This window comes from Hypomesus transpacificus, chromosome 9 (genome assembly GCF_021917145.1).
Source record: "Hypomesus transpacificus isolate Combined female chromosome 9, fHypTra1, whole genome shotgun sequence".
NCBI classification, from domain to species: domain Eukaryota; kingdom Metazoa; phylum Chordata; class Actinopteri; order Osmeriformes; family Osmeridae; genus Hypomesus; species Hypomesus transpacificus.
In genome coordinates, this window is record NC_061068.1 from 815,337 (window position 1) to 940,085 (window position 124,749).

The 124,749-nt window shown below is 47.0% G+C and overlaps 7 protein-coding genes across 14 annotated transcripts; 3 read left to right on the top strand and 4 right to left on the bottom strand.

Moving 5' to 3' along the window:
• The first annotated feature begins 4,525 nt into the window (after nucleotides 1-4,525).
• Nucleotides 4,526-14,348, top strand: wnt2ba (wingless-type MMTV integration site family, member 2Ba). Its single transcript, XM_047026355.1, has 5 exons — nucleotides 4,526-5,178; nucleotides 8,431-8,651; nucleotides 10,287-10,564; nucleotides 10,961-11,225; nucleotides 12,487-14,348. Exons 1-5 carry the CDS (start codon nucleotides 5,051-5,053, stop codon nucleotides 12,714-12,716), a joined length of 1,122 nt encoding a protein of 373 aa, XP_046882311.1. The 5' UTR covers nucleotides 4,526-5,050; the 3' UTR covers nucleotides 12,717-14,348.
• A 5,867-nt stretch (nucleotides 14,349-20,215) lies between these two features.
• On the bottom strand, nucleotides 20,216-34,859 carry st7l (suppression of tumorigenicity 7 like). Of its 3 annotated transcripts, none has more exons than XM_047025426.1 (15): nucleotides 34,679-34,859; nucleotides 34,178-34,260; nucleotides 33,670-33,829; nucleotides 32,560-32,614; nucleotides 31,928-32,043; nucleotides 31,409-31,487; nucleotides 31,233-31,321; nucleotides 30,890-30,990; nucleotides 30,507-30,621; nucleotides 30,264-30,336; nucleotides 29,525-29,627; nucleotides 23,857-24,007; nucleotides 23,244-23,345; nucleotides 22,804-22,943; nucleotides 20,216-20,863 (listed from the first exon to the last, which is right to left on the bottom strand). In XM_047025426.1, the coding sequence occupies exons 1-15, from the start codon at nucleotides 34,848-34,850 to the stop codon at nucleotides 20,768-20,770; spliced, it is 1,635 nt and encodes a 544-aa protein (XP_046881382.1). In that variant the 5' UTR covers nucleotides 34,851-34,859; the 3' UTR covers nucleotides 20,216-20,767. The 3 variants fall into 3 exon arrangements, with proteins under 3 accessions (XP_046881382.1, XP_046881383.1, XP_046881381.1); XM_047025425.1 differs by having other exon boundaries at nucleotides 20,217-20,863; nucleotides 23,244-23,336; XM_047025427.1 differs by lacking the exons at nucleotides 33,670-33,829; nucleotides 34,178-34,260; nucleotides 34,679-34,859 and adding an exon at nucleotides 33,439-33,458.
• Nucleotides 34,860-34,891: 32 nt separating this feature from the next.
• Nucleotides 34,892-40,117, top strand: LOC124471089 (F-actin-capping protein subunit alpha-1-like). The gene is made up of 10 exons (XM_047025428.1): nucleotides 34,892-35,014; nucleotides 36,487-36,550; nucleotides 37,111-37,162; nucleotides 37,277-37,340; nucleotides 37,636-37,842; nucleotides 38,223-38,302; nucleotides 38,804-38,882; nucleotides 39,315-39,386; nucleotides 39,488-39,550; nucleotides 39,862-40,117. The coding sequence occupies exons 1-10, from the start codon at nucleotides 34,976-34,978 to the stop codon at nucleotides 40,000-40,002; spliced, it is 861 nt and encodes a 286-aa protein (XP_046881384.1). The 5' UTR covers nucleotides 34,892-34,975; the 3' UTR covers nucleotides 40,003-40,117.
• A 2,331-nt stretch (nucleotides 40,118-42,448) lies between these two features.
• mov10a (Mov10 RISC complex RNA helicase a) lies at nucleotides 42,449-60,280 on the top strand. Of its 5 annotated transcripts, XM_047025420.1 has the most exons (23): nucleotides 42,449-42,576; nucleotides 42,728-42,856; nucleotides 42,951-43,056; nucleotides 43,764-43,969; nucleotides 44,489-44,730; nucleotides 45,063-45,309; nucleotides 45,472-45,612; nucleotides 46,110-46,272; nucleotides 46,835-46,986; nucleotides 47,301-47,471; nucleotides 47,703-47,850; nucleotides 48,926-49,087; nucleotides 49,593-49,696; nucleotides 50,229-50,326; nucleotides 51,299-51,397; nucleotides 54,036-54,144; nucleotides 54,629-54,746; nucleotides 56,167-56,358; nucleotides 56,497-56,568; nucleotides 56,753-56,878; nucleotides 57,194-57,282; nucleotides 57,546-57,685; nucleotides 58,797-60,280. In XM_047025420.1, exons 2-23 carry the CDS (start codon nucleotides 42,735-42,737, stop codon nucleotides 58,856-58,858), a joined length of 3,069 nt encoding a protein of 1,022 aa, XP_046881376.1. In that variant the 5' UTR covers nucleotides 42,449-42,576; nucleotides 42,728-42,734; the 3' UTR covers nucleotides 58,859-60,280. The 5 variants fall into 5 exon arrangements, with proteins under 5 accessions (XP_046881376.1, XP_046881379.1, XP_046881375.1 ...); XM_047025423.1 differs by lacking the exon at nucleotides 42,449-42,576 and having other exon boundaries at nucleotides 42,589-42,856; nucleotides 57,546-57,709; XM_047025419.1 differs by lacking the exon at nucleotides 42,449-42,576 and having other exon boundaries at nucleotides 42,589-42,856.
• LOC124471085 (interferon-induced very large GTPase 1-like) lies at nucleotides 59,829-72,335 on the bottom strand. 2 transcript variants are annotated; one of them, XM_047025418.1, is made up of 14 exons: nucleotides 72,274-72,335; nucleotides 71,831-71,960; nucleotides 69,876-69,980; nucleotides 69,571-69,666; nucleotides 68,647-68,950; nucleotides 67,931-67,964; nucleotides 67,501-67,767; nucleotides 67,140-67,409; nucleotides 66,767-67,039; nucleotides 66,406-66,675; nucleotides 65,743-66,009; nucleotides 65,341-65,616; nucleotides 61,931-65,225; nucleotides 61,587-61,733 (listed from the first exon to the last, which is right to left on the bottom strand). In XM_047025418.1, exons 2-14 carry the CDS (start codon nucleotides 71,884-71,886, stop codon nucleotides 61,688-61,690), a joined length of 5,559 nt encoding a protein of 1,852 aa, XP_046881374.1. In that variant the 5' UTR covers nucleotides 71,887-71,960; nucleotides 72,274-72,335; the 3' UTR covers nucleotides 61,587-61,687. The 2 variants fall into 2 exon arrangements, with proteins under 2 accessions (XP_046881373.1, XP_046881374.1); XM_047025417.1 differs by having other exon boundaries at nucleotides 59,829-65,225.
• Nucleotides 72,336-73,006: 671 nt separating this feature from the next.
• Nucleotides 73,007-86,642, bottom strand: LOC124471937 (rho-related GTP-binding protein RhoA-D). The gene is made up of 5 exons (XM_047026607.1): nucleotides 86,483-86,642; nucleotides 80,437-80,594; nucleotides 77,978-78,098; nucleotides 77,215-77,345; nucleotides 73,007-76,660 (listed from the first exon to the last, which is right to left on the bottom strand). The coding sequence occupies exons 2-5, from the start codon at nucleotides 80,590-80,592 to the stop codon at nucleotides 76,487-76,489; spliced, it is 582 nt and encodes a 193-aa protein (XP_046882563.1). The 5' UTR covers nucleotides 80,593-80,594; nucleotides 86,483-86,642; the 3' UTR covers nucleotides 73,007-76,486.
• A 4,399-nt stretch (nucleotides 86,643-91,041) lies between these two features.
• ppm1j (protein phosphatase, Mg2+/Mn2+ dependent, 1J) lies at nucleotides 91,042-106,485 on the bottom strand. Its single transcript, XM_047026597.1, has 10 exons — nucleotides 105,990-106,485; nucleotides 99,053-99,167; nucleotides 97,031-97,363; nucleotides 96,693-96,805; nucleotides 96,295-96,379; nucleotides 93,864-93,982; nucleotides 93,523-93,586; nucleotides 93,119-93,226; nucleotides 92,294-92,445; nucleotides 91,042-91,291 (listed from the first exon to the last, which is right to left on the bottom strand). The coding sequence occupies exons 1-10, from the start codon at nucleotides 106,241-106,243 to the stop codon at nucleotides 91,141-91,143; spliced, it is 1,494 nt and encodes a 497-aa protein (XP_046882553.1). The 5' UTR covers nucleotides 106,244-106,485; the 3' UTR covers nucleotides 91,042-91,140.
• Between the last annotated feature and the right edge of the window lie 18,264 nt (nucleotides 106,486-124,749).

The following is a 124,749-nucleotide window of genomic DNA, read 5'->3' on the forward strand; positions in this document are numbered from 1 at the left end:
AGGAAGTGACAGACAGGAAGACAGACAGGACCTGCTTGGTCCCCTCAGAACCAGTATATATTTGTATTTGATTGAAAAGACACTTTTATCCAAAGCGATGGGCAAGTAGTGAATGTTAAGGATCAGAAGTGTGTGGTTCTTAAGGTATTTTGGTGGTCAGAATCAACGAACGGTCTGTATTTACAAGTGATAAGTAACCCCATCTCAGTGGCCAACATCACATAGCAGTGCTAATGTTACACTGCATTGAGGAATCTCTGGACCTGTTATTCATACAAACATACGGTATAATTCATGACAATAAAGTTTAATTTTATTGTGAATTGTTTACTTGGTCATGTGTTGAATTGGATTGTCAGCAAGTCCAATAACCTAATTTCTCATGTATACTCAGTAAAACTGCCATAATTTAATCAATATGATGTAATATATTTTAACCTGATCATTATGGGTCATTATGGGGGTCAGATGGCTGAGCGGTTAGGGAGTCGGGCTATTAATCAGAAGGTTTGATTCCGGTTCGATTCCTGGTTGTGCCAAGGAAGGGGTAAGGGCACTTCATCCTATGTGCCTCGGGGTGAATGTCCCTGTACTTATTGTAAATCGTCCTGGATAAGAGCGTCTGCTAAATGTAAATGATGTCTTGCTGGTGTAGGTGGAAATGAGTGCTTTGTGCAGTTATCCACTAGATGGCACTATCCGTCAAGCTGTAGGTTATAAATAAATACAGGGGTTGGTTGTGCATCAAACCTCAGGCTGAACATTCACACAAACACATGCCATACACACGCATAAACGCACACACAGCGACATACAGTCGCTGGGATCCCATGCAGGAGTTTGCTGGTAGAAATCCCATGTGCCTCACTTGCATCATACATCAGACCATGTCACACCATAGACTCCCAGTTTTCATTTAGAAGAAAACAAAATACTGGGTGATAAAACACATATAGGAAACGTTCAGAAACCAAGGCAAACTGCAGTTTGATCGAGGTCAAAGAATTATGTTTTTTCTTTTCACTGCGGTCAAACGACCGGCGTTTAGCGCTCCTTGGCTAGTCTACATCTTTGGGCGTTCCATGAACAGTGCCGTTCATGTTACTCAAACCGTAACGTTAGTGATATATTCATTTATTAGACTTTCATCCAAAGCGATGTAGGCTTCATAGTGTTTTTTGTAATTAAATAACACAAATAATACTCAGACTTTAACAATTCCCATCTCTTTTTTCGCTCGTTAGCGTAGCTGCAGCGTGTGTTGTGGCACGTTTCTGTGGTTGTCAGGGCGACCACGCGCGGAGCCAGAAGAGGTTGTGAAATTGCAGACAACCCGGAGGCCAGCGTGAGGAGAGCACACGGTGTAGTAAGTAGTATCCCTAACTTTCTGGAGTTAAAACACAGTGAATACACACGTGGCAAAACACATCAATTATGTACAGCTACGAAGCTCCTCAAGGGAGAATCGATCTCCCACGCGGAAGACCACGCCCGATCTCAATGAGCTACAGGCGCAATGCCGTAACTTGTGTGGTGTATATCATTAAGTGGTGGTTTTAAGGTCTTGGCCTACTGAACTATAGCCATCCTATATGTCTGGTCTATATGTCTGGTGGAGGTTGAGTGTGTGGTGTGGGTTGTGTAGGCCCTGTGGTGTGTGTGGTGTGTGGGTTTGTGTCTGTTCTGTGTCTGGGTATGTGTCCATGACAGAGGAAGTGTGTATGTTCTGTACTAGATGGATCCCCTGCTAAACTCTGTGACCCCTTCCTCCTCCTGCTCCGTGCTAGCTCACTGACGACACACACGCACGCTAGCTCACTGACGACACACACGCACCCTAGCTCGCTGACGACACACACGCACCCTAGCTCGCTGACGACACGCACGCTAGCTCACTGACGACACGCACGCTAGCTCGCTGACGACACACACGCACGCTAGCTCACTGACGACACACACGCACGCTAGCTCGCTGAAGACACACACACACACCAAACGATTTCCTCCGGGGTGTGTGAAAGGAGCAGGTCACCTCCGCTCCGCTCACCCATCAACATTCCAGCGTGGGCCAGCGCACCGAGGGAGACATCCTGCAGAGGAGATGAGCCTCCAGCAGAGCCTCGTCCGTAAACACACCAGCATGATGAGCTGTGAGCAGCCAGGGCCAGGCTGCTGCTGTCAGCCAGGGAGGGAGGGAGGGAGGGAGGGAGGGAGGGAGGGAGGGAGGGAGGGGGGGAGGGGGGGAGGGGGGGGGGAGGGAGGAGACAGACAGAAGGAGGACAGTAGGTCACAGAAGGAGACGAGGCCTTGTGATCTCAGACAGGTTCTGACATCAAGGTGAAGGTAAACTCACACAGCCTGTGGTGCTTTAACGAGAGAGGTGACCCCCCCCTCTCTCCCACCGCCGGCAACAAACCAAAAATATGCTGCATGAATGTTCTGTCCCCAGTGTCTCCTGGACTGGCAGGTGGGGGGTGAGGGGTAGCTGGTTCTATATCCGTCACAGGAAGTGACACAGGCACTGCTTCCATTGTGACATCATCCCAGACAGTGGATGGTAGTGCTCTCTGTCTCGGTCCACATTTATCCCAGGGCCATGAGAGGGTCCACAGCTGGAGGTGCGGGTTGGGGGAGGTGGGGGGGGGGGGATCACCTGCTTCCTGTAAAGCAATTTGTTATAGAGTTGTCACTGTAAAATCTACAGCCTGTCTCAGAGATAAAGAAAGACAGAGTCACATGTAATGAGGACCTGACACACTGGGATGTGTCTGGACTGTGTGTGTGTGTGTGGTGTGTTCATGTGTGTGTGTGAGACGTACAATCACGCACATCAAATATCATAGATCCTCCCAAAATGCATCATGCATGCCTATATATACTGTACACACAAACACACACATAGACACACACATAGACACACACACACACACCACCACCACCACTGTCTGTAGTGGTCGGTGTATTTTAGGTATTTTAGGCAGCTGCATTGTTTCTGACCTTTAGTCTAATGCCCCTGGATTTGTGCTGATTAATATGACCCCACACACAGTCTCTCTCTCTCTCTCTCTCTCTCTCTCTCTCTCTGTCTCTCTCTCTCTTCTCTTTCTTTCTCTCTCTCTCTCTCTCTCTCTCTCTCTCTCTCTCTCTCTCTCTCTCTCTCTCTCTCTCTCTCTCTCAGTCTCACTCTCTCTCTCTCTCTCTCTCTCTCTCTCTCTCTGTCTCTCTGTCTCTCTCTCTCTCTGTCTCTCTCACAGACACACAGACACCAGTAGCTCCTTAACAGACAGATCTCTCCTCCTGGTGACATCACTTTTGTGAAGATAGTTCCGTTCTCAGAAGCATCTCCTGTTGACCAATCACAAGCCAAGTATGTGCTGACAAACACAGTTACCCCCTAGGGCAGATTAGGGGGGCCATTCAATCTATTGCCATGGAGATGTCAAGATCTTGTTTAAGGATGTGTCAAAGCTTGAAAACTTGACCTGCCATAGTTGAAGATGCCCCAAGCAAAAACTTTCACCTCAGCAGAGGCCAACGTTTAACTGCTTTTTTTAAACAATTTTTAAACAGTTTTTTTCTCTCATCAGTTTTTCCAAAATAGTTTTCAACTATTTTTGAAACTTTTAAAAAATATGATTTTTTTTCCACCTGACGACAGCTATCAAAATATGTGACCTCTTGTGTCCAGGTCCCATTTGTTTACCAGATCGGGGATTGTATTTTGATTATACATGGCAAAGACAGATAAATCACCTGAGATGGTTTGGTTTTGGTGTGTTTGACATTTTCAGCCATGTAACAGGCAGGTCACATATTCATACGACAGAGATAAGCTCCAGAGAAGAAAACAGTTTCGATTTAAAAATAACAATAATATTTGTACCTTCTTATTTTCCCCTCAAATTTATTTCCAAAAACTTTCCAACCTTTCGAAACTTTAAACAAATAATATTTTTTTCAACCCGACGTCAGCTACCAAAATATGTGACCTCTTGTTTCCATGTACAGTTGTTGACCAGATCTGTGATTCTTTTGTTTATATATTGTAAGGATGGTCCATGAAAACGTTTTCCCCTCTGCCTCTCCTTCAGTAACAATATGTCCTGGCCTGCTGGATTATCGAGTTAGTCCTGGACCTGAAACGCTGAGATGATTCATTGTGTAAAGTCAACTCCCCCGCTAAATGTGAGGGAGGCTTAATTAAAACAAAAACTGTAAAAACACTATAAACGTCCATGTTTTAATTCATAACTTGAGGAACTCAAGTTAAGAATGTAATCGCTTCACGTGAAGAATTCATGTGATATGCGTTTATATTCTGAAATAGACTGTTAGCATGAACTGTTTTAGTTTAAAGGTTATTAAAAAAAGTATTTGGTCTAAATTTGATTTATGATGATATATAATATTTAGACCTAGAATCTAAATATACCGTGGTTCGTATAGGCCACATACCGCTGTTGGAGATTGTTACAAAAGGGGCATGACGCGCTGACGCGCCGATGCCGTGTTGTGTCCGGTGCATCTTCGCCCTGGAGAGAAGGTGGTCTGAGTTTCTGTCTCGTCCTCAAATAGACTCCTGATTTGGGAATATCCGTCTGTGTACTTTCTCCGAAAAAGACGAAAGTAATCTATCTAGTTCATGTGACATCATTTTCGATAGCGATTTTTTTAGTTTGGTGGAGGCTCTTTAAGCCTTGTGACGGACGCGTTTTGGAATGCGTAACAGGTGAGGAAAAGGTTTATCGTGGACAATCAAACTTTTACCTTTGGGAAATTTGAGAATATGGACTTGGATCTCAAATAAACTGCCACCTGCGATAATCTTCAACCTTGGATTTACTAAAGTAAGACTTGTGGAATATATGATATTTTTTGACTGGCAAGTTTGCTGTTAAAGATGGATGGAATATTTCAACGTGGTTGTCAAGATTTTTTTCTTTTCCAGTAATGGACTTCATAACTTCTATTTGCATTTTACTTTAAAGACTCCTGGTCATAAATTGTTTATTAGAGGTGGATTAAAACCACTGAGTTTACGTCCGTGACCATGGCACTTCGTTTGGCACCACAAAACAGCACAATCTACCGTCATCCCCCCAAACCCAGGTCGAGAATATTCTTCACCTTCATCTTGCTTCTCCTCATCTTCACACCCAGAGTGGAATCTTCCTGGTGGTGAGTGGTTCGGAGAATGCTTTATACGAATTCTATTAGCCTTTTTAAAAACAATTTCGCGTCAGCTTTTCAATGTAATGTTGCCTATGGCGGAAGTACAGTCCAGGTTGAAATATGCGACGAATATGCAATAGGATATGTGAACATTATTCTGTTAAAACGTAATGGGACAAGACATAAAACAAATCTTGTTGGATCTTTCTGTTATTTACCCAAAAGACTTGCTTTGAACATTCAACTAAGTCCTAGTGTGTGTGCTGTTAGACGACCAGTAAAGTTATGATAATTCCGTGGGATACAGGAGATGGAGGGAGACAGACAGAGACAGAGAGAGAGACAGACAGAGACAGAGACAGAAAGAGAACGACGTGGCAGACAGAAGCCCTGGATAAGCAGATCCATCTAGGTTACCCAGACGATCCATCCTGCCTCTGTGGCTGACATGCGATCCGAGGCTGGAGCAGCCACAAATCACCAGCCACCTGCAGGTCTCCTCTGAGCGAGTCACCCGGCCTGGTCACCTGGCCTGTACGTGGAGCTGAAACGACCACCATCAGAGCACTCTGCAGGTCTCAGGAGGTCTGGTGTCTCCAGGGGGGGCTCCAGCCCCCGCTGAACACCCAGAGCTGCCGGGTGTGGGGTGTTTATGAAGATGAATGGGCTGGGGGGCTTCCCCCTCATCAGTCTCCTGGAAGGGGGGGCGGCAGGTGCAGCCACTGGGGCGGGGAGAACACCTTGATGAATCCTCCAGAGGGGGGGAACTAGCCTGAAGGGGATGAGGGTCACACACACATTCTCACACACACACAGACACACACAGACACACCTGCAACACTTTGTGTGCCGGCCCATCTCTGTGCACACACACACTCACTCACATACACACACACACACACGCACCTAAAACACTTCTCGTGCTCCACTATGTCTCTTCAGTATTACAAGTATATTCTGTTGGTAGACACCAGTAGGTGTGATTGGTCTGTTTCCCCAGAGTGTATATACCATGTGATTGGTTTGTTTCTCCAGAGTGTGTCTACCATGTGATTGGTCTGTTTCCCCAGAGTGTGTCTACCATGTGATTGGTCTGTTTCCCCAGAGTGTATCTGCCATGTGATTGGTCGGTTTCCCCAGAGTATATCTACCATGTGATTGGTCTGTTTTCCCAGAGTGTATCTACCATGTGATTGGTCGGTTTCCAGAGTCTACCTTTTCAGTGGTTGGGCCTCAGGCTTACAGACTCTCCAAACGGACTCAGATTTCTACCTGAAAGCTCTGTAACCACAATGTCAGGAATGCAAAAGTCTCTGGGAATATTCCATTTAAGTTGTATTGTTGATATGTGTATACAATATTAGTTCCCCTTTTTGCTTCTGTTAAACATTATGAATAAACTGGCATGATGAAACTAGTGAGGAAAAACAGAGCATAGAGAAGGGGGGGGGGGGAGGGGGGGAGGGGGGGGAGGGGGGGCAGCAAGAGAGAGAGAGATGACAGCACTCTTTTTCTCTCTCCAAGGGGAATAAATATTTTTCAAATCCTTTATATTGTTAGGGGATGATTTTCATAGAGACGATCCTCTAGATAAGCTCAGAGATATTGTTCTTCTGGACACATCATTCTCTCAAATGTCAGAGAGAGGCTGGAGGAGAAGCTGGAGGAGAGGCTGGAGGAAAGCCTGAGAGGCTAGAAGAGACAGAGAGGTTGGGGGGAGGCAGGCAGACAACAGGAGAGGCTGGGGAGATGAAGGAAGGCTGGGGGAGGCTGGGGAGATGAGGGAAGGCTGGGGGAGGCTGGGGAGATGAAGGAAGAGTGGAGGAGGCTGGGGAGATGAGGGAAGGCTGGGGGAGGCTGGGGAGATGAAGGGAGGCTGGGGGAGGCTGGGGAGATGAAGGGAGGCTGGGGAGATGAGGGGAGGCTGGGGGAGGCTGGGGAGATGAAGGGAGGCTGGGGAGATGAAGGGAGGCTGGGGAGATGAGGGGAGGCTGGGGGAGGCTGGGGGAGGGTCGCTTGGCTCCAGGCTTATTCTCCTGAGGGTGTAAACATGGTGGTTGGGTTCTGTTCTGTTTTATTGCTCAGACAGCCACATTGTTGTTGGGAAACAGCGCAGCCATATCAGGAGTGGAAACTGTTGTCTGTGTGTTTGCGAGCGAGCGTGCTTACAGAATGAGTGTACCTGCACGTGTGTGTGTGTGTGTGTGTGTGTGAACTTGGCGTGTCACAAATGTGACTGTGATTATGGGGTTAGGATATCCGGCAGGAGAGCGGAGCATGCAGCCGTGTAGGGGGGTTGTATCATGTGACCGTGCCAGCGCATGGCTGCTGTGTGTGTGTGTGTCTCTGTCCCTGTGTGTGTGTGTGTGTGTGTGTGTGTGTGTGTGTGTGTGTATCAGTCCAAGTTAGAGTGTGTGTGTGCCTGTAGGTAGGTAGGCACTTTAGTGATCTCCAAGGGGAAATTGCAGCAGGTAAGAAGAAAAAATAAGAATGGGAAATCAAAACCCCCAAATACACATCTGTAGATGGTGTAATACACAGGGTCAAATCAAGTAGTACATAAATGTACAAAACAGTTTAGCAAACAAGTTCATGCAGGTGACACCCAGGGTGACACACAGGTGACCCAGGTTACACCAGGTTATGAATGTCGGTTTATAAATACATTCAGAACTTTTAACATTGTGTGGTGAGAGGTGTTCCAAGTACTGTGAGTGCCTGTGTGTGTGTGTGTCTGTGTGTATGTGTGTGTGTGTGTGGGTGTGTCTGTGTGTGTGTGTGTGTGTGTCTGCATGTGTGTGTGTGCGCTCGTATATATGTGTGGTTTAAAGCTATCCTTTTAGAAGGCCTCACTGTCAATTACTGGGATGTACAATTGGTTTACTCACCGTGAACATGACAACACTTTACACCATGTGGTCGAAGAGCAGTTGACAATCCTGACCTGTAGGGGGCATCCTCCCCATTAAGGCCTCCTGTTATGACTTTCCTACATCCTGTGAGTACTCATTACTCCAACAGTATTTCAGAAAACAGGCTGGCATTTGTTTTGATTCATATTAAAAAAACAAGTCACAGGTCCATATGTTCTGTCTGGGTTCTGTATGTTCTATTTGGGTTTTGTTTGTCAAGGTTCCCCAAGTTCCATCTGGATTCTGTTTTGGTTCTGTTCATACCATCTGGGTTCTCTCTGGGTTCCGTCTGGGTTCTGTGAGAACCGCGGTGACAGCCGCTGCACCTGTGCCTCGTTTCCCCCAGGTACATCGGGGCCCTGGGCGCCAGGGTGATCTGCGACAACATCCCAGGGCTGGTGAACAAGCAGCGGCAGCTGTGCCAACGGCACCCAGACCTGATGCAGTCCATCGGGGAGGGCGCCCAAGAGTGGATCAAGGAGTGCCAGCATCAGTTCAGGCACCAGCGCTGGAACTGCAGCACCCTGGAGAGAGACCACACCGTGTTCGGGAGGGTCATGCATCACAGTGAGTACGGGGCTCGGGCTGTGGGGGGGGGGGGGGGGGGGTGAGAGTGTGTGAGAGTGTGTGTGTGTGTGTGTGTGTTTGAGAAAGAGACTGTGTGTGTGTGTCTGTGTTTCTGCTTATGTGTGTGTTCCTGTGTATGTGTTTATTTGAGAGTGCGTGTGTGTGTGTGTGTGAGAGAGACAAAGAGAGATAGTGGTGTGTATTTGGATGTCTGCTACTGTCTGTATACTGCAGGTTTTCTATCAGCATTTCTGTGTCCATTCTAAAAGACCCTCCTTAGTAATAGGTGCCTTTTCAATTTGGAGAGAAATAGAGTGAGAGGTAAAGAGAAGGAGACAGACATAGAGATGGAGATGTGGAAAAGAAACAGAGAGAAAATAAGAAAGATAGAAAGCTAGAGAGACAGAGAGAGTGAAGCAGAGAGAGAAAGACCAGGTGTATGTAAAAATAGACAGAAAGAGACAGAGAGGACCAGAGAGAGACACACACACACAGAGAGAGAGAGAGAGAGAGAGACAGAGAGGATTTGAGAATCAGAGAGAGAGAGAGGACCAGAGAAACAGAGAGAGAGACAGAGAGGACCAGAGAGAGAGAGATAGAGAGAGAGAGGATTAGAAAGACAGAGAGAGAGAGAGAGAGAGACAGAAAGGATTTGAGAATCAGAGAGAGAGAGAGGACCAGAGAGACAGAGAGAGAGGCAGAGAGGACCAGAAAGACAGAGAGAGAGAGAGAGACAGAAAGGACCAGAGGGACAGAGACAGAGAGGACCAGAGAGACAGAGATGGAAGGAGGACTCCTCCACAGAGGTGTGGTGTGACCGTGTTCCTCTTCACCTTTCCATGAACGGGGCGAGTCCGAGAACGGGGAAGTTCTCTGAAAACAAGTAGCAGATAGAAAGATCCACACGAGCGATGTCTCAACAGTAATAGGAGATGTAAATATTTGGGTAGATGTTTCTGGCCGGCCGAGCAAGCCGCCCTCCCCTGCCGCAGTGGCTGCGGTCTGCTGCGGTGCGTGAGCAGGAATGAGAGAGGGAGGCCGGGTGGACCGCCAGACCAAATAACCCTGAATCTCCTCTCCTGAAACGAAAACACAGACAGTGACTGAGAAAGCTGCCATCTGTGCAGAACGGAAAAGGTGAAAGGGGATGTTCCAGGTCAGGTGGGCGTGGGAGCTACAAGTCACCATACAAGGATATGATCCTCCCAGCTCCAGCGCTGTGCACCTCATCTTCTTATGAGGGGCAGGATCAAGCTCTCCAGCTCATAATCATGCAGGTCATGTTGCTAGTAAACTCTCCCTGCTTTGACAACGTTGTGTATACTCGTTCCCACGGTATAGCGGTGCAAATCGTAAAATGCTTCCACTAAAGGTCTCAAATGTAAATATAACTCTACTCTCCCGCACAACAGTATATCTTAACAATACTCCAGACCAGTCATGTAGGTTTGATTTCAAATGTGTGGGGGGGGGGGCTTCCTTGCAATAACTAAGGATGCAGGCTTTAAATATGATTTTTCTCAATAAAAATGTAAATAAAGATTTAAAAAAAGTGGAAAACCATGCCTCTGCTCCAGACCCTCCTGCCTCACCTCCTGCTTCACCTCCTGCCTCACCTCCTGCCTCACCTCTCAGGTAGCCGCGAGGCGGCGTTCGTGTACGCCATCTCCTCGGCAGGCGTTGTGTATGCCATCACCCGCGCCTGCAGCCAGGGCGACCTGAAGATCTGCAGCTGCGACAGTCAGAAGCGCGGCCGGGCCAGTGACAACAGGGGCGAGTTCGACTGGGGGGGCTGCAGCGACAACATCCATTACGGCATCAAGTTTGCCAAGGCGTTCGTAGACGCCAGGGAGAGGATGGTGAAGGATGCGCGGGCGCTCATGAACCTACACAACAACCGCTGCGGACGAATGGTGAGGCTGAGGGTTCCTCGACGGGAGAACCGAGGGGAACTCTGGGGAGAACCGAGGGGAACTCTGGGAGAAAAGGTTACACGTAGAACCCCTTTATCGTTTTCTGGGTGGGGGGGGGGGACACAACACACACAATTGCGGTTCTAAACTTGGGGAAGAAACGGGTTCCATCTGGAATCTTGGTCTTCTATCAGTGCTTGTTTGTCTTTTGTTGTTACGAATTACATTGAAACGACATGCTGGTGTTTTTAACTATTCAACACCCACCCCCATCCAGTTAGCACACACACGTTAGCATTATTTACCAAGTAGCCAAAACTCCGTCACGGACACATATCCATTACAATGGTATATAGTTATTGCCTGACATCACTCCCTGAACTCTGACCTCTCCAGGCAGTGAAGCGCTTCATGAAGCTGGAGTGCAAGTGTCACGGGGTGAGCGGCTCCTGCGCCCTGAGGACCTGCTGGCTCGCCATGTCCGACTTCCGGCGCACCGGAGACTACCTCCGCAAGAAGTACAACACGGCGCTGGAGGTGACCATGAACCAGGACAGCACGGGCTTCACCGTTGCCGACAGGAACCTCCAGGGCAGCACCAAGAACGAGCTGGTGTTCGTGGAGAACTCCCCCGACTACTGTGTCAAGGACAAATCCGCTGGTGGGTCAAGGGGGTGTTGATGAGCTTGTGTGATGCGTCGGTTTGGCAGGCGCATTCATCCAAAGCGACGTACTGTAGGATGGGGGTTGGGGTTGTTTGGTGGGAGGTGAAACTGCAACATCTTGATCTGCTGTCAAATGTCTCTCTGTCCTTTTTTCCCCACCTCAGATCATTATCTGTGTGTAAATCCCCCTGGTTTCAGTTGATCAGATAAGCGTCAAATCACTTCACTCTCCCCCACTAGAGCTTTACTCAAACTCAGTGTGCATCCAGTATCCAATGTCCAGTGTCGATGTCCAGATTCATTTCACAATGTCTGGCAAGTTGTACAGACTTTTACACCAGTTCTGAATTTGATGGTAGCGTAGATGAAGATGTGGACAGGATAAGAGGCAGATAGCATACCGGCGCACCGACCCACCTCCAAGAGACTCATCTCATGAGGCCTCTCATTCCTTCACAGCTTAAAGGTCAATCATTTGACCCCTTAGACTTCTCAGTAATTCCTGCTGTGTTTTCTTTCCTGTGGTAATCTGTGTCTCCATCCTCCTGTGCTCCCACTCCAGTGGAGCAAGCAGACTCCCTCCGGAACACAGACAAGGTCTGACCGTGATATTGACAACATGGTCCTGGCTGTGGTGTTGCTTTGCCCACTGGGGGATGATGGTGCCCCGGAAGTGGAAGGGCTCTAGGGTGTCACCCACACAGGGTGCTTGGGGAGGGTAGGGCTGGGCTGGGCTCTCTCTGAAGTCCCCAACCACCTCCACTGTCTTTAGTGCGATGAACTCCCAAGTTGTTTTGGGCCGCACCAGGTCACCAGATGGTCTCCCACCTGTAGACAGACTCACCCCCAGTAGAGTGTGGTGTCGTGGGCAGGGATCAGGGGCGTGACGGGGGGGGAGGGCTGGAGGTGCAGCTTAGAGGCTCATAACTCTCTTCTGCGCTCATCTCTGTTGTGAAGGAATTCACACCCTGAGGACACTGCAGGATTGGTTTTCAAATCCTCCTGTGGTCATCGCAGGTCACATTCCCAACCCCCCCCCCGGGGTACCTCCCCTGGCTTCTGCTCTGACAGAACTTTAACAGGGTCTCTCCTGGTCACCGGTCTCTCCAATCTGGTTTCTGGTCTTAAACATGGTCTCTCTCTGGTCTTTGGCAACTATGGTGTCACCAGTATGTTCTAACCAGGTGTGTGGTCTAACCAGGTGTGTGGTCTAACCAGGTGTGTGGTCTAACCAGGTGTGTGGTCTCTTTCCGACAGGCTCTCTGGGAACAGCCGGGCGGGTCTGCAACAAGTCTTCCCGGGGGACGGACGGCTGCGAGGTCATGTGCTGTGGGCGGGGCTACGACACGATGCGGGTGAAGCGCGTCACACAGTGCGAGTGTAAGTTCAGGTGGTGCTGCGCCGTGGAGTGCAAGGACTGTGAGGACACGGTGGACGTTCACACCTGCAAGCCCCACAAACGACCCAGCTGGCTGGACCTCACCTGATGACACTTGGGGGGGCCACCAATGCATTCTGGGTACGCACAGGTAACTGCACTGCATTGTGGGATGTCCAGGTCCGCTACCGCCCCCCACCAACACCACCATCCCCACCTCACCTTTTCCACAACTCCATCCTGACCTCTGTTTTCTTTGGGGCTTTCTTTTAAACCCGCCCATGATGGATTCTACTGGACGATGACAAGACTTAGGAGAAGGATCATGGAGAGAATTAAAAACTTAACAAAAACCTGTTTTAAAAGGATTTAAAGCAGGTGTTCAGGTGTTACTGACTACCTTGGAGTGGAGTCAGAGGGACACTCCAGTTCTGACAGGAGCGAGGCCTGTGCTGCTTGTATGACCATGACAATACTTCCTATCAGGCGTTGAAATGCAGTCTGTTACGTGAACATGTGACGTCGAAGAATTTGACTGTGGTTTAGTGATGTACAGTGTGTGTCTCTCATTATGCTAAGTTCCAGATTTTTTTCGTGAAGCTTCCTTTGGTTGATAGTGGCCTTGCCTTGTTGGTTTGAAAAAGAAATGGAAAGAAAGAGAGACTAGTACTAGAGATGCTGTTTTCACAGGTGGAAGCGTGTGTGCTGCCATGCCTGTAAGTATGTACTTTTGTATTGTGTACACGATAAACTGTCATGAAAATGTTCCTTCAAAACCGTTCCAGCATCCAACACGAGCTGTTTTAGAGAACAAGACAGAATCACTGTAGTCAGGCTGCTGTTACTACGAGAGATAAAAAAATGACATTGTGAACAAATGTTTATGCGAAATTCTGAAAAAAAACATGACTGGGAAGACTTATCTCTGGAAGGTTCTATTATACGTCCTCATGCAGACTCAGTGATGGACGGTTTGTGTCACAGTTTCCTCCTGTGCATTCATCACTAGTTTCCGAGTCTGTCTCGCATGTTATCACAAAAGAGCACTTTTCTCCTGCGATGTTACGCAAGCCCGGGCTGACTGGGTTGTGTGAAGTCCAGCATCATCAAGAGCCACTAGCAGAGCTAGACAGAGATGGAGGACTGAAATAAAAACAGGACGTTGCACAAGGCTCTGTTTAGTTCCACAGAACCAGTAGAACCGGAGGCTACTGCATCCAGGGCCAGCAGAGTCCTCCTGGAGGTTGGTCTAGGCCGGTACACAGATCTGACAAACGAGAAATAAAAAGTGGACAAAATGTCCGACACGCTCAATATGACCATGTTTTTATTTGACCGTCAGGCTTCTTGACTTGTTCAGATCAGACATACGAGGGGACAGGAACTCAGTCTGTGTCTCTCTAGTTAACCTTCCAATCCCATCACCATTTACAGACGCTGTCATCCAAAGTGACGTTCAAGTAGTGCATAAAGAAAGTACAGCAGTAGATCTAGAATCCGGAATGCAGAAAGGTACGGTGGTCTGAGTCGAAGAACGGCCTGTATTTACCTGCCATGTCTGAGGATGCAGCGTATAGCAGGCTGAAGGAAATATCCTAAAAGAAACTCTGGGAAAGAGTAAACTAAAATGTCATGGATCTAACACATTGATAATTGAAAGATAATAGCAGTAAAAATATACAAAGAAAGTTCCTAACAGGGAGAATTAAAGAGAGAGAGAGAAAGAGAAAGAGAAAGAGAGAGAGAGAGAGAGAGAGAGAGAGAGAGAGAGAGAGAGAGAGAGAGAGAGAGAGAGAGAGAGAGAGAGAGAGAGAGAGAGAGAGAGAGAAAGAGAGAGAGAGAGGGCAATAAAGATCGAGTGTCCTAGAGTTAGATGAACAGTATTGGCACCTTGGGAAGGACATAAATATACTCTGAAATAAACCCCTCTATATTAAACCTAGTTGATTCTTCGTGTGTCCTCCATTCCTTAACCCTAATGTGGAGTTGGTGCTGTGGGGGAAAGACTGCTGGGGAGGAGGGTTGATAGCTTTGGTATTTTTCACAACTAGGTTAACAAAGTTGAACATGCGTCCAGGTTCTCGTCTGCGTTGTTATTCAGACAGGACAATAGGAAGGGAACATGCTTTACAAACCACCAAAAGTAGGCTACAACCCCTCACATATAGGCTTTAATTATGTTTGTACATAGGGGAGAATAGGCCAAACTAATTTACACAGAATGGTTTTGTAAAATTGTTTAGCCATTTGTAAAAATGTGAATTTAGTTACCGTGTGATGACCGAACCGAAACGTTTTCTCGGCTACGTCTGCCAGAATACCCTGCCTGAATCCACTGGCAGTCCCCCCTCCTCCTCTCCACACACACACACACACCACACACACATACGCCCCCGCCCCCCCAACCTGACGACATGCTCTATCCTGGTCCCAGGACCACAGAATGTGGAGAGGAAATACACTCTCCGTCTCCTTCGGGGAAGAAATCAGACAAGCCGGTCAGGGAAGGTTGTAGGACTCCCAACAGCCGTCCGTCAATTTGTTTGTGCGCCAAGAAATACGAAGAAACGCGCTGATGTCAGTGTACTTTTAGACGTTGTTCGATTAATCCCTGGAGCGCATGATGAAAAGTGTTGAAAAACGCTTAAGCATGAGCCGCCAGTCTAACTGTTTATTTTGGCCATTGTGAGATTTTATGGTTCAGTAATAAAGGTATTATATTAATGTAGTGTTTCTGACTGGGTTGTGGCCAAGTGACATAATATGCTGGGAGAGAAGGTTTAGAAAATCCCTACAATCTTCTGGTGATCTCCAGCAGGTGAACTCATGACCTACCGAAAACTGTGACCAAGTCAAATTAACGTTTAATACAGGGAACATCAGATGTAGGCTTATATTTGTATTTTATTTTAGGCCAGTTGATTAGATACCTTACGTAGGCTGTCTGGTCTGATCAATAAATAGAGACAAATGCAGAAGTTGGCATTTGACGGAAAACAGCAGTAACCCAGAACGTGCTAAAAGCTAAAAGCTAGACTTACTGCCACTACTTACGACCAACAAAATATGCAACCAATCGTAAAACCAAGTAATCATAATCACATGATTTGCATAAAAAAAACTATTTAATCCAGTCTACATAAAGACAACCAACTATGTAGACATAAATCCACTTAGAGGCCAAATTTAGTTAATCTTGCCATTCACCATAATGCATTCAGTTAGCCAAAGCTGGTCTCATGTTTGTGACCATGCATTAAAAACGTACTTACTTAAAATGCTCAAAGAATCATGGGTAATACATGGATGCGTCTCATCGTACAAGCCCTTGGGAGATTAGATATCGGCCTCTTGTTTTTACATTTACATTTAGTCATTTAGCAGACGCTCTAATCCAGAGCGATTTACAGTAAGTACAGGGACATTCCCCCGAGGCACATAGGATGAAGTGCCTTGCCCAAGGACACAACGTCATTTTACACGTCCGGGAATCTAACTAGCAACCTTCTGATTACGTACCCGATTCCCTAACAGCTCAGACACCTGACTCCCTTTTTGGTGATCTGTGCAGCAGAAGTCTAGCCGTGTCCTCTCTCGGGGGAAACCAGGACCCCACTAGGACACTTACATATACCCACTTAATAAGTTAGCAGACGCTTTTATCCAAAGCTACATACATATAGTTTCCATGGAAAGTGCAGCAGAGAGTGAAAGATCGGTACGTTTTGAACTGTGTTTCGGGGGAGTCAAGGAACGGTCAGAATTGTACCAGGCACAGTGCAACAATATCCTCAACCTCAGTAATCTTGACTGAATCACGTCCTCATGTGCCAACAGTTGAATAGTCAGTGGGTCATTGTGTTGTTTTGGCTCTGGTAGTTATACATGTAGGCTGGATTTGACAAGTTATGAAAAATACCACATAATAATCTCATAATCAGTGCTACACATTCCTCTGCTGCGCCAGGATCGGCCTGGAAAAATAAACCCAATGCAAGCTGGTTGGTCTGGTCGCCTGTCCTTCTCCAGCCCCAACCTGGAACAAGACCCAGACCAGGCCCAGACCAGACCAGACCTAGACCACACCACACCAGGCCCAGACCAGCCCAGACCAGACCAGACCACACTACACCAGACCAGACCAGACCACACTACACCAGACCAGACCCAGACCAGACCACACTACACCAGACCACACTACACCAGACCAGACCCATACCAGGCCCAGACCAGACCAGGCCCAAACCACACTACACCAGACCAGACCACACTACACCAGACCAGGCCCAGACCAGACCACACTACACCAGACCAGGCCCAGACCAGGCCCAGACCAGACCACACTACACCAGACCAGACCCGGCCCACACCAGACCCAGTGTAGGTTTGGTTGCTGCGCAGACTCAGACTGTGACTCTGGATGAGGGTCATTGGGGTGTAGGGTGGAGGAGTGAGGGTGGAGGGGTGAGGGTGGAGGGGTGGAGGGATGAAGGGTGAGGGTGGAGGGATGGAGGGGTGAGGGTGAGGGTGGAGGGGTGAGGGTGGAGGGGTGAGGGTGAGGGTGAGGGTGGAGGGGTGAGGGTGGAGGGGTGAGGGTGAGGGTGGAGGGGTGGAGGGTGGAGGGGTGGAGGGGTGGAGGGGTGGAGGGATGGAGGGGTGGAGGGATGGAGGGGTGAGGGTGGAGGTGTGAGGGTGAGGGTGGAGGGGTGGGGGTGGGGGTGGAGGGGTGAGGGTGGAGGGGTGGGGGTGGGGGTGGAGGGGTGAGGGTGGAGGGGTGAGGGTGGAGGGGTGGAGGGTGGAGGGGTGAGGGTGGAGGGGTGAGGGTGGAGGGGTGGAGGGGTGGAGGGGTGAGGGTGGAGGGTGTCTCTGTATGAGTGTCTCTGGGGCCTGTCATGCAGCCTGATTTATAGGAGTTTAGTGTAACATGTAAGTAACCTTCGGGCCATGTGTCTTCATCAGCATGCTGGTCTGACAAGGTTGTTTCACTGTTTGACAGACTAACACATAACACTCTTATCTGTGCAGAACACATCTCTCTCTCCCAGGTGTGTGTGTGTGTGTGTGTGTTTGTGTGTTTGTGTGTGTGAGAGACGCATAAGGGTGTGTGTTATGGTGCTGCCTGCAGAGAGGATGTGTCATTTCCAGCTGACTTGTCTTTTCAGCAGTCACCTGTCCAACCTGTCACCTGACTATATACCCTCTCACCTGTCTAATTGACCAGTCACCTGTCCAACCTGTCACCTGACTATATACCCTCTCACCTGTCTAATTGACCAGTCACCTGTCCAACCTGTCACCTGACTATATACCCTCTCACCTGTCTAATTGACCAGTCACCTGTCCAACCTGTCACCTGACTATATACCCTCTCACCTGTCTAATTGACCAGTCACCTGTCCAACCTGTCACCTGACTATATACCCTCTCACCTGTCTAATTGACCAGTCACCTGTCCAACCTGTCACCTGACTATATACCCTCTCACCTGTCTAATTGACCAGTCACCTGTCTATCTTAGCTGTCACCTGTCTAGATACCCTGTCACCGTCTTAACTAAGCTCTCACCTGACCAGGTTAAGACTTCTGTCTCTCCAAGATAATCGATAATCCAAACCCAAATCAAGGATTTCATCTATTTATTCAACAACAAGACAACAAAAAGTCCCACAGACCTAAAGCATACATTCAAGAACCAATTTATTGGGAGCGCTCAGACTCAACGCATGGCGCAAGATCCACAACAACCCTCCTGTTTTCAGCATGACACTGCTGGCGCAAGATCCACAACAACCCTCCTGTCTTCAGCATGACACTGCTGGCTCTAGATCCACAACAACCCCCCTGTCTTCAGCATGACACTGCTGGCTCTAGATCCACAACAACCCCCGTCTTCAGCATGACACTGCTGGCTCTAGATCCACAACAACCCCCGTCTTCAGCATGACACTGCTGGCTCTAGATCCACAACAACCCCCGTCTTCAGCACGACACTGCTGGCTCTAGATCCACAACAACCCTCCTGTCTTCAGCACGACACTGCTGGCTCTAGATCCACAACAACCCCCCTGTCTTCAGCATGACACTGCTCCTGAAGCTCGATGCTTGGAAGATTTCAGTGTCTTCATTGAAAGGAAAAAAGAGCTAATAGCAATAACTTTACGCAGTCAAATGTAGTTTTGAGCACAATGCCTGTGACAGTGGCTTTGACACACCTGTTAGATGACGGTGCTGTTAGTACAGATTAAACCAAGTTAGAACCATTGTGATGCATTACACAATGGCATTTGTTGTGGCCTACTCGTCATAAATGTCATACTGTTTCTGCCTGAATCAAGACTATACAGGTCTTGAGTTTAGTATTGAGCAAAGTTGATGGTTTCGCCTGTGTGTAATGCCAGGAATTATTTAATGAACTGCTTTTTCTTTGACCCATTAATGAATCCCATCTAGTGAAAGTATAAGGATGTTTGCTGTAGGAATCAATTCAGTTAAACCATGGAAAATCTGAGGGGAAAAGGCACTAAGTATCCCTCGTTACGAGGAGGGTCTTCAGAAGCTGTGACCATGAGCTTGGCCGGAAAGGTAGCAGGCTGACACACAAGTAAGGGTCTGTACCTGGAGAGAGTCAGACACACTGCTCTAATGTCTACCAGGAATCTGAGGCAGGACAGAGTCACACTGCTCTAATGTCTACCAGGAATCTGAGGCAGGAGAGTCACACTGCTCTAATGTTTACCAGGAAACAGAGGCAGGACAATCACCCTGCTCTAATGTCCACCAGGAATCTGAGGCAAGACAGAGTCACACTGCTGTAATGTATACCAGGAGACAGAGGCAGGACAGAGTCACTGCTGTAATGTCTACCAGTAGCTGTAATGTAGCTACATGCAGGGCCTCTGTAAAACCCAACACACAAAATGTAAATATCTCCCATATGGTCCAAATATTGAAATGTCCCAGAGGTATGAATTAAGTATGTAACTGGACCTCACTAAAACACAAGACACTGGTTAGTTTCAGGGACGATCTAATTGTTTCTTGTATCGTAAACTCAAATCAAACACCCTCCAAGTACCCCACAGCATTTTTACACTTGCTTTTAAACTTTTAATGCCCCATACCTTCTCAGCAGCAGTATGGTGTCTTGTGATTGGCTGGGAGACTGATGCTCTGCCGTGACCTGTGATAAACACATTAAATTTTTGGGGGGTGTTATGGCTGAGGAGGGCAGGTTACTACGGTGATATAGTGCTAGGGTGTCATGCCATGGTAACGGGGCTGGGTGGAGGGGGGGTTGGCGTGTATACACTGGAGACAGACCCAGCCTGTAAATCAGCACTGTGTTTCAACCCAGCCTCACAGACCTGTCTTCAACCACTGGGTCAGACTGTCAGAAACAGACACTCAGAAACAGGTCATCTAGGAACAGTCATTCAACCATACACCACATCACCAAGACAGTCTCTGTCTCTCTCACTCACTCACTCACTCACTCTCCGTCTCTCACTATCTTCTACTCTCTCACTCTCTCTATCTTCTACTCTCTCTCTCTCTCTCTCTCTCTCTCTCTCTCCCTCTCCATCTCTCTCTCTCTTTCTCTCTGTAGCTCTGTCTCTCTCCATCTCTCTCTCTCCGTCTCACCCTTTCTTCCTGTCTTTCTCTGCCATCACCTCTGTGTCCTTGTCTGTCCAGTCAGTCACTCCAGTGACTCAGGCTGTAGCTGTGGGACATCACAGCAGAGGTAGCAGGGCTTAGAAGGACATGAGTCCAAGGTGGCCGCCAGCTTTATCAACCACACTGATGTTCTGACCAGTACTGGCTCAGCATCTAACCAATCAATAAATCCCGCCTCCAGATGTTGGCTGGCTTTGGAGACCTCCAGATGGTTTAAACAGGGTCAGCATCCCATTCAGAGTTTCCTTAAGTTAAAAGAAATGAACGAGTCCTCGCAGTCCTTCTGAGTTGTATGTGGTAGATGTTTACTGAGTCTGCTTTAACAGTGGGGAGGGTCTCATGGGTGCGTCGCAGTGTTGATATGACGCAAGCCAACATCATCAGTAACACAGTAACACGAACGTTCATGCTAAAGACAGGAGAACCAACCCTCTTTTCCTCTGTGGAGCTGGAGTGTGTGTGTGTGTGTGTGTGTGTGCGATGGGGTCAGACTAGAGTCAGCTGGTGCCAGAAGCCGGACGGCATGAGGCTCTCCATCTTGTCAGCAAAGAAGCCCAACGGTGCGAAGAGAGTGCTGAAGAACTGCGAGGGAGAGAGAGAGAGGAGGGAGAGGAGGGAGGGAAAGAGAGGAGAGAAGGAGAGGAGGGAGAGCAAGAGAGAAGGGAGAGAAAGAGAGAAGGCGATGAGGGAGAGAAAGAGATGAGAGAGGGAGAGGAAGAGGGAGAGAGAATGAGAGGAGGGAGAGAAAGAGAGGAGGAGAGAAGGGAGAGAAAGAGAGAAGAGAAGGAGAGGAAGAGGGAGAGAGAATGAGAGGAGGGAGAGAAAGAGAGGAGGAGATGAGGGAGAGAAAGAGAGAAGAGAAGGAGAGGAAGAGGGAGAGAGAAGGGAGAGAAAGAGAGAAGGGAGAGAAAGAGAAGGAATGAACAAGAGAAATAGAGGAGGGAAAGAGAGGAGGGAAGGAAAGAGACACACAGAGAGAAAGAAATACACCATTACCCAATGCATGCAAAATCATCCCACACACTATATACATTTTTCATTATATTTTTATTTTATATGTATTTTTTATAATACAAGATCACAGGAGCAGCTGTATAGAGAACACCACAGCCTTGTAATGGCCTCTGCAACTGGAATTGGCTCAATATCATGCATCTGAAAAATGTTTAAACTACAATAGTTCAATCCACCATAAACAGGCCTTTAATGTGTTTATGAAGCAATACTTTCCAGCTCACAACAGATGGCTCTGACAGGGCAGAAGGCCCCCTCCTCCCTCCTCTCCCCTTCTCCTCCTGCCCCTCTCCTCTTCACTCCTCCCTCCTCTCCCCTTCTCCTCCTGCCCCTCTCCTCTTCACTCCTCCCTCCTCTCCCCTTCTCCTCCTGCCCCTCTCCTCTTCACTCCTCCCTCCTCTCCCCTTCTCCTCCTGCCCCTCTCCTCTTCACTCCTCCCTCCTCTCCCCTTCTCCTCCTGCCCCTCTCCTCTTCACTCCTCCCTCTCTCCCCCTTCTCCTCTCCCTCACTAGTAGATAAGGAGGACGTACCACCAGACTTTCCACACTTTCATCCCAACCATCTCAGAAACATCACAAAAACTGTCCTTGACAGCAGTCCCTCCAAGGTCAAAAACAGACTTTTCCACCCTCTGTTTGGTCTAACATGCAGACATCTACTGTTTTATTATGTCTGACAACGCGTTGTTACAGAAGGTCTGCATGGAGATGGTCAATTTCCACATTCAGTGGCTTCCCTCTCCTCTCCTGTCCTCCCCTCTCCTCCCCTTCTCTGCTCTCCCCTCTCCTCCTCTCCTTCTCTCCTCTTGTTTCCTCTCTCCAATTTCCTCCTCTCTACAATATTCAATTCAAAGAGGTTTTTCCTCAACAAAATATCTGCTTCTCCTCAGGCAGCCGACCCCCCAGCCCCAGGCGGCGTGTACCAGCTCCATCAGGACACAAGCCAGGCGCTGTGCCCTGCTGTAAAAGAGCTGGTGGAGACGTTCCCATAACAAGCCGGGGGACTGCAGCCGGCCGGCTGGCTGCGCGGGCGGCAGGGCTAGCGGCTGTGCAAATTGAGACCTCATAAACACAGCGCCAGTAAACACAGGATTAGAGAGTGCTTTGGCCGAGCCAAACCAGCTCGAAACATAGACCCCCTCACCACAGCGGGTTATAAATAAACAATAAAAGGATATAAATCACGCGCACGCATTTAAATGCTACACATCCTTTAGGCCCTGCTGAGGATGCAGACAGGGAAAAGAGAGAGAGAGAAAGAAGAGAAGAGCTGAGAAGGAGAGAGAGAGATAGAGAGAGAGAGAGAGAGAGAGAGAGAGAGAGAGAGAGAGAGAGAGAGAGAGAGAGAGAGAGAGAGAGAGAGAGGGATGATGATGATAGAAATTGAGGTTAGAGGTTAGTATAAGAGATAAGAGGTAGGAAGAAAGAAGCAGAGGAGTAATGAAGAGCAGAGAGAGGGGAGAGGAAAGGAGAGGGGAGAGGGGAGAGGAATGAGGATACAGGACTTACTGCTTTGGCAAAGACCCCCATGAGCTCTGGGAACTGGTGTGTGAGCATGGCCAGCATGGCGGTGAAGGAGCAGAGGCCGGCCGTGAACAGGATGAAGAAGGGGAGCTCCTTCTTAGGGTACACCGACACCTCGTGGAAGGCTGGCGAGAGAGAGGGAGGTAGAGGGAGGGAGATAGAGAGTAGAGGAACAGCGAAGTAGAGGGAGATAGAGGGAGATAGAGCAAGGTAGACCGATAAAGAGAGAGAGGTAGGGAGAGGTGGAGGGAGAGATGTAGAGGGAGAGGTAGAGTGAGAGGTAGGGAGAGGTAGAGGGAGAGAGCGAGAGGGACAGAGATACAGGAAGCAGAGAGACAGGTGTTTAAGCAGTGAGACAGGACCATGTTGATGACCATCTTGCCTTCAAGCCAGAGAGAGACCATCTGTGGGTCTCTCCTACTCACAGGGAAGCAGCTCTCTGTCGGCTGACTCTGTGCAGCCAGGGTAGGGGTAGAACAGGTGCCCCTTCTCCAGGGGGTAGGGAATGATCCGGAAAGCTGGAGCAGCAGAACACAGAAAAACACAGAGAAACAAATCAAACACACCCTGGTAAGATAACAGACTGTGGAGGAAGGAGCTACTTCTGAGCAGCTATGTGTGTGTGTGTGTGTGTGCATACGTACTGCCCTCCCAGGTGCAGTGTGTGTGTGTGTGTGTGTGTGCGTACTGCCCTCCCAGGTGCAGTGCGGCAGTGTGTGTGTGTGTGTTTGTGTGTGTATACGTACTACCCTCCCAGGTGCAGTGTGTGTGTGTGTGTGTGTATACGTACTACCCTCCCAGGTGCAGTGTGTGTGTGTGTGTGTATACGTACTGCCCTCCCAGGTGCAGTGTGTGTGTGTGTGTGTATACGTACTGCCCTCCCAGGTGCAGTGTGTGTGTGTGTATACGTACTACCCTCCCAGGTGCAGTGTGTGTGTGTGTGTGTATACGTACTACCCTCCCAGGTGCAGTGTGTGTGTGTGTGTGTATACGTACTGCCCTCCCAGGTGCAGTGTGTGTGTGTGTGTGTATACGTACTGCCCTCCCAGGTGCAGTGCAGCAGGTTGAGGGCTCCCTCCGCTCTCTTCCAGTGCTGCAGGTGGAAGAAGGCGTAGGCCACGGCCTCGCTGTCCCCTCGCTTCAGGATGTGCTCTGGAGGCAAGATCAGGCTCTTCATCTCTAGCAGGTACTGAGGAGAGAGAAGACACCGTTCATAATGGTACCAGGCCCATCATCTCTAGCAGGTACTGAGGAGAGGAGACACCGTTCATAATGGTACCAGGCCCATCATCTCTAGCAGGTACTGAGGAGAGAGGAGACACCATTCATAATGGTACAAGACCCATCATTTCTAGCAGATACTGAGGAGAGAGGAGACACTGTTCATAATGGTACCAGGCCCATCATCTCTAGCAGGTACTGAGGAGAGAGGAGACACCGTTCATAATGGTACCAGGCCCATCATCTCTAGCAGGTACTGAGGAGAGAGGAGACACCGTTCATAATGGTACCAGGCCCATCATCTCTAGCAGGTACTGAGGAGAGAGGAGACACCATTCATAATGGTACAAGACCCATCATTTCTAGCAGATACTGAGGAGAGAGGAGACACTGTTCATAATGGTACCAGGCCCATCATCTCTATTAGGTACTGAGGAGAGAGGAGACACCGTTCATAATGGTACCAGGCCCATCATCTCTAGCAGGTACTGAGGAGAGAGGAGACACCATTCATAATGGTACAAGACCCATCATTTCTAGCAGATACTGAGGAGAGAGGAGACACCGTTCATAATGGTACCAGGCCCATCATCTCTAGCAGGTTCTGAGGAGAGGAGACACCGTTCATAATGGTACCAGGCCCATCATCTCTAGCAGGTACTGAGGAGAGAGGAGACACCATTCATAATGGTACAAGACCCATCATTTCTAGCAGATACTGAGGAGAGAGGAGACACCGTTCATAATGGTACCAGGCCCATCATCTCTAGCAGGTACTGAGGAGAGAGAAGACACCGTTCATAATGGTACCAGGCCCATCATGGGTCAGTAGACTCATCCTAAAGGTTAGTATAGAATCATCCTATATGTCTGTATAGAATTACTTTTTTTGTTTTGTAGATGTTTAGTGTTATAGAGTATATCAGCAACGGTCTACAGCTCTTCAATCCTAAACCTAGAGAGAGCACACTCATTTCTAACTCCATTCAAACTCATTCCTCACATTCATTAAAGCAGCTTCTCTTTCCTAAATCAACACCTCATTCACCATCCACCATCCCTCCTCCACCATTGAGCAATCCCCTTGCCGACCACTACAACCACAGACATGACTGAGGTATTTGTTGAGAGCCCTATTTTGCAATTGTTCAAGTGGGAACAATCCTGGCTGAGTGTGTGTGTCTGTGTGTGAGTGAGTGTGTGTGTGTGAGTCTTATTGTGTTGTACGAGAGTGTGTATAAGTGTATGCATGTGTGTTATTGTTCTTGTGTGTGTGTGTTATTGTTCTTGTGTGTGTGTGTGTGTTATTGTTCTTGTGTGTGTGTGTTATTGTTCTTGTGTGTGTGTGTGTTTGTGTGTGACTATGTCTAGTGTGTAAGTCGTGTCCAGTAAGCCAGAGCCATGTGGTTGGTACAGTAGACCAGTATGCTTTGTAGCGTCGCTGGGAAGGGTGTGTGTGTGTGTGTGTGTGTGCGTGAATGTGTGCGTGTGTAAATGTGTGTGCGTGTGTGAATATGTGTGTGTGTGTACAGGCTTATTGTGTAGTTATTTCACACTGTTCCTGGTCAAATCCAACCCTGACCCTAACCCTGACCCTGACCACCAAAATACTACGCACTCTAATCCTTGATTTTTGTACCTTTTCCTATATGCACTATGCATTTATGTTGCTTTACATAAAAGTATCTGGTAAGTGTTGAACCTGTCATATGAGACGTCCAACCCTCCAGTGTTCCTGGCTGTGTGGCTGTGTGGACCCTGCCTCACTGCCTCACTGCCTCGGGGCTGCCTGGCCTCACTGCCTCACTACCCCAAGGTTCAGGGCTGCCTGGCTGTGCGGACCCTGCCTCACTGCCCCAGGGTATAGGGCTGCCTGGCCTCACTGTCTCCCAGCCCCAGGGTTCAGGCTGTCACTTTGGGAAGGTTACCCTACAGTTAATCCTGTCTAATCCCCCCCATGGTCACAGGCTTAGCCAGCCAGCCCGCCGGGATGCCCCCCTCCCTCTCCCCCCTGCCACCCTCAGACCCAGGGGCCCACATCAGGGCAGGAGAGACAGGGCAGGGGGGGAGGCTAGAGAGACAGGGCTGAGAGAGGCTGAGGTAGGGTCAGAGGCTGAGGTAGGGTCAGAGGCTGGGGGTAGGGTCAGAGGCTGGGGGTAGGGTCAGAGTCTGGGGGTAGGGTCAGAGTCTGGGGGTAGGGTCATAGGCTGGGGGTAGGGTCAGAGGCTGGGGGTAGGGTCAGAGGCTGGGGGTAGGGTCAGAGGCTGGGGGTAGGGTCAGAGTCTGGGGGTAGGGTCAGAGGCTGGGGGTAGGGTCAGAGGCTGGGGGTAGGGTCAGAGGCTGGGGGTAGGGTCAGAGTCTGGGGGTAGGGTCAGAGGCTGGGGGTAGGGTCAGAGGCTGGGGGTAGGGTCAGAGGCTGGGGGTAGGGTCAGAGGCTGGGGTAGGGTAAAAGGCTGGTCGTGGAGTATCTTGGGGTAGAACAGTGTTTCTGCATGCATGAATAAAGTAGAGTCTGTTAACACACTCAACCCCAACGATAGGAAGTTTCACCCTCTAGGTGAGGTAGGATGAGGGAAGCAGGGAGAGAGAGAGGGTGTGGAGGTCGAGGGGTTAAGGTTGTCCAAAGCCTCAGACAGACAGCTGTGCCCCCTGGCATGAGTACGGCTAACACCTCGGCCCTCTGCTCTGCCCTTCTCCCCTCTCCACCCCCCCCCCCCCCCCCCCCCCCTCCTCTGCCATCTCTTTGATGAAGGGATTGAGTTTCATCTGCGTTCCCCTTTTATCCTGGAACACTCATAAGCCAAAGCACCACTCATAAGCCTCTCTCTGATTTTAATCTTCGGCATTTAGCACAACGGAACACATAGAAGACAATGACATCAGCCTCCCGACACCTCGCCTTCCTCCCCTTTCTTCTTTCCCTCTCTCCTTCTCTACCTCCATCTCTGTTTCCCTCCTCCATTTCTTTTCCCATCTCTCCTTCCCTTCCTCTCCATACCTCCAAACTCCCCCCCTTTTATGTCCCTCCCTCCCTCCCCCCCTTCCCCCCTCCATCACTGGACAGCTGAGGTGTGTAGGGCATGTAGTGCAGTCTGCTCATGTGATGTAGCATTATGTCCATATACTGTAAACCAGCGGGACCTTCTGCTACGGCTAGCGCTGCTCATCAAACCAGCGCAGCTAAAAGGCCCAGAGCACAGCTAACACCGCTAGCTGAGCTAACATAGCTGGCACAGCTAAGACCACTAGGCAGTTAACATCACTATCACATGCTGTGTTCACACCAAACGCGTGAATTATTGGCGCGAATAAAGCTAATTTTCGCTTGGCGTTCCATGTCCAGAATGAGTACTATAAACATATACTAAATTGTGTCGTATAGCAGCAGCCCACAGACTGCTACAATACTCTTGCCCTCCATTTATTCTTAAAAACGCCAATATGACATCGCTACACTGGTAAACCTTCGCGACACAGCGTCACGTAAATGTAGTTGACAATGTACAATTTCAACTCAAGCGAAAGACGCGATTGACGATTGACTCGACATGTAATCTCGCCGCAAGGAAACAAGCAGAAGACAGTTTCCCCCTAGTCACACGCCCCACGATGCCCTGCTTGACCATCGCAAAACGCACATCAATTCAGCTTTCATTCCTCCGCCTGTCCAAGGGTGACAGGAGACGGCGGCTGACGTAGGCGAGACCGGGGGAGAGATCATGCGTCTGTGTGTTTTAGAGGGGGGGGGGGGGGGGGGGGGGGGTCTTATTATCTGAACCATAACATGCAGTCGGAGAAGCAGGGAACTACAGCCCACCCACAACAGTGAGCGCTTTGCTCCAGTCCAGCGAGTCAGCGGTATCTGCCTAGAAGGGGCTAGCTAGCCGGGTGGCTGCGCTACAGGGCCCCACTGGGCTACAAGCATTCATCACCCCGCAACGTCATGCAAAACAAATACACCCTCCCCGACTCTGAATAGACCCTCAGCTCTCTATGGTGTTAAATCACACAACTGACCATGACTTAGATAGAACCCTCCTAGAGCTTTCCCCGGGAGACGATCAAGATGGGCTTGGGGGTCAGGCCCACCCCGCGCTGTAGCGCTGTCTCTGTTAGTTGTGGCAAATGGAGGGAGAAAGGGGGTAGGAGAGGAGAGAGGAGAAAAGGAGGTGAGAGGAGTGGGGAAAAAGATGGAGAAATGGTGGTTGGGGAGTGAAGGAGAAAGAATAGAGGAGAAAATAGAAGAGGAGAAGAGAGGAAAGGACAGGCGAGAGAAGAGGAGAAGAGGAAAGAGGAGAAGATAGAAGAGAGAAAAAAGGAGAGGAGACAAGAGGAAAGAGAAGAGGGGAGGAGTAGGAAGAGGAGAAGAGGAGAGACAAGAGGAGACAAGAGGAGACAAGAGGAGGAGTAGCAGGATGGCCCGGGGCGGTGGAGGGACAGAGAGACAGAGGAGGATGAGGGCTCTCACATCAAAGCCTGGATCAAAGGCTTCAACACACACACACACACACCTTTCTGTCTCCAACAGGAGAGCAGGGACGCAACACACACACAACAAACGCTGACAGGAGTTGAGCCTGTGTGTGTGACACCCAACACTAATCCCTGTGAGAAGAGTCCAGTAGGGATCTACAGCTGCAGAGCACCAGGGTGTGACTGCAGAGTGGCATCCCTACCCCCTAGCCCCATCCTCTGGCCCAAGCATCCCTTACTCCCTAGCCCCATCCTCTGGTCCCAGCATGCCTACCCCCTAGCCCCATCCTCTGGCCCCAGCATCCCTACCCCCTAGCCCCATCCTCTGGCCCAAGCATCCCTACCCCCTAGCCCCATCCTCTGGTCCCAGCATCCCTTCCCCCTAGCCCCATCCTCTGGCCCCAGCATCCCTACCCCCTAGCCCCATCCTCTGGCCCAAGCATCCCTTCCCCCTAGCCCCATCCTCTGGCCCTGCCCCTGGCACTAGCATCCCTAGCTCTACCCCTGGCACCATCCACGGACACTATTCACCCCTATCCTTGTCACATCCTTACTACTGTACAGTAGACTAATTAACCATGGACAAACACTATATTGTTTCTAACACCCCCCCACTCTCCTCTGGCTGAGTCCCAGAAGGCTGCTCCTCACAGGGCCTCCCTGAAGCCCAGAGGGGCCTCCCCAGACACTCATCCTTCACTGTGTTACAGACACACAAGGAGAGAGGATTCAAGAAATCAAGCACTGATGATTGAGATGTGGTCTATGGCCTAATATTGGTTGGGTATGAAGGATGCAATGCCTCTATCGCCCCTCATATCTGGACAGCTACAGATCGCAAAGCAATACTGCCATCTGTTGGCAAGACAAGGATAGGGGTGAATAGTTCTAATGGCATTTCTAATAGAGAGTCAAAGGACAGTGTGCATTTACAACAATTTGCACAATAATAATCTCTAAACAACAATGCAACCAAGGCTGACCTTTGACCTACACAGTGTCTGGGACTGACCTTTGGCACGTGTGGGTTGAACTCCACAGCTCTGTGTATGGCTTCCACAGCGTTCATCTCTGCTGTGCTCAGACCCCTCCTGGAGGCTGCCTCTGGTGAAAACCTGGGGAGGACAGGGGAGGAGGAGAGGGGGAGGAGGAGAGGGGGAGGAGGAGAGGGGGAGGAGGAAGAGAGGAGGAGAGGGGGAGGAGGAGAGGAGGAGGAGGAGGAGAGGAGGAGGAAGAGAGGAGGAGGAGAGGGGGAGGAGAAGAGGGGGAGGAGGAGAGGAGGAGGAGAGGGGGAGGAGGAGAGGAGGAGGAGGAGGAGAGGAGGAGGAAGAGAGGAGGAGGGGGAGGAGAGGAGGAGGAAGAGAGGAGGAGGAGAGGAGGAGGGGAGGAGAGGAGGGGAGGAGGAGAGGAGGAGAGGGGGAGGAGGAGGAGAGGAGGAGGAGAGGAAGAGAGGAAACAGAGAGAGGAGTTAAGAAAGACAACTCAGGAACCAGCGATAACGCTGTTCTATGCACTGTACACCCCCCCCCTCTCCCCCCCTCAATAAAAACAAAAACAAAAAGTATGACTTTGCTGATGACTGTGCGTCTCAGTTGCACTGCCTCAATATCAAACACATTCTCACAACATTCCACAACATTCCACAACTCGATGGCTACAGATCAAGGAGCAGTGAGTGACACGGACGTTCCGTGGGCCGGCGTCAGAACCAGACAGACCTGAGAGAGGGAGACCAAGCCGGGGCGACGTACTTATCTGAGACAGCCCGGGCTTTCAGCAGAGCGGATGTGTAGCATATCGTAGCGGACTTTGGCAAGCTGATATCTAAAGCAGAAGGGACGCAAGAGGAAGGAATGTTGAGACCGTGCGGGTCCGCATGCAACTGAGACACCGAGGATGGCCCCCCGCCCGGCGCCCTCCGCCCGGCGCCCTCCGCCCGGCGCCCTCCGCCCGGCGCTCACACTGAACACCAGACGGGCGCTTGGCGGTCTTACCGTCGTATTTGGCGAGGACTGCTTGCACGTCCGCGTACGCCTGAAGCTCTAACAGCGCCTCCAGGAGGTTTTCGTGTATATTTAACATCCCCAACAGAGGGAACTCTTTCATTAACTGGAGAGGAGGAGACAACAGTTACCACCAGTCGACCTGTCTACTACCGTGTCTTGGTAGGGTCCTCCTGCACAGCAGGGGGCGCTGTCAACCCACATGAACACAAGTCTACTTCCTGTTAACGTCCTACACTTCTGGTTAGTGAGACAGTACAGGATGGTATAGTACACAGTATAAACTTCATGGTGTAGGTAATGGGGGGGTGGGTTTTGGTGCTGGTTGCTCGGAGACTGGTTGTCCAGGTTATGAAGGAGGGAAAGTGACTCACATCTCTCATCATCTTCACCGCTTCCTTTATCCGGCCCAGCTTGCGAGCACACATAGCCAGCCTTCGTTTGATATATACTAGTAAGTTGATATCTTTACCAGCTATGAGAGAGAGAGAGAGAGAGAGAGAGACAGAGAGAGAGAGAGAGAGAGAGAGAGAGAGAGGGGCAAAGAGAGGGAAAGAGAAACAGAAAGATAGTTATGTCTCACTAATAACACACCGCATCACACGCTGAACAACACAGTAATTCTTCTGCTCTGGAAGTGAATGTCTGGATCCAGCATGGTCATGGTCTTCCGTGTGTGAGTGGAGGACAGGTGTGTGTGTGTGTGTGAAGCCTCACCGCTCCGCAGGGCCTGTTTAAACAGCCTCTCAGCCTCTGTGATGGTAGCAGCTTCCTCCTCAGCCAGGAGAACATACGCAGCAGCACACCTGCACACACACACACGCACACAACAGTGTTATACCAGAGTTAGAGTTAGAGAAAGGTTTGAGCAGAGTTGGAGAGGTGGAACCTACTCATGGTTGAGCTCGATGGCCTGGTACGCTGCTCTGATCCGGGCCTGTGGACTCCTCTCTCTCCAGCCCTTCTGCATCACTGGGACACACACACAACCGCAGTACTGAAACCTTACTGTGCAACTGCAACACAGACAGACACACACGCCTGTACAGTATGGAACCATGCCGTATCTCAACAACACAGGCAACAGCTGAAAATACTTTGTAGAGACTTCTTTCCAGGCTGTAACTCTGGGTAACCAGACACAGTGTGAGGGGACTCACCTGTGTCGTCTGGGTAACCAGACACATTGTGAGGAGACTCACCTGTGTCGTCTGGGTAACCAGACACAGCGTGAGGGGACTCACCTGTGTCATCTGGGTAACCAGACACAGTGTGAGGGGACTCACCTGTGTCGTCTGGGTAACCAGACACAGTGTGAGGAGATTTACCTGTGTCGTCTGGGTAACCAGACACAGTGTGAGGGGACTCACCTGTGTCGTCTGGGTAACCAGACACAGTGTGAGGAGACTCACCTGTGTCCTCTGGCTTCAGCTGCTGGGTGTCTCCAGTGAAGAAGGTCTGGTGGTCTTGAGCCGACAGGTTCATATCATAGTACGTCAGAGGCTCCTTCCCTGTCACCCAGGTGTACCTGCAACGCAAGGTGCTTATTACTAACATACACTATCACACAGCAATACACCTGTGACCCAGGTGTACCTGCACAGCAAGATGCTTATTACTAACATACACTATCACACAGCAACACACCTGTCACCCAGGTGTACCTGCACAGCAAGATGCTTATTACTAACATACACTATCACACAGCAACACACCTGTCACCCAGGTGTACCTGCACAGCAAGATGCTTATTACTAACATACACTATCACACAGCAACACACCTGTCACCCAGGTGTACCTGCACAGCAAGATGCTTATTACTAACATACACTATCACACAGCAACACACCTGTCACCCAGGTGTACCTGCACAGCAAGATGCTTATTACTAACACACACTTATACACAGTAGTACACATATTACTAATATACAGGACAAAATGAATAAATACAAAGATTTGTATGGTTGCAGAGTAACTAAGCCCCAACCAAAGTGCAAGGCCTCAGAGGATAGTGTTGTGACAGTATGTGCACAGACCTACCTGCTGTATTCAGATCCCCTGAACAGGTTTAAAGGATTCCGCCAGACCTTGCACTCTGCAAAAACACAGTTCAACCACATGGTTAAGTCCCCTGCAACACCTGCCTGGTTCTGACAACATGCTCCGGAACATTTGGGCTGTCTTGACCTCTTGAAGTCATAGGTTGAAACTTCCCATGATGTCGTTGATCGGAACATCTCACATATTGTTTTCATTCTGTGTACAGTATGTCAACATGAGGTGTATCACAGATACACACTCCACAGTCGGCCAAAGGGCACCGAGAGCACGTCTAGCATATAACTTCTTGTGATACCTGCAAATTTGAACCCATGAAATTGTTTGATGTAACACTCACGATTTTAGGGTGACTCCTGAACTGGTTAGGCTACTGTGTTCTATAACACTGAAACAAGAGCTTGTATAGACTTTTGCTTTAGTTTTGATTGATGATCTGCCTTTCATAAGAGACATGGCTGGCTTTGCGGCATCACTGCATGTTGGGACACATCACCTTCCAAGTTATTAGAATGTCATATTGAGTCATGTTTGTATCCATAGGGGTCCAGAGCATTTAAATGCAGATCAAGAAATCACAGGTTCAAATCCCCCCCACCTCCAGGAAAAGCATCCGCTAAAGGAAGACATTATACCTTATGTCATTGAAAGCGACTTACAAGAAGGAGTTAAGGTTGAACCTGCAATATTTTACCAAATATTTAATCAAATGAAACAACGTCCTTTCCAGTGACGGTGCCTTTAGGCTCCGCCTCCACGGTTGGCAGAGGAGACCCTTTATTTGCAATGTTTCATTCAATATCTGCAATCATGTTCTAGAATACTGTCTGTAGGAGGCCGGTGGCTGAGCAGAGTCCCTACCTGAGACACTGGCCCTGGGCTCTGGTTCCCTACCTGAGACACTGGCCCTGGGCTCTGGTTCCCTACCTGAGACACTGGGCCTGGGTTCTGGTTCCCTACCTAAGACACTGGCCCTGGACTCTGGTTCCCTACCTGAGACACTGGCCCTGGACTCTGGTTCCCTACCTGAGACACTGGCCCTGGGCTCTGGTTCCCTCCCTGAGACACTGGCCCTGGGCTCTGGTTCCCTACCTGAGACACTGGCCCTGGGCTCTGGTTCTCCATTCACGGAGGAGAACAGCCCAGTGGAGGAGCTGCTCTCCCCCCCCCCGAGCAGAGGGCGCAGGTGGCTGACAGACACCTGCTCGATGAAGGAGGTACCATACTTCCGGAAGTACCACCACTCAAATATCTGGGAGGAGGGAAGGGGGGGGGGGGGGGGGAGATGAGAAGATGAAATGAAAGTGGGAGAGTGTGTGTGTAGGAGAAGGAAAGAGAGAGAGGGGGGGGGGTGATGAAGAGCAAATCAGATATAAAGGCTGGCAGGTGAAACAGTAGGTTGCTGTATCTTAATACACGTGTATGTTTCTAGAGAACCAGACACAATCAAATCTATGTGCATGTTTTGTTAGTCAACTACAGCCCTGTGATGTGGACCATAGTCAGTGATAAACAGATCTATATGTGAGCCTTTAAGGGTGTAATCAGATCACTTAGCATATGCTGAGAGTGGAAACTACACACATAATCACAAACTCACCAGAATTAAACCGGAAATTAAGGACGATGTTCCAGTGAGTGCCACATAGAACTTAGGGGTCAGGGTATTCAGGAACACAGACGCTAAAATAATAGGAGCAAATGTGCAAAATTATTAATTTTTTATAAAAAAAAAGTAACATAATATTACCATTTTAGTAGAGTAGTTTACATATAATAGGCTACTGGTATTCCTTAAATCGAGTTATACAGTGTTACACTATAGTGTTGCTGATTGAATGAACAACTCATGTCTGAGTGTCAGTAAGCACCAAATGTCCAATCGCGACGACGTTAATAAATTAACTACAACAAGAAAAATATTCCTGCTGCTAAATGAGTGGTTAACTAAGCGAGCCAGCTGGAAGCACGACTCGTTCCGAAGACCGGTCCACGGAGCTGTCAAACATTCTCACGCTGTCAAACGTATTGTGTACACAGCGAGCTACATCGCTAACGATACATAGCTTTAGCTAGCCAGGTATTTATTGCATTTACCAACCTGAGGTGAGCGTATCTTGCAGTTTCAGAGGGCTCCTCAGAATATATATCATGGTCAAAACCATAACAAACCAAATCCCGCATATGTACGTCCATGACCATGAAAGCCATGATTTTAATTTATCTGTAAATCCAAGAGATTGAGGATTACTGTTAGTAGCGTCCTCCATCATTTTCCGGATGTCTGTAAACAGAGGGGACACGTGATGCAGTAGACATCCGCTTCCTAGTCCTGTCAGGGCAGCGGCGCTTAGCCAGACAAATAGACTTGTTTGAGGCTTTAGAGATCATCTCAACGATGGCTGATTTTGAAGAACAACTCACCGAGGAGGAGAAGGTATCAATACTGAAACTATGATGAGATTTGAACATAATTGCAAATGTCAGTTGCGTGTGTTTATTGTGCATATGTGTATGTTTAGCGAGCTGTGAGTCTGGAGAAGCTAGCCTAGCTAGCTACAACTATCTATAGCTAAAACCTATGAAAGCTAGCATTAGCTATTTTTGACAGTTTATTTTGGGCTTTTATTTCCGGAATCAGTTCGTTTTAGGGACTTTGAGATGTACGTTAACTAGGCACTCTGCTAAACAAACCAGCTTTCGCTGTCGCTTTCTGAATGCTTCGTGTGGTTTTGGTTTGTTTCCACGAAAATTGATTTCTAAGTTTACCAGCTATCAAGATGGCTAGCTCTAGCTGACTTCCTGCTAGTCTTCAGTCTACATCAGGGGTGTCGAACTCCGGTCCTCGAGGGCCGCTGTCCTGCATGTTTTAGATGTTTCCCTGCTCCAACACACCTGATTCAATTAAAAGGGTTGTTATAACGACCATTCATTCGAATCAGGTGAGCTGGATCAGGGAAACATCTAAAACATGCAGGACAGCGGCCCTCGAGGACCGGAGCTCGACACCCCTGGTCTACATGAAGACATTCCTCGGCAGGGTTCAAACCCTGCCGGTAGTAAAAACATCAAAATTACCCAATGTCAACACTTCGACTAATTAACCTGCAAGTTTCCTGCCCCTAGAGCAAATCGGGAGTTTTTTGAAGTTGTAAATATCAGGAATTAGAACCACTCCCTTGTTAGTTCAGGGATAAATACTACTTTCGGGAGTTATCCCAAACGCCAGATATTTCCGACAACATGCATGAACACGTCCAGGCCTCCTAGCCTCAGCCCTCTGCGTTCCTAACCTCCCCTGCCGTAGACCCATAACTTCATACCAGCTGGATGTTAAAGATAGCACTTCGTTTTTGTGCTTATGCCATTTCAGATTGTTTGCAGAGAGGAAAACACTTTTTTTCTGACCTGCTTCCTCATTTAAATCTTTGTCAAGCACTCAGTGTACATGTTAAACCAGCTGTGCACGGATTGGAAGATTGCACCAGATCATGGAAACACAATGTAGCGTTTACAACCAATCAATGTGGTTGTGACTGTAAATGTTGTGCAGACTTGAAAATACTTGTCAAACTGTCTGCTGACTAGACAATAAAGCAGTTGAGACATTAGCTAACCGAAGAAGTCTCCACCCAGCTCTGCTGTCTCTGGCTGACTTCCTGACACCACATGATCAATCAGGCGTTAGAGAATCTAAGAAAAGCTTTGGGGCTGCCACCCTGCCATCTAAGGAGTGGCCACACACAGCAGCCTCACACCACCCAGATGACTGCTCTGTCTCCCTCTAGTGGCCAAGCTGAGAACACGCCGCTTGCATTGTGTCAGGGGACACAATCCCTATTGTGCCGTGTCTATTGACTGTCATACTGTAAAGCCAAACACCTAACCATCACGTTTCCTTTCAACCAGGTCCGCATTGCGGCTAACTTTGTCCTCCATGCCCCACCAGGAGAGTTCAATGAAGTCTTCAATGGTGAGTCAGTTCTCTGTCTCTCTCTCTCTCTCTCTCACTGTGTCTCTCTCTCTCTCTCCAATGGTGAGTCAGTATAGAAAGCCCTGGAGGGTTGTCTTTGTTGCACTGTGTGTACTTGCGGCCTTCATTAGGCCTTCACTTTGTCTGGAAACAAAGTAGACATACCTCCCTAAAGCCTGCGGATGGATGTAGCTCAGGGATGGATGTAGCTCAGGGATGGATGTAGCTCAGGGATGGATGTAGCTCAGGGATGGATGTAGCTCAGGGATGGATGTAGCTCAGGGATGGATGTAGCTCAGGGATGGATGTAGCTCAGGGATGGGTGTAGCTCAGGGATGGATGTAGCTCAGGGATGGATGTAGCTCAGGGATGGATGTAGCTCAGGGATGGGTGTAGGTCAGTGGTAGATCATTGGGCTCCAGATCAAGGTTGCAGGCCTCCGATAAGTGACTGCTAAATAAGTACATTATTAAGGGGTTCAAGCCCCTAAACCCTGTTATTTTTGTGTTTATTTATCATTATTAATATTCTAGCTAATGATGCTGGTTGTCTGTTTTCAGATGTTAGACTACTCCTCAACAATGACAATCTGCTTAGGGAGGGTGCAGCACAGTAAGTTCTGGATCATCCTTTATTCGGGTCTGGTTCTGTGTAAAGTTGGTAGTTCTGTGCATGAAAGTGTTCCATTGTTGTTTTGTTAATGTTTTTTCCCCTTCTTTCAAACAGTGCCTTTGCACAGTACAACATGGATCAGTTCACTCTGGCCAAAATAGATGGTCAGGAGGATCAGGTGAGTCATTGTGGAGGAAACATTTTCAAGTCCAAATTAGTTTTCCTCTTTCATCTGTGAAGAGACTGCAGGGATGTGTAAATTAGTGTTATCAAATCAGGGGCACGTGGTAATGAATCTGTCTCTCTCTCGCTCTCTCTCTCTTTCACACTTCACTCACAATTTCTATATTTTCTCTCTCTCACTCCCACATACATACTCTTTCCTTTTCATCTCTTCCTCACTCTCTTCAACCCCCCTCCACTTCCTCACCCTCTTCAACCCCACTCCACCCCCCCTCTCCCCGCCCCCCTAGATTCTCATCACCGAGCACGGAGACCTGGGCCACGGGCGGTTCTTCGACCCCCGCAGCAGGCAGTCTTTCAAGTTCGACCACCTGAGGAAGGAGGCCAGCGACCCCCAGCCCCACGAGGGCGAGGCAGGCCTGCAGGCCTGGAGAGACGCCTGTGACGACGCCCTCAGGGCCTACGTCAAGGAGCACTACCCCAGCGGAGTCTGCACCGTGCGTGCTACCACTACACAGGGTTAGATAGGCTACGATAGGTTTAGACTATCAAGCATAGGTTTAGATAGTTTTGTTATAGGTATAGAGTATGGATTATAGGTTTAGATAGGCTGCTAGGAAAATGTCAATAGAGCAAAGAATTAGAAATAATTAGTTCATGAATTTACCTTGGGCCCTTTCCCCTTAGTATATCGCTTGGGATAACAGCGTTCATGAATATAGATCAGCGTAGGATGGATGCATTCCAGTGATGTACGTGTGGGTCCTATGGAATAGTCTGTATAGCTGTGTTACAGGATATGTAGACTTGATTATCTGCAAAGTTAAGTATCCCTGGCTGAGGACAGAAGCTCTCTAAAATGCATCATCTCTCATAGGTTTATGGGAAAACCATTGATGGCCAGAAAACCATTATTGCCTGCATCGAAGGCCATCAGTTTCAACCCAAAAACTTCTGGTAGGTGGACTACATTCCCAACAGATGATTCAGCACTGTCATCACGATTGTTTGCTTGTATTGTTAATTCAATAGGCATGGGTTAACAAAAACATAATAATGATAGAATAACAAACCCAAATTCCCCAGGGATGGGTTAAACCTAGTCCTAGACTAAAAACCTTTTCAATCGAGATCTTCATTGAAATCTCTCTTAATCTAGAGGTGTCTGGGAAACAGACACCTTTAGGCAGGGGTGGGCAATCCTGGTCTTAAGGGGCCGCTGTCCTGCATGTTTTAGATGTTTCCCTGCTCCAGCACACCTGTTTCAAATGAATGGGTCGTTATCAAGCTCTGTGGAAGCCGGGTAATGACCATTCATTTGAATCAGGTGTGCTGGAGCAGGGAAACATCTAAAACATGCAGGACAGTGGTCCCTGAGGACCAGGGTTGCCCAGGATTTGGGTGTCTGTCCATATTTATTTAGCAGGTAAACAAAAATGATCCTGTGTCTGTTCTCAGGAATGGCCGTTGTCGGTCTGAATGGAAGTTCAGCGTCTCCCAGTCCACCGCTCAGGTTGTGGGAGTCCTGAAAATACAGGTAACTGGTTTACAACCGTAGTACAGGTAACCTGCAGGAACAACCTGTCTGGTAGCTAACCTGGACTGGCTGGATCTTCCTCCAGTGGGGGCGTAGAACCCCGAAGCTCCCATGGTTCTAAGAGGACATAGGACATCAGGAGAGGGGCAATGAGAGAGGCCATATTTTGGTCTAGAAAGACTTTGCTGTTTTATAATGGGAGGCAGGTGAATGGATAGTTTTTTTGTCCTTTTTTTTTCATTTGAATTCTGGGAGTCAAACTACATTAGATAACAAACGGTTGTCATTTAACACCCCTTTCATCCAAAGCAACATGTAGAAAGTACAGTTAACAAATCAAGCCGTGTGTGTGGTCGAGGAGTGATCTGTATTTACCAGGTACAGAAAGAGGCTGAGGTTGTGTTGTGGTCTGAGTTGTGTGTCTGTGTTCAGGTGCATTACTATGAGGATGGAAACGTGCAGCTGGTCAGTCACAAAGACATCCAGGAGTCCATGACGGTCAACGTGAGTTCTCTGCTCCGAGGGAACGGGGGGCTTTGCGGTAACGTTTTGATCATCAAACCAAAGGTGCATTTTTGGACGAATCTCTTTTTCTGTTTACACAGAATGAAACTCAAGCTGCAAAGGAGTTTGTGAAAATCATTGAAGATCAAGAGAATGAATACCAGGTATGTTGCTGTTAGATGGGCAATGGGCACACTCCAAATTCCCACCAAACAGTAACTTGATTTAAACAGAATTTACTGAATTTCATGCAATGTTTAGCCTGTAAGAACACATGGAAAAGAACATTAGAAAGGTATTTGCTGGATTAACTGATGGAAAGAGAACTTAATTCCCCTCAGAACGTGAACTAAACTATTTTTCGACATCGCTTTGGATAAAAACATCTTCTAACAAAATGTAAATGTAGCATCAGTGAGTCACTTGATCAAAATGAGTGTCTGATAAAATAATAAACTGTGAATGTCTTGTCCAGACGGCCATCAGTGAGAACTACCAGACCATGTCTGACACCACCTTCAAGGCTCTACGCCGCCAGCTGCCAGTCACACGCACCAAGATCGACTGGAACAAGATCCTCAGCTACAAGATCGGCAAGGAGATGCAGAACGCCTAGAGACGTCTGCCCTGCGCCTAGTGTTACTGTACGAACTGACAAACAGAGAGGGAAAAGGAGAGAGAGGGAGGTAGAGAGAAAGGGGAGGGAGGGAGGGGGGAAAGAGAAAGGGAGGGAGGGGGGAAAGAGAAAGAGAGGGAGGTAGAGGGGAAAGAGAGAGGGAGGGAGAGGGGTAGGGAGAGAGAGGGAGGGAGAGGGGTAGGGAGAGAGAGGGAGGGAGAGGGGTAGGGAGAGAGAGGGAGGGAGAGGGGTAGGGAGAGAGAGGGAGGGAGAGGGGTAGGGGTAGGGAGAGAGAGGGAGGGAGAGGGGTAGGGAGAAAGAGGGAGGGAGAGAGAGAGAGGGAGGGAGAGAGGTAGGGAGAGAGAGGTAGGGAAAGAGAGGTAGGGAGAGAGAGAGAGAGAGGTATATTAACAAGCAGGTGATCTAGCGTGTGATGTATTGTTGTTGTTTTTTTTCTGACTGAAAAAAACACGTTTTTGTTTTGTCGGATTTTGATGGTTTTGATGGTTTTGCATTGAAACGTTTGTACGGTTTAGCTCTGGGTCAATTTATTTTTATTTTGTTGAGAACAAACGATGCCTTCAGAGACACTGTGAAAGTTGGGGTCTTACTCTCACACCTAGCTCCACCTCACACAGACAGACAGACCCAGGAAGTCACAGCCCCATCACCCCCTCACCCCATCTTCCCCTCACCCCATCACCCCCTCACCCCATCACCCCCTCACCCCATCACCCCCTCACCCCATCTTCCCCTCACCCCATCACCCCCTCACCCCATCACCCCCTCACCCCATCACCCCCTCACCCCATCTTCCCCTCACCCCATCACCCCCTCACCCCCTCACCCCCCTCACCCCATCTTCCCCTCACCCCATCACCCCCTCACCCCATCTTCCCCTCACCCCATCACCCCATCACCCCATCACCCCCTCACCCCATCTTCCCCTCACCCCAGCCATGTCAGCATCCTGCAAACACCTCTCTCACCATCTTCACTCAAAACATCATTTTAGAGCAAAAGGACAATATGCAACCTGAATACTTATCCTCTATAACTTATGCATGCCACACACACACACCACCTCCCCCCTCATGTATGTGTGTTCCTGTCTGGAATCTTGAAGCTCAGAACTACCCCAACGCCCTTGTTTACCTGTAGGCTTGGCTAGAGAAGTCGGCTACCTCCCTTATTTGCCCTTGATGACTGAATATCTGTCCCCATTCGTTTTTTTTTTGTAGTCTGGTAAAATAGCCTGGCAGTCATGGGAAGATGACTCAGAGCTTGGTCTGTCAGGCTGGTTTATCTGTTATATCAGACTGTCAGGCTGGTTTATCGGTTATATCAGACTGTCAGGCTGGTCTATGTATCAGACTGTCAGGCTGGTTTATCGGTTATATCAGACTGTCAGGCTGGTTTATCTGTTATATCAGACTGTCAGGCTGGTCTATGTATCAGACTGTCAGGCTGGTTTATGTATCAGACTGTCAGGCTGGTTTATCTGTTATATCAGACTGTCAGGCTGGTTTATCTGTTATATCAGACTGTCAGGCTGGTTTATGTATCAGACTCACATGATGTGGATCCTTCCAGGGCTGCTCACTCTCTCAGTCCTCTGGCCTTTCTTCAGCTTGGGCTGTATTTTTTTATGACGAAAAAATGTAAGAACAGACATTTATTATTCAAACGGAATAAATTAATGTTGCACCAAATACTATGTTTTAATTATTGTGATCATCAGAGGGTTGTTTTGTCACAGTATGAAAAATAATCTATCTAATTGATGTTGGATGGAAGTGAGTTGGTGCCAAATGTGTACTTTATGTAAATGCTGCATATATTTAACCAGTCTGTGGTTGCCTGCTACTTTTCTCAGATAACGTTCTTTGCTAGTCAGGTGAGAAGGAACAAACAGTCACCTGCTTCCTATTATGCAGAATACTTCAGAGGCAACCCTGTTCAATAAAGGTGATCGTTTATGACTTCATAAAGCACACTGATTATTGCTGATAGCCCACAACAGTTTGTATCCACAGCAGACATGTCATCCTATCGTATTTCCTGTGTACTATAGTGTGTTAAACTGTTATTATAGACATTAAACGATTATTGTGCATCAGTTGCCTCAGTGAAAGTTCCTTATTAAGCATAGACGCACTTCAGAATTGCATTCCTGTTATGTCTGTTGAATCTTTCCACATGCACACGGTAGCTCCGTGTCTTGTGTAACAAGCTTATGGGTCGTCGATAACTTCTTGACTTTGGGAGACACGAACTCTTATCTTAACGCATCAAGGAAGAAGAGCCGTCACTCAATTAAAAAAAAGGAGGAAAATTAAAAGGAATGATAGTCTGGCAGTTATTGTTTTGTTAGGTTGGGTGTCTACTATGATTTAATTTAAACTCTGACAGTTGGCTACGCAGTACTGCGTCTTTCAGACCTGCCCTATCCCCGTGACATGTTGGATCGTTTCAGCAGCCCTAACCCAGCTCAGACAGTGTAAAGTACGGATGGGTGTTCATAACCGACGTTGAAGTGATGCGGGATATAGGGATTTGGTAAACTGCGCAAAGGTACGTAAAACGCGTTTATCAACAGCGCCGCCAGAATGCCCTCTCTAGCCTACGACTGACGTCAACTATTTGGTCCGTGGACATAATATTTGGACTTTACCAATACATAATCACATACTACATCATAGCAATTCTAACAACCTGAATTTAGGCGCAACATGCCATCTCTACAGGACTGTTTGGAATCCGGACTGGACTTCGTTGAATTCCTGGGAAAGAGAACATCGAAAACGAATAAGAAGGAACTTCGTGACATTTATAACTTGGAATTTAAAAACAGGTAACGCTAACTGCGTATTTGGGGCAACTGCCTATTCCCTATTGTCTAAAAAAATGTTTAAAATATGTTCAACCGTTTATCTTGTATTTTCCAGAGATGGCTATATATACCCTAACTTCTCCACCGTTATCTATGCCCTTCAAAAATTCAACAAAGCCTACATCAAGAAGGGGAAATTACACATAAACGTCGAATCTCAGGTACGACATCTGGAACGCGTTTTATAACCTGTGCTGTACATCCACACACCATGTAGTAAGCACACATTTATTTATTTAGGAATATGATTAAATCAGTCAACTAAAGGCCTATATAGGTTTGGATTTTAACGCTGGTTATAGCGGGGGACGTTGGCATTCCAACTGTACGCTACCACCGCTAAACCTCGGTCTCCTGTCGATGATGTGGTGGATTACTTCTTGAAGGGTACAGAAAACATTGGAGAGTGTTGTCTTCAATTCAATAAATAATATATGACAGCACTGTGGATAGCAGAAGAGGGTATAGCAAAAGCAGAAAGCACGCAGAATGATCAACTTTCTACAGTTTATGTGGCTTACAGAAATGTCGCCCCCTCCCCCCAAATAAGACTTAATTTGGTATCACAACGACGCAGCTGCTTCTGGTGGGGAACAGAACCTTGGCAGCCTTTTCATTTTTCCTCACAGTCCACACAGCCACGGTTCAGCTCTGCCAAGTTTCCCCAGGCTGTAGTGACTACACACACACACACACACACACACACACACACACACACACACACACACACACACATCTAACCTGACTCGGTCTTGCTGACAACCTCCTAACCTGGCTCCATAGATATTAAAACAATGAAGGGAAGAATGCATTGAGCAGATATGATCACACAGGTACAGATATTGTAATATCTCTAACAATGTGAAAGGTTCGGGTTTACTATGGGGACCAGTGGAGGAGGCCACGGGGAGGCCAGAAGGGGAGCCCAGGGACAGCCACACCCCATGTGGCTGGAGGGGCAAGGAGCTCCACCCCATCCCCTGGCTCCTACCCCGCCCACCACCCAGACACCTTGCTGCTGACTCCCAAGAAGCGGCTGGCTAAAGAGGTCCTCAACACACTAAAGATGAACAGGTGAGTTGTGTTGACGAGATCACACGAGCAGGTTTGGGGTGGAGGTTTCCTGAAATTGGATGGTAGTTTTCAGATGAGTTGTTGAAGAGTATGACATTTTCTGAAAGTTAGTTAGACGCTGTAGTTGTTTCGTTTCCATCACTTGGCATGAAAAATATTATTTATTTTAATCTGTCTGCCTGTCTGGTCGTCTGTCTCGGAATCTGTTTGTCTGTCGTCGGTCTACATTTACATTTAGTCATTTAGCAGACACTCTTATCCAGAGCGACTTACAGTAAGTACAGGGACATTCCCCCCGAGGCAAGTAGGGTGAAGTGCCTTGCCCAAGGACACAACGTCATTTGGCACAGCCAGGAATCGAACCAGCGACCTTCTGATTACTAGCCCAACTCCCTAACCGTTTAGCTACCTGACTCCCGGTCTGCCTGTGTACCTGTCTGTCTGCCTGTCTCCGCCTCTCCAACCTTTCTTTCTGTCTTTCCATCCCTCCCTCCATCCCTCCGTCTGTCTGCCTCCCAGGAAGGAGCTGACCTCTGACAAGGGGGGGATAGTGATGACCTCAGATCCCGCGGTGACCGAAGGCAAGATCCACGTCAGCGTGGGCCGCCTGGGGCAGCTGTTTGCGGTGAAGTTCCACATCCTGAACGAGGGGAAGGGCAGTGTCCAATTCACCCTCTATACCGCCTTGCATCGCATGAGCTGTTTCACCCTGCTGGACGAGAGGAGGGTGACCCGGACCAGCCCTCTGCTCCTCAGCCCTGGTGAGGAAACACACATTTACATTTAGTCATTTGGCAGACGCTCTTATCCAGAGCGACTTACAGTAAGTACAGGGACATTCCCCCCGAGGCAAGTAGGGTGAAGTGCCTTGCCCAAGGACACAACGTCATTTTGTACGGCTGGGAATTGAACCGGCAACCTTACTAGCCCGATTCCCTAACCGCTCAGCCAACTCAACACACCTACACAGTACACACACACACTCACACACACAGCAATGCACACACTTGTGAACACACACTACTCAACCGTCTACATAGTGTCTCCCTCCTCACTCCCCCCCCCCCCCCCCCCTTCCTTTCTCCTCCCCAAGGAGAGAGCTACAAGGTGGAGGTGCAGTACCGCCTGCATCATTACGGACACTTCCCTGCCACCATGTACTTTGAGTTCTTCCCCGACCGGCCCGGGTCCAAACCCTTCTGCATCCTCAGGGAGATGGAGGCCTGGGCCCGGGGCGCGCTGGGGGTGGAGCTGGGGCCCGTGGAGCCCTACCGGCCCTACCAGGTAGCCATCCGCAGGCCAGTCAACACGGTGATCGTGGAGGGGGAACGCCCTGAGAGGTGACGAGCAAAGTGTTTACGATTGATGTTTTAGTCATCAAGCAGATGTCTTTTTATCCCAAGCGACATGCAAATGGTGCATGTTACAAGTACCAAGTTAATTCTAACAGGACTTTGGTGGTCAGACTCAAGGAACTCATCTTTTCTCTGTGTTCCTCACAGTTCTGTGGTCCATCGTCTCAGACCGACCGTGAAACTTGGAGACTATATTTATCCTCTTTACCTGAAGGACTTGTCCCGGCAGAATATGGAGGATTCAGAGTACTTGTCAAATGCAGCCAGACAGAAACTGCCATCTGTCAGGTGAAAGAAGACCCTCATAAGACGTTCAGCTTACTCACATTGCTCTCTACCGAACCCTGACCCATTAAAGAGAGACATCTGACACTCACAACGATGCATCTGTGGATTAAGGAAGTAAAAGTGAATCACACATTATTTGCCTTTTTTTCCATCTGTCAACACTCCCTTCCCCTGGCCTGTCCTGTCTGTCTCTCCACCCTCCCTCACCTGTCTGTCTCTCTACCCTCCCTGTCCTGTTTGTCTCTCTATCCTCCCTGTCCTGTCTGTCTCTCCACCCTCCCTCACCTGTCTGTCTGTCTCTCCACCCTCCCTCACCTGTCTGTCTCTCTACACTCCCTGTCCTGTCTGTCTCTCCACCCTCCCTCACCTGTCTGTCTGTCTGTCCACCCTCCCTCACCTGTCTGTCTCTCTACCCTCCCTGTCCTGTCTGTCTGTCCACCCTCCCTCCCTGTCCCTCTACCCGTCCTCTCTGTCCCTGCGTCCGTCTGTCCCCTCAGAGCCCTCCTCTTCTGTCCCCTGAGGATGAAGAACTACTCCCAGCGCTTCCACCTGCTGCTGCACCTAGAGGAGATCCAGATGGAGGTGGACATCAGGAGGTATGACCTGCGTGGTCAGACCATGACTCAGGATCACACAAACAAGAAGCTGCTGATCCTCCGGGTAAAGAGACACACACTTCCCCCATTTACATTGACATTACATTCATTTGGCAGATGCTTTTATCCAAAGCGACTTACAAGAAAGAGCTTTACAGACAGGGGATAGGTCAATGATCATGAACAACGAGATAGCCCCAAAACATTGCAGGTAGCCAAAACATGAAGCATACATTGTGAAAAGCACAGAAGTGATAGTGGGTAGACCCGGAACAGCATGTAGTTACAGTAAATAAATTACAGTTAAAAAACGTGATCGCCGAAAGTTTACCTGGAGGAAAGCAAGCAACAATACATTTAACAAACTATTTCCTGTTTCTCCATTTAGTCTCCCTTCATTTCCTGCCCCTCTCTTTCTTCTTCTTGTGCTCCTCTGAGTTCTGAAAGCATGAGAGCCATGTCGATGATCCCACCAGGGTCAAACACTGTTTGCATCACCATGAAAAGTTGAGGTGCACTTGATGTGTGCTACATAACCTAGGGGCTAAGCTACCAGGCAGTGCAACCGATCCCATCCATAAACGTAGATTTAAATCAAACAGCCCCATGTGTTCTTGCCCCGCCAGGTGCCTGGTGTGGCTGAGAATAGGCCGTCTGTCCTCCGAGGAGACTGCCTGAAGGTGTCTCGGGCGGAGGAAAAGGTCCAGCCAATCACCGTCTACACAGGCTACGTCTACAGAGTACAGCTGGACAGAGTTAAAATGGGATTTTCTAAGAGGTAGGATAGCTTCCAGAACCTGACCCTAACTTGATCCCTAAATCTTCACCCTGAACCTTGACCCTAACCCTAACTTTAACCCTGACCGTATTTCCTCAATCTAAAGCCTGATCCTTAACCTAAACTCTGGCCCTGGAGCTGGACCCTAACCCTAACTCCAACCCTAGTCTTAACCCAACCCTATCTGCATGACTGTACAATAAATCATCTGTTGTTTCGGAGCTGTATGGGGGTCCGACTTCTTGAACACTCTCTGTCCGGACAGAACCAAGACTTCTGGAGGTCTTCTTCAGTAACATTTCTGTGTCTCCCAGACTTCTGCAGTTTTTCCTCAGTAACATGAAGTTCGACGTGGAGTTCACCCTCAACCGCTATCCCCTGAAGCTCCAGCACCGGGCCGTGGACCTGGCGACCCTACACCGACTGGATGACCTGCTCTTCCCCAGGGCCTCGGCCAGCACAGAGACCCCCCTGCCCAAACTCAGGTCCGGTTCTCCCTCCTGTTCTCCCTCGCATTCAGGGTTCTTCTTAGCATCTCCGGTTCTCCCTCCCTTTCCTGGTTCTCTCTCAGATCTCTCTCGCATTCAGGGATCTTCTTAGCGTTTCTCTGTACTAGTTGTAAAAGGTGTGTACTGATTGTGGTGCTGTGTTGATAGAGGTGTGTACTGTGTTTGTGAGGCTGTGTTAAGAGAGGTGTGTACTGGGTTTGTATGCAGGATGTTTAACCGCCAGCTGGAGGACAACCCCGAGCAGTATGCTGTGATCCAGCGCATCGTGGCCGGAGCCTCCAAGCCTGCCCCCTACCTTGTCTTCGGACCACCAGGCACCGGCAAGACCATCACCCTGGTGGAAGCCATGACCCAGGTAAAAGACTGGATTGGACTAGAGTGGACTAACCTGGGCTGGGCTAGACTAGACTTGAGTACAGTGGACTAATCTGGGCTGGGCAGTGATGAATAAAATGTGTTTTGTCCGTCTCTTCATTAACAGAGTAACTAAGTTCAGTTGGATTCTAAATTTACTAAGTATTATTATATGGCAACGACGGTACGAGCGTTCTGATTGGCTAATGGGTAGTCATGAGCGAGAGTCGAGAGCGATTGCCAGGGTCCAGAAGAAGAAAACTCAGAACAGAGGCCAGGGTCAGGAGCCAGTTCTCCTAACCTATCTCTTGGGGAGTAACCCTGTCCTCCGACGAAGGAGAAAAGGGAACAGAGAGAGCAGGTCGAGCGGACAGTGGAGAGATAGGGAGCTTGTGCACATGATGAGTCATGAATAAGGGAGTTGAGTGTGGGTGAATTGTGAGGGTAGTATTGGGAAATAGTTTTATGGAGGGAGGGGGAATTTTCTAGGCTGGCTGCCAGCCCAATTTAGCCCCGCCCACCAAAAAAATGTGGTCGGGAAGTTGGGTCTGGGGAAGCTTGGTTGGGGAAAAACTATGTCCGAGCAGGAGCTGTTCGGACAATGAAATTGTCAGGGCAGGCTTTATTCGATGATGGACATATTACGTTGCTCTGATTGGTTGTAGGTCTATCGAATTGAGCGAAGAGGCATTAGTTTTACGAGTTCGGTTGAAACACGCCCCATACTCACAGCCCAACGGAGAGTTATCAGACTCATATTCTGACTAGAATTATGAGTATGACAACGTCAGGCTAGGAATTTGCTCATGTTGACTATAAAAATGTGCTGGATCTTAGAAGTCTGTATCGTTTTTTGTATTCCTGTATCAACTGCTGCTTTGCTGAATAAACCATCAAACTAACTTGATTTAGAAAGATATTCCACTATTCCACACTATTCTCTCGACCAAAAACCTTCTGATGAACGAAAATATACTACAATCATTGAACAATCCTGTCTCTCCTGTGCCTTCCCAACCCCTGCCTCCCCACATCAGACTAAAGCGTTCTGTCCCCCCCCCGCGTGTGTGTCCCAGGTGGACCGGGCCGACCCCAAGGCCCACATCCTGGCCTGCGCTCCGTCCAACAGCGCCGCAGACCTGCTGTGCGAACGCCTGCTGGGGCACCTGGACCCTCACCGGGTCCACCGGCTGTACGCCAGCAGCCGTGCCCCCGGTACCGTACCCAAACACCTGCTGGTGAGGACCGCCCTCACCCCCACCCTCACCCCAACATCATCTAACGTGTCAAATCATCTTCTAATAATGTATTCATTTAGCATTAACGCTTTTTTATCCAAAACAATGTACAGGGGGGATTTGAACCTCTGACCTCTATCTGTAGTCAAACGCTCCAGCGCTGAGGCATACCCTGTCTTACTTTTGTGGAATAGGGGGATGGGGTAAAGCTCAGTGGTTAGAACATTCAACTGTAGAACTAGAAGTTGCTGGTCAGAATCCCCACCTCTCACTGCTGTGGATAAAAGCGTCCACTGCATGAATACATTATTAGTACATGATGATGAATACATTATTAGTACATGATGATGAATACATTATTAGTACATGATGATGAATACATTATTATTACATGATGATGAATACATTATTAGTACATGATGTGGCTCCTTTAGTAAACTCCTCAGCATTACACTGTGTACTAGATATTGTATTCTGGTTTCAGTCTGGATCTTTGTGGTTGTAGAGGCACTGCAACTGGGACGCCACCCAGGACTGCTTTGTGCTCCCGGCCAAGAAGGTCCTGATGCAGTACAAGGTCCTAGTGACCACCCTGGTGACAGCTGGAAGGTACGGAGAGTGGTTGGGTGAGGGGGACAGGGGGGTGGGATGGGATGGAGAAGGAGGGTAAGGGGGGGGTGTTGGGGTAAGCTGTAAATCCGAATGTCTCTACTTTACATTTAGTTTAATCTCTAGTTTGACTTATAGGTTCAAATATAAGTGAACTCCTTAGTTATTTATTATGGATCACATTCAAGTAAACTCATTCATTCTCTCTTACTCTGTCCTGTCTCTCTGACCCTGTCCTGTCTCTCTGACCCCGTCCTGTCTCTCTGACCCTGTCCTGTCTCTCTGACCCTGCCCTGTCTCTCTGAGCCTGTCCTGTCTCTCTGACCCTGTCCTGTCTCTCTGACCCTGTCCTGTCTCTCTGACCCTGTCCTGTCTCTCTGACCCTGTCCTGTCTCTGCGTCCTTGTCCCCCTGTCCCCTGTCCTGTCTCTCTGACCCTGTCCTGTCTCTCTGACCCTGTCTCTCTGACCCTGTCCTGTCTCTCTGACCCTGTCCTGTCTCTGCGTCCTTGTCCCCCTGTCCTCCTGCTCCAGGCTGGTGTCTGGAGGGGTTCCTGCTGGTCACTTCTCCCACGTGTTCGTGGACGAGGCAGGCCAGGCCGTGGAGCCCGAGTGTGTCATCGCAGTCGCAGGTGAGAGACAGAACTCCCAGGTTACCCCCCCAGACTACCCCTCTTCTACGATGTATGGTTTAAAACAGGCTTTAAAACAGAGTATGTTCTGTAGATCTCTCTCTTCTCGTCTTTCCCTCCCTCCCTCTTGCTCTCTCTTTCTGTTTTGTTGTTGTCGTGGAAGGCTGATTATTGGGTGGCAGTGTATTAAGGATAGATGGAGTCCCCTTTAACCTAGGGTTAGGACAAGGCCTGTTTGAGCAGGATGGAATGTAACTGCATACATTAGGTCTGCCATGAGAGGAAGGAGGGAAGGATCTCTAGAGAAGGATCTCTTCTGTGTGTGCGTATCTTGTTATGGGAACACTCTGCTGTTTACAGTTTAGTTTGGACCAGGAAGAGGCAAGGGAGCAGGGGTTGCTATGGTTTCTAAGTGTTTCCAGCTGTTCTCGATAGAAAACTCAAGAGCATCCCATAATATAGACAAATATGAGGAACAATCTAGACGTTTCTAGAAGGTTCTTCCCACAGTTTGACCTGTCCTTGATCACTCCAATCATGCGTGCGCATCCCCTGGCTCCTAAAGTGCTGATGAACTCCTCTCAATGTTCTACTTTCTCCTCAAACCCCAGTTCACCCAGATCTCAATCTTAACAAACGCCACCACTTAACCAGCCTCCATCTGCAATCTCTCCTTCTCCTCACTATTTGAGGCACCAGAAACCACAGTTTCTATTTTGTTCATTATGTGTCACTCTCTCCCCCACCCCCTTTTTCTCCTTCCACCTCCCCCTCTCTCTCCCTTCCCCTCTCTCTCTCTCCTTCCTTCCCTCTTCCTCTCTTCCTCTCTCTCTCTCTCCCTCCCTCCCTCCCATCTCTCTCTCCCTCCCCCTCTACCCCCCCCTCTCTCTCTCCCCCTCTCTCTCTCCCCTGTCCCTCTCTCTATCCCCCTCTCTCTCCCGTCATCCCTCCCTCCCTCATTCTGTGTCCCAGGTCTGCTCCGGGCAAGGGGGGGTCAGCTGGTTCTGGCTGGTGACCCTCAGCAGTTGGGCCCTATCCTCCGCTCGCCCCTCGCTCTCCAGCACGGACTGGGTGAGGAGCCGCACGCAACACAGTTAATTATCTACACAAACACATGTAACACTGTCTATTATCTACACATTAACACATGTAACACTGTCAACTATCTACACATAAACACATGTAACACTGTCTATTATCCACACATAAACACATGTAACACAGTTAATTGTCTACACATAAACACATGTAACACTGTCTTATCTACACATAAACACATGTAACACTGTCTTATCTACACATAAACACATGTAAGACTGTCTATTATCTACACATAAACGCATGTAACACTACAATCAGAACCAGTAATACGTGCAAGATATTTTTGTTCGTCAGAAGGGTTTGGGTTTTCAAAAGAAAAAGTTTGAGTGGGATATCTTTCAAAATCAAGGCAACCTGATGGTTTATTCAGCGATGCAGCAGTTGATACAGGAAGACAGAAAAAGCTAGACACGCCTAAAGCTAGACACTCCTAAAGCTAGACACTCCTAAAGCTAGACACGTCTAAAGCTAGACACGCCTAAAGCTAGACACTCCTAAAGCTAGACACTCCTAAAGCTAGACACGCCTAAAGCTAGACACTCCTAAAGCTAGACACGCCTAAAGCTAGACACTCCTAAAGCTAGACACTCCTAAAGCTAGACACTCCTAAAGCTAGACACTCCTAAAGCTAGACACTCCTAAAGCCCAGAAACGCCTAAAGCCCAGACACGCCTAAAGCTAGACACTCCTAAAGCTAGACACTCCTAAAGCTAGACACTCCTAAAGCTAGACACTCCTAAAGCCCAGACACTCCTAAAGCTAGACACTCCTAAAGCTAGACACTCCTAAAGCTAGACACTCCTAAAGCTAGACACTCCTAAAGCTAGACACGTCTAAAGCTAGACACGCCTAAAGCTAGACACTCCTAAAGCTAGACACTCCTAAAGCTAGACACGCCTAAAGCTAGACACTCCTAAAGCTAGACACGCCTAAAGCTAGACACTCCTAAAGCTAGACACTCCTAAAGCTAGACACTCCTAAAGCTAGACACTCCTAAAGCCCAGACACGCCTAAAGCCCAGACACGCCTAAAGCTAGACACTCCTAAAGCTAGACACTCCTAAAGCCCAGACACTCCTAAAGCTAGACACTCCTAAAGCTAGACACTCCTAAAGCTAGACACTCCTAAAGCCCAGACACTCCTAAAGCTAGACACTCCTAAAGCCCAGACACTCCTAAAGCTAGACACTCCTAAAGCTAGACACTCCTAAAGCTAGACACTCCTAAAGCCCAGACACTCCTAAAGCTAGACACTCCTAAAGCTAGACACTCCTAAAGCTAGACACTCCTAAAGCCCAGACACGCCTAAAGCTAGACACTCCTAAAGCTAGACACTCCTAAAGCTAGACACTCCTAAAGCTAGACACTCCTAAAGCCCAGCACATTATATAGTCAATATGAGGAAATACCCTCTCACTCCATACTATTATTTCCTAATATGGCATCATAATCTTTCCATAGTTTGTTCCCTTTTCCCATGATTCGTCATATGCACAAGTCCCCTATCTCTAATGTCGGCCCGACCCTCTCACTATGTTCCCTCCAGGGGAGAAGGAGGAGGAGACAGATACTCAGAAAAGGAGAACTAGCTCCTTATCCTGGCTCTCATTCTACATTTACATTTAGTCATTTAGCAGACGCTCTTATCCAGAGCGACTTACAGTAAGTACAGGGACATTCCCCCCGAGGCAAGTAGGGTGAAGTGCTTTTCCCAAGGACACAACGTCATTTGGCATGGCCGGGAATCGAACCAACAATCTTCTGATTAATAGCCCGATGCCCTAACCGCTCAGCCATCTGACCCCCATTCTGTGGGTTTTCCTTCTAAACACTGTTAGAGTGTGATGATTCCCAATTCTGGCAGCAATTTCTCATGAAAAATGTAAACCAGATTACACCCCCTCAGATAATGGCACTTAGACCTCGGTCTTCCACACTGTTTATGGACATCCTTCATTCTAACCTTCAGTCCGTACAGGCTGTCAGTTCACGCCACGACAACTCCTCAAATCAAACACATTATATAGCCAATATGAGGAAGCTCCCCTTCCCTTCATAATCATATTTCCCAATGTTGTCCCACTCTTTGTCCCAGTTCCCTTTACCCTTGCATGAGGCAGCCTGTGGCCATGGTTATTATCAGTCTACGGTCAGCTTGACCTGCTGTCTCTGTTCCTTTCCTTCTCCGGAGGAGAAAATAGAGACTCAAAACAAAACGCCTAGCTCCTCCCCCTGGCTTCTGGCCCATCTTCTTCTCCTTCTAGACCACAGGAATGTGTTGTTTCCAACTCATGACGCATTTCTCTGAGACTGGTCAAAAACATGATGCCCCTGGGGCAGATGCAGTGCAACCCAGACCTCAGCCTTGTCCCCTACTCCTGGACATCCCCACATACTAGCCTGTAGGACCTATAACCAATCAATGTTACGTTTCAACACACGGTTACTCATTCACACACGTTACACTGTTACACTTCCTGTTGTCAACACATGCCTGTTACAAAACTCCATGTCAACCTTTTCCTCCTCCTCCCCCCTCCTCCCCCCCTCCTCCTCCTCCCCCCCTCCTCCTCCCCTTCCTACTCCTCCCCTTCCTACTCCTCCCCCAGGCTTGTCTCTACTAGAGAGGCTAATGAAGCACAACTCTTTGTACCAGAAGACTGGAGAGCTGGGACACTACAACAGCCGCTTCGTCACCAAGCTACTCCGTAACTACAGGTGCACAACTCTACATCTGATCCGTCTCTTTTCCCTTGTTGAAAGTACTTTTGACTTTGTTTCCAGTTCCTTCTTTTCGATGTATGATTGTGTTCTGTAGAGCTCGTCTTTTCCTCTGTCTCTCTGTTTTTTAGTGTTTATCAATACACATTTTTTTCCGTTCTTGCAAATTCGTTTGACGTCATTGCCCAAGTACGGTTCCACTCCAAAGAACACAAGTCACCAAGAATGCCAAAAATACCCGGAAATGTTCTTGATCCACCCCTTTTATCGAGGATGCATTGGATGGTGACTTGGTCAGCGGAAACACATCTGATTTCCCAGAAGTCATTGCAAGAACACACGCATCTCAAATCGTTCTCCGTCCTTGCAGTCTTGCAAGACCGTTCTCGCAAGACGCTTGGCAACTCTTCTTAAGAATGCAAGTACGTTCTTAGCGTTCTTTGGTTTGATAATCAGCCTCTGTCTCTCTGTCTCTGTTCAGGTCCCACCCTGCCATTTTGAAAATACCCAATCAGCTCTTCTATGACAACGAACTACAGGTGTTTGCAGACCAATGGGAGCGCGACACGTATCGCAACTGGGAATACCTGCCTAAGAAGGTGACCTATTTGAAGACGAAGTTACCCTCAAATGAATCACAGTATTCAGCATCAACTTTATTTTGCTGTCCTTCACTCTCTATTCCCTGAGACAGAATCCATCATTATAACAATGTAGTTGTATATATTATATAGATATATCAACTAATTCAGACATGTTTCTGTAATTATCTTAATCTCAGAAACAATATGCAGAGAAGTGAAAAAAGGGCACTAGTTTCAATTGGATGTATTAAATGAATACATTGTAACATACCCAAAGCAAGGTATCACAGCATTTGGAATCATTCTGGTGGAAACACCTGACAAAGAAAATTCTAGAGGCACTGTGTAGATTTGAACAGTCAGAATGGTGGTTTCAATACAATTTATTTAGCTTGTACAATTACATAAGATCAAACAAAGTACTTTGTGACCAGTCATAACGGAGGACATACAGATTGTTCGTTAGAGTGGTAGAGAACATCAGATGTGTACTGCCTTATATGAACTGGGAACAGATGGTCTTACTAGATGGTCAATCCATCAATGCAGTGGTCTCTGTGATTGGCTAGCACTGATCAGTGACAGGTAAGACAATATAATTCCCCAGGCCAAATGTCCAAAGTCCTTTGATGTCACAGCTCCCTCTCCAAATGAGGATAGTAAAATACCTTTAATGAAACACAAACAGGACACAGGACACAATCTCCTCGGCCAAAAGGCCTGTCAGATCAACTGATCCATCTAAACTTCTCCCTTTAGGTCACGGGAACTCAAGAATCCCCCAACCTCCGTGCCTCTGGTTTCTTAGTTAGGTATCATAAAACAACATCATAAATACCTTAAGACCAACTGCTACATCCATTCTACAGAGCTTGCATCCTACAAAGCCCCAGTTCATTACATGATCTATCTATATGAAACAAATACATTGTAACTATATTCTGAAAATTCCACCACACACCCTGATCAACTTAATGTATCGAGACACCCACATGAGTGCAGGACAGACTCCCAGTGCTACCTGTCTGTGTGTAACCTTTCCTGTTCCTCTGAGAGCTTCCTGTCTGTGTGTAACCTTCCTGTTCCTCCCAGGGCTTCCTGTCTGTGTGTAACCTTTCCTGTTCCTCTGAGAGCTTCCTGTCTGTGTGTAACCTTCCTGTTCCTGCCAGGGCTACCTGTTTGTGTGTAACCTTCCTGTTCCTCCCAGGGCTACCTGTCTGTGTGTAACCTTCCTGTTCCTCCCAGGGCTTCCTGTCTGTGTGTAACCTTCCTGTTCCTCTGAGAGCTTCCTGTCTGTGTGTAACCTTCCTGTTCCTCTGAGAGCTTCCTGTCTGTGTGTAACCTTCCTGTTCCTCCCAGGGCTTCCTGTCTGTGTGTAACCTTCCTGTTCCTCTGAGAGCTTCCTGTCTGTGTGTAACCTTCCTGTTCCTCCCAGGGCTTCCCAGTAATTTTCCACGGCGTGATGGGGAAGGACGAGAGAGAAGCCAACAGCCCTTCCTTCTTCAACGTTTCGGAGATTGAGGTGCTAGTGGACTACCTCACCAAGCTCATGCAGACTCAGGGCAAGAAGGGCCTGCCCAAACTGTCACCCAGAGACATCGGCATCATCGCCCCCTACAGGAAGCAGGTGAGAAGACAAGCCTCACACCTGTAGAGCGTTGAGATCTCTGAAATCTTTATAGCATTTTAAGTATCATACATAATGTAGGCTGGTGTGTATGTTGGTGTGGAGCATTTAAATTGTACTATAATTTGGTTTATTCAGGTAGAGAAAATTCAGAAGGCTCTGAAGTCAGTGAAGGAACTGAACCAGTGGAACGACATCCAGGAGCTGAAGGTCAGTTTCTGATGTTCGGCTACCGCGCCCTACATGGCCTGTGTGGAAGGTTCTGTTCCTAATGTGTTCCTCAGTGTTCCATATGGGTTCCTCAGTGTTCCAAATCAGTTCCTCTGTGTGGTGTACGTGTGTGTTCATGTGTGTGTGTGTGTGTGCGTGTGCGTGTGTGTACTTGTCTCCGCAGGTGGGCTCTGTGGAGGAGTTCCAGGGCCAGGAGAGGAAGATCGTCATGGTTACCACAGTCCGCAGTAGCATCAACTACGTCAAGATGGACCAAGATTTCAACATCGGCTTCCTTGCTAACGAGAAGGTTTGGCAGTTATTCAGATATCCTCTACCTTAAAACCCACAGTATAGGTGTGTGTGTGTGTGTTTGTGTGTGTGTATGTGCGTGTAAGTGTGTGTGTAGCAGTCAGTTGAGGTGAGTCAATGGCTTTGCATGCAAGTACGTGAGTGTGGAATTGTGTGTGTGTGTGTGTACACAAGTTTGTGTGAGTAAGTGAGCATGAAAGTAAACGTGTGCGTTTGAGTGTGTGTGTATGCGAGTTTGTGAGTGTGTGTTTAAGTTAGTGTGTGTGAGAGACTCCTGATCTCTGGTCTCCCCTATGTCATGTGACCTCCCCAGAGGTTTAATGTGGCTATGACCCGTGCCAAGGCCCTGCTGATTGTGGTGGGAAACCCCGTTATCCTCAACAAGGACCCTACCTGGGAGAGGTACGAGCCTACAGCTGTTTACCTCGGTTCAGAACATCAGATCACCTGCATAGACGTAGGGCGTTTTGGTCTGGTTGAAGTTACTTTACAGTGGAAAAGAACTTGATACAATAAAATGGAACTGGAACTTCTTTTTAGAATGTGTAGAGCACACAGATCAAATGTTTCTCAGTGTTCCTCATTAACTCCAAAGTGTTCTTCCGTGTTACAAGTGGCTCCATGCGGTTCCACGTGATTCTAAACTGTTCTAACTGTGTTTTCAGGTTTATCAGGTACTGTGTGGATAACGAGGGGTACACAGGGTTCAACCACGCGGACGCTGAGGGGGAGGACGATGTGGTCTCACGCCTGGCGTCCCTGAAGATCCACGTGCAGTCTGAGAGTGAGCAGCCAGCCTGTGATGGTTAGCATCCAGCCTGCTAACACTGTGAGAGTTAGCTACAGCATCCAGCCTGCTAACACTGTTAGAGTTAGCATCCAGCCTACTAACACTGTTAGAGTTAGCATCCAGCCTGCTAACACTGTTAGAGTTAGCTACAGCATCCATCCTGCTAACACTGTGAGAGTTAGCTACAGCATCCAGCCTGCTAACACTGTTAGAGTTAGCATCCAGCCTACTAACACTGTTAGAGTTAGCATCCAGCCTGCTAACACTGTAAGAGTTAGCTACAGCATCCAGCCTGCTAACACTGTGAGAGTTAGCTACAACATCCAGCCTGCTAACACTGTTAGAGTTAGTGTTGGAGTCTCGAAAGTGGTTCTTAGTGTAGCAAGAATTAACAGGCTTGGAGTCAGGAGATTGATTGCAAAGGCTTTCGTCTTTATTGCCAGGTATTTTGGAATCATACGCAGAGCTTCTCTAGCCAGAGAAGTCTGACATGTATTCAATAGACAAGAACTTTTATACAGTCTTTCTACGTCACACAAATATGTTTGGCAATTATCAGACAACACACAGTTTGTTCAAGATAAACAGATGTCCTCCCTCACTTGGCCATTCTTGCACAACCCGTGGCCATTCTTGCACAACCCGTGGTTCTAACGAGCAACACCACCCTATCAGGTAATCCTGACCTGACTTCCTCTCTGGAAAGAACATTCTAACGGGAGGGAGTGACTCTCCCAGCTCACTCTTTCCCCATTACTGAGGATGGGACCCAACCAGCCTCCTCTTCCACCTAATTCCTTACATGGGGATAAACAAGTCTTCCTCTCCTCATCTAACTCCCGTCCTAGTTGACTCCTCTCTTGAGGTCACAAAAATCCCCCACATTAGCTACAGCATCCAGCCTGCTAACACTGTTAGAGTTAGCTACAGCATCCAGCCTGCTAACACTGTTAGAGTTAGCTACAACAGCCAGCCTCCTAACATTAACAAGAGTAATCTACTCAGTTTTAAGCTTCTCTGATCTCTCCTCCTCTCTACTTTCCCTTTACTGTCTGTGTGTGTCTGCCTGTGTGTGTCTGCCTGTGTGTTCATGTGTGCATGTCTGCCTGTGTGTGTGTTTCCCCAGGTGAGTCAGATGAGAGCCGCTTGCAGCAGTTCATCAATCCAGAATGGAGGGATGAACACTAGCCTCCTGGTGACATCACAAAGTGACACCAGAGTGAGAGCATCATTGTGTTTGCTGTGGGCAACAGAGGTCACTTTTCCACCTGCTTGCTTCGCAACAGAAGACTGTTGATGAACTCTGACCCCAGCAAGCAGTTAACTAAACTGCCACCAGCGATGGAACTATCTGAAATATGTCAGAAGCCTTTTTAATGAGATGTTCTCCAACAGGCCACACCACAATATCCTGTTACTCGAATAGATAATCTATTTTCTATCAAATAAGTTTTGATGTAGTTTTGGGGTTTATGAGATTTTTTGCCAGTTTTTTTTTTTTTTAAGATTGAGACCATATAATGCAGCAACATGTATGTGAACATCTGACATGTAGGACTTTTACGCACAGATTTCTCAGGAATACGACTATCTTTGCCTTATCTTTCATAATAAAGAATATTTACTCCTTATTCCAGTACATGCACTGAATATGTTTGTCCAACAACCTCCTTTGGGCTGAAGCAATGACTCCTACTTCTGGGTCAGCACACTCTGACAGCATCGTGCTGGGTGTGCACTATGACACCATCATGTTTTTCAGACTCATATAAATCGATCTTGTGGAAAGGTAAGTTGTTGATGTTGATGAACAGGAAAATAAGCAATAAACATTTGGATGTGAACATGTGTTGGAATCACTGGATGTTTGTAGCTCAGTGGTAGAGTATTTCACAGCAGACCAAGAAATCACAGGTTCAAATCCCCCCTCCCCTTTTAGGTATGCTAAATTAATACATTGTTATAATATTTGTAAAGGCCTACATATGATAAAGAAATGATGACATATTGATTTGTTATCATGTTTTTTATTCCAATTCATCAGTCATTTATTTGCTGGAGTTGTACTCAGTTCTAAGTACGCGGCAACACAATGTAACAGCGAAACTCTGTCTAATGAAGGCATAAAAGTGAAGCATCCTCTTAGCTGTGCCTTTAATAAAAAAAAAACTGTTAAAGATGCATTCATGAATCATGAAGATATATATCAAAAAAATATATTAATACATTAGCAATTCAATAGTATTGCTGGTGAAATGACAAGGTCCAGTAGCTTTGACTTACTGATTCATACTACATACAGCAGTTTGTACGCTTTGAAGAAACCAATGTATACCTATAAGAAACCAAAAGGTAGGCATTTCTACAATAGTTGAATATATGATTATAATACGGCACTTGCACATACATCTTAGATTTTATTCTATTTTAGCTAACATAAGCTTCACACTAGGTAAACACGCTATACATCTGAAATTACAGCATATACTGTATTGCACACTGTTTATACAAGCATCCACACAAATAGGACCAACGATTAGAATATTAAGTTACATAACACTGACAATGACAGTACAAATGAAATGTAAAAAAAAAAAAAAAAAAGGACGGCAGTAAATGACATACATGTCAGCTCATTGGTCTGCTTGAGAAGAAATTGCTTCATGTTCAAACAATCACTTCCTGTTCAAACGAACCACCTATGATGTGCTAAAACACTGCTAAAAGAACTCAAAATACAGAGGCAGGACAGGACTCATTCATCTTAGCATGACAAAGTGAGAACATGGAAGCTTAAATGTTGAAGTCCTATCTTGTGGTGAAACCAGACAAGTGTGGATCAACAGTACCTTTGGCACACAGTCTGCATTGTGGCAATGTTAGATATGGGAGTCAAAATACTCTACCAAGCTCTTCAAAGCCTGATCACTTGTGATTGTTTTCCAGTCTTCTGGTATATCAGCTGGTAAGACATCATGTATTCCTGAATACTCCTTGCTATGCTTCGCAAAAAGGTACTTCCAGTAGTTTGTGACGGTGTTGTCTGGGTTTATGGTCCAATCTTCGAAATATTCTTTATATTTCGAGAACAAAGAGAATTTCCCTTTTGTTTCAGCACAATGGAATTCCTCTTTATCATTGATGAGAAATGTGCAAATATTTTCACAAAGTTTTCCTGACTCGTTTGTTTGATACCCACCAAGTCCCACAGGTCGGTGGATTACAGAGGAATGTGTTGAATGACCCTCTACCTCTACATCACATGGGGTCATGCAGAATGGACACATCTTACCACAGCCAAACATCTTCCTCTTCAGTTTTTCCAAAGGACATTCCTTTAATTTGATCAACTTCTTCTTCACATCTGAATCTGTAGAGAACTCTTCTCTTAAAGAATCCTCAATTTTTATGACAGACAATGTCAACATTTTGAGGAAGTCTTCTTTCTTGACAATCCCTGAAGTCAACCCTGTTGTACCATCGGGAATGACCAGCCAGGCTGACAACTGTCTACGTAAATCCTGAATTAACGTGTTTAAATTCTGATCCTTCATGTCGTCTTCACTTTTACTCTTCAATGACTTGTCAACAGCGTGGTTAATCTTTCTACAGATGTTCTCCAAGCGTTCAACTTCCATGTTTGCAATTTGTCCATCTGAAAAGTGTCCAACTGCTGCATTAAGTATGCACTCAAAAACGAATCCCTCATAATAATCAATGTACTTTGTAAATGCACAAAAGTCTGCTGATATCAGCTGCTTAAAAACGCTAAATTGAAAGTGTTTCCGTGTACTAATATTCACATCACCATCGATCGACTGAAGTACTTCCAGAATGTCTTGTCCCAAATGTTTGTAGATGTATTCTCTAACAGCAGGTTGAAGACAAAGCTCAGTGAACTCATCAGCCTTTCGTTTGCACAGATCTTTCCTCTGGTACAGGTCCTTAAAGTCAGCCAAATACTGAGGCTTCAGTTCTTCCAGATTTTGTCGTGGATCATTATTTCTGATGAAAGCATCATGCATGCTCTGGAATTCCCTCGCTGCATGCCCACAGATGTGTATTTTCAGAGCCGCTGATATCTCAGCACTGATGTGCAACTCACTGTGCCAAGCAAGGTTCTCATCTATTAATTCAAGTAATTCTTTAGTGTGAGTGCAGTGATAGTCCATTCTTTCTTTCACTTTTTTATAAATCAAGGTCTTCGACTTGCGTATGATTTCAGCAGCTAACAGTTTTTTCTTGTTTCTTATCATCTTTTGATTTCCATATCCTTCTTTGTCCACTGTCTTCTTGATAGACTTTGTCAAAACATTTCCATCTTTCTTCAATTTGAATTCCTCCTTCCCACATTTGTCAATAGGATTTGCCTCAGTTAGCATCTTCCAAATATTTGAACCTGAGTTCCTCAAGTTTTTTTCTAGAGCCCTATAGACATCTTCGGAAACATTGTGACGCTCTAAACCGCCAAATGACAACTCCCTTATAGTTTCGTTCCACATATTTTTGAATTCTTCTTCTATTTCCTGGTTGGACATTGGGTGGTTTTCTTTACTGCATTTCTTAACAAGGTCAGACATTTTTTTCTCCACAGTATCTCTATTGTTTCTGTTGTTGATCCCTAATGTGCATCTTCTCATATCCACAGCCACTTCTAGTTTTCTCTCAAGAGTTCTGGTCATGGACTTCTTTTGGTGCTTTGCACTAATCTCAAATTCTACTCTGTATTTCTCAATCAGAGCAACATTTCCTTGCTCACTTTTGTAATATTTTGTCACTTTGTCGAGAAGCTCTGTACCTGCCTTTTCTAACTCTTTGTCTAAATCCGTTTTCAGCTGAAGTAGGACACTGTCCAGGCCAGATATTTCCTCAGTACCTTTCAAGCCGTAGTTTGCTACCGCAATCTCTGCCTTTACCAGCCAGTTGTACATGTGTTTTTCAAAGGTCCACTCCCATTGGTTGAACTCCACACATAGCTTGTTGTATGCCTGAGCCACAAGGCTATTGCGGAAGCTGAAGATGAATTTCTCATGCTTTATAGCTGTCCACAAATGTTGTAACCACTCACAGAAATCAGGGATGGTTTCTGCATCCACAGTTTGCTTCTTGAACGTGTTGCTCAATTGCTGTTTAAGTTGGTCTACAGCTGCACTGTAACCCTCATTGACAGGAGCCATGGGTGGACTACCATGCCATAAACCAGGGATGTTGCAGTTCTCTTCAGGTTTGTTGGCGATGATATCAGTGAAAGCACATTCATTGATATTTTCCATCCTGCTTGCAACTTTTGTCATTTCATTCAGCTTTTCCAACAGGAGATTCTGTTCCCTAAGGTTTTTGTCTGGAGCAGAGATATCGGTTACATTCTGGTGCACAAACTGACAACAGGGTATCTTCCGGGACCCTTTCATCCGAAGGAAAGCATGAGCTACAATCTGCAGAGTGTCTTTCATGTCTGAGTTGTTTTCCATAGCAATGTTGACAATGGAGATGTCACTCAGTCCTACCACAAGTGTGGCCAGTTCATTATCATGTTCATAGTTGTTGGTTATCTGTGATAAATGCAGCGCGTTCAAGCCCTCTGTATCGATGACCATGATAAAGTCACACTTGATCACATGTCTGAATTCATCTTTGACCTTGATGAGCAGCATGAAGGCTCCTCTGGTGCATCTTCCACTGCTTACAGCAAACTGAACTCCAAACATGGTGTTAAGGAGAGTGGACTTCCCTGAGCTTTGCGATCCCAGAACTGAAACTACTCTGATCTTGTTGTTGGGTTTGATGAGAGAGTCAAGCTCTTTAAGAACATCTCTTATCCACTTTATTGGGATGTTAGATGCATCTCCATCCATGAGTTCTAGTGGAAAACCTACCAACATTAATTCAGCACAGATTTTTGGAAGTTCTTGAATTTCCTGTTTCCACTCTGAAGTGGTTTCATGGACCAGGGATGCCTCATACAGCTGGGCAAGTTCTCTCATGAAATGTTCCGTACCCAAGGAGCTGGTCAAGATCAGCTTTTGTAAATTGGATCGAAATTCTTTATTCTCAATGGCTTTCTGGCTTTGCTCTTTATACTGCTTCCTGTGTTCATACAGCTGACTCCTCGACTTGTGGTCTAGACTGATCTTCATCCACTTGAGGAAATATGTGCGCTCCTCTGTTGAACTTTTCAAACCCTTGACGAATTCTCTGATGCCTTGACTCATTCCAATTGCCATTTGCTCCTTTCTCAGTTCATCTTTCTCTTGATTGAGTTCTCTTAAGTAAACCTCAATGTTTTTGGAACCTGCTTTTTTTCTCTTGCACTCTTCCTTCTCTAGTTCAGTGAGTTTTTTCCAAGTTTTCCCCTGTAGAGGTAGCTGGATGCTCTTGTATTTGGGTATGTCAGAGACCTCATTTGTGATTTTGGCTGCATTAACCTTTGCTGCCTTGCATGGACCTTCGTCTTCATCCACGAGGATGCCAAAATTACTTGCAAATTTTGCAATACTGTCTACTTTCATTTTGAGGGGTTCTGCCTTCAAAAGCTCTGTGATTCCAAGCGAAAGCTTTTCCACAAGATCTGCATCGTTCATGGTTTGGTTTCTATTTATAAATTGAGCACTGTATTTCTGGAACTCGGCAGTTTGTTTCTTGAAATCGTCTTTATCATTGTTCATAGACTGAGAGTTAGACACAATGAAGAGTTTTGTTTTCTTTTTAAGTTTCATGTCTGGAATACTTTTATTCAAGTCCAGATCATCACAAAACACAAAAAGGGCAGCTGAGGTTTGGCAGAGAAATGTAAACTGTGTTGGAAAATCCTTGAGATCTCCACGAAGATTAGCCAGAGCTAAAGCCTCAGGGAACACATCTATGTTTGCATTTCCACTTGGCAGATACCAACTAATTTCCACCAATCCATTACAGATCATCTTTGGGATGTTGCCACCTCTCATGTTATGGTGCACAAATGTGTTGTGGCTCTGTTGGGAATTGCTGAGAACTTCATTTAGAAACTTTGACTTTGACAAGCTGCTGGCTCCACATCTGACAAAAGAAATCATTGGGAGGACAGTATCTACAATACCTTGCTCCACAAATTCTTGTTGGTCACCAGGACAGTGAGGTCTAAACTGCTTAACTATATCCCTCATGGCCCACAGCATCAAAGTGCTTTGTTGTGTTTCAGGGTTGGGCAGCAGGAGAGGAACAGCAAATTGACACAAGGACATTTTCTGACTGAGCTCCTGCTGTAACATACCATCTGAGCAAAGAAACAGAGCAGTTATGAGGTCCAGAGGGTTAATGTCCTTTGGACCAAATGGCTCATTCCTTGATGCAAGCCTGCATTCTGATAACTGTTGGCCAGTGCAACATTTGAGATTTCTAGCAGTCATGTTCGCCATCAACAGCTTCTTTAAAAAGAGCTGTAGTTGTGATGGAAGGTGTGTTCGAACTTTTTCAGGCCAAACATTCTCACCAATCTGTTTAACGCCTTCCATTGTGAGTTTGTTCGTACGATGATCTGTAAGTCCCAAGTTGTCTAGTACACTCTGCAGACTCAAGTCTGCAATAAAATAGACACAATTAAATAAGATACTGTTCACAGTTGTCAAATTGTAATTATGTTGTTTTTTAAAGTCACAATTGGTATTTTCTTCAGGTTTGAAAATCTGACTTACTTGTGCGTTGTTGTGTTGAGGTTTCTCTCAAGCTCGTACTGCCATTTTGTAGCATGGTGACTACATAAAAGGTGTATAATGTTCCTGATTTGAGGCCGGAAATAACAGCACTGTTGTTAGTTTTCTGTTCTTTTTGCTCTTCTTGCTCTGCGTTGCAGGAATACTTAATGGTGAATGAATATGACACATTGTCCATGTTAACTGGTTTGTACCAAGACAATGTGACAGATTTATGGTCAACCTTGTCCACCCTCAAGTTTTCAGGGGAAGTTGGTTCTAGAAAAAAAGACATCAAGTAAACCATCAATAACAACATGCACCTGAGATGAGGGAGGTAGAACAACTCTTACAAAAACCACACAGACAGAAAGCAAACGTTTGCAAAACAATCTTTGCTCTCACCTGTGTACTGTTTTGTTTGAACAAACTTGCTAAGTTGTTTGTTGTCTCCAATGGTTGCAACTCTAATGTCATACTCTCTGCCAGGCATGAGGTTAGTTATGTCATAGGATGCCTCTTCAACAATATTGTCGCCAGAATGTCCACAAGAAGCCCATTCAACTCTGAACTTTTGTGGTTGTTCTTCTGGGCCATCAGGTGGTGGCCAGCTCAGTGATATTGAGGAGGTTGTTACTGAGTGAACAGTTATGTATCTTGGGGAATCAATACCTGAAACACAAACAAGGATTAGCATTGTTGCAAGTTGCAAGTAAGAACAATGTTAAATCTTTTCCCCAAGTGGCAAATCCTTTTTTGAAGAAATGTGTGCAACATGCCTTATTGAGGTACTCTAACTTAACAGACTGAGAGGGGTTGTGTATGATAATTTGATGTTCATGAGTGTTTGAGGAAGCCCTAAAATAATTATTTCAGAGTCTGAAATTGGGTTGTGTAGTTACTCTTCAAACAAAAGTAGATGGATAGAAGCTTAAATTTGCAGTGTAAAAGTGACAGGTCCCTGAATGGTTACAACTGGTCTGTGGACATCCAGACCAATCAGGTCCATTTAAAGTTTTAAGAATCTCAACATACAGAATTGGAATGAGTAAAAGGAATCATTCTCACCCATGTTGATGGTTGTGGAGATAGGTTCACTCTTTTCTCTAGTGTTCAACATAGTTAAGATGCTGACAGTGTACAAAGTGCCAGGTTGCAGGCCAGAAAGTTTTGTGTGGCAGTCCTCAGTCTCTATTTCCAGGATTTGTGTTCCTGGGGTGCAGTAGGTTATGAGGAAATGATGTGGGATTGTCTCCATTCCTTCAGCCTTGGTCCAGCGCAGGGACACAGAGGAGGGCTGTAACTGCTCTGTGGTCAGGTCAGCTGGTGCTGGAACTCCTGAAGTAAAAGGGAGCCATTTTGCTTGATGAGATAAACAGTGGTTGCCAGGGGTGTTTTACCATGAAAAACAGATAAGACCAGGCCTTACTAGTGGTGAAGGTCGTTGACACAGATGGACTCATCAGCCTGTTGTGTAATAGACAACAGACACTGACAGAGTACTCAGAGGCAGGTCTCAGGTCAGCAAGAGTGATGTTGAGTGAGGAGGTGGAGGTGGTGATGTGACGATCTGTTCCTGGAGTCTGGTAGGAGACCTGGTACTGGAGTTGGATTTGGTTCATTCCATCTGGCTGTTCCCAGCTAACAGTGGCTGATGTGGTGTCCACGAAGACAACTGTCAGCTTGACAGGTGCAGGGATACCTAATTTACAACAATTTCAAGAAGGCTCAAACAATGTGTACGTATACATGTTGCTTATGGTACATTTTGAGGTCTGTAAAATGGGTACTGTGTGTCTTACTAGTGTATATGGTTGTAGAGACAGGTTTGCTTCGTCTTCCATTGTTCATCACAGCTGAGACTTCAACAGTGTACTGCTTGTCAGGCTGCAGGTCAGTCAGTGTTGTGTGGCAGACCTCAGTGTGTATTGCCAGAGAATCTGTCCCTGGACTTGTGCAGGTTATGATGAAGTGATGAGGAACATAATCCATTCCTAGAGCTTTGGACCAGCGAACATCGAAGGAAGTTTCTTCAGATCTGCCAACTGTAATGTCCCTGGCAGGTGGGACCACTGAGAGAATTTGAAATGAGTTTAAAGACTTAAAACAAAACAAAGAGTTGTGAAAACATGTTAAGTCATAGGCAAGCATAGTTCACTTTACCTGTGTAAGTAGTTGCTAAGACATATTTACTGTGTTTGCCATGGTCCCCTTTTGAGGCCACTCTGAACTCGTACTTCTGACCAGGTTGGAGTCCAGTTATTTCCACTTTGTACATGTCAATTAATTCAAGACTCTTTGGTTCTCCATCACTCTCCCAGGCCACCTTAAATGTCCTGGGTCCTTCCAGGCCCTCTGGACGCCCCCAGTTCAGAGTCACTGAGTTGGCCTTAACATACAGGAAGCTGATCTCTCCAGGAGGGGGCAGTACTGAGAAGGGACAGAGAGGGATAGGTTCATAGGGGCACAGCATGAAGAACTACAGAACTAAAGGCAACACAACTGAACACTTTACAAAAGCACTTTGACATTATTTTAGGTGATAAATGTGTTAATGGTCTTTGACGTTCAATTTCTCAGGACACAAACCTACAATTATTTGAGGCTGGTTCCTCCGTTCCGGTGCCCTGTAGATACATAAACCGAAAGGTTTTTGAATCCGTCAAAAGACTCATCACACTACATTGCTCGCTTTAGTCTTCAGAACTCGTAATCCGACCTGGGTCAACTACAGTGTGAAGGATTTGCCTATAGTGAGTAATACAGTTACATTACATTTAGTCTTTTAGCAGAGACTCTTATCCAGAGCGACTTACTTACAAGTACAGGGACATTCTCCCTAAGGCAAGTAGGGTGAAGTGCCATCCCCAAGGACACAACATCATTTTAAACGGACAGAATTGAACCGGCAACCTTCTGATTAATAGCTTGATTCTCTAACTGCTCAGCCATCTGACTCCCTAATAGTAAAAGTAAATCTGATCCCAGGTCTGTTTGATCTTTGTGCTTACCAAGTAGCAGTTGCTTGCCATGTTCAAAATATGCCTTTGTTAAAAATTACATGGCGTGTACACCTGATAAATTAATGACTTTTGTTGTTTACAAATGTATTAATCCAATGTTTCTAATCTCATATTTCCTGTATTGCAATAGGTCTAGTTCAAAGGTAGAGGGTTGTACTCGCAGGTTCAAATCTCCCCATGTACGACACTTTGGATAAGTGACTGCTAAATAAATACATTTTATTGCAAAATTCTATAATCTTAACAGAGTTTCCTGTTCATTGGAATAAGAACAAAAACCAACTACCTTTCCCCCAGGTAGTTCTGTCTCATGGCGGATGTTGTGTCCTTGATGTCGTGTTACTGAACACTGACTGCAGACGAACATCTGGTCAGTCAAGCAGAACACCTCCAGAGGTTTGCCATGTCCCTCACAGAGCTCCAGGCCTCTTGACACATCCACTAGCTCGTGTTTCTTGAAACGTGCTTCAGTGTAGTGCTTCCTGACGTGAGTCTCACAGTAGGAGTTACTGCAGGTCAGGCAGGACTTCACAGCTTGTGTCTCAGTGTTCAAAAACTCAGAACAGGAGTCACAGAGACGATTTCCTGACCTATCATTAAGAAGAAGACGTAAGCATACGGTCACTTGTTTTGACTTATTGATTCCCACACTGACTCAGAATTAAGATAAAACATTTAAACAATAATTACACACCCCAATTTAAGCAAAATCTTGCCTCTTCATTTTTTCAGTTTCATAAAATTTCATTTTCAGCCAAACACTCAAAGTGATACATGAACATGGCCAATTATCATACACAAACCCTTCCGGTATACATCAGTGCATTGAAAAGCACTCAGATGTTATGAATTTCTCTTAATTTTTTGTCCTGGAACTGAACTTGACCTTGCCTTAAACAACCTGTTTGCACCTGGCCAACCTGTGCTTGTTACCAGACTACTCGCTTGGATTTTTCTTTCTTCACTTTTTATTTTCATTTATTTATTCTTATGTTGTTGTAATTTCTGTTACTACAATTTCCTTTGAGATTTATAAAGTTCTATCTTATCTTATGACCTGTATTGCTTTGATTACCCCTGCTTGACCCTACTTGTCTGCCTATGCCTTATTCATAAAAAGCCTGTACTTGGATTCAGTGAGTCCTGAGTGTGTTCATTACAACTGAACACCGTTTATCACATCTATTTTAAGATTTTTAAGATTCCTTACTGAAAGTGAATGGGACGGTCAATGGATTTGTCACTCGGGGCTGTATTGGTAGTTGGTGATTCTGGTCTGGCAAGACGATCTGTGCAGATATGAGTACTGATAGTGACAAATACAAATAAACCCATCAATTAATTCTTACATTCAAATAAAATAAAATCTTATTTGTATAGTCCCTTTTAAAAGCACTGTTACAGAAGGTTTGACATATGCCAATAGAACTGCACCTAAACCAACATTAGACTCTTAATGAAGACAAGGGAAAACTCCACTGAATATCCTGATTATGTAATTAAACTATTATTTACCCTTGTTGGATCACACTTCCCTCTTTGAAGTTAATGGGTTCCCCCATTGACCGGTCACTCTTCATGGACATATAACTGAGGAATTCCTGACTCTCCTCACCCATCCTAAAACAATGCAGCAATATTTCCAAGTTTCAGTTCACAATTTCACAGCCTGCAGTAGTTTCTATATGCACTTTTCCAAAAATTGCTTTGGATAAAAAGATAAATCTTAAAAAAGCGGGGCCATGACTACATATGAGTCAGACTTTGTAAAAAAAAAAAAAAAACACGCGCACACACACAAAACAAGTCATTATTTATTAGAATATTGCCCTTCTCCAAATATCAACATTTCCCTTGAGCTATGATCTGAATTTGGACCTAGCTGAAACTTTGATTCTGGTTGCGGGCCTGGTTAAAAGATAAGGGATATCAACTAGTGGTTTTCTTCTCTGAATGTCAGTAAAGGTGCCAATCCACTGTCAGCAAATTGAGACATACTATCCCACAGACTAGGTGACCATGGTTTTGCATATAGGCTACTTCCTTGCCTTTACTTTCTTGTTGTGATGTTTAATAAAAAAGTGTGGGGGACAGATTTGCCTTTTTCATGAGCGGGACATGTATAGCTGACTGGCATCCTCCTCCATCCTCCACTGAACTATCATTCATTAAGATAAACTGTTCAAACAGTTCAGTTTATCAGAACTCACTGTTCTTCCCTGGTTAAACCTGTAACCCACCTGCTAAACCTTTCCATCAGAGTGGGCAAATTCCCAAAACGTTGGAAACAAGCCATCTATTACCCCAATGTTCAAGGCTGATGCAAAGGATCAAGTGGGCAGTTATAGGCCAATCTCAATATTACCTGCTCTTTCCAGAATCTTAGAAAAGATTATTAAAGAACAGCTAGTAGACCATCTGGAAAGCAATACATTTATCAACTCCAAACAGTTTGGATTTAGACCAGGGTACTCTGCAGAAATGGCTAACTGCTACCTTACCGAGAACATCAAGAGAAAGTTGGGCAAGGGTAATGTTGTGGGTGTAGTTCATAGACCTAAAAAAGGCCTTTGACACAGTGAACCACAATATACTCTTGAATAAACTCACCACCTGTTTAACTTCTCTGAACATGCTATCGGCTGGTTTGCATCATATCTGGAGCATAGAGAGCAACGTGTTAAAATGAACACTGAACTCTCAACGCCCCTACAATCCACAATGGGTATCCCACAGGGCTCCATCTTGGGGCCTCTGCTCTTTAGCTTATACATAAATTATTTACCAACATGCAGTCAGTCAGCCAACTGTCAAATGTACGCTGACGACACAGTAATTTATGCATCAGCCAGGACAGCAAGTGCAGCAGCAGAGACCCTGACCAAGGAAATGGAGGGTATATCCCAGTGGCTCAAAGATAACCATCTGACGCTCAACGTCAAAAAGACGGTATCTATGTGCTTCTCTATAGGAGGGAAAGCCAAGTGTCCTATAAAAATAGACCGAGGGGCCATAGAGGAAGTTCAGGAATTTAAATGTTTAGGTATTATTTTGGATTCCCACCTCAAATTCAACAAACACATTAACAAACTCTGTAAGACTGTCCGGACAAATCTGAAATCTTTCAGAACGATAAGGCATCACATATCGGTCAAGGCAGCTTTACTGTTTTTTCATGCCATGGTACTTTCTCATTTATCCTACTGTGTTACTGTATGGGGCCAAGCCTCCCAGACAACAGTCAAAGATCACATCATTATACAAGCAGGCACTGAAAATACTGGATCAGAAACCAACAATGTGGCACCACTGTTTGATTTTACAGAAATACAAGCTTTTTAATTTTGATAGTTTTATGAAGTTCGCTTTTCTTAAACTGACTTTTAAATGTTCCAATAATTTTGCTCCAGCCGTACTCTGTCCTTTTGTGACAAAAACAAATACAAGAAGATTCTTTATCTAATTCATACCTTTTTACAGAAGAGGTCACGTGCTCCCTGGTATGTTCTGCTGGAGTCCCCGCCATGTTTTTTTGGATTGCTTCCAAACAAACTCTAGTTCATCCTTCTGACCCAAGAAGCACCGAATCACGATTCATGCCTGCAAATTAACAATTCACAAACATTCTTTATAGGCTACCATGTCAAATGGAAGGCGATGGCTTACCGACTTTATTTTAAGTTAGCCTATTAGGCGTGACGCACTTCAGACTTGGGGTAGCCTACGTTGCTACTGTAATGCGCCGACACAACAAGAAATAAGATAAGATCAGTTTGAAGTAATTTTTCATCACTATGAACGGCCCAAATCTATCAAAACTAAATCACCTGCTAAGTTTACGCAACCTAATAAACACAGCGCAATAGATATTGTAATAATAATAATAATAATAGCAGTTATGTACATCGCCCACCTTTCAGAGACAACCATGATCAAATTGTGCCCAACCTAATTTCACTTTCACTTATCGTGTCGGCTACGCCTCTAAAGTAGGCTTATACAGACAAAAAATATTTTTTGTCGATGGATCATCATGAACATCCTATCCCGCATGTGGACATTGTGTTTGACTCCATTTCCCATTACTGTGTTTTATTTCGTTTTTAATTCGATTTTAGGATAGAACACAAACCTACACACAGTTATGAACAATGATACAATACTATATTGTATTTGCTAAGCCTGAAAGTGTGGCATGATGGGTTGTATGTCTTCAGAATATAGGATCAGGATGGCCTTTTGTTAGACTGTAGCCTAATTGAGGTATTTTTACAGTCTATACTGAAAACACGTATTAATTAAAGACGCATACGTGAATGCTCCTTTTGTGATCATGAAAACGACGCACCTGCCATTGGTTTTACATTTAGTCATTTAGCAGACGCTCTTATCAAGAGCTTTTAATTCATTGGGATGAGTAAACACACAGTTAACGGACATACACAGACTGATTCTGCTCGTCTATTTCGATTTGAAGTAGAACGTGTTCGCATTAGCGCTTGTAGTACCACTTTTCTGTCAATACTGCCCTCTGCTGGAGAGATCAGCTTCCTGTCTGTGACGTCAAATTGGGATGAACCATGACAGCAACCAGCAACGAGGATGATGTGCTTCACAAACATTAAACTGAAGAATACGACCAGGTCTGGTTATTCTTAAATAGTTTATTAACATTGTTCATGTTCACTTAAAACTTTCAATACAACACTGTAAGTTTAAAAAGCCGTCTTACAATGAGCTTTACTATGAATCTGGATTGATATACTTTATCATCTTAAATACTTTCAGAAAAGAGATGTTACACCTACACAGAGCATAAACGGGTTCCCGAAGTTATGTGTGTTAGTGCGCGTGTGATGTACAGTGTGAGTGAGTGTTTGTGTGTAAGGGTGAGTGACTGTGGTTAACTGTAGGAGTGTGTGTGTGTGTGTGAGAGAGAGAGAGTTTGTGTTGTAGAAACCAGGGTTGCTCATGCAGCATTATAAAGATAAGGTTAGCGTTAGCGTAGTTAGCATACATAGCGCGGAGTCCAGGTGAAACCTTCTGTGATCAGACTGACCCAGCATCATGCTGCTCTCAGTCTGGGTGCTCTCACAACATCTTCTCCTTCTCTGCCTTCATAACAAACCCTTGGCATTCACACTGGCATGATGCTGCAGTTTGTGACCATTATGCTATACACAAACGTAGAAGATAATCCCCGTGGTTACTAAGCAGTTGCAGTTTTCAGGTGTGCTTGTTAGGGACAGTGACAGTTATATGCATAGTTTAGTTACGCTTTTTGTGACGTTGTGCTTTAATATATCCACAATTTATCATTAACTTGAACTGCAATTCTCCTTCTCTGTGTGGACAATCATCAACTTAAGCCCAACCAAAAGCAGTCCAATGCTGTTCTGTTGCAGTTTGTCTGTCAGCCAGCAGGGGGAGCCACTGTTCTCTTCTTCAAAGTGGTTAACACACGAAACTGAAGAATGGAATTTGTCAACATCGCCACAACCTCGGATCACTATTTCACGTGTCACACACGTCGATTGAGCGCCCAAGAGCCTTTGTAAATTTTGAAGTAAATGAGCTTGCGGTTAAGGTCAGTCTGTCAGTCGACGCGTCGTGTCCTTTTCTGTATTGATCTCAGAGGTGCTTCTGCCCATCTACCCACTGCTCTTCCCCTGACTCATCCAGCGTCACACAGCAGGTGACCCCGCCAAGTCTGACCAACACGCCATGAAGCGGCGGCCATGTTGGGACTGAGAGCCAGGGATGGGAGGATCAGACACACAGGATTATGAGAAGCGCTTTGATGAATTCTAACAAATAGGCTCTCTGGGATTTAAGCTGCTTAACATCGTAACTCAGATAGGAATGAACACAGTTGAAGTGTTGTCATGTCTACGTCCGCGCTAGCTGCCCCTGGTCACCAACTCAGACCTGGAGGCCCTCTAAGATGCTGGGTTTTAATGAGAGAGAGAGTAGAGGGAGGGAGAGTAGAGAAGAGAGAGGGGGATAGAGAGAGATACATCGCCTACAAGTCTAGGCCTAGGTCTGGTCCTTTAATTGCCTTGGTCCACGTGGTCGTAAAACTAAAGCAGGAGAGATTCCTTATCAAGAGTATAAGTTGCTAGACAACTCTCAGAGCCAAAACCAGCCGACAAACTAGCTCCTACATTTTGTGCTCAACTGACAGTTTAAATGATAACGTAACATTTGTGCAATACTAAGCCCAGTACTGTCAGAACCTCTGTGTTGAGAGGCCCCCTAGAGGCCAGAGCCTGTCGCTGTCCTGGTGTCTCAGCCCGTTAGTAACCCTGACCCTGACCCTAGTGACCCTGACCCTAGTAACCCTGACCCTAGTAACCCTGACCCTAGTAACCCTGACCCTAGTAACCCTGACCCTAAAGCAGGACATGGCCTGCGGGCCATGTGAGGTGTCTGATGGGACTGTGTCATCAGGTCGCCCCCCCCCCCCTCCCTAACACCACCAGCCCCTTGTCTCCACGGGAACGCCAAAGGCACACGTCTGGCTTGGTAAGAGAAGGCACTGGAAGAAGACTAACAAATCCTTACAAACTCTCCAGTCGTTCCTGTTCTGGAATGCAGTCAGACCTGGACCCTGGACCTAGAACCCAGGACCTAGAACCCAGGATCTGGGAACTAGAACCCAGGATCTAGAACCAAGGATCAGCTCCAACATGGCCACCCAGTGCCACAATGATGTAACCGTGGCAACCGAGATACCACACAAAGACATTCTCCTTCTAGAACAGGTCGGTTAACATTCTAGTACTCTACACCCACACCTGCATTCAAGAACACTAACATAGGTTATAGTTTTAACACACTTGAAGTCCTCATTAAAACAACAACAACAACAGAAACAACAGCAGAAACACGTGTGGTTCTCATTCTAAAAACAGATTCTCATTCTAGAACACAAAAGAAAGTTGTCACTCTAGGAGAGAGGGGCAGAAGCACACTCAACAGAAACCTGCACACACAAACAAACAGGGATGGTTTCCCAGAAAAGATCAATTGGCCATGTGACATCACTTTGAACACGTCTCCTCCCTGGCCCCCAGCCTGCGTGCAGAGGTGAGTCATGTAGTGAGGGGCGGTCTGGACGGCCCTGTCTGTCTGGAAGGCCCTGTCTGTCTGGACGGGCCTGTCTGTCTGGAAGGCCCTGTCTGTCTGGACGGGCCTGTCTGTCTGGATGGGCCTGTTTGTCTGGACGGCCCCGTCTGTCTGGACGGCCCCATCTGTCTGGACGGCCCCATCTGTCTGGACGGCCCCGTCTGTCTGGACGGCCCCGTCTGTCTGGACGGGCCCGTCTGTCTGGACGGGCCCGTCTGTCTGGACGGGCCTGTCTGTCTGTTCTCAGGCCCAGGAGGCTGGTACTAGTGTACAGTTTGAGTGTAGCACGGCCCTCTGCTTATAAGCGTCTGAGGCATCACAATGCCGCTGTCGTGTTCGGGGTGTGGACTAACCTTTTAATAAATGCTATAATGTGCTAACCAAGAACAAAGCCAGAGGTTTAACACTAAAGTGTGTTACTCAGAGATTTCAGCAGTGTGTGTGAGGTGAGGTCCACAGCGTTTGTCCTACCAGAGGGAGCCTAGGAGCCTTACAGAGATGTCAGGAGCACTGGCTCTGAAGAGGAGAGAAGGCTCTGGCCTTAATGGTGGTCATCTAGCATGAAACAGGAGCCCCTTCACCTCAACTAGTCTGGTTTCCTGGATCACGCCCCGGAACACGGTGTCATTCAGAAAGATTCAACCAAAGATTAAAGGGGGAAAACTGTCTTTGGGAAAAACAAGCTAACGTTGCAGACAAACACAAACTCTCCTCAGTGGAGGAAAAACCAGACAGGAAAATCGTCAGGAAAAGAACAGATTGTGTCATTGAAGGAAACAAGCTAAACACAAGCAGTTGAAACAGCCATTTTGAACCTGCGTCATCCTAAAACCCAACCTCCCACTGTTCCTTCCAGGATTCAGCACGTTCATCCGCTTGGCGTAAAATGTGAGATACGTCATACAGTACGAAGCTGTCTGGTACTGCTCAGTCACTCTTGTGTGTTGTTGTTGTTGATGATGTTGTTGATGTTGTTGTTTATGAGCTGTGCTGACAGCTCATAGCAGCAGACAGCCAGATCTCTTCTTGCGCTTGCGGACCTGCAGTGCCGCCCTTGTGGCCATCTCAAACACCTCACGCACGCCGTCCTTGGTCTTGGCGGAGCACTCCAGGTAGCCGAAGGCACTGATGCGGTTGGCCATGTCCCTGCCCTCCTCAGGCTTCACTGGCTCCTACACACACACACACACACAAACATGCACACACAATCAGTTCTTGAAACTTTGTGAACCAACATCCATGTTTTAGAACAATATAATGCCATAAACACCATCCATGAAACTGAACTACAAGGACTACCACAAAACATATCCGTGGTATGCGGTAATATCTATCTACAAAGCCGTACCTTACATAACATTAGCTACTAATCAGAGAAGTCCACAGCTATGGTTTTTGAACGTTAAGTTCCATGAAGATACTTTATCTATGATCTTATCGGAGTACATGTTATCAGTCCATATATTATCTTAAGTCCATGATCATGTTTTCGGCATATTGTCTTTCTAAAGGTTTACTGACATAACCTTTAGTCTATTCGGGTCACCCTTCAACACCTTGACAGACAAACCGTGGTCATAGAAAAGCAACAGGCTAACCCAAGTGTGTGTTATACTGTAGGTGTGTGTGTGTGTTATACTGTAAGTGTGTGTGTGTGATACTGTAGGTGTGTGTGTGATACTATGTGTGTGATACTGTGTGTGTGATACTGTACGCGTGTGTATACCTGCTTCATCTTGGCCAGCTCTCTCCTGGTGTGCTCATCGTTCCTCAGGTCCTTCTTGTTGCCCACCAGGATGATGGGAACGTTGGGACAGAAGTGCTTCACCTCAGGAGTCCACTTCTCCGGAATGTTCTCTGGCGGAACACAGGAACACAAGGAAGAGGTTAGAACACAGGAAGTTAGGACACAGGAAGTTAAGACAGGGAGGAAGTTAGGACACAGTTTAGGAGACCTCAGGCAGCTAGAGAGCCAGGAGGGAAACTACATGACAGCTCCCTGACTTCCTTCTGATCTTCACCCACACCGGGCTTCGAACTCTGGACCTCTGACCTTCGAGCTAGACTACTGGCAAGCAACATCACCAACAAGCTAGCTTTTCGCTAGCGCTGGGTGGGCTGTTTTTACACTGAGGAGGAGTGAGGTAAAGAATTCCCCTCGGCTACAACTACTAACACCGTCATAATTCATAAAGCTTCCTGTTCCAGGAAAGGGATCATCAGGTCTATTGTTATCTTTGAGTCACATATGCTTCGGGAAACTGAAAACCCCACCAAGATGAAAATTATGTAATTTTAGATTTCTACTGATGTGTGGGGGGGGGGGGGGGGGGGGGGGGGGCGATGGGGATAAGGAGATAAGTCAAGTGGCAATATATAGTTATAGAGAGAGGATGAGATTACAATGAGACACTGTTTTCCATTTTCAAGACAGAAATAGTTTGTGAAGCTGCGCTTCAAGTCTTCATGGCTGTATCCTGGACACCTACCTAAGCTGTCAGGGCTGTCGATGGAGAAGCACATGAGGATGACATCTGTGTCAGGGTAGGACAGAGGCCTCAGCCTGTCGTAGTCCTCCTGGCCTGCTGTGTCCCACAGTGCCAGCTCCACCTGAACTCACACCACAGAAGAAGAAGACGTTTAAGGGCAAGCAAGACCACCAGGCAGAGAGAACTCAGCAAACTAATATATATCAAAAATAAAAAAAACATTATTTGAAGATACTCAGAAGGAATAATGTGTTCATCTAGCAGGTACATTTACTCAAAGCAAAGTACAGGTCAGGAATTTAACCTGCAATCTCTTGATCTGCAATCCCATGCCCTACGGCAGAGCTATAACCCTAAACCCTGACAGAACTACACACACACACACTCATTTTAGAAGACATACACAAAACAAATAAACACAAGTAAACTCCACCAGAGTCACTGTTTGATATTTATCCCGGGGTACTTCTCTCAGAGAAGTTAACCCAGGAATAATGTGACATAAGGAACTGATGCTAATGCTGCTAGCCTCCGCCGCAGGCACATGGTGTACTATCCAGCAGAACAAGATATCTTTTAGAAACCCATAATGTTCTGTACTCGGGAGATGTTTGTAGAGCATTATGTACATTATGTTGGAACAGCTGATTTATAAAGTACTAAACTGCAGAACGAGAGAACTGCATAGAGCAGAGATATTTTTGCAAAGCTATAATGTACAGTATGTAAAAAAAAAAAAAAAAAAATCTTTAATAGAATTGATCGTACATCAGAATAGTACATCTTTCAAAAAACAGAATGAACTCTACATCAAACAGCAGATGTTTACAGAGCATTGTGTGGGTTCCTCTCCCTCCACATTTCCCCCCAGGAACCAGGAAGTCAACAGCGTAGCGCACCATGCAGGCTCAACAAAGCCCGACACATTCCACCTGCTTGCGGTCATCTGAGAGGGCGAGAAGCATGTGAGAGCCCGCACCCTGACTGGTCTGGCTGATAAGAACCTCTGTCTACTGCTGGAGGTATAATGTGGGTGTTAGTCTGGTATGTGTGTGTGTGCGCAGGTCTGGCGTGTGTGTGTCCAGGCCTGGTGTGTGTGTGTGAGAGAGAGTGTGAAGGCCTGGTGTGTGTGGGTGTGTAAGCTTAATGTGTGTGTGTGTCTATCCAGCTGAGAGGTACGTTAGCTGAACGTCTCATTACCTCCTCAGCCAATCAGAGACAGGATGAGGTCTGGCTTTATCCAATCACACCACTGATTAATTCTATTAGGCAAATCAGTCGATTAGAGGGTATAAACGAGATACCTTCTGTTCTCTCCTCTGTGTGTGTGTGTGTGTGTATGTGCTTACTAGAATAAAGCTTTCCAGTGAATCACTCTCCATTACAGCCTCTTCTGTGAGTGGTCTGAAGTTTGATGGATTCTCAAGTAACTTTAAAAGAGCTATTAACTTAATGCATAGTTAATTGAGTAGTTATGTCACCAGGCCGGTGCGATGGCGGAGGGGAGTGAGGAGGGATGTTGGCAGCTATAGAACAGCACCCAGGAGCCAAAGCTTTGATGAAGAGAGTGAGAAAATACTTTGGGGATAGTACGTTACAAACAGCAAATGAGAGAGAGAGCGAGAGAGAGCGCGAGAGAGAGAGAGAGAGAGAGAGCGAGGGAGGGAGAGAGAGCGAGGGAGAGAGAGAGAGAGAGAGAGAGCGAGCACCACTTCCTCTGAGGAAGAGGATTGGAAGGCTGTGTGGTGAGAACACTGATCTTATGGTCAGTGGTCAAAAAAAGGGGGTTGTTCTGAGGGGCTGCAAGAGGACACAACAGTTGGGTCAGTGCATTTCCTTTCCAGATGAGAGGCCCTATCGCCCCTCCAGTCCCTCCCGCAGGAAATGAGAGGCATTTGTCAGAGCAAGGGAGGTAGAAGGAGGGAGAGAGAGAGAGCCGGGGGAAGGGGGGAAGGGTGGGGGTAGGGGGGTTCCTGGTCTGAACAGGAAGCCAGTGAGAACAGTCATTTCCTGTTTCCTGTTTTGCTGAGTGGGATGCTGTGGTGGTCAGAGCAGGAGAACAGAGCTGTCTGACTTCTGACCCCTGGGTCTTGTTGAGCTCGCCAACACCCTCTGACTCACCGCTCGTCAGCGCACAAACAGTCCCCCCCTCCCCCAAACAAAACAAAACAAGTTCAAAATAACACATAGCCAGATCAAGATCTTTCACATCTGGGGGAGTCTTTAAATGACCAGGTAAGTTCTAGATACCTTGTACCCTTGTCTTTTTCTACTTGAGACCCCCCCCCCACACACACACACACATCCCATTTTCTCCCATATATATATATATATATATGTTATCCTCAACTGTGCTGTCTGGATATAGTTTATTTTTTAACTTCATTTCTAGCAACAATCTTGATTGATCAATCGATTGTTTCCCTACATGCACAACTTCGAGGCCGCAGCACACACACCTGTTTTCCGTCGACCTCGATGTCGGCGATGTAGTTCTCGAACACGGTGGGCACGTAGACCTCTGGGAACTGGTCTTTACTGAAGACGATGAGCAGACAGGTCTTCCCACACGCTCCGTCCCCCACGATCACCAGCTTCTTCCGAATGGCCGCCATCGCTGTGGAACACAGGGACACATCCAGTCAGCTTTGGTGATAGACTCACCTCAGACCATCTGAGTTAGCAAACAGGAAGACCGAAAGGGTCTTCACACAAATCGGTTTAACAACAACAAACTGTCAAATTGTAAGCGTGTTCTACTCGTGTGTGTTCTATAAAGAAAGCTCCGGAACGTTCAGAGGCCCTGTACAGGTGAGGACTGAAGCATCTAGACTGAGAGCTGTGTGGTCGACTGAGCTCTGTGAGACAAGGTGAAACACTCTGAACACCTGTCTGTCTCAACACCCTCTCTGGAGGGAGGTTCTCACAAGCCCAGCAGGAGAGAGGAAGAGAGTGAGAGAGAGAGAGGAACAGAGAGAGAAGAAGAGAGAGAGAGAAAGAGAGAGACAGCTGCAGTGACAGACGTTGAATCCTCAATGCTAAATCTAGATTACTGAGACCCATGGGGGAAAGAGGAGGAGGGGGGAGGGACAGGACAGGACAGGGAGGGATGAGGGGGAGGAGGGAGGGAGGAGAGTGGGGAAGAGGGGGGGATGGAGGAGATGGGGGAGAAGGGAGGAGAGGGAGAAGGGGGTTATAGAAAGGGAAAAGGGAGGGAGAGATGGATGGGATGAGTCTGCCAAAGTGGATGATGGACGAGGCGTGGTGTCTGAGCAGCTGTGGATGAAGTCATGAGCCTGCCTCCTTCTCCACCCTAGGCCTGAGGCTCAGAGAACAGGCTGCTTCAGCAGGTCCTGCAGTGAACCTCCATCAGCATCCCTCACAGACCCAGCCCCTAACCCTCCATCAGCATCCCTCACAGACCCAGCCTCAGCCCCTAACCCTTCATCAGCATCCCTCACAGACCCAGCCCCTAACCCTCCATCAGCATCCCTTACAGACCCAGCCCCTAACCCTCCATCAGCATCCCTCACAGACCCAGCCCCTAACCCTCCACCAGCATCCCTCACAGACCCAGCCCCTAACCCTCCATCAGCATCCCTCACAGACCCAGCCTCAGCCCCTAACCCTCCATCAGCATCCCTCACAGACCCAGCCTCAGCCCCTAACCCTCCATAAGCATCCCTCACAGACCCAGCCTCAGCCCCTAACCCTCCACCAGCATCCCTCACAGACCCAGCCTCAGCCCCTAACCCTCCATCAGCATCCCTCACAGACCCACCCTCAGCCCCTAACCCTCCACCAGCATCCCTCACAGACCCACCCTCAGCCCCTTACCCTCCCCAGAGTAGTCTGGGCCCAGAGCACCGGCCTCCGTGGAGGGATGGAGACAGAGTCAGAGAGAAAGAAGAGAACAATTTTTTTATGAATCATGCATGGGGATGGGTTTAGCTCGGTGCAGAGCCATTGAAAAAGAGCATAGGGATTTATACATAGCTTAGTGGTTACAGTATTTTACAACAGATCATGAAGTCACAGGTAAGTCTATTTGTATCTTTGGATAAAAGTGTCTGCTACAAAAGTCAATTATGTTACAATATTGTAGATTGTGAACACATTAAACCAAAGTACAAGAAGAGTACATAGAGAGTATTGAATGAATATATTCTGTACATGATGTAACACCCAGGGGTCTAAGGCTGGGTGAGTGCAGGGACTGTCCAAATATTTAGAGATGGGTTAGTCCTTGATCTGCACAGGGAGGAAGATTGAGAGAAGCTATACAGAAGACCCACACTGTGAAACAAAAACATGCCACTTCCTGTGCAAAGCTAATAGTTATGAGGTTGGAGCTAGGGCTAAGGTTTGACCTGGGGCTACGGGCTGGAGCAGGGCCTTAGGGCTGGGGCTAGGGCTGGGGCTAGGGTTAGGGCTGTGGGTAGGGGTAGGGCTGGGGCTTTGGCAGGAGCAGGGCCATAGGGCTTGGGTTAGGGCTGGAGCTAGGGCTGGGGTTAGGGCTGGGAGTGGGGCTGGGGGTAGGACTGGGGCTAGGACAGAGGCTAAGCAGAGGCTGGGGTGGAAATGATCTCCGTGCAGCTCTGTTTGTGCAGGCCTGGGCAGAGCCTGGACAAGCAGCCGCCCACCCCCACCTAAACACACACACACACAGCTGCTCTTCTCACAGAGCCAACATGATAAGATACCACATGTCCAGATAGCTAGCGCTCATAGGTAGACCTCCCTGCTAGCCCTCCTGGAATGGAGATTGAGATGATGAATGATTGGTCGCTACATAACGCCCGTATCAGATTCAAGACCCTGGTACTGACCTTCCGAGCAGTGAACGGGACTGCACCCGTCTACATCAAGTCTCTCCTGCAGCCTTACACCCCCACCCGTCACCTACGGTCTTCTTCAGACAACCGCCTGGTGGTCCCACCGCTCAAGACTGCCCGGTCCCAACACAAGCTCTTCTCCTGCCTGGCCCCCCAATGGTGGAACCAGCTCCCCACCTCCATCAGGGACACTGACTGTCTCCCCACCTTCAAGAAAAGGCTCAAGACGCAATTGTTCCGGGAGTACAACGGCACTTAAAAATGCTTGGCTGGACTTGTTAGTTAGTTTCCTCCAGGATCACAATGACACTTATTGAGTGACTTGTTGCTCTTTTAGGTTAGATATAACAAAAGTTAAGTCTTGTACTCGCTGTGAAATATTTTACTGTTGATTGTTCTTCTACAGGTACAGTCCTGCACTTTTGTGGTTCATGTTGTTTAATTTGTAACTTGTATAACTGCATGCTCTTATGGGTCTTCCCTTTGGCACTTGTTTAGCTTTTCACAATGTATGCTTCATGTTTTGGCTACTTGCAATGTTTGGGACTACCTCGTTGTTATGATCAGTGACCTATGCTCTTTTGTAAGCTCTCTCTTGGAAGTCGCTTTGGATAAAAGCGTCTGCTAAATGAATAAATGTACATTGCAAGTCAGCAATCTTCTGCACCGAGTTTAACCAGCACACTCTGAGTTTCATTAAGGTGGATACAGCAAGAGAAGTTCATTTAAATGTATTCATTTAGCAGACACTTTTATCCAAAGCGACTTCCAAGAGAGAGCTTTACAAAAGTCCATAGGTCAATGATGTACAATATGAGGTTCAGTAAACATTTTAGTGAGACGCTCAATTCAAGTTTAGCACATTATTCTTGACACAATCCGTTATTGTGGCCTGGATTAAAATGCTTTAGGATTTGGATTTTTAATTCGGACCCTATTGCAGCATGGCTGAATTAATTTATGTTAGTACTAAAACAGGGAATGCCAACTGTAAAAAGCCTCATTTCTCTAGAGCACATACTGAAACTATTGAAACTATTTCTCCCGTAAATATGTACTTTACCTACATGGGTATTATGAACCATTCTGGCTTGTTTGACTACAGTAAAAGGGCTTCAATTTCCTTCCCTAAACACAAGCCTTAGAGCCAAGTATCCTATCAACAGGGGGGGGGCAGAAGAGAAAGGAATGAGAAAGAGAAAAGACAGGAAGAGTGAGAGAGACACAGAGAGGGAGAGAGACACAGAGAGGGAGAGAGACACAGAGAGGGAGAGACACAGAGAGGGAGAGAGACACGGAGAGGGAGAGAGACACAGATGAAGACAAAGAGAGAGGAAGAGGGAAAAACAGGACAGATAAAAACAGAGGTGGAAAGAGGGAGAGACAGATATGAAGAGACCGAGCATGAGGGAAGAAACTTGGTGAGCTTTCACAAGCTACAAAATAGAACAGTACAAACTACAGATCCCAGCAGTACAAACTACTGATCCAGAACATATGAACTACATATCCCAACAGTATTGATCCTAACAGTACAAACTACAGATCCAAATCGTAAAAACTACATATATTTTGAGCCAATCCAAATATTGCTGTTATCACTGTCCCTTCAAACAACATTTAGAAATCAGATTTGTCTCGTCTAGTTTCGCTTACTGTAAACTAAAAACAGACACTTGTTTTGTTATGGTACTTCCTGTTTTGCTCGAACTCTGGAAGCCAGAACTGATAGGTCATCTGACGTTAATGCTCAGATCGCTTCCTGATTGGACAGTAATGAAGACTTGAAGGCACAATTGGTCAAACTCAAACACCAATGATGAGTGGACAATGGAAAATTCCACCAGTGAGAAAGCAGTGTCAAGTTTTAAACACAGAACATAAACTTGGAATGGAACTTTTGAATTTACATTTCACATTTAGATGTCAAATGTAAGTTCATGTCTCAACAACAACCCTGCTGACTTCTCTAGAGAGTGTTCTCAAAGAGGTAGATATATGGGACAGTCTACACAGTAATACTGTTAGCTGGACTACATGGGGTTGAGGGGCAGGTTGGTCACTAACGATAATCCTGAGACTCAGAAACATTGCAGGTCTTTTAGAAGGCTCAAGAATTTTACTCCACCTCTCTGAGCCGCCAAGCTCAGAAATGGGTCAAAGTTCACGCCCTGGACAACTTCTGACTGGCTGGTTTACTGTCTGGCTGGTTGCCTGGCTGGCTGGTTTACTGGCTGGCTGACTGGCTGGTTTACTGGCTGGCTGACTGGCTGGCTGGTTTACTGTCTGGCTGGTTGCCTGGCTGGTTTACTGGTTGGCTGGCCTGAGAGGCGCTCAGCACGATCACGATGCATGACTCAGGTAGATATCTCCACCGCCATACTGGCAGATACTCCTCACAAAAGAAGTTTGCGGCTGCAAACTGTTCAACTCTTCATAATTCAGGTTAATTTAATACACTGTATTTTCTTCCTGTGTGAATACGCTACATTTCTCAAAGGGAGAGAGCTATCAGTGGTCCCGTTCAAAGAGCAGTTACGTTGCCGCTTTAAGACAGGTCGCAGTAGCTTGGCTGGCTGTATGAACAAATATTTGCGACAAGTCAGAACAGAGGATTTGCGCTATAGGGTCGAGAATACAAGGGAAATGGAAAGCCCACAAGTCATGTTGACGTTCATTTTAATGGCGAAAACACACAGGCCTGAATTTAAAACGGTATGCTTATTTGACCTGAGAGGTATGACTGCTCTATTGGCTTTTTTGACTAGGTGGCGAGGACCTGAGTATGTGTCATGATGAGTCATGTTAAGATAACAGACCAGTCACTTCAGTTTAGTATCTCACGGGAAGCTCACGCTAAGCGGTCGAGCAGGGCCGACGGGTTGGCAGTCCCGCCTATGTTCTCTACCGGGAAGGGGGCACACGGAAACTGCATTCCTTTCCAAATCACAGAACAGCAGCGCTCAACAGGCGCAACAACTCACCGTTCTTTTTTCAGTTTACAGATATTAGGCTATACCTATTCAGCAAATGGTATGGTCGCGTATGATTGTTTCTGATTAGTCTTGAATGATTGACTTGTTTAGTTTCCTCTTATCTGGCACTTTGCACTGTTGCACTATGCGCGCAGTAATTGCCATTTCTACCAAAACAACGCCCTATCCTTGTTTTACCTAATCCTATTTCTGTCTTGTTTTGGTCCCATGGCAGTAGTCGACATGAACATGTAGTCCAAAAGCGAGTAAGAACTCATTGTCGAATCAGCTCTGAAAGGGCAAATCAATGATCACGACAGAGAATTACGACTAATCCAGTATCCTATGCCTGATCGAGAAGCGAGTAGGCTACCGACTGTTCGTTTCATTGCAGCCTTACGTATGAACTAAGTAGGTTTTCTCTTCAGAAACAAATGTATCAGCAGTTGTGGCTGTGGGCAAACAGTTGTCACATCAAATAAATGGTTTGACAGACCTCAAAAATCACGGAAAGACCGAGAGACTATAACTCGAAAAACTTATCGGCTGTCAAACAGTGATCTCGACAAGGCCACCACCTATTTCTGTGAAATCGGAGTACTGTACATTCCGCTCACTTATTCTCCAAGAATGTTGGGGGGAAAACACCAAGCATACGCTACTTTAGGAATAAGACATTTCAAGACGAAACGTACCTTCAGTCAGCCGCCTGATTAGATTTTAGTCCCGACTTGCTTCTCCTCCGGACCGTGACACCCTTGCTGCAGTAATCGGTAAATTACAAAGAGGGTGCTAAGTAACGGGGCAGACAAACATAGGATCCTCCCACTGATCGGTAGAACGACTGTGGCAGTGTGCAGCCGTTGGAATTGCTGAGAGTGGATCCCACTCACCCCCCCCCCCCCCCCCCTTCAGAAGCCCAATGACATCATCTGCAGAGGGCAACTGGTGGTCGCATGCGCACAGGCCGTAGAGGTAGCCTAGTAAGTGAAATAAACACAAGTCTCCGTGAAAAGAGTATACTCTAACCCGTGGACATTATTCTTTAATTATCCAATGTTATTTCCACGTAGAACCCCCCTCCCCCGCAAACGACTAATTTCTTGAGGAAAGATTTTGTTGGTGACAGTTACGCAACATTTAAATCTAAAGCCGTGAACAAGTCCTCTCTTTGTTTCAATAATCGAGGGACACATGTTCACTCCAAACGAATTCACCTAACCATATTCAACACCTCCAGCATGTAGACAACAACATGGATGAAGCTGTGTGAAGTTTGAATATATGTGAAGATGTCTGATCAGACACTCACTAAAACAACTTTTTATCTAGACACTTATGGTCATCCCTGGGCAAACGAGTTATTTTATTTGATTGACTTGTCATCCATCTTCCTTACTTTTTGTTATTCATGAAATTGGGAGCTAAATGGTACTCATGTAGGCTACAGACAAAATCCTCTGTTGATTTATGGGGTGTAACTGGGGTGTGCTTGTAGTGAGGTCAGCAGGATCATACAGAGCCAACATCTTGTCACACCTGAAGAGTGATTCAATCACATCAGACAAACCTAATCAGCCCTTTAGATACCCTCAGTATGCTGATAACCCATCAAATGCTGATGTAAAGGAACCCTAGAGTTGGGGGGGGGGGGGGGACCTTCCCAATCTAATCAACCCTCCTGCTAGCTTGCTAGCTTGCAAGCTTCAAAGGGCCTGCATGAGACAACATCTCTGCAACCATTTGTGCTCTCCGTTTTGGCGGCAATTTGAACAAAGAACATATCTTGATCAGAACTTTTGAGAAAAGTTCTTGAGACTTCACCTTTACCACAAGAGTAGAAGGTGAACAATTATGAGAGGGATATTTGTGCCATGTTCAGAATCAGAAGGGATTTTATTTGCCATGAATGTTTGCACAAACAAGGAATTTACTTTTGCAGGGAGGTGCATACATTAAACATAAAGGAATATTGAAACTTAAATATGTGGACTAACTATGCAAAAGGAGCAAAGTCTAGCTAATACTTAGGGGAATATAAAATACAGAATAAAATATAAGTAGCCATAATTTACAATCTAACCTAAAAATACAGAGAGTGCAAGAGGACAATACAATAGTGCAAATTGCAATGTGCAGGGTGTCATTTTGCAGATTGATTTTAAGTCAATGTGAGTCCTTGGCCTTGTTAAAGTGGCCAACAGCGGATGGGAAGAAACTTTTCTTGTGGCGTGAGATTTTGGTCTTGACGGACAGCCTTCTGCCGGAGGGGAGTAGCTGGAACAGGGAGTGTCCAGGGTGGGAGGGGTCGGCCACAATCTTCCTTGCTTGCCTCAGGGACCTCGAGGTGTGGAGATCCTCGAGGGAAGGCAGATTGCAGCCGATCACCTTCTCAGCAGTGCGGATGATACGCTGCAGTCTGCTCTTGTCCTTGGCAGTGGCAGCAGTGTACCAGATGGTGATAGAAGAAGTGAGGATGGACTCAATGATGGCTGTGTAGAAGTGCACCATCATTGTCTTTGGCAGGTTGAATTTCTTCAGTTGCCGTAGGAAGTACATCCTCTGTTGTGCTATGTTTTTGTTACTTTGTTTTAATGTTGTGTACACTGAAATCTTGATTCAAGTAACTACTCCTTCCTGAAAGATAACCACGTCATTCTTGGTACCTACACAAAGCTGTCATAATATAACAATCATTCAACTATATTTTGTAACTGTACCAAGATGTCCAGAACAATATTTGAACAATCTTATGAACCAGTCAGAGACCAGATCACACCTTTGGTAGGTGTGAAGGAAGGAGGGGGGGGGGGGGGTTGAGAACGCTTCCCCCAATCAACGTCTGACCCCAGACAGGTCCTCCCTCGAACTCTGAACTGTATAAAACTAAGATGACCATCAATCTCGGACTCCAGCGAAACCAACCATGGCATGAACGCCATCAGGATTGGCGTTCCAAAAGACGTCGCAAAGGTTCTCCTGAGATGCAACTTTATAGTCATCACGACTCTATCTGGACGTTTCAACAGAAGAACCAAAAATGCAATTCTAATTGCGACTAAGGGTAGGCGGATCGATCTAAAGTATCGATAGTATCGATACCAACATTGGTATCAGTATTGATCGATACTCGTGTGAAAATATCGATACTTAAGTTAAGATTTCTCTTCTCTAAGAGACCAAATTTTGCAGTATCGCCCACCCCTAATTGAGACCTGACTGAGATCCCGCAGACTCAGTCACATGACCCTGCAGCGCAGCCGCGCTTGGAACTTCAGATTCTTCAAATGGACCTTTGGCTCGAACCGCCCACAACCTCATTGATCAACCCCTGATCAAACGTAACTATGGCTAACGCTCTTTCCTCCCCAACATGGCATTGGCGTGAGCTCTGTTTATGATTTGTAAGGATGTAATGATTGACTGTACAATTTCTGTCTTTCTTTAAGTTAGACCATTTGATTCTGTTAATTGAAACCAATCTCTCATACCAAATTCATAATCTAACTTGTTCATACGATCCTTAAATACCTTACCTGAATAAATTCATAGTAAAGATATTTTGACTTGTGCATGCTCACTAATGTTACGATTGGCTCTGCACTTAGAACAAATTAATTCCTAAAGATGAGACTAATTACTACATATTAAACATAGGATTCCTTAATGTCCTAAAACTAATATTAGGGTGGTGCCCCAAGACTTTATGATAAATTAAGTATTTCTATCCTAACACGAGAAAACCCTGCTACACTTGACACGAAAATAAAAGAATCAATCAATCAACAGTCACAGAGTATACATAAAATCTAATAAAAGGGACAGTTATATTTATTTCAAATTTGGTACACATTCCTCTACCCTAATTGGGTCAGTCGTTATCTAAAACTTACAATGATATGATAATGAACATAGAATAAAAATAAAATGATAAACAAATATTTCTCAAACATCAAACAAGCTTTAAAAGCTACAGACGACCTAGATACCATAGCTAGGCTACTCATGACAACGTAGGCCTCGTCTTAACGAGGGAAACCTTAAACATCTCGAGGTACACACTTGAGGTCACTTCTAACATGATTAAACGTGAGTGCTTTCGAGAAGACGAAAACAAAACCACGCAGATCTTAAATCATCCCTTAAGCGTATTAAGGCAGTTGAGTGAAGCTCATGTCATGCTGTACCAACGAACACCAACCCAAACTCAAACTGCACCTCTGATCTGAACAAGCGCGACGAAACAGAGAAGTCTTCCTGGGCCTCAGGTAAAACTGTTCTGTATTCGTTCAGCAAGTGCTTATATCCAAAGTGTTATCGTTAGAGCGATCTCTGCTAAACGGACAGATCAAGCCAACTTTATAGCATGTTTCTGGGACCCAAAACATTTGATGGCACACCTCCCTCAGGAGATTCACCTCTAGGTCCGATTCCAGGCATGTTTACATAATTGTCAGACACAATCATCCACCTTTAAATGAAACAGAAACAAGGTAGCCTTTAGAGAGGTAACATACATTTCTTAACATGATGAAACAAGAAAAGAGAAACATAAAAAAGAACCAACAACACAGTTAAGTAAAGTGCGTTCTGTTATTCGTCCTGTATTGTTAAATGCGAACCGTTTGGTCTCCAACAGGGTAGGTTTCATGATGCAGCACATTCCAGCTCTTCACAACGGTCAGACACCAAGCTGGCCAAAGTAGAACTTTAATCTCACAATCTTGGTTTCTATGCCCTCCACATCCATAAATAAATAAAATAAACATAATCATTTGCTCTCACATTCTTACTCCTGGCTTTCTTCCAGATCCTTTTCCAGTCACTAAAACAACGTTCTCACGAGGTAAAGATCCTGGAGTGAGATCTCTCTGAGGGGGAGATGCACGGTAGATCTACGACACTACAGGGGCTTTTGTCTCGTTGTACAGCTGCTCTCAACACCCAGCTTGTCTGGACGCTGGGGAGAGGTTATGCCATAGGAGGGCCGGTTCCATGAATCTCAAACAGGAAGATGTTTGAGGGAGCCTGGGGGAGGTTAGGAAAGGGGGCAGGCCGGGGGGAGGAGGTTGGGGGGGCAAACCGGAGGGGGGCGGGGGGGGGGGGGGGGGGGGGAGGTGGAGGAGGGGGGCCAGAGGGGGTTGGGGGCCAAGCGGTTGGCTTTCCCATGAGGGAGGTGTTGTCTTCACTCCCCCTTGTCCAACGCTACGGAGGGGGTATAGGCGGGGGGCGGCAAGATGGTGATGGGGGGGGGGGGGGCGGCGAAATGGTGATGGGGGGGGGGCAGCGTTGAGCACCGTCCTCCGAGCACGGCGGGTGTGTCCTCTCTAGGTTGTCAGGGCGACACGGCCTGTCATGTCTCCGCCACCTCGCGTTCCGCCAGCGGGATCACAAACACGGTGATGTCATCGCCCGAGCCCAGTCTGTCATTGGGCAGCCTCCAGCCCCGCTCCTTCAGCACGCCGCGTGACCTCATCAGCAGGTCTTGGGCCGCCAGTGTGTACCTGTCACCGTGGAGATACAGTTTGCATCATGAATCACCACGGAGACGGAATTAACCGTACGCATCCCCATGGAGATGGAATTTACCTTACATATCACCATGGGAATATAATTTACCCTACAATTTCCCTAACATATCACCATGGAGATACAAATGAATCTGTATCATTTTTTCAGTTCTAGTGCTCATAGCACTGGTGAATCACTGTATATACTGTTGCGATATTAACTCTAACTAAGCTAGTTTGACTAGTGCAGGAAACTGTTCAAGTTAGACATCTAGTGGTGATATTAGTACTACGCATACATTTTACCTTGGCTTGGATTGCATTTACATATGGACACACACACACACACACACACACACACACATATACATGCAGGTATCAGCAAGAAGATATATTTGTGACGTTTAGAATGTTCTGGGTCTGTACCCCATGGATTAAGGTTAGACATGTAGAACGATCTACCTCATGTTTCAGTTTTATACATCTAGAATAAAACTATTGTACCTGTTGTGTAATATATATTTTTGTTGCTTGCTTTTCCCCCCCGCAGGTACACCCTTGCACTTTTTCGAGGTTCATGTTGTTTAATTGTATCTTGTTTAACTACATGCTCTTATGGTTCTTCCCTTTGGGACTTATTTAGTTTTCACAATGTATTCTTCATGTTTTGGTTACCCGCAATGTTTGGGGCTATCTCATTATGATCAGTGACTTATGCACTTTTGTAAAGCTCTCTTTTGGAAGTCGCTTTGGATAAAAGCGTCTGCTCATGAATAAATGTAAATGTAGAATGTTTTGGACTTGTACCTCATGGGTTAGGGTTAGTCATCTAGAACGTTCTACCTCACGGGTCAGGGTTAGTCATCTAGGACATTCTACCTCATGGGTCAGGGTTAGTCATCTAGGACGTTCTACCTCATGGGTCAGGGTTAGTCATCTAGGACGTTCTACCTCATGGGTCAGGGTTAGACACGTAGAACGTTCTGGACTCTGTACCTCAGGGGGTCGGTGGGGTCGCAGCAGGCCAGGAAGCCAGACACGGCATCAGCGGCGTCCCTGTCGGTGGTCACGTCCCACAATCCATCTGTGCCCATGACCAGGACATCATCGGGGCCATGCTTGTAGTCAGACAAGTCGTACACCTTCACCTGGAGGAGGTGAGGAGGTGAGGAGGTTCAGGAAGTGGAGTAGAAACGTACAGTCAGATGGTATGCTAGTATTTATTGTAGTCGAGGTTATTGTTGCACTGCAACGGGTACAAATAGAGACTGTTCCTTGGCACAAACCACTGAGATAGCATTCGAACTGTGAACTCCTTGTCCTTGATTGTCTGCATCATTTACTATTTGTTTTGTTAGTCCGTTGATTTGGATGAAGGATGCTAGATGTATAAAAAGTTATAAAATCTCAATCCACTGCACTGTGAGCTGTACTGTTTCACTGTATTGAGCTTTAGTGAGCTGTACTGTCTCACTGTAGTGAGCTGTACTGTCTCACTGTCTCACTGTATTGAGCTGTACTGTTTCACTGTTTTACTGTAGTGAGCTGTACTGTTTCACTGTCTCACTGTATTGAGCTGTACTGTCTCAGTATTGACAGTGTGGGATTCCGGGGCTGTAGAACCAGCACCCTGAAAACAACGTGTTCATTCAGCGGACAGCGGGTAGAGGGGGGATTTGAACTCATAACCTCTTGATCAGCAGTCAAAAAGCTGTTCCCCTTGGCTACATCCTCACACTTGACACCATGCAGTAATGAGTGACCAAAGAGTGACCAGAGTAACCCCAGTGACCAGAGTAACCCCAGTGACCAACGTCTCACCTCAGGACAGCAGGAGAGGAAGGGCTTGATGTGGATGTTGGAGTTAAACACCTTCAGTTCATGATCTCCCAGACCTCGCGTAACTCCGATGGTGGCCATGACACGAGCCTGAACACACACACACACCATAATGTGGGTTAGTACCTGGGGGTGTGCTGCGGATTCCAGGAAAATCCTCCTAAAAGGGATCCCTGACTCGGAAACATTTCTCCAATGAAGAATAATGGCTACACACACGCACGTACACCTGCATCCACACACACCTGCACGGCCATACACACATACACCAACACTATAGGGTTTTGGGTTGGTTTACGTGCATTTGCACACACACATACACCTGCATGCCCATACACAGTCAAATGCCTGGCACGATGCATGTTCATCTGGAACAACAACTTCACCTTCTTTCCTTCTCCGTATATGAGAGGAAACTTCAGGTCATCCTCCACGATGGTCTTGTAGGCCCTGCGAACACAGCGGGACACATAACCAGGATTAACGCAGAACTGGAGACGGAAAAATGGGACGGCGCTTTTATCCCCCCTCACTCCAATCTTTCCATAATCTCTTTATGTAATCGATAAATTCAGTTACCTATCATACCAGTTTACTCCCTCTCCACTGGAGTAATGGATGCGAGGCCACAGTAAAGCTTTGTGTCTCAGAACAGGGGCAGGTGGTGATGCATGGTAGCTCATGTACCCTCATGTTAAGTGTTTTCTGTGCTTGACGGGTGTGTTACCAGCCGGTCATGGTGTGGTCTCTGAACAGCATCTTCTTGCCCAGCTCCTTGTGTTGGATCCTCCTGGGGAACTCCATGTGTGTGAAGTCATTACCCAGCAGCTCTGGCCTAAGGAAGCCCTGCAGGGACACACAGAACCACAAACACAACAATGACGTTTCATTTACAGACACATGACACGCGCCTGTGCGGTGACGGGTCGGAAAAAGGGAAAAGAGGAGTCGGGGAATCGTCTGGGAGGCAAGAGAGTGCAGCGGTCTGTTGATGAAACCGGATATTTGGAAACGATTCGATAATCTCCTGAGCTGCAGGTGAAGATTAAAGAGAAGCGGGAGAAAGAGTAAGCAGTCTGCCAAACTAGGCCGTGAGTTGGCTCAGACTGGGTTGTGCTCACTCGATCACAAGAACAAATAATAAACAAACTAAAAAACAAGCCCATCGACGACTAGAGCTCTCCCGCTTGAAACTCGTGGAAACACAAGCTGGTTCACTAGATAGTGGCAAGGTTCCAAGAATCCTGGGAGGGTTCAAGAACCACAGTTAATTTGGTATATAAGGAGTACAAGAGAGACAACGAAAACAGCCTCAAGCACAGGAAGGAGGTCTAAGATTGGCTTTTTCACAGCTGTATAACCAAAACGATGGCGGGGGGGGGGGACCGTTATATAAATGACAGAAATACACAAGTCTCTTCAGAGTTCCCCCAGGGCTCGACTCCCACTCCTCGACTCAAATAGAACCAGCAGCTGCAGCAGGGGACTGTGAGCGATCCAGGGCTGTGGTTTAGAGCGCTCGCTCCCCCTCCGGCAGAGCAGGAAGTGTCAGGGACGCAGGGAGGCAGGGACGTAGGGAGGCAGGGAGGTAGGGACGTAGGGAGGTAGGGACGTAGGGAGGCAGGGACGTAGGGACGTAGGGAGGCAGGGACGTAGGGAGGTAGGGACGTAGGGAGGCAGGGACGTAGGGAGGCAGGGTCGTAGGGACGTAGGGAGGCAGGGTCGTAGGGACGTAGGGAGGCAGGGACGTAGGGAGGCAGGGTCGTAGGGAGGCAGGGAGGTAGGGACGTAGGGAGGCAGGGACGTAGGGAGGCAGGGTCGTAGGGACGTAGGGAGGCAGGGTCGTAGGGACGTAGGGAGGCAGGGACGTAGGGAGGCAGGGTCGTAGGGAGGCAGGGAGGTAGGGACGTAGGGAGGCAGGGACGTAGGGAGGCAGGGACGTGGGGAGGCAGGGACGTAGGGAGGCAGGGACGCAGGGACGTAGGGAGGCAGGGTCGTAGGGAGGCAGGGACGTAGGGAGGCAGGGATGTAGGGAGGCAGGGACGTAGGGAGGCAGGGTCGTAGGGACGTAGGGAGGCAGGGATGTAGGGAGGCAGGGTCGTAGGGACGTAGGGAGGCAGGGACGTAGGGAGGCAGGGACGTAGGGAGGCAGGGACGCAGGGAGGCAGGGACGTAGGGAGGCAGGGACGTAGGGAGGCAGGGTCGTAGGGAGGCAGGGACGTAGGGAGGCAGGGACGTAGGGAGGCAGGGTCGTAGGGAGGCAGGGACGTAGGGAGGCATGGACGTAGGGAGGCAGGGATGTAGGGAGGCAGGGTCGTAGGGAGGCAGGGACGTAGGGGGCAGGGTCGTAAGGAGGCAGGGACGTAGGGAGGCAGGGACGTAGGGAGGCAGGGACATAGGGAGACAGGGACGTAGGGAGGCAGGGACGTAGGGAGGCAGGGACGTAGGGAGGCAGGGAGGCAGGGACGTAGGGAGGCAGGGACGTAGGGAGGCAGGGACGTAGGGAGGCAGGGACATAGGGACGTAGGGAGGCAGGGACGTGGGGAGGCAGGGAGGCAGGGACGTAGGGAGGCAGGGAGGCAGGGACGTAGGGAGGCAGGGTCGTAGGGAGGCAGAGACGTAGGGAGGCAGGGACGTAGGGAGGCAGAGACGTAGGGAGGCAGAGACGTAGGGAGGCAGGGACGTAGGGAGGCAGGGTCGTAGGGAGGCAGGGACGTAGGGAGGCAGGGTCGTAGGGAGGCAGAGACGTAGGGAGGCAGGGACGTAGGGAGGCAGGGTCGTAGGGAGGCAGAGACGTAGGGAGGCAGGGACGTAGGGAGGCAGGGACGTAGGGAGGCAGAGACGTAGGGGGCAGGGTCGTAAGGAGGCAGGGACGTAGGGAGGCAGGGTCGTAGGGAGGCAGAGACGTAGGGAGGCAGGGACGTAGGGAGGCAGGGACGCAGGCACTGCTACTCAGGGGCGTGGGGAAGAGGGGGAGGGGGGATAGTTACGTTTGTTTTATAGTTTGTTATATTGTTTATTTAACTACTGTAGAGGTTGGATCGCTCACACACACGTGCACACACACGTGCACACAGACACACACGTGCACACACAATCACAGACACACACGTGCACACACACAGACACAGGTAATGTGGAGGAGTCTCTGAGCTCACCAGGTACTGCAGACGCTGCCTCTCTGATTCTGGAGTAAACTCGTTGGACATCGGGATGACCTCATCATTGCGGATGATTATGGCTCTGTGGGAAAAGAGAGAGGGAGGGAAGATAGAGAGAGAGGGGGATGGAGGGAGGGAGGGTAGGATGGAGGGAGAGAGAGGGGAAGATAATGAGAGGGAAAGAGGGAGAAACACTTTATGAAGGTTCCAGCCCCACTGCTTAATGACACTGCAGTTGCACCACGTAAACAGCAGAGGGCAGAAATTGGATTCTGATTAACACTAAACCTTCTGGTTTTAGAGTGTGACCAGTCCTGTTGTCATACTGGTTCTTGTGTGTGATCAGTGTGTGTGATCAGTGTGTGTGACCAGCGTGTGATCAGTGTGTGACCTACCTGCTGTCTCCTGCGTTGGCGACGTACAGCTTCCCCATCAGGTGAACAGCAGCCAGGGCACAGCAACCCCCTGAGATGGCATAGGAGGCTTTCTCCTTCTCTATCAGCTCATCCTGCAGCACACACACAGCAGGTCACCCTCCACGCTACGTCATCAAACAGCTTCCACACAGAGCTCAGTGGTTAGAGCATTACAGTGAAGGTCATCCCAAGTTCAAGTCCCACCCCCTCCCCCCTCGTACGTTTCTTTGAATAAAAGCTAAATGAACAGCGATCAAAGGAGTTCAAATCAACACGTTATCGGACGCGTGCAAACAAAGACCTCACTCCACACTCACCATCTGCTTGAAGGCGTTCTCTATGACTCCCATCACCAGGCTCTCCAGACTGACCGTCTTCTCCATGTGGAAGCGGACGGCGGCGTCGCTGACCGCGTCGCCATCCTCCGCCGAGCCCTGGCCCGCCCCCTTCTTCACGTCCGCTTGGTAGGGGCTCCCATTCTTTGCCAGGCAGATAGGAGGAGCAGCGGTGGGGTTCTCCAGCAGGTGGGCGATGTCGCCCAGCCGGTCCCTGATCAGGCGGTGGAGGAGTTTGGAAGCCACGATGGCCGCGCCGGAGCCCGCGTGCCCGTCGAACACGCCCCAGTAGAACATGGGGATCCCTGTTCCGTCCTGCAGAGGGATAGCACACGTCAGACTGGGACACTGGGACACACTGTCTGTACGCTTGTGTGTGTTTGTCTGTGTGTGTTTGTCTGTGTGTGTGTCTCTGTGTGTGTGTGTTTGTCTCTGTGTGTGTGTGTGTGTCTCTGTGTGTGTGTGTGTGTCTGCTGTGGCATCCTTTGAAGGTAGACCAACAGTTGAGCAGAGGATATACTTTCTTTCTGTTTGGCTCAGCCTGTCTGCAAGACTGGCAAAAGCACACACATCGTTCACTCAAGTAGAAGTACAGATACTCATGTTTAAAAAGTCTCTGGTAAAAGTACTGACTACCCTTTTACACTCTAGTTAAAGTAAAGAAGTATGGGCTCTGACATGTACTTCAGTAAAAAGTAGCCATTACTAATGGTATTCTTTGAGCTGGTGATGTAAAGCCCCACACAGTGGTAATTCATAGTGATTATTGTACATTGTGGCTCCATAGTAATTACAGTGAGCTAATCCTCTCGTCCCAGCAGCCCCCGGGGTACAGGACAAAGCTGGATTAGGACGAAAGAAGATACCAGTTCAGGCATTGCAGTGCCACGGTAACCCCAGCAAACAGTGTAACCCATAATACTCATACATCCCATAATAACTGGGAACCAGCTGATGATTCAGATGCCCTTTCACCTGTGTGCTAGAAAAGCATTTACGTGGAAGTTTTTACCTCATATAGCTGAAGGCGTTTATTCAACTCTCAACGAATTATAGACCTGAATGGGTATGCCAGTAAAGCCTTCAGAGGGAGTAGTGACCTTGAGGGCAGTGTAGCGCAGTGCGACACCAGTGCCCCTTCAGTGGGTCACAGTTCAGGGCTTACTGCTAGGCTAGCTAACATGAAGGGACTGCTGCTATGCTAGCTAAGCTAGAGGTACTGCTGCTACGCTAGCTAAGATAGAGGGACTGCTGCTAGGCTAGCTAAGCTGGAGGGACTGCTGCTACGCTAGCTCGGTTACCAGCATGGAGCAGGCCTGGGACATCTGTTTATCCCTCCTCTGACCAGGCTGGGGGAGGGGGGAGCTCTCAGAGATTATGTAATAGATTTAGGACAGAGGGGTGTAAGGGGTAGGGGGCAGAAGGGGGCAGGAGGGGGAGGGGGCAGTGTTTGTGCTCTGAGAGGGGCTGGCTTGACAGGCTCTTGGACTGCAGACTGTTGACTGCTGAAATCATTCATTTGGAGTAGAAAGGGAGCGTGTTCTTTTGTTGAATTTTGTCTTGTGGAAACAGCAACAGTGATATGGCCATCTGGCCTGTAATAATATCTATCTGTCTGTCTGTGAATATTTGTATGAATAATATAGTCCTATCCTCCCTCAGTTGTATCCTCTGGTTTGTCCTGTCCCCTGGCTCTACACCCTCCCACTGACAGTTTAGCCCACCAGACACATGATCTGGCTCCTGATCAAATTTGTTGTTCCAAAAATGTCCTCCCTCGTTTCTGCCTGATGAGGATTTATGATACCCCAGGTCTGGTACAGAACCGTTCCTCAGCATTCTCCGTCTCACCCCGGTACAGAGACCCCCGGCTCTTCAGTGTTGCCGGCATAGAACGATTAGAGGTAGAGAACCCTTGTGTTCCTCACGGTTCTTCATAGAGAACGACAGAGGTAGAGAACCCTGAGCTTCCTCAGGGTTCTCCGTGGAGAACGTGTTCCTCACCCCGTTGTCCTCCAGCATGGTGGAGTTGCGCTGCTTGCCGCTGGTCTTCCTGATCAGCAGCTTCTCACAGCAAGCCTGGTCCTCGTTCAGCATGCTCTTCCCTGCGTTGATCACCCTGGAGATGAACAAGGGTTAGCTAGGAGTCCACACACGCACGCACACACAGTCATCACAGAATGCACCTTCCTGTCATAGTAAATTGATGAGATGGGAGATGATGGGAGGATAACAGCTTTACAGTGATGTATGACTCCATAACTCTCTGCACCCCACTCTATTCTGTGGTACTGTACTGCTCTAGGATGGACTGTCAATTGATGACAGTCCATTGATGACTTTACTATAATGATCTGGCCTGCAGTATAGCACACTACAATCTACTGTACAATTCCCCACTATAATATCCTATACCAAACTATAAGCTACTACAAGATTTTAGAAAATATTGAAAAAGGTTAAGAAAAAACTTTTTCGGGAAGAAAAAGGAAAAAGGAAAAAAAAAAAAAAAAAGTTTCAAAAGGTTGCAAAAATATATTCGACTAGGTATCTCCCAGAAACTTTTTTGTATTCTTAAAAAAAATCTTAACCTATTGTTTAAAGTAATATCCAAACATTTGGAAAAATACTGATATATGTCTATCCTGTACGGCACACTGTGCGCTAGCTGCTGCTGTGTCTTCTCAGTACTGTAGTCAGAGTGTGGAGGTGACTCCAGGCAACTGCAGTGAGGAGGTGACTCCAGGCCACTGCAGTGAGGAGGTGACTCCAGGCCACTGCAGTAAGGAGGTGACTCCAGGCCACTGCTGTCAGGAGGTGACTCCAGGCCACTGCAGTGAGGAAGTGACTCCAGGCCACTGCAGTGAGGAGGTGACTCCAGGCCACTGCAGTAAGGAGGTGACTCCAGGCCACTGCAGTAAGGAGGTGACTCCAGGCCACTGCAGTGAGGAGGTGACTCCAGGCCACTGCAGTAAGGACGTGACTCCAGGCCACTGCAGTAAGGAGGTGACTCCAGGCCACTGCAGTGAGGAGGTGACTCCAGGCCACTGCAGTGAGGAGGTGACTCCAGGCCACTGCAGTGAGGAAGTGACTCCAGGCCACTGCAGTAAGGAGGGAGAGCTCTGCATTAAACTGTTCTCTGCAGCCCCCTTACACCTAACACAGCCCACTGTGTTAAAAGGTACACTTCTCTCTATGTTAAACAGTCTCCTTCACTGTGCTAAACAGTCTCCTTCTCTCTGTTTAACAATCCCTTTCTCTCTTAACAGTCAACGTCTCTCTGTGTTACACAGGCCAGTTCTCTGTGTTACAGTCCACTTTTGCTTTTAAGAAAATATTTCCTTCATTCAACATCTGCTTTTGTCCAAAGCATCACAGGAACATGCAGAAGATCAAAGGATCAGGAGTCAGAAGTTCAAACTGTATTTTGGTCCCGACTGTCTTACTTTCAAATCAAATGTATTTGTATAGCCCTTTTTACACGCAAGCATGTCACAGAGGGCTTCACATACGCCCATAGAACTGCCCCTTGACCAACCTAAACCAACAAACCTAAACCCTCAAAGTGTTTACACTTTCAAAGTGTAAAGATCTGAGATGACACAGCTGCTACAGTACAACGATTGATCACTTCCTCCTAACCCGGGGAGACAACTCATGTACGAGCGTTACGCAACACTTCTCAGTCTCAATGATAGAACTATTGGATTTAAATCGTACATTGGATTTAAATCATCTAAAGCACAATTTCAGACATTGTCCTTAAGCGTCCTGAAACATCCCGTGTGTAGAGGATTAATAGAGACTCCATCATGCCACTGCGATGGAGTGGGGGAGGGCGGTGTAGAAAAAAAGAAAAAGAGGGAGTGTGGGAAGAAAGAAGTATAAAAAGATGGCAAAGGGACTGAGAGAGAGGAAGAGGGAGGGTGGCAGATTGAGATGCAGAGCGAATGAGAGACAGAGTGTCATGTATTGGCAGTCCAACATGTTGCACTTGCTTGTCGGTTAAAGACTGCTAGCCGAGTGTGTTAACACACTAGCAATGCTGCCCAAATCTGGATTATAAAAAGCCATCTAGTTTCTAATCAGTTGAAAGCTGCAGTGAAAGCCAGAGAGAAGATCTGTGCATTAGGGTAGATGATAAGAGAGGACTACAAGTGTGCTGTCCTCTGGACTTTTAGGCCTTGCTCAACACAGGGTTATCTTTACAGCACGTTGGCAAATATTTGCGGGCACCGTGGGCAAGACCAACTCTTTTGTCCATCTCTGGTTGGTTCAGGGGTGGAGGGGTTAAAATGCGAAAGCAGGAAGGATAAGGTTACGAGTTCTGTTAGTCCCATCTCAACTGACGTTTTTTGAATCTAAGTTTCAAGATTCCGAGGGCCAGTTTGGACAAGTTATAGACTAAATCTGATCAGCCTTGTTTTAAAGTGCCTAACTTGTGTTCAGAAGTTAAAGCTACCCTCAGCTGTGGCTCCATGCATATGGCAACATGTGACTAACAGAGAAAGACATTGTTAGAGTTGTCTGTGTGTGTTTGACTCCCCTCTCTCTCTCTCTCTCTCTCTCTCTCTCTCTCTCTCTCTCTCTCTCTCTCTCTCTCTCTCTCTCTCTCTCTCTCTCTCTCTCTCTCACGCACACGCACACGCACAGCAAGGACAATTAAAAAAGAGGATGCTTCTGGCTCGAGTCACTTCCTCATTTTTGAGAATTTGAGACCAAAACTTTGCTTTTCTTCTGAAATGACGATGCCGCATCGTGACCTATGTTTTATCAGGGTTTTTCCTCGATCATCTCAGTGACCAGAGAGACCAAATACGCCACACTCGATTTCCCGTCACACCCTCCGCTTGGAACTGAAAATAAGAAACGAGCGACTCACAACCACAATTAACCTCTCTCTCTCTCTCTCTCTCTCGCTCTCTCTCTCTCTCTCTCTCTCTCTCGCTTTCTCTCGCTCTCTCTTGCTCTCTCTCTCTGTGGTTTCATACTCATGAGTCTGTAGGTAAACTAAACAGGTTTCTCTTACTATTCAGAGACTGTTGAATCTCTGAGTCATAAAGTTGTTGTTGTTGGTGTGGAACACAACAACATGCTGTGTCACCGGTTAACCTAAGGAGACATTGAGGGACAATAAAAAACAGATACTCTAAGCCTGACAGCGTAATGTAGCTAGGCTACATTGCTAGGCAGATGTTTCCACCCACGCCGAGTGTACGTCTACAGCCCTGGTAGTGAACTGACAGTAGGCCCACATTTCTCCCTCCCCAACAGCCTTGAGGCTTCTTAAGTGGCATGTGATAAGAGACTGTGGGCAGGGCTGTTCTCTTGTAGTAAGGAGCTGGTATCTAGTTAAGGCTGGTATGCCCTGCCCAGGTGGCTAGGGTTGAAACCAGTTTGTGTGTGGGTAGACAGAATGGTACCTGTGTGTGTATGTAGGTTGGTATCAGTGTGTGTGTGTGTGTGTGTGTGTAGACAGGGTGGTACCAGTGGGTGGGTGTGTATACAGGGTGGTACCGGTGGGTGTGGATGTGTGTGTAGACAGGTTGGTACCAGTGTGTTTGTGTGGGTGTGTGTGTAGACAGGGTGGTACCAGTGAGTGTGTGTGTGTCATTCAGGAAGCTCAGTGAAAGTGTTGCATGTGAGATACTGAGTCTCTGCAGAGGGCTTGTCACTGTGACCCAGACTGAGGCAGGGTCACATGCCTCTCTCAAACGTTTGAGGAATGTTTGATTAAACTATGTGCAACCTCTATGTGACGGTTATACCGGTTAGGTTGGTAGATTAGACAAATGTTGGTAAATAAAGTACAACCCTCGGTAAGAAGATGAAGAGATAAATATAAACAACAACAACATGGCCGCCAGAGTACTGCAGGGTGAGAAAGTGGACATGTTGGTGTGGCCTAGTCACTTTAGAAAGTACAGCAGAAGATCAAAGATCAGTTTAGATAAAGATACAACTCTAATAGTATTTTTGGCGGTCAATGTCAAGGAACTGTCTGGATTTACAAGCCATGTTGCAAAGTAACAACACTACTAGGTAGGAGTGGGAATCTTTTGGTACCTCACGATTCATTTCGAATGGATTTTTGGGGTCACAATTCGAATAAAAATCGATTCACGATTTGTTGATTTTTTTTATCCCCCATTAATGTTTATTAAAAAAAGAAGATTTTTTACATTTGTGAATCGATCTGAATCGCTAGGAGACTGAACTCCTGGCCACTGCAGTGCAACAACAACATCTCAATCAGTTAACTGCTGTGCAATTTGGAAAACGAAGCGCTGAACAATGATAGCAGGACAGATCTTCCTCAGAACTTCTATTCCCTGTGAGTCACTGTGCTTCTGGAGAGTGGGGGAGTCAGATGCTGGGTTATGCAACAGCAACCGGGCCTCTATTACTGGGCCAGCGGTCCTGTTGTAAAGTACTTGACCGGAAATAATCTTGGCCAGTGAGTGAGTGTCTATGTGTGTGGGAGAGAGAGAGAGTATGGGGAGAGAGACAAAGGGAGAGAGTATGGGGAGAGAGAGAGAGAGAGTATGGGGAGAGAGAGAAAGAGAAAGAGTATGGGGAGAGAGAGAGGGAGAGAGGTTATGGGGAGAGAGAGAAAGAGAGAGAGTATGGGGAGAGAGAGAGGGATTGAGAGAGGGAGAACAAAGAAAAAACAAACAAAAGATAGAAAGCAGGAAAAAAGTAGGAAAGAAAAAGAGAGAGAGAAACGACAGCCAAAGCACTGTAAATGCTAATATTACGTGTTGTTATGGAACAGGTGTACAGCTGGCTTAGTTACTCCAGACAATGATTTGCAGGAGTTAGCAGCACAAAGACCTGAAGGCGCAGTCAACGACAAGGAGAACATGTCATTCACCATCACAAAGAGTCTTCTAAATGAATCAAATCTCAAATGTTTTACTAAATGATCTCAAGTAGGTTATTTTCTTATTTATTGTCAGTTAATAGAGGAGTCCAGCATACACTGGTGTCACAGGATGGATAACTCACTCTCAAATGGCCCATTTTACTGTATGATAACCCACTCTCAACTGTGCAGTATACATGATAACCCACTCATAACTGTGCAGTATACATGATAACCCACTCTCAACTGAGCAGTATACATGATAACCCACTCATAACTGAGCAGTATACATGATAACCCACTCATAACTGAGCAGTATAGATGATAACCCACTCATAACTGAGCAGTATACATGATAACCCACTCATAACTGTGCAGTATACATGATAACCCACTCATAACTGAGCAGTATACATGATAACCCACTCATAACTGTGCAGTATACATGATAACCCACTCATAACTGAGCAGTATACATGATAACCCACTCATAACTGAGCAGTATACATGATAACCCACTCATAACTGTGCAGTATACATGATAACCCACTCATAACTGTGCAGTATACATGATAACCCACTCATAACTGAGCAGTATACATGATAACCCGCTCATAACTGAGCAGTATACATGATAACCCACTCATAACTGAGCAGTATACATGATAACTCACTCATAACTGTGCAGTATACATGATAACCCACTCATAACTGAGCAGTATACATGATAACTCACTCATAACTGTGCAGTATACATGATAACCCACTCATAACTGTGCAGTATACATGATAACCCACTCATAACTGAGCAGTATACATGATAATCCACTTATAACTGTGCAGTATACATGATAACCCACTCATAACTGAGCAGTATACATGATAACCCACTCATAACTGTGCAGTATACATGATAACCCACTCATAACTGAGCAGTATACATGATAACCCACTCATAACTGTGCAGTATATAGCATGACAGATAAGCCCTTGGGAAGGATGGATGCTAGGAGATGAGCATCTCCATCTATTCCTCCCTCACTCACCCTGATCTGTTCTGCCTCCCTCCATTTTCTCTGCTTCAATATACAACTCCATATCTCCCTTCCCCTGTCCTACCTCTTTCCCTTTCTCCATCTCCCTCCCTCCCCCATCCCCCTAGATTCCCTTGTACTCTCCCTCTCTCTCTCCTCTTCCTCTCCCCATCCCTCCCTCCACCAGTTCAAGTCCTGCCTCCCCCCTGACCAGTCCCATGTGCCAGACTCTATGACTCAGCAGTTGGTCATCTGTTACTCCACAACCAGAGAGGGATGGTCTTCACGCAGAGACCTTTCTCCCAAGCAGGGGCTTCAGCTCTGCTGCCCCCCTCAGAGCCCCCTCACCATGGCCAAACCCCAACCACCAGTACCCCCTACCCTCGCCACTAGCCCCCCTCTTCCCCTGACCAGATTTCAGTCCTAAAAATATATATAAAAACATGACCATGTAGCCTATGTTCACGTCTAAAGGTAATCCGAATTTCGTAATCTCTCTCAATCTCATATAGTCTACATACATGCGCGAGGACGCATTAAATGGTTGAGGAAATTCGTTAATTAAACGTAAGCAGTTGAACATTCAGATCTTTTTTTTTTTATGATCAACCAACGACATTCAACAATTCCCCTTCAGCAGGACCTTGAGTTCCTCGTGTATGTTTTAGCCTGCATTTCCTACCTGTTCTCCCTGACAAACCACTAGAACAAGAAAACCGACTAAACGGTACCGGAAGAATTAACCTGTGCAATGCAGTGAAATATTTTGACGAGATTGCACTGGCAGAGCGGAGGCCGGCCGTCGGGTCGTAATGTTACGCTGCAGAGAAGCCAGCTGCCGCCTCTACAGCGGTTTAGTTACACAGGGAAATGTTAATTTCAATTTAGCAACAGGCCATTCAATACATTCGACATAGCATCGCATGCCCAGCCGCCCAGCGTGCTCGTAGGCTACATGATAGGTTTATGATATAAGGCTGTATCGGCAACTGTCTGTTCCATCGCTTTTATTCAATGAATGATGTCATGTCGATCAACTCACTCTGCGTATCCCGTCCGCCAAGGAAGCCTGCTGTCCGTTTTTAACGTGAGCACCGGTCGCGTAGCATGTTCCGTCGAGTATTGGAGGAGCTCCTGGGTTAGGTCTAGAAAGTCGGGTCGACCGTAGGGAAACCGTGGAGGTAGACCGTCCGGACCGCAGTTCTGAACGTTCCCAGAGCCGTGCTGATGGTGGTGGCCGTGCGGCATCATTCCTCCCACCAGCGTGGTCATCGCGTTTTTAACTTTGCTTATCATTGCGGTATGAATGTTAAATGACAGAATCTAGAGTTGCAAAAACATCAGTGGAAAAATAAGATGAACCAACGACGAAGATCATTTCAGGAAGCGATCTTCCGCGGCCCCAGCATGTGACGCTTGATAGACAGTGTTTTCCTCATTCAAAACAGAACCCCCGTTCACCACCACCAGTCAGCAGCGCGTGAAGCAAAGCAATCGGTTCTTCCGCGCGGGCGGGGATTTCGTTGGCTCAAGATAGGGACGCATCGCAAATCGTCGACGGTCAGTGGGTTGGGATGAAACGGGTTGGGTTCACATAAGGCTAGTTCATGCCCCCCCCTCCTAAGTGACGAGGATCTAAGTACAGCGGTTTAAGCAACAGGGTCAACCGTAGGCTATGCTGCAGTGGCGATTTTAGACTCTTTTTAGGGGTGCTAAAGCACCTTAAATTTTGTCTCAGCACCCATAAAAATATTAATAATAAAAAAATGTAATTGGATTATTATGAATTATTATCTTGTTTGTGCTATAACGTCTTAAAACAATGTCATTTATTGTTGACACATCATTATTGTTTCATTTGATGCTGGTAGTTTATAAGGAAAGGGACTTTCGTAGTTTTTTCATTCATTCAATATTTTTTATAATAATAAATAAATGTATTAATTGTTATCCAGTGAAATTAGTGATTTATTAGCAAGGGGGTTTAACACTTTTGCAAGGCACTGTATCCATGTCACATTCTTATTGGGGGCTGAGCCCCCCTAAAGGTCTGATCCTAGAATCGCACCTGCTATGCTGCAACACGTAAGGCATACTATAGCCCTCCCAAACGATAAAAACGCACTGGATTTGAATATCCTGACCGTGAATTCAAATAGCTGACAAGTTTTTTCCCACCTGTTTCTGAACCCATACAGTTGAATTGGAGACTAGGAACCCCCTAGCTAAAATCATCATCACTATTATCACTATTATCACTATTATCATAGATGTAATCTACGTTCTGTGTACTTGTATGTTATGTTATACATTACATTTAGTCATTTAGCAGACACTCTTATCCAGAGCGCCTTACAAGTACAGGGACATTCCCCCAGAGACAAGTAGGGTGAAATGCCTTGCCCAAGGACACAACGTCAAATTTCACGGCCTGAAATCGAACCAGTAACCTTCTGATTAACAGCTCGATTCCCTAACCGCTCAGCCATCTGACTCCCTCTTATGTCAGGTTTCTTTGCGTTCCAGTCTGAGCCTGTGTTGTTCTGTGCATCTGACAATAAAAGACTTGGACTTTAACTTGAGGTAAAATCATCATCACTGTTAGTCACGTGGAGGAATGTGAGAGGAGTCCCCTGTCAGTCACCCGATTTCTTAGGATCCACACAAGAACCTCGGCAGTGATGGTTCCTCACACAAGAACCAAAACAGTGACAGTTCTCCAAGGACATCTCAACAGGGATGGTTCATCACACAAGGACATGCCAGTAGTAGAACCTTCTCAAAGAATTGACTTAGGCAATCACAGTTTATGATGTAAATTATTCATTTCGCAGACCCTTTCATCCAAAGCAATGTATAGAGAGAGATTTTGAACCTTCAAACTCTAGATCTGCAGTCAAAATGCTCTACCTCTGAGCTATACAAATCCTATACGCACGCACGCACACACACACACCCACACACACACAATATCTTCAACACTGTCATTGTCATGCCAATGATGACACTTCACAGTAAGATGGATCAGGTCATGTCATTCAAGTTCTGACCAGTAGAGGGAGCCATAGCACACGTGATGAAAGATGGCCCTCATCAGACACTGAACAGACCTGATTCATGCATAGTGATACCCACAACTAGAGATTAGGAGAAAATCATCTTCCATAAGGGAATATGAATCAGTTTGTTGTCTTACCCAGCCTGACAGACACACACACAGACACATATAGAGACACACGCAGACACATGCAAACGCAAACCTTGTGGGAACAGATATAAAATAAATCCAGTTCATCTATTGTATGAGGTGTTGTGTGGTCATCATCACAGGCGAAGTAAAGCAGGTATTAAGGCTGTCTTCTTACTGGGGAGAAACACAACAAATAGTTCAAAGAAATAGTTCAAAAAGAAAAGTTCAAAGAAACTGTTCAAAAAAAAAAGTTCAAAGAAACAGTCAAGTGAAAACAACAATTGTTTAATGCCCAGGTGTCCTCACAAAGATCAAAAGTGATCCCCATTACAAAGTTTTTGTCTGTTCCTTACTGTTCAATCTCCAACCTTATAAGAGTTTCTGCTTTGCTATAAGACAAGTTGTACCAAAGAGCTGTTGGTCACCAGGGTGTCTTCAACACTGTGTTCATTTAGCAGACACTGTTATCCAAAAGGATGTACAGAGGAGAATTTGAACCAGCAGTCTCTTAATCTGCAGTCAAACACTCTAACCACTGGACTATACCAACCGCAGGTGTAGCGCAAGGCCCCACTGTGGGTGAAGGTGGAGGTGGAGCAGAGATGACATATCTTTGATCTGCCTTACTGTGTAAGAGCAGTGTATTCTGAGAGAGTAGGTGACGGTGAGCCATTTCAGATTGCATACTTTTTGTTTTTACTTTTAGTATGCAGCTGTGCTTACAAAGTGCATACTGTTGCATGCAATAGGAATACAATTGTGACATGGGACTTTGTCATAACCTTGCGCCTTGAACTATGACCCACAGGTCATACGTTCCGTCACAGCGCAAAATCTGAATATTGTTGAAAAATGGTTGTTGCATATTGGTCCTCGAGACACAAAGTAAACAATATGTATTCATATTTTATTATTGAATAAGGAAATTTAAATAAAAGTGGGTTTCCTACTGTCATGTTTTCGTTTGATGTCTGCTTTTCCCCGGAGGAAGTGCTTGAAGAAACAACATTAAAGGGATTTCTTCATGATAAAATCCATTAATGGTTGTGGTGGTATTCAGACTGAAGGCTTTCAGAAACCTGGCAAAGAATCATAATCCAAGTCTCTGACCTCCCTCCCTCTTTCTCTCTTTCTTTTTCTTTCTTTCTTTCGTTTATTCTCTCTCTCTCTCTCTCTCTCTCTCTCTCTCTCTCTCTCTCTCTCTCTCTCTCTCTCTCTCTCTCTCTCCCTCTCTCTCCCTCTCTCTCTCTCTCCCCTCTCTCTCTCTCTCTCTCTCTCTCTCTCTCTCTCTCTCTCTCTCTCTCTTTTTAAGGGGGAACACAGGAGTGAAGCAGGTAGCAACAGAAGCGTCTGCAGCTCTGTGCACCTGTTGAATTAAAGAGCATTAACTGCAGCTGGTCCTGCATTATTGATGCCCAGCCACATCCCCCAGGCCATTACGCCTTCCTGTTCCACCTCATGCTCCACTCTGGAGCACCTCAAACTGTCTCCCACACTTCCTGCCCAGCCGGGGGGAGGGGAGCGCCAGGGGGAGTGGAGCCAAGGAGGGTTCAGGTTGTGTCCCCCCGCTGGATGGATTTTAGGCTGGACTAACGCAATCAACACCCCAAATTGAGTCCACCTTGGAGTTTTTGCGCAGTGGTATCAACCCCCTGTAGAGGTTAGAGAAGGCACAGGCCGACTTTATTAAGCCCAAGTCCCACATGGCCTGATATTCACAGCTAAAGCCACGTCCTTTATAACATGCCCACGCTACATACTGTATTTGATTAAAAAGCTATATTTTTCATATTTATTGTGCTTTTCATATTGCTGCAACGGGAGATAATGGTGTGTCTGGTAGGGGGACCCTGCTGTATTGCACATGTGCTGTTTATACATGTAGAATTTAAATGCTAATTTGCCCCCTGAGTGAATACCACTGAGGCTGAGGCCTTTACGCAGTTCAGTATTAGATTAGCTCTAATAAAAATTATTTACACAACTACAAACAGGAGGGTAGACAGTCATATACAGACACGCAGTGTGTCTATCATAAAGGAGGATAGAACATCACGCACACACACACACACACACACACACAATACAGGAGGACAGACTTAAGACAACACAACATGTGTGCAGCACAAATGACAGGGCGCATCACTGTACAGCATAGACGACACAGCACCAGTGGCAATACAACATGGCAGCGATGCAACATGGCACCTGCACGTCACACACATCAGCACAGACAGCGTTTGGACAGAGAGTGAACTAACCGGGCCGCTCCCTGGTTCCCCCAGGCTCCCTGTACCTCACAGATTAGGTAAATCTGTAACACACACACACACACACAAACAAGCATATACACACACACACTGCTTGTTCTCTCTCTGGAGGTTGCACTGACCTGAGCTCAGTTAACAGATGCGCAAGCACGCACACACACGCACACGCACACACACGCACACACACACACACACACACACACACACACACACACACTGCTCCTTCTATCTTCCCGCTCTCTCCTACTCTCTCTCTCGCCCTTCTTCCCTCCATACCAGTGATGAACCAGCCCTGGTGTTATGCAGCTCTGTTATGTCAGGCCCTGATGTGTGTGTGAGTGTGTGTGTGTGTGTGTGTGTGTGTGTGTGTGGGTGTGTGTGTGGGTGTGCTGTTGCTGTGAGCTTAGGTCTCTGCCTCCGTAACATCACAGCATCATTTCAAGTTAATGGAGTGTATTTCTGTTTCTGGACTCTGAAGTCTTTGATTGTGTATGTGTGTGTGTATATATTCGTGGATGTGTGTGTACATGAATGCCTGTATATGTGTGTGAGAGAGGCAGAGTGAATATATCTGTGTGAGTGAGTGTGTGTGTGTGTGTTTGAGAGGGGGATAGAAAGAGAGATAAATAAAGACCAAGAGAAGGGATAGTAAGAGAGATGGAGAGGGAGAAAGAGAGGGTTATGGCTAAGACTTCATGGGCATGATGATGATAACATGAGGGTGCCTAAAGGCAATCAAAGCCAAATCCAAACATTTGTTTTCCCTTTCCACAGGCTATTTCAAAACATGATATTGATTATTCTGCCAATTCTGGTCTTATGGGAGCAGAGCGCTTGTGAAATGGGGAGATGATAATGCAATTACAGGAGAGAAAACCTTTTAGACCAGGCGATAATGCTCACAGAGGTGACAGGCAATAGCCTGGGAAGAAAACAGCAGTAGCCTACATTCATTTACATTTACATTTAGTCATTTAGCAGACGCTCTTATCCAGAGCGACTTACAGTAAGTACAGGGACATTCCCCCAAGGCAAGTAGGGTGAAGTGCCTTGCCCAAGGACACAACGTCATTTGCAGCCGGGAATCGAACTGGCGACCTTCAGATTACTAGCCCGATTCCCTCACCGTTGAGCCACCTGACTCATTCTTGACTTTAGTTTATCTGGAGCCTAAAGCACTTCCCAATGTAAGCTTCTAAGAGTAGCCTATTCTCATGTTTATCAATCGACAACAAACTTTCTAAGGACACAAATGTATTTCCTAAATTGCTTGATTTTACACCCTGCTGTCTTATTGGCAGGCCAATGACAACATTTAAATCCAAACTGTCAATTAGATTTTGAGGGTTATAAAGGCTTATACAGCCTACAAACGTATTCTGTAGGCCTATAGGAATCATTTGACTGTGATTTTTAAGACACATGCAGCTATATACACATTTGTAGTGTTTTGTCTTAGTGCTGTAATCCGAATCAGGGAAGATAAGAGGAGGTTAATTTAGCTAGTTCCTCATCAAAATACACGATTTAAATTTACTGCAGGCACACCGCCTGCTCTTTATATAAATGGACTTCCCCACAGTGACGCAAGGATTCCTCTGCCTACCTCATCACACGCCATGGCTCGAGACTCAAAGTGCCACTGAGTGGCGCCAAAGCTCTTCTTTGGGGGCCTTGCGCGCTTCTGGAGCCTTGTCTGAGATGACAGGCTGCGCGCGTCTCATCTCAGGTGCAACCGATTCATAGTCCGTCTTTTGTCTCTTCAACCTCTTCAACTCCAAATATTTCAACGAGGTTGCGTTACTGCCATGTAATCAACTGTAGATGAATTGTGCTAAAAATGTTTGCGGGCATCAATGATTGATAGTCCGCGGTTATTTCCAGGCTAGTGCTTTTGCGATGTGGAAGTTCTGAAAGCTCAATGATCAGGAACTTTGGCAGCAGACTTCTCTATTGCCACACAATCAACCGACTCCAAATTCTGAGGCTGATAGAGGCTGGAAGTCTTGGCCATACATTCGAGACTTCTTGACTCCGGAATTGCGCTTTTGGAACTCTCGAGTGGACAATTTCCTTAGGTTATGTTTGGTCGTGGGCACCTTGATACACCAAGGAAATGGTATTTCTTTAGAATTACGGTTTTTCTCGTTGAACATGGAGACCATATGAGAGGGGCATTTTCCAGGATTAATTGACAGCAGAAATACAGGTAGGAAAAACGATCATTACTGTATGTTCACGGTCACAAAAATGCTGTAATTTCGTGGTTTTCTGGGCAATTGAACGCATGCACATTGGATTGTAAAGCGTTGATTTGCGTACGTTTGTGTGGCGATGCATGACTAGTTTAACATGATTCCTAAGTTTTAATAATGTAATTTACATTTACAGTAGCAGACATTCAGACATGCTTGATCGATGCTTGACTGATGTTTTATATTAATCAAAAGTATTAAGCTCATCAACAACGGTGTTGTTCAAATCTATGATTCTGGTTGATGGTGACAACACGCTTTCTCAGCAAAATATGCAAATTCATCAAGTCGTCAGCTAAATATGCTGCTTTCTAGGTGCACAAAACCCCCACTGTTTCTTTCATCATGAACTGGAAATAATCTGCAATTCGTTAGTTGAAATTGGACTAATTTCAGTATGTCTACATTCATTTAGTGACATTGATTATTGTTGTGTGTGGTGTGAACTATTGTTTTACTAGCCAGTTAAAATCAGCGCTAGGCAATTGACCCTGTAGGCCAAATTTGAGCAGACCTCGGTTGATGCGTAGTTATAAAGCAGCTCTCTCTCTCTCTCTCTCTCTCTCTCTCTCTCTCTCTCTCTCTCTCTCTCTCTCTCTCTCTCTCTCACTGTGTGCGCGCGCGCGCGTGTGCGCCATATGCCTCCGAGGGGAAACTTCACTTTCATAAAACATCTTCATGTTGAATCTCGTTAACCAGCTCTATCTTCGTTGAGGTTTATTAATAAGGTTAATAAAAATGTAGCCCATTGTTGGGACCATTACTGATCTATGAATCATTCAAACGCAGCATAACCAGTAATCACAAAATCAATTGTAATCACATGAAGAGGTGACCCATAATCTCGCTCTAGGCCAGAGTCTGCTCTGAGTTGTTTGTCGAGATCAAAACAGAGACGACACTGATGTACTATACACAGACCCAGTGTTAGAATGCGGATATTAATGTAAAAGTCGATACCTGAGGGTCAAATGATATATTGATTGGATATACCGTTTTAGACACACTTGAGATGAAAAACAAATGAAAACTCGGTTTCTTTTCGTAACACTGTAGAACAAGTGTGCAGCCACAGAAGCCTATATGTCTGATCTCTTGACAAGGCAATGGAAGTTAAATGATGTAGTGTTTGTGTTCTGCTCTTTACAAAGAGCTCCAGCTTAGAAGCTGATTTAAGAAGGAAAACAGAAGAAATGTGTAAATTCTCTAGAACGTGCCTTGTGTTTTACAGTTTCACTCATCCGCACCACCATCCCCAATGGAAAACATAATTTCCTCCCCCCTAGAAAGCCACAGGACTGTGGATATTATTTTATTATTGTGCTTACACACCACTATCTTTTTCTCTTTCTTCTCTCTCTCCGACCCTCACCCCCTTTCCTCCTACCCATTCCTTTTCATCTCCATCTCCTATTATTCCACCCATCCAATCTGCCCTTCGTCCTCTTGACGTGCACGGCACGGTCAGCTGTTTTCCCGCAATTAGTGTGTTCATCACACGTCAAACGGCGGAAGGCATGCGAGGGGGTAATAACCTTGCGGCTGCTATCCGCACGCTGATACAATTCTGCTGTGATTAATTGAAGTACCCCCAGAGAGTCAGAGAAGGCGTACGTCTTTCTCTTTCACGCGAGTAGACAGCCGGGGCCATTACGGTGTTTTATAGATCGCCCACGGTAGCCCTCGAAGGTGCCTGTGGGCCCCGCCGTTGTTGAGGGTTTTTATTGTGCTGTGTTATTGGTGTGGATTGCTGACAGGCTGAGCAGAGGTCGGGTTGGGATTATTGAGGCCGCGCTGCGCTGTGACTCTTCAGTTGTTCCGCGTGAGCGCAGCTCTGAGTGAAAATAATTCATAAGAGTTGAGGTCAGTTTAGGGTTTAAGTCCTCGTCTGAAGTTGCTCCCTCCGAGCTGGGCTGTGGAGACGTAATGTCGTGACTGTCGATAACATCGTTACGAATTCCCGTTGTGGTTCTGACGTCATCGGCAGTGACGTCAGCAAAGAGTACTTGCAGCCTTTACCGTATAGCACCAATGACACCAGTCGTTTTTGAATGTTGGTGCTACTGGTTCGGATTGTTCTTTAACAGGTGGGAGAGATAAATTATTGCTTAGATCCATTTGCCCGTCTAACAATGACAGAAGCCTCCATCACTCCATTACAATGAATATTACATGAGGAGCCAATGCTGATTGATATTCATGATTTATTTTTAAATTTTATTTTTTTAAACCTTTTTTTAGTCATTAACAAATCCTGCTTCCTGTTTCCACAGTAAGGTGAACTTGTGTGATTGACTAAAGCTGCTCAAGGATCATGATATGCAAGAGTCACCAGGTGATTTAGAGAGAGAGAGAGAGAGAGAGAGAGAGAGAGAGAGAGAGAGAGAGAGAGAGAGAGTCACCAGGTGACTGAGACAGAAAGACAACATGAGGGAGAAAAGGTTTGTCTCTCGCTTTAAGGAGCCACCCCAGGCATGTGTTCTTTCACTGTCTCCTCTCTTTCTCTCTCCTTCTATTACTGCCTCTTCTGTGTGCCTCTCTCTCTCTCCCCCTCTCTTTCTCTCTCCTTCTATTACTGCCTCTTCTGTGTGCCTCTCTCTCTCTCTCCCCCTCTCTTTCTCTCTCCGTCTTTCTCTATCTCTGTCTCTCTTTCTGTCTCTCTCTCTCCCCCTCTTTTCTCTTTCTGTCTCTTTTTCTGTCTCTTTTTCTGTGTGTCCTGTCAGATCAATGCTTTAAGAACCCATGGGTTTGTGTCGAGAATGCGTGAGACAAGCAGAAGATATATTTTGCATTCTCAGCTGCTCCTTATTTGTCCTTGAACACCAAGGAAAACTGTACTGTTGTTGATTATTCAGCTGCTGGTTCACCGTCTGACAGCCAGGGACATTTTAGATCCTACGACTGATTGAAGATAACAACATCCCACTGGGTTAATGGTGTCTAGAGATGTTCATTAATGAATGTGATGATCAAGTTCCCTCCAGGGAAAGATCACACCTTGTCTCCTTGGCCAGCCTGTGCTGTCATTTTGCATTCTCCCATTGCCAATTTGGGACCAATTATGTCCTGAAAAACAGCCAGATCAAAAGTTTTTTGTTACATTTTCCCCCCTAATACTAAGGAAAGAACATTTTGAGTCGCTGTGCACAGCAATCTGTGTACTGCAGGCCCCTATGGCCATGTGAATGAGCACAAGGGGAGCAGTCTTCTCATAGTCTGTTCCAGAGGAGATACCAGGGCAGGACCCCTTCAGAGAGCCAAGCACAGGACAGAAGGACTGAGGTGAACATCTGGGATTGACTCAAGCTGCTTAAGGCTCTTGATATGCAAGAGGTACCGGGTGATTTAGAGAGAGAGAGCAGAGAGAGAGTGGAGAGAGTGGAGAGAGTGGAGAGAGTGGAGAGAGTGGAGAGAGGGAGAGGGAGAGAGAGAGGGAGCAAGCAGAGGGATCAGAGAATAAAGCAAGAGTGCCAAGAAGGAGAGAGAGCAGACTGCACCCGTTCTGTCTCTCAACCCTCAAAGCTCTCAGCTGCAGAGGAGAATCTGTTGAGGTGTTGAGAACATCTGAGCTTCATCACAACGAGAGAGATGGAGAAAGAAAAGAGGGAGAGAGAGAGGAGGGAGAGAGAGAGGGAGAGAGAGAGGGAGAGAGAGAGGGAGAGAGGAAAGGAGAAGAGAGAGAGGAGAGAGAGAGAGGAGAGGGGGAGAGAGAAAGAGGAGGATGGTGATCGTCAGTGTCATGATGACACTGTGCTATCCGTCGTGTGAGGAAGAGGGAGAGAGAGGGAGAGAGAGAGAGAGAGGATCCCATGTTTTATAGATGCCGTTTAAAGGAGCATGCTGGAGCCAGGCTGGCTGCAATGAACTGTAACCGTGACAAAACACCAAGACAATAAACAAACAAATTGGTTGCCTTGGAGCCAGCAGTGTCCCACTCAGTCGCCGGGCAGATCTGCCGGAAAGGCAGGCTTACTGCTCCTCAGAGATTAGGCTGTGAACATTACTTTTTCTCTTATTTCTATAGGCTGATTTGCCGGGTGTGAATGTGTATGAGAGAGAGAGAGTGTGTGTGGGTGTGTGTTCATGAGCCTAAGAGAGAGATTGAGTGTGTGTGTGTGTGTGTGTGTCGACAGTATGAGATCCATCTGATCTGTGTGTGTCAATCCCCTCTGTGTGTGTGTGTCTGCATTGTGTGGGGGCCGGACACCTCGGACCTTCAGGGGGCCGGACACCTCGGACCTTCAGGGGGCCGGACACCTCGTACCTTCAGGGGGCCGGACACCTCGGACCCTCAGGGGGCCGGACACCTCGTACCTTCAGGGGGCCGGACACCTCGGACCCTCAGGGGGCCGGACACCTCGGACCCTCAGGGGGCCGGACACCTCGGACCTTCAGGGGGCCGTCACAGATCAGGCAACGTTGTTGACAAACAGAAGGCAAACAGCTTTCTCATGGCCCGAGGCTAGAACTCCACAGTTGATTGTTTTTTAAGCCACTCCAAAGTTGTGAAATACTGCAAGCTCTAATGTGCTCCCACCCCAAACATGAATTTGTAAGTGAGTATCCCCCCCTCCCTCCCTCCCTCCCCTCCCTTCGTACTAACTAAATCATGTAAACCCCTTCGCACACAAGCGGTAAACGAACGTCCTGGGTTTTCTCCGTTCGCAGTGCAGTTTAGCGAGTCCATCCACGCGTGTTTCCCAGTGGCAGCGCGGGCTGCAGCGGAGCTGTTAGCTCCTCTTCTCCATCCTCAGCAGCGTGGAACGGCGTCAGCGCTGGCCGTGTCACATCTGTTCACAGCACGCTCGGCTCGGTCGCACGTCAGCCCGGTGAAGCGGAGGAGGAAGACAGGGAGGGGGGAGACAGGGAGGGGGGAGACACCGGGAGGGGGGAGACACCGAGAGGGGGAGACAGGGAGGGGGGAGACAGGGAGGGGGGAGACGGGGAGGGAGAGACCCGGAGGGGGGAGACAGGGAGGGGGGAGACACCGGGAGGGAGGATAATGTTTATGGGAGGTTCAAGCTGCTGTCCAGTGATGGAACAAGTTACTTTCCTCTACGCACAATTTGACCAAATTGATTTGGAGCCCAAAAAGTTGGTTCCCAGCTGGATCCAAATATGACCACTCTCTAGCTCTCCTCCTCCAGCAGTCCCTCCCTCCTCATCTAAGCATGTCTCGTAAGGTTTGCCAGCCTACTCTCCCAGTGCCCTCACTTACCATTGAATTATCTCACCAAAGGAAAGAGCTCTTCGTCTCAGGCCTTTGCCTTCATGCCTGCTGTGAGATGGATCTTCAGAAGCCCATTTTACAACCTTGCATCCCAAAAGGGAAAGTAATGGCCATTGTTGTTGTGCTACTCTGGGATCACCGGTGTTGGGTTTTGGTTGTTTTATTTTCTTTATTTTTTCTTAAAAAAGATTCTCTTCTTCCTGCATTCTCAATCTGCAATCATTAGGCTGCAATTTAGGCAGAAAATTGCAATTAGGGGGTTTAAAATGAGCCTGTGATTTTCTATGCTTGTTATTACTCTGTTGAAAAAGCAGAGGGACAAGGCGATCTCACTCTGATTATAATTAAGGGAGTAGGACTCGATAAAGTCAGGTAATTATTATTAGAGTCAAAGTGGGTGTGTTTGGCACCCAGTGTTTTTGCAGAAAGTCAAAAGGACCCGCTGTGTGTCAGCCTCTACAGGGCCTCGTTTAGCCTCTACAGGGCCTCGTTCAGCCTCTACAGGGCCTCGTTCAGCCTCTACAGGGCCTCGTTCAGCCTCTACAGGACCTCGTTCAGCCTCTACAGGGCCTCGTTCAGCCTCTACAGGGCCTCGTTCAGCCTCTACAGGACCTCGTTCAGCCTCTACAGGGCCTCTTTCATTCTCGTTCAGCCTCTCCAGGGCCTCGTTCAGCCTCTACAGGACCTCGTTCAGCCTCTCCAGGACCTCGTTCAGCCTCGCTGACATCCCATTGCTCTCCCTTGACCCGCACGTTGGCGCGCGCACAACAGATCACGGTGTGGATTTCCTGACCGAACACACAGACCGCTCGAGTTTCTCCTCGTCGGATCTCTTTACGGAAGAGAGCGGACTTCAAAGAGAGGCTGGTATCAAACGAAAGCTCCTGTGTCGTGAAAACGCTCTGAGTGGCCTCGACCAGCAGGCTTGTTCAGGTCTGGACCGGGCTGGAAGGAGAACCGGGATTGGGGACGGCAGCTCTGTGTTCTCCTCTGATGGAATCATCCAAAGGGTGGCATTAGCCCCGTCTCTGCTTTGATCAGCTCAGTCTGCGTGATGTCATTTCCTGTCAGCTTGGACACATGCATCATTTCCTCTCTGCTTGGACACATGCTAAACGTCAGCACCACACAGTGCTGATGTCCACCTCGGTGGTGGATTGATGTTACAGCATGCGTCTGGCACCCAAGTCTATGTCGCCTATAGGAAGGACCGGCCCTGGTGTTTTGACTATATTCTGTTGACTAATATTCCTGGCCCTAAACGTTGAGAAACGTCAGTATCATAAAAAACAGCTCTGGGGAAATCTTTTACTGTAACGTAAAAGAGTTCACTACTGTAAAGTTCACTAGAGTGTAAATCAGGGGATCATAAGGCCGTGCTTTTACTGGATGATGTGATCGTGAGTAGTTGTAACCAACAACAAAACGTTTTATTTCCTTCCGTCAAATCTCTTGTCTGTATTAATAAACATCTTCAGAGTAAATCTGAGAATCTTCCATGGATCAACGTCAAAGTATTAAATTATATATATTTTTGTTAAGCCTCTTTTTCTTTTTGGCAATGTCAGATGGCTTCGCTGATGACCATAGATCTGCAGTTACAGTAGAAGTAGAAAATGAGTTCAAGCAGGTTGTTCCAGTGAAAGAACAGGCCTCTGTCCGTGTTCTGTCCTGAACCTTAGTTGAAATGTGGTTTTCTTCTCTATCATCTCCATGCTACTCTATACCTCCTGCCACTTGCTCTACATGTTCCTCTTACTCTGATAGGCACATCAGTTTAGTACACTAGCTTTGAACTCTAGCTTAGAACACTAGTTTAGCTCATTCTGAAAGCACAGGTTCACCTGTAAACACAGTTCCTGTAACTTCTCCCTCTGTTGAAATGAAATCAGGCTCTCCTCGTGATTATATTACCCCCCCTGTCTGGGTCCTGCCGAGTCCTTAGACCGGTACATGTCTCTCTGTAGTGACTCATCCGTTTTCAGATCCGGGGCAGGATTATAAGCCTGGCCGGGGAAAACGATCTGATTCTCCCCCTCAGCAGCTGCGGGTGAGTGGGTGACTAATTTCTCTTGGGCTTTGGACATTGGGAGTGAGAGAGGGTGGAAGGGAGAAAATGGAGGATAACGAGAGGCCGAGAAAGAGAGGCAGCAATGGAACGAGAGAGAAATAAATACAGAAAGTGAGAGATACAGAGAGAGATATGTATACAGAGAGAGAAAGATACAGAGAGAGAAAGGGGCAGATAGAACGAGAGAAACAGAGAGCGATATACAGAGAGAGAGAAACAGAGAAAGAGAGAAATAGAGAGAGAGAGAAACAGAGAGAGAAATACAGAGAGAGAGAGATACAGAGAGAGAGAGGCACAGAGAACGATATATAGAGAGAGAGATCCAGAGAGCGATATATACAGAGAGAGAGAGAGATCCAGAGAGAAAGAGAGATCCAGAGAGAGAGAGGCAGAGAGAGCGATATATACAGAGAGAGAGAGAGGCAGAGAGAGCGATATATACAGAGAGAGAGAGATCCAGAGAGAGAGAGAGATCCAGAGAGAGAGATCCAGAGAGAGAGAGATCCAGAGAGAGAGAGATCCAGAGAGAGAGAGAGAGAGAGAGAGAGATCCAGAGAGAGGGAGAGATCCAGAGAGAGAGGGAGAGATCCAGAGAGAGAGAGAGAGAGAGATCCAGAGAGAGAGAGAGAGATCCAGAGAGAGAGAGATCCAGAGCTGTGGCAGCTTAGAAGAGGAGGCCGCCCACATGGCAGGGATCTGCTATCTCCTCTCATCTTCTGTCAGCTCTGTGAGCTCAGCGTGTCGAGCCGGGTGGGAACTATTCTGAGATGTGTGTGTGTGTGTGTGTGTGCGTGCGTGCGTTTTCGCGTCTGTGTGTGTTTGTTTTCAGTTGTGTGCAAGTGTGTTTGTAACAGTGAAGGTTTGTGTGCGTGTGTGCGCAGTTGTGTGTGTGTGTCAACATGTGTGTGTGTCTATTTGAGCAGTGTTTACTCTGGAGTTGAAGGCAGTGTGGACAAATCACAGGCTACTGTGTGTTTCTGAAGAAAAACCTGTCTGATCCTCGCGTCTTGTGTTTCTGTGCGCGTGTGTGTTTGTGTGTGTGTTTCTCTTTGTGTGCGTCCGATTTCAGTTGTCTTCTTTGGATGTCACTGCAGTTTACACACCTGTCTCTCAGCGGGAAGTGTACTCCGCTCGTTTGTTGACAGTTTGCCGTGACCAGACTTTGCTGTCACGGCAACGCACAACTGCTTCCTCAACATCACTAAGACTGCCTGTCAGTCAGCACTGTCTCTGTCATTTGGAGCTCTGAGTTTGATGCGTTTATAAAGCGGCAGCAGTTGTCAATTGCCCATGCCAGAGTCCTCGCTGTGTCAGAAGATTCTCCCTCGTGAAAACGTCCAACTACTATTTAACATCATCAAACAACATCCTGATCCATACTTAAGACAAAGCTTAGCCCACTATCTTGGCATAACGCTTAGCACTCTAGCGTAACACTTAGTTGAGCTATAGTGCAGCACATTAGTTTAGCACACCAGTATAGCACGCTAGCTTAGCACAGTTATGTGTATATATATACTATAGCACACTTCTATAGCACAGTAGGTTAGCACACTTGGGAGCACACAAGCTTAGCACACTAAGTAACATGCTAGCTTAGCACACTAGCTTACCACACTAGTATAGCATACTAACTAACATACTACCTTAGCACACTAGGCTAGGCAAAATCGGAAGCATATTAGCCTTTGCGTCTGTCATCATTTCACCTATCATTGGTTCACCTGTATCTTCTGCAAAAACTGAATATCTGGCCCTTAACACCGCCAGGGTCTCGTCTTAGTCCGATCATTATTATCATCATATCTACCTTTATTACATAACAGAGATATTTTAAGGCCACGGCCTCTTCCACCTCTCCACCACCATAACTCACACGTCTGGTTCGAATTCATTTAAACTTTTAAAGAAGGCTGCCTTCATTATTCATGTTCCCTGGCGTCCCCCTGGCCTCCCTGGCCACACTTGCAGGAGTGTGTCTGGATGCCCGCGCTGCCAGCCAGCTCATTAATTGATGAGTCTGTCCGTGCCAGCGGGCGTAATGCACTCTCTCTGCTCGTTCCCCTGCTCCTCCTCTGCCATGTCTGACCTCTCGGACGGCAGGACCCTGGTGTGCAGGGCCACGTGGGATGTCATGGTGTCAGTGTGGGGGATCGCAAGGGTGTGTTTTCTACCCCGGAACACCCGACCCCTGTCTACTCTAAACTCATCCTCCTCCTACTCCCCCACCCCCATCCCTGCCCTCCAACGCTCTCCTCCAGCTCTTTTCTGCTCAGGGCTCAAACTCCATGCCCATTGGAGGAGGAGGAGGGGTGAGGAGGAGTAAGAAGGAGGGATGAGGAGGAGGTATAAAAGGAAGGGTGAGGAGGAAGTCTGGCAATGGTCAGACTAGGGAGAGCAGGAAAATTGATAAGACAGTTCAATCTTCTTTTCTCCTCTTAGTTTTCCTCCTTTGCTGGTCTGCCTCTGTCCTCGTTTCTGCTCTCCTGAGCCCGGCCCTAGATTCTCGCCTCTGTCAGACTGGCGAGGGTGGGAGGGTGGGAGGGTGGGAGGGTGGAGGGTGGGACGGTGGGAGGGGGTTAGGAGGAAGCGGTTTGGCAGGGGGGTGTAGGGAGGGTTATGGTCTCTCCAGGTAATTTTTTTTTCTTCATTTTTGCAATTTAAAGGTTTGCCGGCTTGAAAGAGGAGAGGGTTCTGGGAACCCTCTGCCTGCTCCGTCTCTCCAAGGGAAATGAAACAGGAAAGGTAGTGCCAAAGGTGACTTCATTAGGAAATGTAAGAAATGGTGCACGGTGGCGGTGAAGACTTTATTTTTAGTCTGTTCCTCCCTGTTTGTCAGATTTTAAGTTTCAGTAAAACTGCCAGAGCACATTACCTCCTCTACTCTGTGACAGATTCACAAAGTTGGACATTTTTCAAAGTGTGTAAGGGTAAAGAATAAAAAAACTGGCCTTCAATACACGCACACCTCCAAAATGATTAATTGAAAATGTTTTTCAAATATCTTTTGCACATTTCTGAAAAGCACCTAGGGCCAGGGTCACAGCTATGGCAAAAGCAAAATTAGGCCAGTTCTAAGTCTGGGGATAGGGTTAGGGCTAGGTCTGGGGCTAGCTCTGGGTCTAAGAGCTGGACTGTGGAGAAGCCACAAGGTCCAGTATCTGCTCTGGACGTCTCTGCCCTGGCCTCACCTCCACACCTCCTCACCTCCTCACATCTACACCTCCTCACCTCCTCACCTCCACACCTCTACACCTCCTCACATCGACACCTGCACACCTCCTCACCTCTACACCTCCTCATCTCCTCACCTCCACACCTCTACACTTCCACACATCGACACCTCCACACCTCCACATCTCCTCACCTCCTCACCTCCACACCTCTACACCTCCTCACATCCACACCTCCAAACCTGCACACCTCTTCACCTCCACACCAGATGTCAGTTCGGTGGCTTTTTGGAAACCGACTGTTTTACAGCTACATTTTTTTATTGTGAGATTTGTATAGGAAAGAGGTGTCAATGGGACTTGAGGTTCTCTGTATGTCCATTTTACCCACCGAACTGTCGTTATTCAACTATGAAAAGGTAAACTCGGTTTTGCAGTTAATGACCCCTTTAATGAACTGGGTTGACTCCATGTTAGAGTCAAGTTCGGTTTTAATTTTTTTTGTTTCACCCTAGGCAGCCCTAAGCAGCACCACTCAGACAGACAGTAGAGTGAAATGCAGCACCACTCAGACACACAGTAGAGTGAGATGCAGCCCTAAGCAGCACCACTCAGACACACAGGAGAGTGAAATTCAGCCCTAAGCAGCACCTCTCAGACACACAGGAGAGTGAGATGCAGCCCTAAGCAGCACCACTCAGACACACAGGAGAGTGAAATGCAGCCCTAAGCAGCACCTCTCAGACACACAGGAGAGTGAGATGCAGCCCTAAGCAGCACCACTCAGACACACAGTAGAGTGAGATGCAGCACCACTCAGACACACAGTAGAGTGAGATGCAGCCCTAAGCAGCACCACTCAGACACACAGGAGAGTGAAATTCAGCCCTAAGCAGCACCTCTCAGACACACAGGAGAGTGAGATGCAGCCCTAAGCAGCACCACTCAGACACACAGGAGAGTGAAATGCAGCCCTAAGCAGCACCTCTCAGACACACAGGAGAGTGAGATGCAGCCCTAAGCAGCACCACTCAGACACACAGTAGAGTGAGATGCAGCACCACTCAGACACACAGTAGAGTGAGATGCAGCACCACTCAGACACACAGTAGAGTGAGATGTCGGGCCTTTAGTGGCCAGTGGTGCTGTGTAGTTCAATCAAACTAAACGATTACAAATAAAGTACATATTCATTCTCATTTTTTTCTACACACTTGGAAATGTACTTCAAATGTACTGTTTCTGTATATATACACACACACACACACACACACACACACACACACACACACACACACACACACACACACACACACACACACACACACACTGACGACTAGTACTTAATTGTAAGTAAACATTTGGTAAAAATGTTTTCGCTTGGGCTCGCTGGTCACATAGCCTCCGGTTGTTAATTTCTCATCAGATGATTCACCAGATGAAGTGGGCAGAGTGGAAGGGATCTAATCCCTGCTGACCACCGGCCAGATGGATGTTTAATGGAGGCATCTTCATGCAGAGATACACGGCCTTTCTATAATCAATGCGCACGCCCCCCAAGCATATGATTCTGCTGAGATTCATCGAAGGAGTGTTTTTTTATGTTTTATTCT

Coding starts and splice junctions, on each gene's coding strand:
- wnt2ba (XM_047026355.1), top strand. CDS start 5,051: ATGGCACTTCGTTTGGCACCACAAAACAGCACAATCTACCGTCATCCC. Junction 5,179..8,430: donor AGAGTGGAATCTTCCTGGTG/GTGAGTGGTTCG, acceptor CGTTTCCCCCAG/GTACATCGGGGCCCTGGGCG. Junction 8,652..10,286: donor CGGGAGGGTCATGCATCACA/GTGAGTACGGGG, acceptor CTCACCTCTCAG/GTAGCCGCGAGGCGGCGTTC.
- st7l (XM_047025426.1), bottom strand. CDS start 34,850: ATGATGGAGGACGCTACTAACAGTAATCCTCAATCTCTTGGATTTACA. Junction 34,261..34,678: donor GCAAGATACGCTCACCTCAG/GTTGGTAAATGC, acceptor CTATTATTTTAG/CGTCTGTGTTCCTGAATACC. Junction 23,346..23,856: donor GCACTGCACCTGGGAGGGCA/GTACGTATACAC, acceptor TTCTGTGTTCTG/CTGCTCCAGCTTTCCGGATC.
- LOC124471089 (XM_047025428.1), top strand. CDS start 34,976: ATGGCTGATTTTGAAGAACAACTCACCGAGGAGGAGAAG. Junction 37,843..38,222: donor ACCCCAGCGGAGTCTGCACC/GTGCGTGCTACC, acceptor CATCTCTCATAG/GTTTATGGGAAAACCATTGA. Junction 38,883..39,314: donor TGGGAGTCCTGAAAATACAG/GTAACTGGTTTA, acceptor GTCTGTGTTCAG/GTGCATTACTATGAGGATGG.
- mov10a (XM_047025420.1), top strand. CDS start 42,735: ATGCCATCTCTACAGGACTGTTTGGAATCCGGACTGGACTTCGTTGAA. Junction 43,057..43,763: donor ACATAAACGTCGAATCTCAG/GTACGACATCTG, acceptor ACAATGTGAAAG/GTTCGGGTTTACTATGGGGA. Junction 44,731..45,062: donor CCCTCTGCTCCTCAGCCCTG/GTGAGGAAACAC, acceptor CTCCTCCCCAAG/GAGAGAGCTACAAGGTGGAG.
- LOC124471085 (XM_047025417.1), bottom strand. CDS start 71,886: ATGGCGGGGACTCCAGCAGAACATACCAGGGAGCACGTGACCTCTTCT. Junction 67,410..67,500: donor CTTAGCAACTACTTACACAG/GTAAAGTGAACT, acceptor AAATTCTCTCAG/TGGTCCCACCTGCCAGGGAC. Junction 65,617..65,742: donor TCAAACAAAACAGTACACAG/GTGAGAGCAAAG, acceptor CTTTTTTTCTAG/AACCAACTTCCCCTGAAAAC.
- LOC124471937 (XM_047026607.1), bottom strand. CDS start 80,592: ATGGCGGCCATTCGGAAGAAGCTGGTGATCGTGGGGGACGGAGCGTGT. Junction 78,099..80,436: donor TCGAGGTCGACGGAAAACAG/GTGTGTGTGCTG, acceptor GTGTGAGTTCAG/GTGGAGCTGGCACTGTGGGA. Junction 77,346..77,977: donor CGACAGCCCTGACAGCTTAG/GTAGGTGTCCAG, acceptor GTGTTCCGCCAG/AGAACATTCCGGAGAAGTGG.
- ppm1j (XM_047026597.1), bottom strand. CDS start 106,243: ATGATAAGCAAAGTTAAAAACGCGATGACCACGCTGGTGGGAGGAATG. Junction 96,806..97,030: donor AGAACGCCTTCAAGCAGATG/GTGAGTGTGGAG, acceptor TGTGTGCTGCAG/GATGAGCTGATAGAGAAGGA. Junction 96,380..96,692: donor GCCAACGCAGGAGACAGCAG/GTAGGTCACACA, acceptor CTTTTCCCACAG/AGCCATAATCATCCGCAATG.